Raw genomic sequence first — 127,808 nt, 5'->3', positions numbered from 1 at the left:
AATAAATAAACCTGGGGTTCAATCCCAGGTAGCCGGCTCAAGGTTGACTCAGCCTTCTATCCTTCCGAGGTTGGTAAAATGAGTACCCATCTCACGGGGGGGGGGGGGGGGCAATGTGTAGCCTGCATAATTAACTTGTAAACTGCCCAGAGAGTGCTTGAAGCGCTATGGGGCAGTATATAAGCAGTACACTTTGCTTTGCTAAGCCATATCTGTCTCTGCCCTTTGGACCAATATAGGCAATCACACATTCCAGGAACCTTCCCCCACCCAAAAAAAGGGCTGTGAGTGGAATCACTTTAAAAAGACATGAGACCCTGCCAGCTGAACAAAAAACCAATAAATGCCCATGGGCAAAGAGTGGGCTTACTAACAATTAGCTCTGCATTGCACAGTTGCTGAAAAATACATTGCTGAAAAATACATTGAATTTAACTATAACAACTCCGGCACAAAAGCATGGAGTAAATTGCAGTGTAGTTGCAACATATGAGAAGGGCAGGATCATAGATGCCCCTGTTGACTCCAACTCAGAGTCTCTTGCCCCATGCCCCACAATATCTCCCAAGGTGTCCTACCATTCTGAGCAGGGAAAAGGCAGCACCAAGACCCAACCATCTGGTGAGAATATGACCCAGACTGAGGCCTTCATAGCAGTATCCACTCTCAGGATTGGGAGATGACCCCCCCCCCAGGAGAAAGGAAGGAACTGGTCTCCCCCTGGTGAATGGCAGCTATAAAAGCTGCCTTGCCACCAGTAGAGGCAAAACCCAACTAGGAAAGAGGGTGGCTGTGAAACAGAAGAAATGAAGGAACAGCAACCAGAGGCACCTGGAGAATAAGTGAAGGACATGGTGGGACAACCTGAGGTAAAGGAGCCAGAGTCCATCTGGGAAGAAGAGAAAGATCATTGTAAAGGAGCTTGGAGGGACACCCAGGAGAAGTGATCAGAGACACTCTAGGCAGAACACTCCATAGAAGAGGAACCAGGTCCCTCAGGAGAGTGATGCTACATTTATAAACAGACAGACATCTGTCAGATCTACTTTGATTTGGATTCCTGTACTAAACATGAGATTGGACTTGATGGTTTTATAGGTCCCTTCCAACTCCATTATTCTATGATTCTGTGATAAGGGAAACCCCTGGAGTGGGGTTTGGTTTTACTCCAGGTTGTCAAGAGAGAAGGGGATAGGCATGCAAACTCCAAACTCTCTCCTCAGCCATCCTACTGGGGAGACAGAAAGAGAAGGACTGAAGTAAGATCTGGGAACCTTAAGCCGACCCAGAGCCAATGCTGGCGGAGGAAGCGTCAGCATTGGGAAGAGTAGTTGGGCAGTTGCCCAGGAAGCCATGGCAGCTGCAGTTCTCTGGAGAGAGGATCCCCACATACGTACCCTTATTGTGGGCATACCAGCCCTCACTCTTAGGAGCAACACAAGGGTGGAGGAGCCCTGACTCCAGATCCACAGGAACTGGACTCGTTATGAGACTAGGCTCACAGGCATACATAAACTTCTCCTGGTGAAGAGAACCAAGGTACAAGATACAAAGAACATAGACTGTGGGCTAAGGAATGTAGCTAGGACCAAAGACTCTGATAAAGTTATTTATTCCTTAGATTATTCCCCCATCAAAGTTACAAGAAATTCCATTGTTTGGTCATTCATGTTGTGGACCAAAGAATGGAAGAGGGATGCCCCACTGAACCAGACAGGGTTGTGGGGAGGGGGCTCACACAACCATAGTGGCACTTTAACAGGGGGTTTCCAAGTTCTAGTCATTGTTTTATTAATCTCAAATGGCAAGGGAAGTTTTCTTAGTTTTGTCTTTCAAAAAATATTTTCAATAAGTCATATCAAAATTGGTCATTGGAGGGCTCCAGAGAGTGTTTTCCTTGATCTTTTTGGCCAGCTGGCACTACAGTGCAACTGTAATGTGCCAGATTGCCTGTCTGATTGGAGCAACAATAATGACAACAGCAGCCTGGCTGCCCAGAAGTAATGGGAGCAAAATGAGTAACTTTTAAAAAATAAAATAACTTGTAAAAAAAGAAAGGACCTTTTAAAAAAATATCATTGTAAGGTTTGCCTGTAAGTACACCATATGCCGCACTGCACATTTTGTGTAGCAAACAAAAGCTGCTTAAGGCTCCTGTGGGCATCCGTGGGATGGGTGTTGCATATCTGATTGTGTAAACCTTCAAAATATTTCATAATGAAATCTGATTAGAGAGTCTATAAAAGGTGCTGGAGAGTTGTTCTCATCCTCCTGTACATATGTATGTGTTTAATTTATATCCCATCATTCTCCCAGTACTTGGACACAAGGTGGCTCACAACATGATTGAAATGCAAAGCTTATAGTCCAAGGCACTTATGGCAACAACAACAACAACAACAGCTCCTCCTTTGTCACACTCTGTCATCATGAATTCACTGTCAGTTCTGAAGCTGTGGGTGATGTCACATTCTGCACAGCTGAGACTGTGGGATAAACAAACATGCTATTTGGTGATTATCTGAGAATGGATTCAGCAATGGAAATATCTGAGTATTAGAAGAGCTTTATGTATTTGCAAAACATGCTCAGTCCCACTTGTTACCAAAGGTTGGCAACTTCGGATTGGAATGACTCTTGCCTATCGCTACTCTTCTCTTTGAACATAATCAGTTCGGGCTATGCAATTTGTTGAAATTTTCAAACTATGTTGTACTAAAACATAGGACATAATAAATCTTAGACCGTGATGGATTACTAATCTTTTAAAAAATGATCAAGTGCTGCAAAACCTTGCGGTGCCAGTTCTCAAAGCAGTTGTCTGATGGTCATTACACATTTCTTAGAGATGGGTTCATATTCACTGTTGAGGATAGTCTTCACACTCCATCTTCAGGTCAGCATGTTTACGAAGTGTCGGTGTTCTATAGTGATTGGGATTGCCAGCCTTTCCCCTTACTATTCTGATCGGCAGTCCTCATCATCACAGAACCATGTTGATAACAAGTGGGACTGAGCATGTTTTGCAAATACATAAAGCTCTTCTAATACTCAAATCTTAGTAGTCAGTAGTGTTCCCATTTATGCTGCTTGCGGTAATTCTGGATTATTTGTGTTTGTGCATACATATTCAATTGTGCTTCTTTCTTTTTTTTCTTTATGATTGTGTAGCATTTTTTTTCATGCTGTGAAAAACTGCCCTATCTTTATTTCTGCACATCTAGCTGTTGTGAAAGTTAGAACATTGTAGGACATGTAGAACATTGTAGATTAGGAGCAAAAAAAGGGGGGAAGTGCATGGATTTAAAATGAGGCATCATGATCACCTGTAAAAACAGTGCTTGGAAAAGGTCCTTGTTTTGACCTCAACTCCTAGTATCTCCCAGCCAGCACCACTATTGGCTATGAAACTTGCTGTCTCAAAAAAGGAACTTTGCCAAGCACTGCTAAAAGACAGAGTTTAGTCAGGACTGAATTAAAACAGTCATTTCTGACAGTTTGCTTCTTTTTTTCCTTCTCTGTGTCTCCTTTGAAAGAGTGTTGTGACCTTTTACAAAAGTTAATAGCACTTCATGCTGATCTTCAAGAAATATGCCATGTACCAGAACCACAGATAAGTCAGCTGATCATCACACACTTTTATGCTCTCATGTTAAATTCAGATGATCCAGAACATGGGTCTAAAAGTCACACATGAAACTACTTCATTTCTTCTTTTTGCTTTTTATTTTAATCCAAAAAGAGCTTGGAAATGGGTGTGTGAGTCAATGTGTAGAATTTCCAGTTATGAAACTATAAAAGAATTCTTGACGGCAAGTCAGGGCACCGAATGAAGAACAATGTAGATCCTTGAACATCCTCACACCAGCCAAGCTGTACTTCATGCTGAAGAAAACATCCACCAGGTAACACAGGTGATTTGGCTAAAATTGGCTACTGCTGGCAGTTAAACTAAATTTTAATCCCAGATGGAGGCTTCCCATACTACAGTATTATCTTGTTTCCCCATGTCAAATGGAAACTCTCAAAAGGCCACAAATGGGAGGGCAGGTGCTTGGGGGTCTTTTGTTTAAAAAGTAGGGTGATAAATAAAAACTGCTGCCTGAGCAAGGGTTTGAAACCATACCCTCCCCCCTCTCCACAAGTCTTTTGCTGACTGCATCTGTACCCATATCAAGAAACTACTCTGGCTCCAACAATGGCTGGGAAACTTTGGGAGTCCAATATATAATTTTTTGGAACTATTATTATATTTTATTATTATTTAAAATATTTTTGTCCCACCTTTCTCCATGAAGAGGACCCAATGTGGCTTACAACAGTGAAAGACAACATTTAAATGGTTGTTGTAGGTTTTTTGGGCTGTTTGGCCGTGTTCTGGAGATTTTTCTTTCTAACGTTTCACCATTCTCTGTGGGCGACAACTTCAGAGGACAGGAGTTAGAACTCTGTCTGTGTTCTGGTGCAGTGTGTGGGATAGTTGAGTATTTGTAGCTGTGGGATCAACTTTTTGAATGGACGTAGCTGGCACAGTAGGTTTAATTACGCAAATGCATTCCTGGCTACCGCTTGAGGCCTGGGCATCCAGGCTCACAGCAACCTGCAAGATCTTTGTGCAGAGCCTGAGGAAGTTGAATTATCATCAAAAGCAAGCTATTGTTTGCTTGATTGTTTTTTAAAGTGGTCTAAATAAAGGATCTGTCCTCTTATGCAACCTCTCAGTATAACGGATTCATACCAAATATTCTGAAGTAGCAGAAATACCTTTTGAGCCATTTCTCAAGTCATGCCCATTCTATGCTCATCCCTTTGATTTGCAGCAGTTATAAATATCACGATGCATTTGAAATTGCACACTGTTGTTTATCCATTTTCCTATTTACATTGCAAACTCTTCTGGTGAGAAATCCAAAGAATAAATATCATGATTCATTGTAATTTTTAGTAATCATTTTCTGCTATTGCTGGAAGAGATCTTTTTAATCTTCTGATTTCTTTTTCATCTGTCTCTAGAAAAAGAAAGTTGCTTTGCTGTTTCCCGCAAGATCACTAGGTGGCACATGGCTCTTTAAATAGTTTGCTTCAAAGTGAAATCTAAGAAGATCTGATGGATAGGCTCATCTGATCATTCAGTAAAAATGCTACTGGCAAAATATAGGTGATTCAGGAGCTAAAAGGCACATTTAAATATCTGTACTCTTTTTAAAAAAGAAAAATTAGGAAAATATCTGCATTATTTTACCCAATAATGTAATAACATTATGTACTTTTTAAAAAAAACTATAGGCATTTCTTGCAATCCTCTGTGTTTCCCTCTGTCCCCCAAATTATCTATATTTCTTTGTTTTGTTTAAATCTTTTTTTAAAATTTAAAGAGAGGAAGTTATATTTTTGTTCTCATTGTTTAGTCGTTAAGTCATGTCCGACTCTTCATAACCCCATGGACCAGAGCACGCCAGTCCCTCCTGTCTTCCACTCCCCCCCCCCAAGTTGGGTCAAATTCATGTTGGTAGTTTTGATGACACTGTCCAACCATTTTATCCTCTGACGTCCCCTTCTCCTCTTGCCTTCACACTTTCCTAAGGAATCTTAGGAAAGGTCTTTTCCAAGAAGTCTTCTCTTCTCATGAGATCGCCAAAGTATTGGAGCCTCAGCTTCAGGATCTGTCCTTCCAGTGAGCACACAGGGTTGATTTCCTTCAGAATTGGTTTGTTCTCCTTACAGTCCAGGGGACTCTCAAGAGTTTCCCTCAGCATCACAACTCAAAAGCATCAATTCTTTGTCATTTAACCTTCCTTATGGTCCAGCTCTCACTTCCTTAAATGACTACTGGAAAAGCCATAGCTTTGGCTATGCAGAACTTTGTCCGCAAGGTGATGTCTCTGCTTTTTAAGATGCTGTCGAGGTTTGTCATCGCTTTCTTCCCCAGAAGCAGGAGCTATTTAATTTCGTGGCTGCTGTCACCATCTGCAGTGATCATGGAGCCCAAGAAAGTAAACTCTATCACTGCCTCCATATCTTCCCCTATTTCCCAGGAGGTGATGGGACCAGTGGCCATGATCTTAGGTTTTTTGATGTTGAGCTTCAGACCATTTTTTCACTCTCCTCTTTCACCCTCATTACGAGGTTCCTTAATTCCTCCTCACTTTCTGTAATCAGAGTGGTATCATCTGCATATCTGAGGTTGTTGATGTTAGTTCGGGCAATTTTAATTTCGGCTTTGGATTCATGCAGTCCAACCTTTCGCATGATGTATTCCACATATAAGTTAAATAAGCTGTGGAATAATATACAGTCTTGTCATACTCCTTTCCCAATTTTGAACCAATCAGTTGTTCCAGTTCTAACTGTTGCTTCCTGTCCCACGTATAGATATCTCAGGATGCAGATAAGGTGGTCAGGCACTCCAATTTCTTTAAGGACTTGCCATAGTTCGTTGTGGTCCATGCAGTCAAAGGTTTTTGCATAGTCAATGAAGCAGAAGTAGATGTTTTTCTGGAACTCTCTGGCTTTCTCCATAATCCAGCGCATGTTAGCAATTTGGTCTTGAGTTCTTCTGCCCCTTTGAAATCCAGCTTGTACATCTGGGAGTTCTCAGTCCACATACTGCTGAGGCCGACCTTGTAGGATTTTGAGCATAACCTTGCTAGCGTGTGAAATGAGTTCAAATGTATGGTAGTTGGAGCATTCTTTGGCACTGCCCTTCTTTGGGACTGGGATGTAGACTGATATTTTCCAATCCTCTGGCCACTGCTGAGTTTTCCAAACTTGCTGGCATATTGAGTGTAGCACCTTAAAAGCATCATCTTTTAAGATTTTAAATAGTTCCACTGGAATGCCACCACCTCCACTGGCCTTGTTGTTAACCATGCTTTTAAAGGCCCACTTGACTTCACTCTCCAGGATGTCTGGCTCAAGGTCAGCAACCACACTATCTGGATTGTCAGAGACATCCAGATCTTTCTGGTAGAATTCCTCTGTGTATTCTTGCCACCTCTTCTTGATGTCTTCTGATTCTGTGTGGCCCCTACCATTTTTGTCCTGTATCATGTCCATCTTTTCACAAAATGTTCCTTCGATATCTACAATTTTCTTTCACAGATCTCTGGTTTTTCCCTTTCTATTATTTTCCTCTATTTCTTTGCACTGTTCATTTAAGAAGACCCTCTTGTTTTTCCTACCTATTCTTTGGAAGTCTGCATTCAATTTTCTGTAACTTTCCCTATCTCCCTTGCATTTTGTTTCCCTTCTCTTCTTTGCTATTTGTAAGGCCTAGTTGGACAACCACTTAGCTTTTTTGCATTTCCTTTTCTTTGGGACGGTTTTTATCGCTGCCTCCTGTACAATGTTACGAGCCTCCATCCCTAGTTCTTCAGGCACTCTGTCCACCAAATCGAGTGCCTTAAATCTGTGTATTCATAAGGGATTTGGTTTAGATTATATCTTACTAGCCCAGTGACGTTTCCTACTTTCTTCAGTTTAAGCTTGAGTTTTGCTATAAGAAGCTGATGATCAGAGCCACAATGAGCTCCAGGTCTTGTTTTTGCTGACTGTATAGAGCTTCTCCATCTTTGGCTGCAGAGAACATGATTCATCTGATTTCAGTATTGCCCATCTGGTGATGTCCATGTGTAGAGTTGTGTTGTGGGAAAAGAATGTTTGTGGTGACCCGCTTGTTCTCTTGATAGAACTCTATTAGCCTTTACCCTGCTTTGTTTGGAACTCCAAGGCCAAACTTACCTGTAGTTCCTTTTATCTCTTGACTCCCTACATTAGCATTCCAGTCCCCTGTAATGAGAACAACATCTTTCTTTGGTGTCAGTTCTAGAAGATGTTGTAAGTCTTCATAAAATTGGTCGATTTCAGTCTCCTCAGCATTGGTGGTTGGTGCATAAACTTGGATTATTGTGATGTTGAAAAGTCTGCCTTGGATTCATATTGAAATCATTCTATCATTTTTGAGATTGTATCCCAGTACAGCTTTCCCCACTTTTTTGTTGACTATGAGGGCTACTCCATTTCTTCTATTATTATTATTATTATTTATTTATTATTATTTATTTTATTTATATCCCGCCTATCTAGTCGATTAAGACCACTCTAGGCGGCTATGGGATTCTTGCCCACAATAGTAGATACGATAATTGTCTGAATTGAATCTGACAATTCCTGTTCAGTTTAGTTCACTGATGCCCAGGATGCCAATATTTATTCTTACCATCTCCTGTTTGACCACATCCAGCTTACCAAGGTTCATAGATCTTACATTCCAGGTTCCTATGCAGTATTTTTCTTTGCAGCATTAGACTTTCGTTTCACTTCCAGGCACGTCCACAGCTGAGCGTCCTTTCGGCTTTGGCCCAACCACTTCATTAGCTGTGGAGCTACTTGTATGTCCTCCACCCTTCCTCAGTAGCATGTTGGACGCCTTCCGACCTGAGGGGCTCATCTTCCAGTGTCATATCTTTTAGCCTTTTGTTTCTGTCCATGGAGTTTTCTTGGCAAAGATACTGGAGTGGCTTGCCAGTTCCTGATCCAGATGGATTGTGTTTAGTAGAACTCTCCATGATTACCTGTCCATCTTGGGTGTCCCTGTACGGCATAGCCCATAGCTTCTCTGAATTACTCAAGACCCTTCACCATGACAAGGCAGCAATCCATGAAGGGGAGTTATATTTTTAGGCCCCTGGAAATGGGATAGAAATGGCCCTGGCTTTCATTCATTGCGTTCATATCATGAAGTGTTATATGGTCTGGACCTTTTAAAATTCATCCCTTCCTCTTTTTGTCTTTAGCATAACTTTGAGAAAAACTGAATGATCTATTTCCATTTCCAGCTAACCATGATCTGTGATTTCACCCCGGCTGGGATAAACTGTGATTAGCTGTGGTTATCAACTGAGCTAATTTGGAAATCAGGTTGATTGGAATTTATACAGCCAAACAAATGGTTGAGCAGATAATTCCAATCTTCTGGATTATGCTGAAAGAGAATAGGCACATGAGCCATAAACTTGTTCACTAAGCATTGAATGAGGGTTATCATCCATTAATATTTCCACTGTTGAACTTTTCCTTGATAAAAGCTTGTTTTTCAGGATAAAAGCTTTCAGGTTATGCAAATATGTTCATCAAATGCATGTTACCTGATGAAGTCTCCTCTGTAACAGATTGACAAATCAAAGGCATCTTACTGTGTATCTCAGAGATGAAAAATAGGCAGACTTGCACATTGAAATGTACATACATTTGCTGCCATCAAATTATGTTACATAAATATTTTAGGATTTACATTTACCCGGCAATAGTAAATCAAACATATAATTGCAGGTGTAATGTAAAATCTCCTTTTAAAATCAAATCATAAGATGCAGGTCTGCAGTTCTTAATAATGCAAGCATTCAGCATTCTTATTAGTGGCAATGTTTATTAGACACAATTGCAAAAACAAATAATCAGCTGAAGTTTACCAATGTGTTGGTTTATTATATTTCCTCAGTATAGAGGCCCTCATAAACAACTCAGCCACACTACTCAGACTTTCCTGGTCTGGGTAAGCTTCAAGTGCAGCAATATGCTGATAGGTAGGGGAAACCTTCCTACCCATTACTCCCTCCCAGCACTCTGAGTCAGCCTGACTCCTCAGTGCTCCAGAGTTACCAAAATTCACAAGACTGCACTTGCACACCAACCCTGACAGGCAGGAATACCAAAACACACATAAAATGTAATGGGATCGAGTAGGGGCAGGAAGCATAGCTCTTCTTTAGTACAGTACCAACAAATCCTCTCCTTCCCAAATAACCAGATTGCTGTAAAATATTTATTATTTCATTGCAGAGATTGCAAAAAGTTAAAAAAAAAAATTAGTCACAACCTGTTGCAAAAAGTCAACTCCAAGAAGTTCAAAAGCAATCAAAAAATTTGTGAAGCAAATGCATATTCAAAAAGACTTAAGGCCAGAACAGTTCCCGCCAAAAAAACAAAGAAGGCTAACTGCCCTAAACTACTTACATTGGAATAGCATAGTTCAGAGCATACACAGAGTACACCTCACATAGGAAGACAGCAAGCAAGCACAGCATTCTCAGAAAATCTAGGCTAGACTAAGTAAATTTCTTATACACCCATCATCCACCTTTTTAGATCTTCAAGTGTATTCCATCATTCAGGTCCTAAGTCACCCCAAAACATCCAGAAGGGAGTAACTTTTTCTAAAGTAACTTCAGTACTTCCCTCCACCCTTTTTCTCAGCTAAAACCAGTTCTCACTAATTAGCTTGGTACCAAGAAAGACTGTTTTATGATCTTTGAAATTCCTTCTCATACTTTAATAAGGCATAGCTGGCAAAACCTTTCAATTAGCAGGCAATTCCTTCTTTTTTCTTTTTGGTCTATGCTTCCCCAGCACAAACCAATAGGCCCAAGTTTCAAAGGCAACTGAAAACATCATCCCCTCATTTTCCAGTTTCTTGACAGATCATGGTTTATGCAGTTAAGGACTACCATTAGACAGAATAAGCCAGTTACTTTAAATGGTAGATGCTCAGTGGTGGCCAAAAAAAAAAAGAAAAGAAAAGAAAAAAGAAAAAAAGAGTGGTGCGTTACATAGTCAGTCTATCCCATGGGCCCTTGATTAGCTTGCTGCTTCAGATCTGGTGGATGGCACTGCCCCCATTGCCAGTGTTGAAGAAAAATGAAATATCCAGTCAAGTTCATGGAATGGGAGAGCGCACCATTTATTCTTCATCATGCTGTCCTCTGAGGTTGCCGGCCACAGAGACTGGCGAAACATTAGGAATAACAACCTTTAGAACATGGCCAAAGAGCCCAAAAAACCCACAACAACCGTTATTCTTCATCACTTTGGATCACCAAATGACTTGGGCCAGCACTGATTGGGAATATCTGCATGGCTCTTTCTGCCCATGTGTTGATGAGCCAAGTAGCAGAGTTTCCTCAGAATGGAAATTACTCTATCCTTGCTGTCTTTTGCCACACCCAGGTTCAGAGTATGTTGGGCTGGAAGAAGTGCAATTTAACTGTGCTCCTAAATATGTCTCACAGAGGGTGAGACAGACAGACAGGCAGGCAGGCAGGCAGGCAGACGGATGGATGGAGGGAGGGAGGGACGGACGGACAGACAGACAGACAGACATGATTTAAGTAACAAACAAGTTCTGATGCACATTTTCTGGGTTTTAGCCTGCTGGTTCTTCACAGCTTGTGGGGGAGGGGGAATACATTTTCAGAACAGTTTTGCTATTGCAGCATCAGGCACCTGTCCAATATAGTCAGGACCATGCCTGCTACATTTTAATTAGATTTTTAAATGGATCAGTTACACTCCTGCTCTCCATTTCCCCACACTGACCCATATCTGTAACAAAACGGCTGCCTGGGTAGCACAGCTGCACCGTATCGGCTGCAACATGGAAGCAGGGAGGTTTTCGTCCCTGGGTACTAATACCAACATTTATTTCATTTCAGGATGGAGAGTTGCTCCTCTGTTCTTCCCATATATAGTAAAGTCAAGGAAGCTCAGGAGTGGGGGGACATTAATTACAATGACAGGTTTACAGAGTGAAAGCAGAAGGTGAGTCTTAGAGCAGTACAAGAAAAGAATAGAGGGAAATTATATTGCCCCTGGACTATAGTGAGCACTGGAAGGAGAGAGCGAGGCTGATGCTTGCAAGTTTTCCTCACACACAAGTCATCTCCATCCTTTCATTTCACCTTCTTACTTTAAAAATAATGGGAGGTGCAAGAAGACTCATGTACGGCATGGTACCCTTGATCACCATTTTTGTTAATTTAGGTGTTCAGGCTTTATATGCTAAGACTTATATCTAATATCGGGCAACAGAAGCTCACTAGCATGATGGAAGTCTCCTCCTGCATCAACCCTCCACACTGCTAGAAGACTGGAAGAGCTTCTTAGCCCTCTGGAGCTGTGTGTGGATGGTTGGGTGCATGAGATGCAAGGAGGATGCAGGGAGGATTCCTTCCTTCTACGTCTTCTGATATCACCAGTTCCATGAAGATCATTCTTGGCGACTGTTTTGTGTGAGGAAACACTGATGATTATAGCAAAATTGTTGTTAACTGGTGCTTGACCTCAGATTGGGTGGGCAGCGCTCCTACTTGAAGGCACAATGGCCTAGAACTACGCTTTGGCTGCCGAATAATATCGCTTAAATGAGCTGAATTGAAATAAAAATGTAATTCACATAATGGAAGTGCTATGAATAATGAAATGGAGAGCAGTGGGGAAATGATCTGAGACAGCAACGCTTTGTTCACCTCTGTTTTATTTATGTCAAGCTTTTATGCTGTTATTCTGCAGGCAGCAAGTAGGATGTCATCACTAAAGGACCACACAGAGAGAGCGTTTCCGCAGATTAGCCACAGGCATGAAAGAACTGGGAACTGAGCGATGGATTAAACCCTTTAGGCAGTTCATTTATACCCTGCTATCATTCTTAATGCTGCCTTGATACTTCACAAAGCGGTGTCTCTACCAAAAAGAAAAAGAAAAGCTGTTGCTTCGCATGGGGTGGAATTACATGTTGCCCCAGCAAAGATATTCCCCATGCTGCATTTCCCAACACCATATAATCTTAAGGCAGCATTCATAAGACAAAATTGACAAAGCAGTAGATGGACAGCTTAATTCTCTTCATGTTTACCAATGCTCCACTGCATTACTTGCTTGGCCTCCACCCCCCCCTTCCCTTCCCTTCCCTGGCCTGGAAGGGTCAATCGCAAGATAAAACAATGTTGGGGGGAGGATTGGCATATCTCTCTCTTTCTCAGTGGTTCAAGGGCTTGATATAAACAGTTGGGGATGAGGGGGAAACCGTGCTGCCACCAACATGCTCATGCTGACCAGCTCTGTTCTTTTTCACTCAACACCAAGGGAGCTGCGAGTATCTCTCAATGCTGCTCAATAACAGGCTGGATGAGAGTGAACAAGCAAAATATAAATCCTGACAAGACAAAGAGGAGTCTGGCCAATAAAATGGTAGGGCAAGGGACTAGGGTTCAGTCTATCCTGCATGGGGTTTGACAGGTCAGATTCATAGTCTGGCGGCAATCCTTGATTCTGTGCTGCCCCTGGATTCCTGAGTAGCTGGGGTGACAACGAGTGCCTTTATGCAAGTTTGCTTAGTGCACTCACTGCAGTGCTATCTGAATCAGCCTCACTTAGCTAGTCATTCCATATTTTTATTACATTGTGTTTTGACTACAGCAACACACTCTTTGCAAGGCCACCCTTGCTGATATCCTTTGACTTGTATTCCTGCACTGAGCGGTGGGTAGGACTTGATGGCCTTTCAGCGTCACGATTCTATGAGGTTCTAGAATTTTCATTCGGCTTAGTATTCAACAAGTAGTCTTCTTGCAAACTGGTGTGTGCTCTACGTGGGGCTACCTTTGAGATTGATGCAGAAGCTTCAAATGGTACAGAATGCAGCGGCCAGACTTCTTAGTGGGACAAGAAAATTCCAGCATATCTCTCCCATTCTGGCTGCTTCACATTGGCTGCCCATTCGTTTCAACAGTGACTTCAAAGTGTTAATGATGACATACAAAGCCCTAAACGGTTTAGGACCTTGATACCTGGCAGAACGCCTTCTCCCACCTAGATCTACTTGAGTATAGCCAGGAAAGATGGCTGAGGGGGCCTGACACCAAGAGAGTCCCGGAAAAAAAGAACAAGAAACCGGGCCTTCTCAGCATTGGCCCCTCAACGTTTGAACAGCTTGCCGCTAGAGATCTGCCTGGCTCCCTCGCTGGGTGTTTTCAAGAGCCAATTAAAAACTTGGCTCTTCAGGCAGGCCTTCCCTCCTGCCAATACGTGATTTCCACTTTTCTTGGATTTTTGTTATCTTCCCATCTTGATTATATTATTATTGTAGATCTTAATTGTTGTTTTTAAACCTGTTTTGTGCACAATATATTGTGAGCTGCCCTTAGACCTCTGTCTAGAAGGGCGGGATAAAAATCAAATCAAATCAAATCAAATCAAATCAAATCAAATCAAATCAAATCAAATCAAATCAAATAAATAAATAAATAAATAAATAAATAAATAAATAAATAAATAAATAAATAAATATTAAGATCACATGACCCCAATATGGAAAAACTTGTGCAGTTGCCAGTTGCTGACTGGGTTGAATTCAAAGTGCTGGTTTCAGCTTTTATTGCAGCCCTAATGTAATGACCTCAGCAGAGGAAAACTCCCAGTGAAGATGAACCCAAGAAACTTGACATTTGAGAGCCTGCGAGGGTGCAGGAGCTGACTGGCCCTGCAGATTCCAGATGCTCAGGGAACCAGGGGCCTGATCCTGTGGGTAATGGAAATTCAGTGGTGGAATATGAAGAGGAACCTGAGCAAAGAAGACTGAGGACAGGATCCCCACCTTGAAGCCACAAGGCAGAGTGATCAACTGCCAGAGGGGTATCCCATGAGTAGATAGTCTCATCATGAGTGGTACCTTCCTCCCAGGGAGATTCAGGTGCCAAACCTTCTGCCTGATTTCTTCCCCTAACTCCCTGAACACCGGGAGCTCGTGGGGTTCCAGCAGCACTGCTTTAAAACATTCTCCAGTTGGAACTGCAAGCAGTTGGAAGTAACATGTCTGTGAGTTTCCTGATTTGTTCTGTGGGTATGGATCTCTTGCGCTGAATTGCCTGGGCCCTGCTTGACCCTTTGGGCTGTTTTTTTGTTTTGTTTTTGTTTACAACTTCATATTGTCCTGCCCAGTTGACTGCCAGGGTGAGCTCTGCACTACCTGCTCTTCCTGCTTCACCTTCTCCGTGGTCTGGGACTTTACTGACTAGGAGCCACAATTTCCTCCTCTAGTGTTAAATAAGATAGTTAAATGGTTTGTGGCCAGGATATTCAGGGGCAAGTTTGTCAGGCGTTTGTGCGTCCATGGTTCTGAAGCAAAAGCCAGGGAGGAGCTATAGATTTTATATGTTTGTTTATCCCTTCAAGAAATAGCTAGCAAGCATAGAGGGGAAATTTCACACAAAGAAAACAGCTCCCTTTGCTCCAATGGCTTCACAACAGAAGGAAAACCCCAGCAAAATTCTTTCATAGAACTGTATACACTATCTAATCACTAGAAGTTAATAAGAGAGGTGAGAAGTCCAGGCCTGGTCCATGTCCTTTGTTCTGCTTTGCTGGCTATTTTTGATTATGTTAGGGTATAGGAATATGGCTGGAACAGTCTAGAACAGTGGCTCCAGTGGATTTGGGATGGCCGCTAGGAGAAATTGTTTTAATGTGTCAGAGACGTCTGATAGTGTAATCAATTGCATAGAAACATGGTAGACTCTCTTCTTCAGTGTGGGTTTTCAGGCTGAGGCAGGGGGACTATCTATTGAGGATGATGTCATTCTGTTTTGCCTGCTCTGAGGAGATGGCTGGCTTAGACAGTCTTCAACCTTGATTCTGTGAAGCAGAGAAATATACAGAATTCCTGGAGTGAGTTCTCAGATTGACAAGAATGTTTCATGCTTTAAATGAACAACACCGCAAAAGAACTAGAGCAAGGGGCTCTTGAATCTTCATCTCTTGCATCTCCTCCCTTTTTCTCCAAGGTGATCTCTATTTTTATACATTCAGCACAAACAGCAGCTATCACATTACAATACCTCATATTTTAGAAGAGGCTTGTCTGCCAAGGGCATTTGCTTTATATGACCAAAATGTCAATGGCTTGTAGCAATAAACATTTATTTATACAGCAGTCTCAGCAGGGAGTCCTCCTGTCTTACTGGCTCAGCTCTGAAAGGGAAAAGTCAGTGTAATCTTCCAAAAAGTTAGGCAAACTGAGGCCAAGATCTCTTCTCTAGTGGTACCTGTTGTGAGTGGATGCAATTTAAGGATGTTAAAGGGCATCTCCCTTTTCCTTAAGAGGGTTTTTAATGCAACAGTTATGTCAGGCCTTGGTCCAGCTGCCGTTTCTGTGATATGCAGCTGGCATTCCCAGATGTACTTGTGAAAGCAGTCATTAAGACCAACATTAAGCCTGGATGAACATGGTGCTAAGCATCTGGCTCTCCTGAAGGTCCCAAGGTTCCCGTGAAATCCCTTTCATTACTGGGATGTCATGTTGATTTCTGTATCTGTGCTCCTAAGAATTGTTGATTCAACCCACAGGGTTCTGTTGATCTGTTCGTTGCTTCAGAACTGTGCTCACAAGGGTCACAATGATGACTCAGCATGACAGAAGTCCAAATCACAGAAAGTTGCTTTTATATAAAGACAAAATTGGTGTTACATAGACATTTTTTCTTATCGTTAAGAGACTACTTTGGGTGTTTTGTGAAAGACATCTGGAAAAGAAGTGGGGGGGGGAATAGTCTTTGTGAGCTAGTCATATAACGATGAGTTATATGGGCGGGATGCAAAAATAGAGCTGTCTCCATCACAGCTGAAATATATATATATATATATTTTAGCTATGATTCCCCAAATCCCCTAGGTAGTGGCCAGGCAGGCTAGGCAGTTCTGGCAGCTGTAATCCAGAAAGGAACTTTTTCAACTGGTCCTCATCACACAGAAGATTGAAGTTCTCTCAAATGCCTACTTTTTAAAGGATAAGTGACTTTAAAAGAGCCCCCCCCCCTTTCTCAGAGCACAGGAGAAAGAGAGAGAACCTAATTTTATCAGTCTCTCTTCTTCCAGCCCACACTAGATAGCACATCATAGTTCTAAGGGAAATGACAAATGTTCCTTCTGCACATGAGAGATAAAATGCCTAGTTGCTTGTAAATGTTGTGGCTTGTGTATAAAATAACAGTTTCTGCACAAGGGCTGCCAAGGATGTGTTATCAGTGAATTTGTCAGAGACAAGCGTGCTGGCATCTAGGAAACCTGATTGAGCCGAACTTCCCAGATCCTTGTGCTCTGACATACATATACCCTTGTGCCTTTGACACATTATGTTTGCTTCAGGAAACACTGGTATGGTTGCCCCAAGACAAAGAAAATGCTAATGTTGATCTATGAAGCCCTAAAGGACCAGGATATCTAAGAGACCATTTCTCCCCATGTCAGATACCACAGGTTTTAAGAAGTTCAGGGGAGACTTTTCTCTCAGCTCAACTCACACAGGCATGCTTGGTGCACACGTGGAAGAGAGTTTTCTATTTAGTGCCTTTTAATAATAAGTTTGTTTTTAGTAGGACAATTTATGTAATTGCTTTAATACTTGTGTTTTTAAAATAATTTGGAAGATCCCTTTGGCCTCTCTACAGGGAGAAAGATGGGGGTAGATTTTAAATAAATAAATATATCAATAACTAAATGTTCTAAGAGCTGAACTGCTACGTTTGGCAAATGATCAGAAACATAGATTGATCTCCTCTTGCATTTTTAACAGTGGTTTGAATTGAAGAGTTTGATTTAATCAATGTATATTTAGTCTTTCCATTAGAAGACACCAAGGCAGATACTGGGGCACTATATAAGCTGAAATAACAAATAATAAATAAATAAACTAACAATACATTGCTAAAGCAATGTCGCAATTATGGTGTCAACGAAACAAGCAAGAGTCCAGACCTGCAGATAAAAATACAGGTAAAATTGCTTAGATTTTAAAATTCTTTCTGAAGCACAAGTCCAAATTGCTCCAGCTCTCACAAGTCATCAAAAGTAAAATGGCCAGCAACCAGAGGGAAGAGTGCCAGATCCTTTTCTTAGGTGCATTTGGAGAGAGGTCTCTTTTCCATGTCCCCCCTACCCACCACACCTCACACATGCAAGAAGACTTTCTCAACCACTCTTAAATTAAGGAAGGTTAACAATGGGACAAGATCATCCTTCCTGTATGTGAGGCACAGCCCATTTAGCAGTCTGCATGGCAGCAGGCAAAGCTCTTCATGAAGTTAAGAAAGTGAAATGGCAGCTGCAGGCAGAAGCTCAAAGGCTACCAATCTTCAGTGGATCTGAAAACAGAGGACTATGCGAGCCGTCATCATGCAGTTGCCATGTTGTCAGCCTTTCACAATGAGTACCTTGGCTTATAATTCCCAGCAGCCACAGCCAACATAGCCAATGCTCAGAATTATGGGAACTGAATTAAAAAATCTGCCACTAAAGGCTAAAGTGTGACTAGTAGTTGGAAACATTACTTTTTAGGTTTCTACTCCCCCCTGCCCTCAAATCTTAGAAATTATGTTGCCTGGGAGAACTCCAGCAGTGACCCATCAGAAAAATAACTTTTCCAGCCTCTGTGTGTGAATAAAAGGAAGCAACCTCATGCCAGTGGATTCATTGTTTATGGCTGTGCTCTGAGTGCAGCCATCTGACAAGATCCTGGTTGCTTAAGAGCGCCTACATGCGGCAGCTACTCGTGGGTAGGTGACCCTCTGTGAGGGCTGTGCTCAGTGTCCAGGCATTGGGAGGTAGGGTAGGAGGCAAGTGTGACATATAACTGACAGGTGAATAGGGCTGCAGCTTTTTCTCCTTCCCGTGCATTGAGCTGCCAGTGTTTGTATAACTCTTTCAAAAATCTGGTGCCATGTTAGGAGACAACGTGTGTGCTCAGTAGTTTATTTACAATAATTTCACATCCTGTCATGCTTTTATTTTTAATGTAGGCCTGTAACCTAGATGTCTCGTCTGTTTAAACATTGCTGACATAATTAAGGAAAGACCTCCAAGCTTGGGGTGGCCCACAAGATCAGTTAATTTTAAGACTCAGTGACCTTGGCAGCACAGCTATTAGGTAAACAAGGTTATTTCTGAGCTAATAAAATGTGTTAATTAAAGAGAACTTGAAATCCAGAGGCTATGTGAGTAAGCTATTCAGGTTCTCCCTTTCTCTGACCTTCAGAGTTTGAGCTTAGCCTTTTCCTATTATAACATTTTAACTGTGGCAGAGAGGAAAGAGGATGCTTTCCAGAGTAGGAAGGATGAAGTCATCAGTCAAAGCTCCAGCATAATTAGTGGAATCTTTTTTCTTTGTTAGAAGAACCCATTTTTCTAAAAAAAGGGGACATGAGAGTTTGTGGGTCCAGCCCTTCAGGGCATTGGGAGGTTGCCCATCCCACTGTATAGTGATGACAAGGCTTGTAAGTTTTCCTATCATTTGTGAGAGATTCACACAGAGGAAGTCAGAGAAACAGGGAAACATTCAAGCAGAAACTCAATATTTCTGTTTCTCCAACAAGGTTTTTTCTTTCAATTAATCTGTTTATTATGTGCTTCTTATCCACTACACAATACTGCTCACAGATATAGTTAAAATGATTTAAAACACTGAAAGGAGGCGAGTTTTCATCACAGAAAGAACTGGTCAGGTTTTAGGCAAGCTCCTGAAACTGACTGGCACCCCTCAGTTCTGGCTCTCCTAAATTAGGGAGGGGGGAAGGACAATCTGCCAGGAGAAGTGGCATCTGAAGCAGCAGAGATGACCAAAAGGAGGAATGGGATTGGGGAAGGCTAGTTCCCCCTCCAAAGTCAAGTCTGAGTGTATGGACCAAGGAGAAAGCCATTTTGGCAAAGAGCTGGGAACACCCCAAGCAGAGAGTGAGAGAGTGCAAAAGGGTGGTGAAAATATCTCAACCAGAGACTCTGAGTAAGTTAAAATATCAGTTCATGTAAGGAAAATTTCGATGGACTCAAATAACTACACAGAAAAGAGATCGCTATAAACATTCAGCAAACAGACTTTACCTTTTAAAACTCCTACTGTCCTAGTAGAAGCAACCCCCCCCCCCAATTAGCTTGGATTGGGAGAAAAAGAGAAGAGAAGAAAGAAAAGGAGAAGGGGGAGAAAATTACCTCATCATGAATGCAGAACAATGTAAGATAAAAGTCTCACTCCGTGATTCTCTGAAGCATTAATATCAAACCCTATCTACTTTCAAACACTGTAGACCATTTAAATTTCTATTGCTGTGACTTGCCAACTGTGGGAGCTTTCTACATGGAGGGAAGCTCCACCACCCCTCTTGGGTCAGATATGTCAATAAGACTGAGAAAGAAAAGTAAGCTACAGCAACATCTGCTGACAAAATACTTAAAGAGAACTCATTAAAGAAAAAGAAAACAGCTGCTGAGATGGCAACAAAAGGTAAAAAAGAGAGAACTAAAGGAGGCTCACTGACACAGAAACAGAACCTCAGTGGAATATAGGGGCAAGAGTCATTTAAGGACTGGCAACAGAGTAGAGTGGTGCCCCGCTTGACAATTACCCCTCTCCACGACGAATCCGCTTTATGATGAGGTTTTTGCTATCGCTATTGCGATCGCAAAACAATGTTTAAATGGGGAAAATTCGCTTTATGATGATCAATTCCCTGCTTTGGGAACCGATACTTCGCTAAATGATGATTTTAAAACAGCTGATTGGCAGCTCTCAAAATGGCCGCCCGCTGTGCAAAATGGCTCCCTGCTGTGTTTAGGACAGATTCCTTGCTTAACATTCACTGGAAAATGGCCGCCCTATCTTCGCTGCACAATGAGGTATTTCGCCCATTGGAACGCATTGAACCAGTTTTCAATGCATTTCAATGGGTTTTTTACTTTCGCTTGACAACGATTTTGTTTTACAGCGATTTTGCTGGAACGGATTGTCGTCATCAAGTGAGGCACCATTGTATTCAAGAGGTCTTATCAACAGGGCTACAGCAACTACAAGGAGGAATGGCTCAGCTATGTGTTCAAATGAAGGATTTAGGGATGCAAATTACTGATATTAAAAATCTAATTACAGAAAATGAAAAACAAATAGCCAGAATAGATGGGACATCGAAAAGAAAACAAGAAATACTGGAGACCCTGGATACAGGGATGGGAGAAGTGAAACAAGAAAGAAAGCAAGATTAAATTACTCTGCTAAATCTGCAAGTGGAAAGAGACAATGCCATGCTTAGATTCCAGAATCTACCAGAACATAATAGAGACCAAGCACAAGTGATTACTACCTATTTATCATTGCTCATGGAGATGCTATTCGCAGGCATTCAACAAAATATAGCCACAGCACAAAGAATTAATACAGAATACACCAAGAATAAAAAATCTCCCCAGAGAAATTCATGTTAAATTTATGAGAAAGATCTTTCGAGATAAAGTTCTAAGATATACACAAGGCAAGGAACTTAATAGAAAATATACAGAAATTATGATCTTGAAACATATTCCATGGCAAATAAGACAGAAAAGGAGACAATATGCAGAGCTGACATCCCTCCTGAGAACAAACTGGTTGGTGCCTGAAGGTGTCCTCTTTGAATTCGAGGAGCAGAATTATTATATTAATTCAAAAACAAAGGCAGACATTTTTTTAAAAAACAAGAGAAGTGGCTGGGCAGAAAAAAGGAGAGAAAAGCAGATGAGAAATGAGAAGAGGAGAAATCAAGTGGATCATCAATCTCTGAGGCAGAAAGAAGCTCGACTAGAGCAGAAGAGCAAGTGAGAAGTGATAAAGGAACGTGTACTATAGAAACAAGAGGATCCAGGAAGAGGAAAGAAAACCTGAACAATAAAAATAGTCTAAATGAATAAAATGGTTAAAGACTGTAAGATATAATGGATATAAAATGGTAGAAGAACATTAATGTTCAAAAATTAGTAACTGTGAAAGAAAATGCAGATGAGATGTTTTATAGATGATATATGATCTACTGATGGTACACAATGCCAGCAAAATTTAAGAATTTTAATTTAATTTAATTTAATTTCTCTCTTTCGAATATAATTGTAAACATATCTCACTCTCTGGAATTTTACCTTCTCCCTATCCACATCTACCTCCCAACTCTAGATTCCCTTCCCCAGAATCCTACCCACATTGAAAAGAATAAAAAAATAGAAATAAAAAATGATTTACTGAAACCATTACAGTCATTGTTATAATCAGGATTAGAGAAGGGCAAGAAATTAAAATTGAATTGCAAAATTCATCAAAACTCACAAATTAGTCAATTCATATTCATATGAATTGATAACCCCCCAATGAATATGAATCAATAGTTTTTATCGATATTTGATTCATCAATTCGTTGGCCTATAAAACAGCCACCCAGGCACCTAGAGATATTAAACTGAGGCTTCCTTTGATCCTCTTCTATAATCCCACCCTTTTTTGGTGAAGACTGGGTTTCAGATGTCTGACAAATAAGACACGCGCACACCAGGTAAAATTTTCCCGGCACCTAGAGACAACAAAATCTCAGAGAAGCTTCTCCTGACCCTCCTCTACAATCCCTCCATGTTTGGTGAAGACTGGGTTTCCCCAAGCCAGCTGCTAATGGACACTTTCCAGGGGAGAGCCACTTCGTGGCTATATAATGTGGATGTCTGAAACCCAATCTTCACCAAACTTGCTGGGTTTGTAGAGGAGAGCCAGAAGAAACTTCAGTGTGATTTTTGTGTCTCTAGATGCCTGGGGAAAACCTTTGTGGCGGTCTCTATGTGGGTGTATAACTCAGACACCCAACAGCCAAACTTCACTAAGTTTACAGGGCTTCTAGAGGAGAGCCAGAGAAAATGTCTCTGCACTTTTGGTGTTTCTAGGTGCCTGGGAGATGTTTTATAGGGTTTTAGAGTGAAAAATGAATTAACAAATCAATTCATTGATATGTCAGAAAAAACCATAAATTTGTTATTTGTGATTTGTTGACTTTGACAAATCACAAATCAAAATGAATCACCATTTTTCTGATTCATGTCCATCTCTAACCAGAATAGTCTAAAAGTTTAGTCTGAAGATATGTGCCTTCTTCACAGCTTTCCTAATGCTGGGAAACTAAATGTAGCTTTGAAGAAAGTGGAGTCCAAAGCCCTCTTCTATGCTACTGTGAATGAGACTTCACAGGTGTCTAAATTCTTGTCTGCCCAAAGACAGTAGCATCAGAACATGTTCATAATGGGACAGGTGACGGCTTACATAGCCAGACCCCAAATCATTTAGAGAAACGTGAGCTCCGTGGAGCGTGAGTACACAGGCAAGCTGAATTGGAGCAATGTTGCATTGCTTCAGCCTGATCTGCAGCCTATTTTATGCTTCTTATCAGTTTAGGTAATTATACAGAGACAGGGACGTGGTGGCTCTGCGGGCTAAACCGCAGAAGCCTGTGCTGCAGTGTCAGAAGACCAGCAGTCGCAAGATCGAATCCACGTGACGGAGTGAGTGCCTATCGCTTGTCCCAGCTCCCACCAACCTAGCGGTTCGAAAGCATGCAAATGCAAGTAGATCAATAGGGACCACCTCGGTGGGAAGGTAACAGCATTCCGTGTCTAAGTCGCACTGGCCATGTGACCACGGAAGATTGTCTTCAGACAAAACGCTGGCTCTGTGGCTTGGAAACAGGGATGAGCACCGCCCCTAGAGTCGAACAGGACTGGACAAAAATTGTCAAGGTGAACCTTTACCTTTACCTTTACAGAGACCATGGATTGTTTCAGTGCCAGTGTCCACACTGGTCCCTCAATCTCAGGTGGTTTGATCCATGCCACAGCTCCCCTTCCTTTGATCCGGCCATCTGCCAATTCCTGGCTTTCCTTTTATGGTTCACTGTAAAGCCTTTGCACTATTTAAAGTGTAGCATGGCACCAGGAGCAGTTTTCCAAGGTTCTCCATAATGAGCCAACATACACACATACCACAGAAACACAGCAGTCTGCTGCAGTTCATCAGAGTTGTTTCTATTTCATATCAATTTCTATTTTTGTCTCTGTGTGTGCAGAGGTGACTTAGTGCTGAACTAATATATCAATGCAGTGATAAGGTGAATTAGTGCTAACCCAATAGTAATTTTTTAAAAATAGAAATACTGTGAGATGTTTATTTATTTAAATTTTTTAAAGGGAGAAAGATTGTGGGTTGGTTGTTCCCGTTAGCCAAAACATCACACACAGCTTTGTATGTCACCAGAATACCACCTACAATCACATTATTTTCTAGAATAAAACAAGTGATCACACAGAGAAAGTACTGTACTGTCCAAATTGCTCCAGCTTGAAAAAAAAAGTAGAAGCCCTCTGTGGCGGGTGAGGATAAATGCCACTTTGGAAGCAGAAGGGGTTGGACTGATTCACACTGGCATTTGTGTCATGTCATATTTTGTTTTTGTTTTTTAATTGAATGCTTCTGTTTTACTACCGCAGAAAATCCCATCCTGTTTCCCCATGTAGTTGCACTCTTTGTCCCAGGTGATGAATAGTATAAGTTTGTAGCCATGCCCTGTGAAAGGAACTCTCAGGGTTTTGCAGTATCACTAGTTTATTTTTGTTTGAACCCCAAAGAGAACAGATTCAAGTAGGCCACATCCCAAGACATGACAATTTACAAATGTTACTTCAAGTCCTAATACTAACACACTTTTCATATATCACACTTCCATTGAAGGAGCCAGCAGGTGCCCACTTATTGTTTCATGTCATAAAGGCCAGTAGTTGACACCAGTTATTGACTTCATTTACCCAAGGTAACATTAATAGCTTATTCCAAAGGACTCTAAAATGTTATTAATGTTGTTAGAGCATATGTATCTCTCTGTGTAACCATTAAGGAAACAAGCTATATAAGAGCCATGGGAAACAGTCCTGCTAAAAGTGCACCATCACACTGATAATGTTTTTTAAACGCCTTGTGGCCAGTTAAGCCTTTTATGGTTAGCTTGATGGCTCTCATTTCCTTCTCATGATGACAGTAAAAGCAAAGATCAACCTCAGAAATCTTGGAGCATAAGCTAGCTAAAATGAAGCATGCCTTTAAGTTTTGTTGACTTGAGTTGGAAAGAGCTAAGCAATGTGCTTCTCCCTCCATTGAAACTGGCAGCATTTAAATACGCTTGCTTTGGGGGTGGGTTGTGTCCTTGGTTTACTTCGTGTAATATTTCTGTGATTGCTGCTTTCAGGAACAGTGTGAAGTCATCGCTCTTCAAATTGGTATTTTAAACTCTGTGATATTTACTGAGTGTTGTGCTGATTTTAATGGGTTGATTGTTCCAATATTTTAATAGTCTTATTGCTCTGCCTCTTTCTTGTTTGTTGGTAATGTGTTATGTATCTGTAAGTTGTCTTAAATGCTGTTCCTTAGTGCGCAAATGACACAGAAATGTAATTCACGTACATACAGTCTCCCCTCCAATCCTCTTACCTATACTAATTCTCAGTCTTGTTCCCATATTTTCATCTGATGATTATGTGCTACTTTTATTGCAAAGCATAGAACTCTAATGCTACACTAAAGGGAAATATAGTTAGAGCCGATGTGGAGATCATAGAGCTTTAAAGCTAAGTGCAATGCTGACTTATCTAATTTCTACCTTCTTGTCACACTGCAGGATAGTTCTCATCCCCACCCCAGCCAAGCCCAGCAAGGTTAGAATGGGCTGTTAACAGCCAGCTGACAGTCTGGTCTTATTAGAATCCATTTGTTTCTAATGAAAACAACATTGTCAGCTGAATGCAAGCCATCTCTTCCAAGAAATATATCACATTTAATAGCAGATATCTGGAAGAAGGCTGAAATATAAATAATCACCTTCTTTTCTAAACTGAACTGGAGCATTGAATTGCAATGAAATCAAATGCATGCTTTTCCAGTATAAGACATACAGAGTTCAGTGGAGTTTCCAGATAAGTCTGTAGGAAAGTATAATTTGGTTAGTCTGTTTTCTTAATATTGTGATCCAGACTGAGCCACCACCAAGGGAATGATTTGGCAGTATTCTGATGGCTGCTTAGAAGTATAATATCACTATGATTGCTCAGTAGCTTAGGTATCTGGCTGCAGAGCCAGAGTGTGAGAATTCAATTCCTCACTGTGTCTCCTTGACTCAATGATCCATAGGGTCCCTTCTCACTCTGCAGTTCTAAAATGATGATGATGAAGATCATTTGTATCCCAGGTATTCAGGGCCCTCAGAACATCAGTTCTGCAGAATTCTAACAAAATGACGACCAACACAGAAGTATTAAGGAGAAGGAATAAAGACAATTGAAAAAAACCCACATAGAATGCAGAAGGTATGGCTACCTTTGTCACATAATGGGAAACAAAAGTATGAATTGTTGCAGTTGATCATTCAAGGTGAAAAAATACTGAGAAAATAAGGCTAGGAAGGAGAACTTACTAGTGAGAACTCTCAAAGACTGGTTAGAGGCAACACAACATTGTTGCTTACAGCTGCTGCAGCTAAAGTCCAAACAGCCATGATGAGTTCTAACCTCCAGTGCGAGAGGAACAGGAAGAATATGGCTGCATTTGTACAGTCAAAACAAAACAAAACAAAACAAAACAAAAAAACCCTCCAGCGGTGTGAGCAACACCTATGCCAAATGCGTCCAGAGCAGGCAGCAGACGTAGGGAATGTTTAGCCTCAAGCTGCTTCTGTGGTTATCTCCAGTGATCAGTAATAAGTTCTGTTGAAAGGAAGCGAGAGCCACTTTGTAGTTTGGGAAGCTGTTGCAAGAGGCTAGAGGATGGAACAAGGCTGAGGGACACAAAGTCAAGGCCCTTGGTCAGAGATGGTGCGTGTGCCACAGCTGGTACACAGAGCCCTCTCTGTGGGCACACGAGCCATAAATCGCCATAGAGAAATACCCGTCCTCCGATCCTGGATTTTGGCACTCTCGTCTGCTGGTGCAGTGGTCCAGCAGAGGAGTGCAATGGCAACCCTTACTGGTCTAATCCAATTGGAGGACCAGTAGGTATTTCTTTGTTAATACCGCCCATAGGAAAAAAACAACAACAAGAATTTAACCCTTGCAGTGCAGGAGCAGTTGTTTTTTCTAAGCTAAAACCTCAGCATTTGGGTTTTAATTGCAGTATTGGCACTATGAAATAAATAAGTTGATTTTGTGTTGCAGTTTGGGCACTTGGGCTCAAAAAAGGTTCACCATCACTGCCCTAGGAATATGCGTTCAGTGTTCTCTTATTTAGATTGGCAGGGGGTATACACATAATAGATCTGGAAATTATGTGGCCTTTCTTTCCCAAAAATGTAACAGAGCTGCATCTGCACAGAATTGATTAGACAAACCAGCCTGTACTTGTTATTTTTGTCCTAATTTGGCATTGTCTCTTCTGTTGCTGCCACTATTGAATTTTCCTTACACTGATCCAGCACTGGGGACCACCCTTTAACTCCATATGGGACATGTCTGGCATCTGCAAGGAAGCGATTGCCAACTGGAATATGCTTTCGGCAGCAACAGCTGGAACGATGCCTCTCTCTTTGGCTGCCTTCCGCTACACTCCTTTCCTTTCCTTCTTCAGTGTTGGATACTGTGGTGCCTCGGATTCTGCTTATGGGTTAATCCACACCATGACACAGCCAAGACATTCCGGTTGCCTGCCTTCATAAGAGCTAACAATTATTTTTTGAGCCTCTAAGATTTTGCTCTTAGGCAGGAGATCAGATGCCCTCTTACATAAAACAATGAACATTTTAACATAATGACTTGCATTGGCAACAGACCAGACACTGCACTGTTAAAAGCCTTCGCTATATTGCATCCCCTTATTTTGTCTTTAATGCAGGAGAATTTAGCTTAAATTAACAAATATAGTTATGAGAATAATTAGCATTTAAGATGGCCAGGAATGGAAGCATGACTCTCTGTTCTTTTCTCTCTCTCTCTCTCTACCCTTGCAAGGACTGAGCTTAATATATTTGCTAGGAAACACATTTGTTAGTAAATGACCAGTCTGTTCAACCTTTGCTACCTTTTTTTACAAGACTCTGCTAGTATCTACCAATCACTTTACAAGACTATACACTGGCTGAGTTTTGAGAGAACAACCGATAAACAGTTCTATACCTTTCTCAAAATTGATTTCATTTTAAAAAAAATTTATCTTAAAAAATTCCCAAAACAAATACAAGAAAACAAAATACTTACTAATACAATCTAAAACAGTGGTTCTTAACCTTTTTGAAAGAAACGCCCCCTTGAGCCATTGAAGTTATCATCCCCCCCCTCCCTCCGGTGATATCTTTTTATTTATTTATTTATTTATTTATTTATTTATTTATTTATTTATTTATTTATTTATTTATTTATGAAATGAAATGAAATGAAATGAAATGAAATGAAAATGAAAATGAAATGCCCCCAAAAAAGTAACATTTAATGATTTAGTTGCAAGTGAATTTTAAGACGCAAAAAGAAATATAAAAAGGGCATAAAAACAAATGCAGGAACTAAAAATTTCAAGACAAAAAGTCTGAAACTAAATTAAAATAGGAGAAAAATATATATTCATGCACACTGTAAAAAGGCTGCAGCCATCTTCACAGGTTTGGCTTGCTCCAGCGCCCCCCTACCGTCCCCCTTCTGCTCCAGCGCCCCCACGCCGCCCCTTTTCGTTCTACCGCCCCCATGAAAAATGAAATCGCCCCCTGGGGGGCATTATCGCCCACGTTAAGAACCACTGATCTAAAACACAGTGCACCCCCATACCTGCGGGACCCTTTGGAGCAATACTTTTATTACAAACCTCCTTTCCAAAATTGTATTGATTGTTGCTTAGAGGCTTTCCTCTTTCCTTTCAGTAATACAAATTCAATAAATCTACACCAAATAGCATAAAAATATTTAAACTTATTTCCGCTCTTTTCATCTTAAGTTCAGTAGTCAATTTATCATTTAACACAATGTCCCATACTTCATTATACCAATCTTCTAATTTAGTATCATTTTTATCTTTCCAGAATCTAACTATTAATATTCTAGCACTTGTCATAAAATTAGAAATCAATTCCTTTGAGCAATAATCAAGTTCTATTTTATCAAAAATTTACAGCAAAGCAATTTTAGAATTAAGTTTGATATTGTAGCGTTCAGCTCTGCTCTCACCTGTCCGTCACAGCTGAGCAGTGGAAAAGGAGCCAATGAGTGAACGGAAGGTGGTGCTAAAGGGGGAGGGGCTTGTATATAAAGGGGGGTGTATGGAGAGAGAGAGAGAGAATGGGAGTCTGTGAGAGAGTGAGCCAGAAAGTCAGTGAGAGTAGGGTTCTGTGTGTCAGTGAGTTCAGTGAGTGAGAGAGATTGATTAGCAACTTGTGATTTACCTATTACATATTACTGATCAAATAAACAAGTTTAAGTTTCAAAATAACACACGTCTCAGTGAATAGTTGGTATTGAAACCGCAATACCTGGTGGCAGCAACTTGGGAAGAAGAGTGAGCACCTCCTGGAGGCCTGAGATAATAGAGGCTTCAGTGCGCTCACTACAGATATCTTTCCCAAATATATCACATATTTCCTTAAAATTAATTTCTAAAATTTCTGAATCAATTTACACTCCCACCACATATGATAATATGTGCCACTTTCTTCGTCACATTTCCAACATGCCTTAGAGTAGTCTAAATTTATTATGTTCAATTTCACCGGAGTCATGTACCAACTTAAACTAATTTTCTTTTTTTTCTTTTATTCTTACTAACATTAATCTTAAAACTCTCATCTAAATTTTTGTCCAATCCTCTGTTTTAATTTCTGCCTTTAAATCATGTTCCCAAATTGATTTCAAACTTCTATTTAATTTTCTTCTTGTTCCAAAATTAGGTTATAAATTCTACTTACTACTCCCTCCCTCAAAGCATCTTTCTGCATGTCTTCATGTGATGATAGAAATTGTTCATACTTAGTACATTCTCTATATTTGCCATTAATCTTCAACCATACATTTGTCCAACTATCTAACTGGATATAATTATACCATTTCTGGGCACTTACATCTCAGAGGACCTCTCATGGACTATAAATGCCAACATGCTAATAAAGAAGGCACAGAAGAGGCTGTATTTCCTGAGAATGCTCGGGAAGTTAAATTTATCACAGCATTTGCTTCTGTCCTACTACCGTAGCACCATTGAGAGTGTCCTAACTTATGGCATTCTGGCATGGTTTGGGAGTAGCTCTGTAGCGGACAAAAAAGCTCTACAGAGAACCATTAAAATTGCCCAGAATATCATCGGGCTCCAGCTACCAACCCTGGATGACATCTTCACATCCCACTGTCTGAGGAAGTCACACAGCATCCTGAGAGACTCTTCCCATCCTGCTTATAACTTTTTTGAACTGTTACCGTCTGGCAGAAGATATAGAACAATTAAGACTCGGACCACACGTTTTCTAAATAGTTTTTATCCTAGAGCTATAATTGCAATTAATAATGAGCTTAAAGACCACCAGTAGTGAATAATTAGTTGGACTGTGTTACTTGGACTGAGGTGTAGATGTTTGTATTTTTAGTGGGGGATTTCTAGTGGGTGGGGAGTGTTTGGGGAATGTTATGTGTGTGCATGTGTCTGGTCTCTGGGTGTCTGTGAATTTCGTTGTATGATATACTGTGTATATACTTACAATGACAATAAATTATATTATTATTATTATTATTATTATTATTATTATTATTATTATTATGATAGTTTATTAGTTTGAAGTTTAACTATAATCTGATCATTCGATCTCATTTTAGTCATCCAATCCTTCAATCTGGCAACGTTTTTATCCTTAAACAAATCATCTAAACCCTTCCAGTTTGCTGGGAAATTTTCTATTTCAGTCACTAATTTCAGTGGTGAAGTAAAGGGACATAACTTCTTTTTATATTTGTTCCAGACATTTAACATGTTTCTTTAAAAAGGGTTGTTCACCTGATTTATTGTATTTCTTTTTACTACATTAAACAAGTATTTTTCAATATTCCTATTTATTTCTGAGGATTCCGTATCCCACCAAATTAACTTTCCTTTGTTATATATAATACCTCCAATAAATCTTAGTTGATTCTCCATACAGTATAATAATTTTTTATATTAGGAATACCTAAACCTCCATTTATTTGAGCTTTATACCAATATCTTTTATTTATTCTTGATTTTTTAAACTTGATTTTAAATCCATTAATTAATCCCTGCCAATACTTAAAATCTTCTTCTTCCAATTGTATTGGGAGCATCCTGAATAAAAAAGTAATTTTGGTAATATTTTCATTTTGATCATTGCGATTCTCCCAAACCACGATAGTTTCAATTTAGAATACTCCTGCAATTTATCTTTAATATTACTTTTTAATTTGTTAAAATTTTGATTCTTTAATTTTTTGAGTCACTTTAACTATATTTATACCTAAATATTTAATTACACATTTTAAAACCATATTTATTTACAAATGTTTCTTGTTCATATTTATCATAATTAGACATAATTATTTATGTTTTTGCCAGTTAATACTTAATCCTGTTATTTCCCCAAATTTTTCTAAATGATTTTTTTAATTTTATCCATACTTTCCAATGGGTTTTAATAGTTAATAATGAATAATCAGCAAATAAATTAATCTTACTTGTATCATTTTTACCTAATCCTTTAATTAATTGATAATTTCTTATTGCCAACAGTTCTATAATTGTACAAAACAGTATTGGTGAAAGTGGACAGCCTTGTCTTGTACTTCAGCCTAGAAAAATCTGCTCTGTTAGACCATCATTAACTATTATTTCTGAAGTATTATCTGAATATAATAGATCTACAACCCCAATAAATCTTCTATCAAATCCCCAACACTTTATAAACAGCTTTATTGTTGGTCATTCCACACAATCAAAGGCCTTAAATATCTCTAGTGATGAAGCAGTTGCTTTTGTTTTTTCCTTTTCTACCTCATGTATAATGTTCAAAACTCACCTAGTTAAATTATCCATTTGTCTTCCCTTTATAAAGCCACATTGATCCTCTTTAATATAATTTGCTATAAATCTATTTAATCTATTTGCTAATATAGCAGTAAAAATCTTAGCATCTTGATTTATTAGAGATATATAACATCCTGGATCTATTAGATTCTTGTTGGGTTTTGGAATAAGAATCGTTAATGAGTGTTTCCAAGAAGGTGGCATTGCCTCTCCTTCCAATATTTTATTATAAAACATTTCAGCTTAGATATCAAAATGAAACTAAGATCTTTATAATATTCTGGATGCAATCCATCAGGGCCTGGTGTTTTACCATTTCTCAGTTTATTAGTGACTTCAGCAATTTCTTCTTCTCTAATCTCTTTTAATATTCTTTTATCACATTCCAATAATTTAGTTTTTAAATTCTCATTTATATAATTTTATATATCCTCTTTCAATACATTGTTTCCTTTATATAATTTCTGATAAAATTCTTGAAAAACCTTCAATTTATTTCATTATATTACACCTCTTGTCTGTTCTATCTTTAATTACCCCAATTGTGTTTTTTAATCTTCTATTTTTGCACATTCTAGCTAATGATTTTGAGTTTTTATTGCTAAATTTAAAAAATCCTCTTTATATACACCAAAACCCTCTGAACTTTCTCTATCTTCTAGTTCCTTTCTCTTTGCCTGAATTTCTGCCAATATCTTTCTATCTCTTTCTAAGAAAGCTTGCTTTCCAAATTTCTCAATTCTTCTTCCAGTTTTTTCACGTTTATCTCCTTATTTTTTTTTCCTTTTTTCCAGTTTACAGGATTCCCTTATTGTTATTCCTCTTGAAATGACTTTCATCATGTCCCACAACAGGCCTAATTTCGTACCTCCTACTTCATTTATTGTCCATAATTCTACCCATTCTTTCTTTATCTTTTCTATTACCTCTGGGTACTGGAAAATGTTAATATCCATTGTCCATATTTTAGAGTCTTTATAATTTTTTTTAATCTCGATCTCCATTGACATCAAAACATGATATGTTATTTTTATAGAATTAATCTCAGTATTAACTATTTTAGGAATGAAATATTGAGATGTTAAAATGAAATCTATTCTGGAGTAACTATTATATACTGCTGAAAAATAAGTATATCTTCTTTCATCACCTTTCATTACAAAATTGATTTCAGGGTGATTTAAATAATCATATACTGTAGATCACTAATAAGCAGATATCTAAAGTGACAGAGCAAACAGCAGTCAGTCTGGTGCCTAAAAGCTAACAATGTTGGTCCCAGGTGACCATCTCTGGACAGGACATTCCATCACTGGGATTCCACAACCAGAAAGGTTTTCTCTTCCAGATAAATAATAGGCCAACCGTGGCTTTGAGATATTTTCTCTGTTTTTGTTTCCCATCTGTTCATCTCTCAGCTTCGTAAGTTGCTTTCTACCATCTCTCCTTGAGAGGAGAGGTGGAAGGATTTTTCCCAAAGTATGAGAACTGTGAACACATCCAAGCACCCCTTGGGCAACATCAGCTCCTTGTCAACTGATCTCAGCTGATCCATCCACTCGAGAAGCACCACCAAGCCTGCAACTGCACGGCCCAAGACTGCAGGGTTTGCTCCACTTCTGAAATGGGTGAATTTGAAGTATTTTTTTTTTTGCTGACCACACGATGCAAAGGTTGATTCAAATCAGTCCAGCCCTTTTTGCACCCAAAGTTTTTCATTCTCTGCCACAGGGGGGCTTCTACTTTTTCAAGCCAGAATGATTCAAACAAGCTTTTCCCCCTATGGTTAGTTGTGATACATTCTTATAAATGTGGGGGGCATGACTGTAGGTGGTGTTTCAGTTATGTAGCAGTTGGGGTGCTCAGGAGTGGGGGAACATGCCGTCACATTCTTTCTTCTCCTCTGATCATCCTCTGATTTTCTTTTTAAAAAATCTTACATATATGAGATTAGTGCTAGATCATCCTATCATGTTACTGCTGGGCCATCATCATTATTATTTCCCATATTTACAGCCCCCGTCAGGTCAGCAGAGATGCGACCAGAGGGAGGGAGGAAAGAAGGGGGTCTATAGGCTGGAATGTGAACCATATCACATCCAGTATGAAGAATGACTTTCCAAACCACTCACAGACCTGTGAGAGCACTGACTGCTATTTGAAACATTAAAAAGACTGTGAATCAAATTGGAATAGTTATACCTGGAATTGCTTCTGACATGAATGGCAAAGGTGAGCAGCCCTGAGGTGGAGAAATTGTGTTACTGTGGGTACTCAGTGGCCTGTGAATTTAAATTCAAACCATACCAGAATACGTAAAAAGCATATTCAAACTATGGTTTTCTGGTTTCAGCTCCAAAGAACCATGATTTCTATGTCGGTTTAAGCAAACTAAGATTTGTGTTATACAGTATCTGAATTCTGTCTTAGTGAGCAAGCCCTTATTTCAAATGTCTAAAAATATGTGAAAACAACTGTAGATCCTATACTGAGTGCCCTCGTCAAGTTCCCAGGCAAAAGAAAAGTATGGCTATTCTGTTCATTATGTTATGCATTAAGAATAATGCTTTATTTCAAAATCACTAAATCTGCTATGAATTAAAAAAGTATTGCAGAAATCTTGCCGTGACCATAAACGCTCAGTGCTACATAATTGGAAACATGTGGCAATAGCCTCTCTTGGTGAGATGACAAGAACATTGCGCTTTGGGGATTTGCCATACTCACACATCTAAACAATGACTGAAGGCATTTGGGGATGGGGAGGGAAAGCGAAAAGGTTGCCAAATAGGTAAAGCGAGGGGAATAACTGGATGGTCATTGGCGTGAAACAGCAAGTTATTCTTAGGGACTATCATCCATCCTCTTCAGGAATGAACAGTTGCATCAGCAGGAGAGATTGGGTAGCCCCATTGTTGATGGGGGGGGCAGGGAAATCTCAGAAGGGCACCTATTGGGCAGCAGCAATAGAGGAAGGCTTGTCATCATGTGCTTCTTCTCACACTGGTTTCAGGACTGGTCATGTAACTGGTTACACAATGGGACATTTGTTGGGACAGAAGGACACTTACTCTGCTCCACGTTGAAGCCTCCAGTACTAATGGGTAAGGTGGCAAAATGGTTTTTGGTTAATTGCATGTCATCACGTCAGTTCTAATTTATGGAAACCCTTTCCAGGGTTTTCTAGGTAAAGCATACTCAGAAGTAGTTTGGCATTCCCTTCTATTGGGTGTGTGTGCGTGCGTGAGTGCGTGCTCTGGAACAGTGCAGCTTGCCCAAGGCCACACAGGCTGGCTGTACTCACAAAAGGCACTGTGGTGGATTGAACTCCCAGCCTCTGGCTCTGCAGCCAGATATCTGAACTGCTATGCTGGGTTAATGTCTGAATTGCTATAATACTGCAATCTAAAGGGCCAGGAATTTTTCCTTTGGTTCAAGGGGGCCAGCAAGGAAAGGGCTTCACAAGACAACTGAAAACAAAACAAAACAAAACAAAAAAGGCAATGCAGGCCTGTTTTTGGCAGAAACAGTTCCTGAGCCACAGAGAAGACCTAGCCAATCACTCACACATCAGATATTGCAAGGATTGAAAAGAAACCCATGAAAGGATGAGGCTCTTTAGTTGTGTTGTTAGTTAATTTTTCTGGTGCAGATTAAGTTTGAGCAGAAAGGTGTGACCCGAGTTTCAGCTGCTGTTCTTCCACTCTTAAGTCAGCTCCTGCATTTGCTGGAGGAAAACACAGAGACTGAAGGTTGTTGTGGATTTTTCGGGCTCTTTGGCCGTGTTCCGAATTCTTTCTTAACGTTTTGCCAGTCTCTGTGGCCGGCATCTTCAGAGGACTGGAGTAGGAACTCTGTGCTCTGGTGCAGTTTGTTTGGGAGTTGAGTATTGAACTCCCAAACTCAACTCCCAGACCAACTGCACCAGAGTTCTGACTCCTGTCCTCTGAAGATGCCGGCCACAGAGACTGGCAAAACATCAGGAAGAACAACCTTCAGAACACGGCCAAAGAGCCCGAAAAACCCACAACATCCATTAGATCCTGGCCGTGAAAGCCTTCGCGAATACAGAGATCGAACTCTGACACAGGGAGTGTAGGACCTTTCTGAGGAATGAACATGGTAAACAACAACAGACAGGAAGACTGTTCTGGTATCCTCTCCCCAACCAACCACTTCTCGGCTCTCGCCTGCCTGTTTATCTTTAAAACCAATCAATCCACCCACCATTTTTGTCATTCAATTAGGTCCTGGTGTACCATATTTCTACAAAGCCTGAGGCTTCTTTTGAAAAAGGTTGATTCAGTGCCTTCAGAAGACCCCTCCTACTGTATTGGTTTGATGATCTATTCATCTTGCCCCTGCAGTTTCAGAAAAACCAAATGCACGTGCTCCCTGGCATGTGCATTTGTTGCTTCATTCACTGCTAAGCCACTAGAATGGAGAAGCTTTTAAGACTAATGCACAGCAGTGCATCCTATAAATAGAGTCTTATATAATAAGGAAGCTTGCTAATGTAACGAGTTCCAATCAATAACACCAGTTTAGCTCAGAATGCATTCATTACATCTGTCAGAGAAGGACTGTTTATATTGAAAGCTGTATTTTAGATAGGATTCAACAGAAATCTGTAGGACTTAATTTTGGAATAAATGTGGTATAAGGCTACTAATCTCATTCATTTTACTGTGAGTGTGACTGCTCATGGGCAGCTAGAAAGACCCCAGCAGCAGCTGCTAATCACTGTTGACAATACGGAACTACACAGGACCAAACTTACCCGAACATGGGGTGGAGGTGGGGAATGGAATGAGATAGCAGCCGTATGTCCTTGCTATTCAGTTGACTCTGTTTCCTGAATCAGTCAAAGGCAGCTTCCTATCTTCCTACATTCGTAATAACAGCACCTCTACAGCTTTTAGGATATCTGAGGGGTGAGGGAGGGTTCCAGAGGTTCTTGAACAGCAATTATTATGATTCCTCCTTAGTAGTTGCAGTGTCTGGGGCTGATGGGAACTGTAGTCCCACACCATTTGGAGGACCACAAGCTGCCCTCTCCAGATTAACTTGAACATGAAGGACATAATCCCGTTTTATTTTCTTCAGTTTTGGTCATCCAGTGAGGTGCTATGTTGCTTGGGCCAGGTTTTCTCCTCTCCCCATTGTGATTTCACATTGCTATCCTTTAGATTGTTTTGACTCTACTTTTGCTCTATTTTTGACTGCGACATGGACCCCCGGGATGTTCTCTCCATCTCTCTTTCTCACCCCTCAATTCTGCTGAAACCCAAAGATTAGAACCAGGATATCCTCCCACTTCTTGGACCAATCAGCTGTGTCTTCCCTGCTTGTCCTCCTCCTCATTCCTCCACCATTAATCACAGGGAGAAGGAAGGGAATTTCAGTTTGTTAGGGTCTTTGTGTGGAATCAAATTGCAACATGCTTGCATACTCAAAATAATGAATAACTGGTGTCATCTGCTTGTTGGAAGAATGTGGAGCTGAGCAAAAGCTGAACCTAAAGGGCTTGGAATGGAGATGGTAATTAGAGTAAGAGTAGCACACTCAGGGCAGTCAAACTTAATTCTGCAGGATCTTCATGGCAGGATCAGCAGCTACAAAGAGCATACCTAACATGATTAAAGAAGGCTGCAGTGAGTCAGAGAGTAAGATGACTGCATGGTAATTGCTTAACAGCATCTCATATATTCAGGTTTTTTTAAAAAAAAATTTATCAGTTCTCTGCAGTGGTTGGAAAATGATTTCCTTTTTACTACACCTCCCAGGATACAGTGACCATGCTGCCCAAGAGATTTTTAGAGTTTCAGAAAAAGAAACCAACAAGCCAACAAACCAACACACCACCCACTTCCAAGCTCTGGTGGTCTGTCCTGATATGTAATTGTCTGGTAAGCTTTTGTGGCCATAGGGAACATCAGTTCAAAAACAATGCAAACTACGGCTTGTTCAGATGGGCATTTGTCCCACTGTTTGGTGCACTGCAGGCTGGACTGGTTCACTCTCGTTTCTGGCAACCACATGACATAATCACTAGAGTGGACCAATTCTCCCCCCAAACACCCCAGCCTAAACCATGTGAGCCCCTGTCAGGGGCTTCTTCTGTTTTTGGTGCGGGTTGGTGCTCTCTAGTTTAGCCCATCACCAGTGTATGTGATCACTGGGAACAGACTAAAATTGAGCCTTGCAGCTTTCAAAGCTGCCCAGGCTCCTTCTGGTGTCTATTTCTGTATCATGAAGCGGCTTAATAAGCCAGCCACTTCAGGATATTGAAAAATTGAACACTTCCCCTGCTCCTCTGCAGCAGGGCGAGGAAGTGAAATTTTTTTTTTTTACTCTGTTAGACCATTGCTGTTGCACTTAATCACACAGATTAATTTTTAAAAATTACCTTTGAAGTGCCGAGTTTACCTTTGGAGTACTGACTGCAGGCAGTTTCTAGATCAGTCGTACACAGAAAGAGAAGTGTTTTTTTTTTAATGTAATCTAAGTGATTCAGTGAATAAGGGATGGTCTAATAACGGCAAAAATAATAATTTCATTTATGATTGAGTGGTTTAGTAAGTCTCAAGCAATGCAATGTATCTTCTCAGTGCCTTCCTCTGACAGCTGTTGGAGCTGTAAACCCTTTCCCCACTTTATGCATCACTTTGCTTGGCACATACACATGTGCATGCACACACAGATACAAAGCTGCACATAGTGTTCATGAGGGGGCAGAATCCCCTTGACTTTTTTTCTCCTGAGCTTTGTTTCCTCTTCCTCTCTTTCCTGCTTTTCCTCCCTCTCATTTTCCTCTCCCTTCTTCCTTTGCAGAGAAAGCCAGACAGGGAGCCTCTTTGCTCGCTGGCTCCCTCTCACCACCTTCTTTCGGGCTTCTTTGTGGAGGAGGAGGTTCTTTGCAGCATTGTAAACCCACCCCATCTCATAGGTTTATTTTTCCTTTCTTTGGCTTTTTTTTTTGTTAAATGCCTTCCTCTTTTCCCCCTTTTCAGTTGACAGTGTTCGACTGAAAGGGGAAGCATTCAGGACACCTGACAACAGAAGGCGCTAGAAGGTTGCTTGAGATCTATATGGCATTTGAACATGAGGATCACACCAAATAGCATATCACTCCTCTATTGACTACAGGAGACCCTTTTTAGACTGAACTAACCTGCACCAGTATAGTCACGCCATAATATTTTTTGCTATAAAATGGCCCCTAAAAGCACCTAGAGACACCAAAATCTCAGAGAAGCTTCTCCTGATTCTTCAATACAGTCACTCCATGTTTGGTGAAGATTGGGTTTTCCCAAGCCAGCTGCCAAAGGGCACTTTCCTGTCGGGACCCACTTTGTGGGTGTATAACTTGGATTTCTGGAATCCACTCTTCACCAAACTTGCATGGCTTGTAGAAGAGAGTCAGGGGAAGCTTCTCTGTGAATTTGGTGTCTCTAGGGGCTTAAGAGGATTTTATAGAAGTTTAAAGTAAAAAAAAACAAATTGACAAATCAATGCATTGAGTTTGAATGGGTTTTTTTCGGTTTGCGATGATCAGTTCCCTGCTTCGGGAACCGATTCTTCACATTACGATGATCAAAAACAGCTGATTGTCGGGTTTCAAAATGGCCGCCGGGTGGACAAAATGGCTCCCCGCTGTGTTTAGGAAGGCTTTTTCACAAGACAGGGAGCAGAAAATGGCTGCCCCTATGGAGGATCTTTGCTGGACGGTGTTATTCAGCCCATTGGAATGCATTGAATGGGTTTTCAACGTATTTCAATAGCATTTTTTATTTCGCTTGACGAGGATATCGCTTAACATCGATTTTGCTGGAACGGATTATCCTCGTCAAGTGAGGCACCACTGTAATATGATACTATAGCCTATTGCTTCCTCTTCTTAGGGTAATTTGATCAATCTGTGTAGTCAATAATATGACACATCCTCCCTCATTTTCCACTGAGCTCTGAAATTAGCTTGGGAAAAGAAATCAATATATGCAGGCAACACAGCCATTTTTATCTCTTGTTTCCTATGACTTCCCTTCTGATACTTGGACTAAACTGGTGCATTGATGGTCATTTAAATCTCCTTCTCTCTGGGGGCTGAGTATCCAAGATACTAAAACTCTATTACGCCTCAAAATGAACCAAATGACTCAGCTTTCGTTTAGCTGACTAAAATGGGAAGTGATGGAAGAAAGTATAATAAAAGAGATCCATGGGCAAGCGTTCATGGCAGAGAGCAACACCCTGGATTACTTCACTCTATTTTGCTCATATATCATATAACACTGATGCATTGTCTCTGGCATTACATCAATTGGCTCCTCCTGGGAAAATGTGATTATCTCTCCTTTCTAAACAGGATGGGCTATACCAAAGAACTAATCTGCATGCAAAAATATTTCTTTCCCCCAGAAAGAAAATACTATTTGGCTTTCCAGATTACCAATATAAAACTGAATAATCAGCAATGTCCTTTTAATACGCTTGCTTGCAGATCATGCCACCTTTGCAACAGCCTTTTTCCCTACACAAGGCCTCTCACCCTCTGACCCTTGAAAGAGATGGCAGCCTTTCCATAATCCTATACAGTGTGAAAAACATGTGACATGACCAATGGCCCTTAAAGAATTTAAAGTAGCCTTTAATGGCAGATACAAATTGCTCTGAGTCTATAGACCTCCCACATTCACCTGTAGACAACTATTATTGTTGTCCTCTTATTTGTAAAAATACATTCCTTTAGTTTTATGATGGTTGAGGAATACACTGGCCAACAAGCAACACACGGTATGTGTTGAACATCACAGATGGTTAATATGGAATGGATGGATGAATATTATTACAGATTAATAATGTGGGTGTATCACAGAATCCTACTTTGCTGTCTTGTTGGGTTGTGGAGGTGACTCTGAGCAACCCCCCCCCCCCCCGTATGTCCTTGTGAACAAAGCATGTGTACGTACATGTAGAATATGGGGGGCTCTAAACATGGCAAAATGTTTCCTATGCCTGCTAGGGGGCACAATGAAATTTTTGTGCATCTTTAAATCATTTCCTTTAAAATGGAGAGAATAAAGAAGTGCTTGGGAAGTCAGGGGTATGTGGGAGTGCAAAAAAAAAAAAAAAAAGGCCCTATGGAAGGTGGCATGCTACTGGCAGGCTGCATGTTGCCTATCCCTTGACTAGAGTTTGCTAACATTCAAACGGTGGTTCATGCAGCAAACTATAGCAGCCTTACAGGATCTCTACTGCTATTCAGAAGAACCAGATGAGTGACTGCATCTGTCTGTATAAGATGTGTGTATGTGTGAGCATGTTGAAGAGCTAGGCGTCTGCTTACAGCACACTCTGCATGGATAGTTTTCCTTCAGACTGTTGTCCTGTCCTTCAGGCAGTCCATATCTTGGATGCATTTCAAGTCACTCTTCCAAAACACAAGTATGCTAGAATGTTTCAGTGAAACAGATGGAAAAATATAACTTTGGAAAGAAAAATGTTTTTCTTGCCACACCTTTTTTTTTTTTTTTGAAGAATGAAAGAAAGAATAAGAAAGCAACACATTCTTAAATGTCTTTTCTGGTATTTTCCACACACTCTCGACAATATAATTTTACTATGGAAAATGAGTTACTTCTCATTTAGGAATTTATTTTTCTTTGTCTTGTGCTATTTGAGTACCATTGGCAAAAAAAAAGTTGTTGCAATTCTGGGATTGTCTCAAAGGCAGGAAATTTTAAATACATTTTGCAAACCAATAATGAAAGAAGCAATAGTTCTCCATGACGGAATAGAAAACATAAGATTGCTCTTTTCTAGTCCTACTGGATACTACTAAGATCAGAAAATAGACTTTTTTCTGAGAAATTCAGAGGGAATAATACATATCAGGACTCAATGCGGTTTGCTCAGACCAAACTATCCAGGGACATACATACACAGTTATAACTGTGTTGAAATGGTATGATTCAGTGAGCTGGGGCAGACAAAGCCAGGAATTTGAATCCTCACAATGCCTCCAAGGAGAAGGACCATCTAAAATCACCCAGGCCATGTGTGGCAGATGGGATTACACGCTCCACCATCTATGTGGTCATGAGCAAGCTGCACAGCCCCAGATACCACAAAAAGAAGAGAGAAGTAAGTCACTTCAGAATACTTCCTACCTTGAAAACCACAGAACACCACACATAGAAAACACCAACTTAAATTGGAATTGACTTGTTGGCACATAAGAGTTATTTTAAGCATTGAGTTGGCATCCATATTTGTTGAGATACCACACTGAATACTGTAGATGATATAACCCTTCTCCTTTCTCCAGAAAAAAAAAGCATGCCCTCCTCCCACTCTCTAAGGCAGCCAGGAGATTTTAGAAGCTGTCCTCTGAAAAATCAGAGCTACTCTGCTTCTATGACTATGGGTACAAACATGGCTCGCAATTCCACCAGTGCTGCCAAGTGCCTTGTTTATATATTTGATTTAAAAAGACAGTTCTAGACACTTAAAATATATCAATGGAAGGTGGAAGAGAGAAGTTGGTTCAAACAGACACATGATTCCAAAAATGGGCAAAGCTCCGTTTTCACTTTGATGAATGTGCAAACCACAATCTTCATTCGTTTTTAATAAGGCAGCAAGTAGTCCAATTGTTTTGGCATTGTAAAAAAAAAAATTTTTTTATGAGAAAGGACTGTGTAAAGATGAGCCAGCTAGGGCAATAAGCAATCTATAAGTGAAGCAAAAGAGTAGGAAGAAGAGGCCTTCTTACCATATTTAAATTGCATTTTAATTCTCTGAAACTGGACCCTTATACATCTAAAATGGGACTATCTGTGCACTAGAGAGATCTTCAAACTCAAGGAACCACAGATTTAGGGGGTGGGGCACATGCGAAAACACAACCTCTCAAACCAGTCCAGTGAGGACTGAACATACTCAATAGCTATCGAATACTGACAGACAGTTAAGGATCAGAAAAGAAAATTGAAGAAAAGGGATAAAATATCAAAACAGGGTTAGTCAGTGAGCTAAGAAAAAATGATACTCTTGAGGAATAATCAGAACCTCACTTGGGCTGCAACTATTGTTTCATTCTCCAAAAGGATGAGGGTGTGTGTGACTGTGTTTTGTCCTTCAAAAGGATGGGGGGGGGGCATGACAAGGTTTTGTTTCGGATTGCTTTGGTGCTGGTGTCCATACTAGCCTCTCAATTGGATGAGGTTTGATCAGCTCCACAGCCCCCAGCCCCTCTTCCTTTGATTCTACTCTCTACTGATCCCTTGGCTTTCCATTTATGGTTATTGTAAAGGCAGTGGACTATTTACAAAGTGTTGCATGACACTAGGGAAAAGAGGCCAGTTTCCATTATTCTCCATAATGTACAAACACATACACAGAAACTGTGAAAACCTAGTTATTTGTTGTAGTTCATTGGAATAGTTTCTATTTCATATTGATTCCCCCCCCCCTTTTTTTTTGGTCCATACAGAGGTGACCTCATGCTAAACTAATATATCAATGCAGTGATAAGGTGATCTAGTGCTAAACTCAATAGTTTAACTCAATAGTTTTCAAATATATAATATTTATTTCAAAATTCATCTTTTGAGGCAGCTCAGAAAAAATGTATAATTTTTTTTTAAAAAATCATTTACTGTAGTATACATGTAAATTTATTCTCTAGCTTATGTTAGAATGGGGTAATACAACCAAGATTTCCCCAAGAGTATTATAATCATCTTACAAAACAGAACAAGCAGAAAGCTAAATTCTTTCTCTCTCTTTCTCCTTTTTCATTGATTAAACAAAGAGACATATGAGAGAATGTATTTTCTGAAATGCCTGTAAATGTGCTACCTGACTGAAGTAGACCAGGAAGTAAGTGGAAGAGACCAGGTTGATGTAAAAGCATGGCCTCGCTGCTCAATCGCAGCCTGTAATTGCTGCCCCATCCTCCTCTTATGCAATTCTATGAGTGATGAAAAATCATAAAGAGGAATGCTTTTTGGGGTGTGTGGGGTGTGTGACACTTAACAAGGCAGGATCTGTATTTCATTCAAACTGCTGGGAAAGGGAAGAAACCAAACTACTACACACGTAGCTTACTAAGAGCCAACAACACAGAGACAGATGATGGCAAGCACATGCTTCTCATGCCATCAGTCTAGGATTTCTGGCACCACGGCAATCCTATCTGGGTGGAATATTTATGTACTATATGTCAGCCTTGTGCCAGAATGAAAGCAAACCTCATAACCGAGAGTCACTGGTGTCACTCACGGGAGCCGAATGGACACTGCGGCCTTGGCCAGCTGAAAGGCAGGTTAAGAGAAAACAGATTTACGACTGAGCTTTGTACTCCAGGTGTACAGTTTATTCTTCTGCTTCTACTCAAAAACACAAATTAATATCGGCTTGCCAGGCTTGAGCCCCTGAATATGGACAACTGTAACAGGGGGGAAAAAGCATTAATTCAATAAATGCAGTTTATGCCAGGCCCCGACACGGGGCCTATCCAAACACCAATTGTGTATGTGGCCCACTGCTTAGGAAAATTTGTGTTTGTTTTGGACTGCAGCTCCCAGAATCCCACAAGCTAATGTCACTACACAGGTAATGTTTCCAAACTCTGAAATAACAGCAGCTGAGGAGAATGAGGAAAAATGCTTAAAGGTGGAATGAATCATGGTAAGAACTTTGAGGTTGTCACCAAAATGGCACCCACCTGTCAAGTTACCCTCCCCTTCAGGTCATGTGGCTCATCTTTTTTCATAACTGGCCAGTGTACTTCCCCACCCCTTTTCCACATTATTGACTACAACTAGCAGGGCAGATTTATCAGGGCAGGGAGCAAGCTGTATTAGAAGTCCAGTGTGTCTTGCAACATTGAATTAGGTCATAAGATGTACAGACAGCAGCTTCATTCTTTTCCACTGGACAGCACAGATGGCAATAAATCTACTGGAGTCCTGTTTCTGGGCTGTCTTATAATGAATGACACACATACGCATTTTAAAGGAGCTGATCATTTTTAGGAATGTCTATGCACGGTGAAAAAGGCTAATGTGGTTATAAATAGTAGATATTTAATTCAAGGGAAAATATGCCCAGTTCATTTGGACCTAGAATTGTAAAGTTTAGAGGTGTGAAGAAGAAAAGGGGAACATCAAGCATGAAGAAGGGATCAAATCTATTGAGGTTCCAGCACACTTTGTGCATTTTCGCTGCTTTTCGCTGCTATTGTAGTTACCAAAAAATGCAGACATTAGTTTTTGCATATCAAACACTAGACATGCAAAACCTGTAAAAGATATACAAAATATAATTATTGCCAAAGCTATATAATTTCAAACCTTCAAAATAAAACACAAATGCTTTTGTGTTTCTGCATGGATATAGGCATATAATTCCTAGTGCCAACACTAGTACCAAGTTTCTCTCTTCTAAAATGCAGACTTTTATACTTTCTATTCCAACACATGCACCTACAAACACATGAACATGCATGAAGCATTTCTTCCTGCTGTTTGCGGGAATAGTCAGAATATACATGATTTCACATTAATTAAATTCAAAAGAAACATCAACTGATTGGGGAAATGATTATGTCATTCAAAGGAAAAACTGCTATGAGCTATAAAATTATACACATATAAAAATATACACATTGTGATGGGGAGAAAGACATCCTTATCTAGCTAATAAAAACACTGAAGACTGGAACAATGATCTGAGAGGATATTACTGTCAACCAACATACAATTGCATAGAACTGGTTGTGTTCAGAAATGTGAAAAAGAGAATCCACATGAGGTATGAAGGTTTCACAACACCACTGAATCTCTTCCTGAAATCTCTTGCCACCAGTTCAAGAGAGTTCATTCAAAGTTGTCCTTCGTACAGCAGGGGGTGCTGAAGGTGACCGGGAGGCCCATCTGGAAGGTAAGCGTCTATTTGCTGGTCGAGCTGGCCGAGAGAAGCCTTTTCCATTTGACTGTTTAGCTGGTACAGATACCTACAATACAAATCAGGCTTCTTGACTGAAGAACTCAGCACAAAAACTCCCCTGGAAAAAAGTACTCATGGCATTTCAAGAGAATGGCATCATGTATCCTGGTCTGCCTCCAAACAGGTGGCCATGGGTTATTAAACACCCCCCCCCAATGTTATTTACTATTTACATAGCAATGTAAAGATGTAATGAGAAAAATATCACTCTTCTGTGTGCTAAAGAAATGTGTGGCATGTAAATAAAACACAAAATGCCTGAGAGGCTTTATTTAGAGTTTAAAATGGTCTCAAAGCAGCCAAAGCAGGATGGAACTAATATTTATTCAACTGGCCGCAGAGTAAACTGTTTGCTTGATGGATCTGTTAAACCACTGGTTCTTAACCTTTGTTACTCAGATGTTTTTGAACTGCAACTCCCAGAAACCCCAGCCAGCACAGTTGGTGGTGAAGACTTCTGGGAGTTGCAGTCCAAAACTCCTGAGTAACCCAAGGTTAAGAACCAGTGTGATAACTAACCTGTTAGCAAGAGCTTTCCTGCCCCCAAAGGTAAAGAAACATTTTGCAAGTTGCAAAGAGCCACAATTCTGCTCATGGCCTGAATTCAGGTAGGTGGCTCAAGACCGACTCAGCTATCCATTATTCCAGGTCAGTAATTTGAGTACCCAGCTTGCTAGGGTGTGTGTACAATGTGTGGCCTGCATTATTAAATTGTAAACCACCCAGAGAGTGCTTTAAACAGTACACAAGCAACACACTTTGCTTTTGCTAGAGAACTGAGCGAGAAACACTCCAAGCAGCCACATCATTGCCCAACCAGTTTAAATGTTTAAATGAGGATGGACTCAAGCAAGCTATATAATTAGGCACAGAGTTACAGGTGGCAGAAACTCTAATGAAAAAAAGTTATGTTTTAAGACTACAGTTCCTGTAATCCACCTCTGGGAGCTGTAGTAAAAAAATGTTAACTTCTCCATGTTTTTAGCGCTACATCGCCCTCAAATTAACCTATTTCAATGTGATCAGTTTAGACAACACTTATTGAACATCTGGAATTAATCAGACTTTAAGTTTGTTTACAGAAAATCTTAATATTGCTTTTCTGTGCTTATACACCACTCAGGGCAGCTAGCAACTGATAAACTAATGATAAAATATAAAATGTGTGTCAGTTCTTAAGTTTAAATCCAACTGTTCAACCAAACTAGAGTGGAACCATGGAATAAATGGAATAAATTATTTACAAGTGTTGACCGACAAACTCTGCAACAATTCAGTGGATCTACAGTGGTGCCTTGCTTAACGAGTGCACCGTATAACAACGAATTCGCACAGTGATCCGGTTTTTTTGATCGCTAATGCGAAGGCATACCGACAGTTCCAATGGGCAAAACTCGCATTGCGATGTCGGGAAATCAGCTGTTTGGCGGTTCCAAAATGGCCACCGGACAACCCAAAATGGCCACACGCAGCATTTTCGCGCCCTGCCCTCGCTTACCGAGGGCGCGAAAATGGCTGCCGCTATGGGGAAACATCGCAGAACGGTGAGTTTTGTGCCCATTTGGAACACATTAAACAAAGTTTAATGCGTTCCAGTGGGTTTCCCCATTCCGTATATCGATGTTTCCCCATAGCGAAGGTTAATCCTGAATGGATTAACCTTGCTATGCGGGGCACCACTGTACTGAAATGAGGAATAACAATCAAATGTAAACGTTCCCAAGGATTGCACTCCTAATAATGCCATGGGAAGTGTCACAGAATTTTGATGCCTCATAGCCACTCGGTTTTGCTGCGACCCTTCCTTTAACTTACAAAAGTGGCTGCTGGTGAGAAAGACTCATGGAAACCACTGCTGTAGGACTGCTGGCTTCAGCAACAGGGTCCTGCAATAATCATGTCTAGGAATCCTTTCTTAATCATGCTTTTATCATCATAGAAGTTTCCAGGAGTCAAATTCAGTAATATATCCCTTCTTAATCTTAACAAAGTACAGACACATAGCCAAAACAAGCCTTCTGGGGCCCAAAACAGATCAATTTCTGATTAGTTTAGCCTCTGGAGAGGTTGGATCCAATCCGAAATGCATTTGGAATTGAATGACGAGAAATCCAACACATAGACCTTCTCAAATACTAGAATGCATTTCTTCAGGATATGCACTCCTTCTTCTTGTTTTTCTCCCAGCAGAGGTGGGGAGAGTCACTGTGGCTATATTGGCTGAAAGCTGGATGTTCCCTATACCAGCCCCTTGCTTTGGAGATATTTGACAAAAGCTATGTCTACACAGTGGGAGAATCTCTGCATAAGTGGAGTCCCTAATTGTGTAGCTGGAGTATTCTTGTTGTTGTTCCTTTCCTATTAATTACTGGACATCACCATAGCTATTCAGATGCAGCAGCTCTAAATACAGTGGTGCCTCGCTTAACGACGATAATCCGTTCCAGGAAAATCACTGTTAAGTGAAAACATAATAAAGAGAAATTTAAAAACCCATTGAAACGCATTAAATACCGTTCAATGCGTTCCAGTGGGCTAAAAACTCACTGCCCAGCGAAGATCCTCCATATGGTGGCCATTTTCGGTGCCTGTATAGCGAGGAATCTGTCCCTAAGCACAGCGGGGAGCCATTTTAAGCACCCAGTGGCCATTTTGAAAACCCGACGATCAACTGTTTTTGATCATCGTAAAGCGAAAATTGATTCCCGAAGCAGGGAACCGATCATCGCTAAGCGAAATTCCCCCATTTAGACCATCATTTTGCAATCACAATTGTGCTTGCAAAAACATTGTTGTAAAGCGGATTCGTCGTAATGCGGGGTAATAGTTAAGCGGGGCACAACTGTAACAATGTTGTAAACATACTGAGGAATGCCTGAATAAGACTGCCTGAGTATAACTTATTAGTGCAACCAGGGCTAAATGTTACCTTCTAAACAGGAATGCTATTCCTCTTGCCTTTTCTCAGGCTGAAGGAAAAGAAAAATATAATAATGGTCTCTTTGTTTCCCCTGAGCAGAAGCATTCTGGGGAAATGAGCATGGTCCTTTTCTGAACAGCCACCAACTTCTAGGTTCAAATGCTTAAAAAAATGGCAGGGAGCAGCTGGTCAGGTAGGAAAGCATGTGACAGGAGATTACACCCAGTCTATTCCCTCCTCTATTGCCAGGCCCATAATGTGCCACTGCCTCAGATACGGTCATTTGGTTTGATTGCATTTTAGGTCCCCATATGGAGGCTCCCCAACTGTGTCATTGGAATACTTGAAGACCAGTGACTGTATTTGCTGCCTCAACCATATTAGAAAAAAGTGAGATGGAAATGTAATCAATGACAATAAGTGGATCAACTTCTTGTTAAATTTATACATACCTCTGGAAGTTTCTGCTTCTCTTTACCACATCTGGCATAAAGTCCAATGTGTCTGACCAAATTCTTTTGCTGCTCTGGCTTTCCTTGGTCCGTCTGGTGCAGTTCAAAACCGTGTTCCAGGTTTTCACAGTCACCATCAGCAAACTCACATCTGGATTGCACCCATTGCTCCTGCTGGAACTTTGAGTTCCACAAAGAGGCTGATCGCTCATAGTTCTTCAGGAGTTTTTCAACCACACCATAATTCGACCTTGAGTCAGCTGATCGTGGGCGACCAGACAAATTACTTGGCCTCCAGTGATGCTCATGGAGCATATGACGGTAGCCACTTAGAAGTCCATTTAGTTGCTTTGGCTGTTCTGGGCCTTTGACATTTTTGCCAGGTTTGCCAGATTTTTCTTCACTTCTTAGGGATAGCCTGGAATTCGGAACGCATGCTGACTCGTCACTTTGTCCTCTGCTGGTCATACTGTCCTGTAGTATGCAATGAGATTTAGGCTCTGCAGATGGTATGGGCTGCACTTGGTTCTGCTGCCGACATTTTGGGGCTTTATCTGTTTGGAACACAGTTCTGTTGAACTCATCAATTTTTGCTTCTAAGGTTTCATTTCGTTGAGTCTTCCCAGTTCCGTATCCAGAGTCACCCAGTGTGTCACACACAGGACCATAAAAGTCACAGTTTTGTAATTTGGGATGATGTTTTTGAGGTATCATATTTCCATCAGAGCAGCTCTTCTGGACAGAATGTGGTGAAGAACCATTCTTAAGACAATTCTCAACCTTGTTTACATCACAAGTCCATGTGTTGTTACAAAATCCTGCTAGAGGCTTGCCTTCAAGGGACAGACCCCTTTCTTCTGTGGGCACAGTGGTTGGTGTGGCAGGCCTGTTGGCAAGGCCAACAGACACTGGAACATCACATTGCTTTGCAAAAGACAAATGAATAAATGTATTTCCATCCCAACACTCTGGAGCCATAGAACTGCTTTTCGGCCCTGTATCTTTAGCAAACACTTCAGAAACATGTGCCAGGGAGCTGGTCAAATGCCGAGAAGTGCTTCGTGGGGGAACAGGAGGGGCTTCTCTTGCTTGCCAGGGCAAAAGGCCTGCTTTCTCAACCCCAACAAGAGCATTAAATGGCATCTCCTTCAAATCCCTACTGGCACCCATCAAATTCTTCCTGTTATTGTGTTGCTCTGTTTCAGATCCAATTGAAGCTAGCTGTGGGTCATTGTTCTGCAGACAGTTCACCTCTCGCATGGTAATCAATGCATTTTCAGTTTCCAAAGATTCACCCGATTGCTTCTTTCTGAATACACGGAAAAACATTTGCAGAGCTAAGATTTTTTTTCTAACATTTTCTACTCTAGCACTTTGCAACACTGGAGAACTTTGAGGCCTACTATTTTTGAAATTTTAGTTCTGTTTTATTTACTGATCAGAGCAGACTCACACTTTTATAAATCCCCATGATTTCCTGGTGTATCATTATTCAAGTCAGCAACCCACCTAGAATCTACTCTTTTGGGCCTGCCTTGTAAACATTGGATCAGCAGAATGAAACAAAGCTATTATGAGTTCAAGCCTCTCACCACCCTATTTTGGACAGTATAAACCAGAACCTGGGACATTCCAGATATACTCGACTGCAACACTCATCATCTCTAACCATTGTCCCCAGAAGCCCATCATCCCTGGAAGATGCCAGATAGGGGAAGGCTGGTTTTACAGGATCTATACTAGGGTTTCACGAACATCCCTCAAGAACAATAGCTAGCCCAGACAATGTTTTATTTATGTTTCTTACAAAACATGTTGTGGAGAGCAAGGAATTATCATCAAGATGGTTGCAAAGTTTGGTGGACTACTGTATTCTACACCAGTGTTTTTTCCATCTAAGGAAAGTGGATCGCTTTAGGTTCTACTGGAAGCAACAGAACCTCAGCTAATGGCTGTAAAGGGCATTTAAGCATGACCAGCTTTCCCTGGACTGCTGCCAAAGAGAAAAAGGAAGGGAGGGGGACCGTACTGTCTTTCCCCTTTGGCTGCATAGGCAGCTGGAGCTGACACTGCCCATGAAGTATGTAATGCTTTTTACAACATTTTAAAAGCCGCCAGAGAAAGAACTTTTAAGAGTGGATCGCTTGAAAATATTACAATTAAGGCACAATTTCATTTCTGCTTCTGAGATGAAAGAATTCTCAGCTGTTTTAAATAAATTGAGGGTTTAACCAGAGCCTGAGCTGATGTTTATATCATAACCAAAGCTAATATGTGTCATGGGCAAATTTAGTACAGATGCAATTATTTGCACTCACTTGCATTGTATACTGTGAGCCTAGACCCTGTGATGACATTAGGATTACAAAATACCGGTTCAGGCCCCCAAATAACAATGTGATAGGAGCAGTTCCCCCTTTTCATACAAGAGGCTTCATTTATTTGTTTGTCTGTCTGTCTTCTGTATAGATAATGCAATAAAGGGACTCAAGGCGGCTTGAGGTTTGTCACACCAACCATTTTCATGTCCTCAGAATGCCTTTAGACATGGCTTGGGCACCTCCACTTTCCTCTTAGCCTTACCAAGAAGATGTTGCAGTGCCGGCATCCTTACATTTCTGCAGAAGTGGTGACCAGAGGTATGGACAACCACTGTTTAAAAAGTATTTCAGGAAGATCAAAAACAGATGACCCTTTTTGTTTCCTTTCTATCACTTGGTGGTGGAAGCGGCAGACAAGCAGGGCAAGAGGAAGACAACTCCTGGACAGCCAGGAGGAGGGTGGTGGTGGTGAGAGTGGGGAAGAAAGATTTGGGGGGGGGGGGAACATCCATATGGTGCAGTGAGGGAAGCAGAGAGCACCTTGACCCTTAACTGGCAGTGCCAGTGTATGTAAACCCTAGTTATTAAAACTGTGCTGTTTGTGACTTTCTATTCTATTTTATTTTAGTAAAGGGGAGAATGGAAAATCTCCTGACCACTGGATTTTCATCAAATTGGAAATGGATTTATAGAAACATGAACACTAAGTAATTAAGGAATTAACACTTCATGACTATACTAATGTTGAGCCTTTTTCCAGATTCCCTTCAACTTTTCTTAGTTACTTTTTATTTTAATTTTATTTTTTTAGGATTCTTTGTTCTGCATGAATCTATGAAATAAAATCTTACCGTCTGTGATCAGATTTCTTGCGAATTTCTTCTTGGTAGGAGCACAAGTCTTCACTCACTTTGGCAAGTTCTTTAAGAGCCTTTAGAAAAGCAAAATTCAGCACTTTAGTGTGGTTTCATTCCTACCACATTTCTAGAAGAGCACTGGGCACTTCTCTAAAGACAATATCTACATTCTGTATCAAAGGAAGTTGAAGAAAAGACACTACATGGAAATATCTCAGATACAGATCTGGTACAACTGTAAGAGATGATATCTCTTATTTAAATAATATTTGAAATTTATAAACTGTGTCTTTACTGTTGGACTTAAGGACACTAGGAAAAAAGTCAAGATATATATTACTGATATAAATGACTGAATGATTCATAAAGTAAGCTTGCACTCACCCCATGGTGGTTATCATACCCACAAGCCAGCTGCATGAAAGCAGGTGCCCACATTCCGTCCTCGCCTTCTTTCTGATAGACCCCCTCCTCTGACTGTTCTCACCCTACCATTTATTATTATTATTATTATTATTATTATTATTATTATTATTATTATTATTATTATTATTATTATTATTATTATTATTATTATTATTATTATTATTATTATTATTATTATTATTATTATTATTTCTCCCAACAAGAGACCCAAAATGGCTCATTCATCTTGTTAAGAAAAAAACCCATAGATCTGGTTTTCCAGTACAAGGTGACTGAGACAAACCAGGGTCAATGAAAATGCAGATCCTCTTGCTAACCTTAGGCTGTAATTACAAGGTGCCATGTAATGGCAAATGACGATGAATGTCATGCTGGGGACAACGTGCCACTTAATTTTTCAGCCCTTAGAATCTAGAGGGATATCTTCATTTCAAGGGACAGGCTCATGTCTACTTATATATATATATGTACTAAGCAAGTTTTCACACATCAGGTTATGCTGACCTGATCCTATTACTTCCCAACTGACTCCGACAGCCTCTGGTCCACTAAATCCACAAAGACTGTATCTATTCGGCAGAAACTAGTAAAAATTTATTGAAGCCTAGGTTACTTTTGTCTTCAGTGAAACATCTGTTACAATGGTTACTCACAATATTGAGATCCTGGGTATAATTCTTGGTTGGTTTTGAGTTTGGGCAGTCTTTGGATTCCTTGTAATTCTCAAAGGCAGAATAATCTTTTATGAAAGCATGATTTTTCCTCTTGTTTCTGATCTCCTTGCTTTCCTTTTCTGCCTTGGGGAGCAAATCCTCTTTGTCCAGTGAACAAGAGTTCAGTCCTCGTCTGTCACCCCATTCTGAACTGGGGGAGTGAGATTGCTGTGGTGCTTTAAGATGTGGAGCCTTATTCTCAAAGGCATTCATGTTACTCTCACGTCTTAATTTTACTTCCTGGTAAAGCTAGAAAAGAAACAAAAGGCCTACTATTAAATGGCAGTGGTCTTAACAAGCCCAATGAACAGAAGATGTATTTATTTTCACTCTGAACTTGTGTCACCAGACTCCCAAATCTGGAGCCATTGGTGGGCTGCAAAACATAAAGTTTATTTTTAGAAAGAGCAGTTATACTGATGGGTACAGCATAATTTCTCCTTTCACAGGATACAAAGGAAGTAAAGCAATTGTGGCTGAGCTATGAACATAAAAGCCTACAAATGGGACAGGAGCACTAACACATGAAGCTGGTGATGTGAACTGGGTGATGGGGGCAGAAATTGGGTTATTTCCTCTCTTGTCTATCTAGATGTATATTGAAATTGCTTTATTCCTTCTTGGAAGTTTTTTCCCACTTTGTCTTGCTCCTCCATTTATGTTTATCTGAATCATAGCTATGGACTTGCCTCCTCCATGGAACCAGGCAATACTTTGAGCTGTGACTTACTCAAGAGTGGGTCTACGTTCTTTGAGAGTTGTTTACTCTACCAGTTCTCTGCATTGGAAGTGACCAAATGCTCCAAGCAAGTGTGTTGCAGAAAGGTGATGAAATGATCCACTTTGAGCAGAAGCAAGACCCAAACAGTTAATCACACAGAAACACAATGGGCAACTTCCTCTGTGCTGGATGCTGTGTGTTTATTGGGAGAACTCTTATCTAACTAAGGTTTCTTCCTGCAACCCAGCTGTCCATGTACTCGTTTGGGAATGTGGACATACAGCACCAGAACTTGGCATACCACATACTTTACAATGCATCCAAATATTATACCCTTTACTGAGGGTGTGCTACACCAACTTCAGGTGCCACTGACACCTGAATAGGTAGGCAATGGATTATGCTGCAAAATTTCTCCAGAGTTCCACTGTCTGGAAGAACTGTTTCATATCTACATAGTCTTGTGGCACCTTAAAGACCGCTTTATTTGACAGATGCTTCTGCAGACAGCTACCCAATGCATTAAGATGCCTGCATTTAATTAGGTGGAAGTGTAGTTGAACCTGAAAACACCCTGAGTCAACTTAATTCTCCCTATTTCCTCCCACTGGAACAGCTGAGTTCAGTGGACACTCTGTAGGGATGTGGAGAGATATGAATTAGGAGCATGTATGGATACTTCTGCACACTGAACTAAGAGAGTTTGAAAGGTGACAAAGAGGGAGAAAAGAGACTCTGACCCTGTCATATGCAACTGCATATGTAACAGAGTGGGCTCCATATGATATGATAGTGCAGTTGCAATTCAGGAAATGCTGGCACACCCATGGATAAGCAAAATACACAAAGGAAAGAGAGAGAGAGAGACAACAGCCTCACCACCTCCACCAGGACCACAGCAAAGAGAAGGGTGATTTCTTTAAATCCTGCAGTTTGAAAGTATTAAATGGCACAGAAACAGCAATGTACATCCCAGAGAAGCGCATCACCACCGAACAGATGGTTCCATGCCAACCTCTAGGATGGATGTACAATGCAGATACAAAATAGCCCCCAGGATGCAGTGTTTTTGTTATGACAAGATACACTTCTGCATACACAGCTTTAGTATAACTGTATGAAGAACAACAAGAACTAAATTCGTCTGGAAATAAGTGGTGGCTAGGAATGGACAGAGGAGTTCTGAGGAGTATAAATACAATTTGCATTTAGGCTTGGGTATGTTGTTTATTGTAATCTCTTTTAATGGCATCAATAAATATAGCAAGCCTGAAACAGAATGTGTCCTGTCTTTATGCCACTTGTTTTAGCTGCTTGACACTCCTTAACATGCTCATAAACAAGATTCTTCAATAGTTATTCTCAGAAGCAATGACCAGAAAGACACATCTCCCCTACACACTTTGTTAAAAAAAAAGCATGTGTTGTTATTCTTAAGAGACTTAACATGTCTATCTGCTTAGGGCACCTGTTTGTTTTTAAAGGTTTTACCTGAAGCATGCTATAGATTTAGCGACGAGCCGTTAGCAGTTGCTTGGTGACATTGACAAGAGCATCACAGTTTCACAGTGAAGTCCCAAGATTTCATGTTTTCCTATCAATTTTATATAACAGAATTGCCTTAAGTATACTTCCTGGCCATGCTTGAACATTGCCCATGACATTAAAACATCAGAGTTGTGAAGATGGAGTGCAGGGTGAGGCAGAAGAGAATGAAGGTCTCCTGAAAATATATCACACTGTAGGGATGATTGTTTGTCAGATATGCTGAGGACAGGACTCAATGGGTGTGCACAGAAAGAGAGACCAGAGGGCATCTTCACACACTGGATTGTAAGAACAACTTTAAAATGAAGCAAGCAGCTTCACATGGCTGCAGAAGATATTCTCTCAAATAACAGAGTTAAAACATGGACAAGGATCTGTCACAAATGTGCTAACTAGAGCAGGAGACAAGCCTAAGAGTAGTTTACATGCATTCTCCCATTTATACAGAAGGCCCTATGTTCAATAAGCCCTGACATGTTTGGTGAAATGATAGCAGACAGCAGAACCAGCCTGAGCATGTAAAAATCAACACCACTGGCTAGATGGTGGCAAACCCACTCAATAAAAAGCAATATTCCTTTAGAGCAGAGTTGGGTCATCATGGGTGACCCCATCCAACAGCATGACTCTGTGAAAGCTTCTTTGAAGCTTTTGGCTTTGCTCAAGTCTTGACCACAATATTAGCTTTAGGTTACCACTGACAATCAAAACAATGCAAAGTACCTCTTCTATTTTCTTCTGCATGACCTTCCATTGACATTCCCACTCCTTCCTTTCATTGTCAAAACGCTCCAGAAGTTCCATTTTTTCTTGATTCCAATTCCTCTCAGTTGTGGTCTCCAATTGTGTCTGTAAGTCCATAGTTGCAGTCTCTAGGTTCCTTTTCTCTCTTTTTATTCTTTCTTGGAATGTGGGAGTTATTAAATCAAGAGAAACTTTAGCGGTCTTGGGCTCCAGCTTTAAGGTTGGAGGGAAAAAAAACAGAACAGGCAGATTGATTATCAATAGATATAATTTACACTAAAGACTGGTTGCACAATATATTCTTACACAGTTTTTTTTAAAAAAGTCCAATACAAGACATCTTGGTAAAATGGAAATGAAAGAAATTTAAAATGTATGCAAAGAGAGACTTCTATACCTACTGCTGTTCCATCACATGTATTTATTTATTGTACTTCTGGACTATCCAACGACTAGTGCTCCATGCAGCAATTCACATTTTAAAAATAAACATTTGCTGCAGTGGCATCATGTGCTCACAGAATTTACTGTTTAATACATACAGTACTTTGGGGAATAAATGGAAATAAAATATGAAAAATGCTGATAAACTATATTCTTGGTCATTTTACAAGGTTTTGGGGAAATGTTCTGAATGCATAATCTATGCACCACAGGCATTGTTGGCACATGATTTGCACAGCTGCATTAATGAAGAAGTGCAGAATACTGGTGAGTAATTCATCAACAGGAGCAAAAACATTTCTTGCAGAAAAGTTGAAGTGTAGTAAAGGAATGATGGCACAGAAAGATATGAGATATAATGATAGTGGCTAATCTAATCGCTACGATTAAGACATTGTTCAATAAGCAAACTATGATAAAATTTTATAAATGTATTTTATTGGAATAGAAATAATCCTCACAAAAATACAGGCATACTGATTGGTGCTGTATAAATATGTCCTTAGTACTTAAGAACTCAAGCATATATATTCCGTCTGCTTTTGTAATGTTGATATTGAAGGTATTCATTCTTTTACTTTGAATATATATATATAATTTGCTATATTAAAAATATACCAAAGAAAACTGTTAAGAAGGTCATCAGTGAACTATTCTCCCCTGACTTTATCAAACAGCATATATATTAAGAAGGAACAATGCATACAGATAAGTAGGTAGCAAAAAGGCAGATGAGAAGTACGTGTCCAAACTTAAACTCTCTTCGGGCTCACGGTGCCCAATGTTGCCAAGTAACGGAAGGGTGCTGCAGATTGCTGAGCCACTTCTGTCCTTCCCAAAGTGTCTGGCAGTGGAAACGAAAGCTTTGACAACCTCGCAAGACCTAAGACACTGCCTCACGTCCTGCTTTCTCACACTTTGTTGGCAAGACAGCCCTGGAGAATCTAAAGATAGCAAGTTCGCGAAGGAGGATGATTTTACACTGATGCAATCATTCTCTCCATTCTCTTCCAAACAAACATATATAGATACTACAGGAAAAAACTACAGCAATGGTAGGCTGATTTCAATTTTGCAGTCTTCTAAAAAACATGACTCTCCATAGTTTACCCACCTGTATGTATTACCTGTATGAAACAGAAGTGGAAAATCGGGTGTGCCTAATGTATTTAAGTTAGTAACAACCGTATATAATACTAAAAAGTTCAATGAATACAATGCCATAAAACATAAGCAACATCACACTACATTTGATGCAGCAAGGTACTGTACAACAATCCATTTTAAACCCACCCACCCCACACACTTGGAAGCCATTCACTCAGGGAAAGCTTGCCTGAAGAGAAAGTTCTTCGCCTGCTTGCAGAAAGACAGTAAAGATGGGGCCAGTGTAGCCTCCTGTGGGAGGGATCCAAATAAGATCTCCCAAAAGGCACTGAGTGCAACTGGAAGCTGAACAGTGGGCAATTGTAATTTCGCTTTCTAAATGAGGGAAGGAAACTTTGTGGGACTGATGTTCTGGGACTGCAACTCCCTCTGTGTCTCACCATTAGTTTTCCCCACCCCCAGTTTCAATTCAGGACCACATGTTTAGGGTTGGAGCATGGAAGAAAGCGACAAGAGTGCATTTCTCTCTTTTTAGAGACTAAACAATATTCTACTCTGCTGTTGTGCCATCCCAAAATTCACATGATACTACACTTCCTGATGATTCACCAAGTGCCTGCTCATGCAACTTGGCATGGGCCATAAATATGGAGGAGAGGAATGAGGGTCACAGCCACTGGCCCTGCCTAGCCCTTATATATTCCACAGACATTGCGAGCAGATGTTATTAATGCACTGTTACAAATATAGGCATGACCAAAGTCTGTTCAAAAAACAGGGCTGGGCAACTTGTGACACTCCAGATGTTGTCTGCAACTCCCAATATCCCCCACTTACTTACATACATACATACATACATACATACATACATACATACATACATACATACATACATACATACATACATACATACATACATACATACATACATACATACATACATACATGTATGCATGCATGCATGCATGCATGCATGCATGCATGCATGCATGCATTTATTTATTTTAACTTATATGCCACCCACACTACCTGACGGTCTCTGGGCAGCTTACAGCATTTAAAATACAAAAAATAAAAAATAAAAGGGCAAAACACACACACACACACACACACACACACACACACACACACACACACACACACACACACACACACACACACACACACACACACACACACACACACACACACACACACACACACACACACACACACACACACACACCCTATTTCCCCTAAAATAAGACTTAACCTGAAAATAAGGCCTAGTATGATTTTCCAGGATGCTCGTAATATAAGACCTACCCCCCAAATAAGCTCCAGCTAAGTGAAACCCCACCCTGCACCATTGTGCAGCAACCAGAATAAGATAACATCACTGTATTTGAATAAGCATAGATTGTTGTTCATGAAAAAAAAAATCCCCTGAAAATAAGCGTTTTTCGGAACAAAAATGAATATAAGAACCTGTCTTATTTTGGGGAAAACAGGGTACATACATACGTACGTACATACATAGAATTTATATCCCACTTCCATTAGTGTCACAGCACTACTATGGGTAGGTTACAACTCATAAAATGGGGGTGGGGAGGAGATAAAAATAGAGATATTAAAACCAATAGCAAGAATCCTAAAAAAAACCAACAACCCCAAATGGCACCAACTAATCCAGAGCTGATGGATGAAAAGAGGGGAGGGAAGAAGAGGAGGGGAAAGAAACGGGAGGGGGGGAAGTGGTCAGCTGCCTCTCTGAAAAGCAGTATCTTTAACTGCTTCCTAAAAGTCCACAGGGAGGGGGCTAGGCAGAGCTCCCCTGGAAGCTGGTTCCATCAAGTTGGAGGAACTGCAAAGAAGGCCCTACCTCTTGTAGACGATTTATAGACCTCCCTCAGCGTGGCCATCCTTGGGAGCATCGACCAGTATGACCTTGTAGGTCGGGCAGATGACATTAAGGAGAGGCGCTCCGACAAGTAACTATGGAGGGCTTTGTATGTGAGTCTCGAAACCTTGAACCTGATCTGGGATGCCACGGACAACCAGTGGAGGTGAGCCAGAACTGGAGTGATGTGGTCAAATTTACTTGCACTAATCACCAGTCTAGCTGCCACGTTCTGGAACTGCTGAAGCCTCTGGATCAGGTTCAGGCTGGTTGAAGGCTGATCTGGCTGGGACTCCCAAGAAAGAGCTAGGTCTAGAAGAACACACTTGGTCCCTAAACTGGAAGGGAATACCATCCAACCTAGGGACCAACCCCCCCATACCTATCAGAGCCCCACCACCATCACCGGAAGCAGAAACTCTGTTTTGTACAGATTCAATTTGAGCTTATTAGTCCTGGCCCATTCCAATACTGCAACCAGGCAATGCTCCAGTACCCATTAGCTGTGTTTGATGGGTACTGAAGCCCAACAAACATCTGGAGGATGACAAGTTGCCCACCATACTTTATTGAATGCATATTGGCTGAGAGTGGGAGTGATCCCAACCTACCCCCTATTCACTGTTCATGCCATATTGTGACAGGAGGATAGAATCAATCACTTCCAGCAGCTATGGACAATCCTTGAGCTCATATGACTAAATCTCTGGCACATACACATATAGCCTTCTTTCTGAAACACATCAGCCTGGTCTTCTCAACGGTAGACTATGTTTCCCTAAAGAACAGTATTGTCCCTGTTATAGTGGGTAAATCAGGGAAAGAAAACTTAATTCTGCCTCCCCGCCCTCCATCTTCAAGAGTCTGAGAATACCCAAGAACTTTTAATGTAGCCTTAGAAAATGAGTTAAACTAGATGATGTTAAGGGTTTCCTTCTCCATTTACGGTGGTATTGAATGACAACAGAAACTAAGTGAGACCTGTCATTGAAAGTTGAACTGACAGTTCACAATATCTAGTTGTTGCATAGACTTACATGTTCTGGGCAGTTTACAAAATAATTATGAAAACAGTCGCCCCCAGCAACAGACCTTGGAAGGATGGAAGGATGAATCCACCTTGAGCTGGCTACCTGAACCAGATGAGACTGAACTCAGGTCATGAGCAGAGGCTTGAGTGGCATACTGCAGTTTAATCACTGTGCCACAGGGCTCACTACTTTAGAGTTTATTTTCAGTGTTATCAATCATTGTTAAGAAGTCTGGAATTCTCTCTCCTGTTTGCGAGTGCGGTGGGGAATATGAGATCTAGGTTTTTAAAATATAAAAACACTAAATAAATGAGGTTCCTTGGTGCCGTCATTCTTTCTTAAAACTCCATAGATGCCTTTGAATGGGTTACCTGACCAATGCAGTGTTTTGCTTCCTCTCTCTCCAGATTTCAACCAGATCCGACACTGGACTCTGAAGCTTCAAAGGGCTTGTTCTTTCCCCCTCCCTCAGCTTCGATTCAAACTAACTTTGGATCTAGCAAATTTCTCTCAGTTTATACCTGTCTGAAAAAATTCAAGATAATTTGATTGCAAATCAGGTTCATGGCAAATAACTGAGCTGCTGAAAGACAACATGGGATTTCTGCAGAAAAGGAGGCCATGTGGCCCGATTGTTTAAGCAAAGGCCTTGGCTTTCAGGCAGTAGCGAGCAACTGGCCAATGAAACTTCCATCACTTCCAGGGCCAAAGTTCTCCATCTGTGCCAAGACTGAAGTGACTATTGCTTTAAGAATTACCAAAAAAAAAAAAAAAAAAAAAAAAAAAAAAAAAAAACACGATCCATCTCCCCAAAACTCTTCTCCTTACTAAAAGTTTCCACTTTCTGTGCCATTTTCAAAGACGCATGCACAGCCATGTCAATACTTTTTAAATATTTACTATAATGTGCAATCCTTATGTTTGCTTTTACGTTTTAAAAACAGTATGGCATTTTATAGAGAGTGTATTGTTTATTTTTGATCAGGTTTATTAAAACAGACTTCTTAGGAAGTAAACAAAGCATTCCTCTCTTAATTTACATGACCTGAACAGTATAAAGATCTGTCACTTTGCAGATCCCAATGTAAAAAGATAAAGAATGATTTTAAAAACCTGTTAAAATCAATCATTCAATCAGAAACACAAAATACCTTTATATTACAGCACAATCGTGGAAATAATACACTGGACCGTAATGTATATTCTCTCTTGTGCAGCTTTGTTTGTTTGTTTAATGAAAACACTGAGCATTTCTTAAATTAATACATGGGAACAGTCTGCTTCCACCACACTACACTTCTGAAACCACACTGAAGTTAATCCAAGTGCAATCAGGTTTCAGAAGGGCAGAGCCAGAGTCATTACGTTATACATAATTTAGAGTGAGATGGCTGGAAGAGAGCAGAGGAATGCATTACTCAAGCTAATGCTCTGTGATGGGTTTCTTCTGATTCAAACCTCCTCACAGATTGGCACACATATTAAACTGGGTCTTATGCAGAGCCCCATTGTGGCCAGGTAGTTAGAGAACAAGCTTGGTCCCAGAAAATGTGGATCCAAGACCCTCTTCAACCCTGGATCACTTTGAAGTGAGTTTATAAACCTCAGCTTCTCTCCTGTAAAATGGGATGACAGTGATCATATCTACAGGGTTGTTGTGTCAAAAGGAATCACAATCAAGAATGTAAAGTACTAGGCAAATTATTCAATTACGAAGCACTAGCAGGCTTTAGCAAAGTATTTCATACCCACAAATACTCGTTAGGCGATAAATTGTACAACTCAGTTAAACACACCCAGATGACCCAACCAAGCAGCATTCTGTCTGTATGTTTCCCTAACATTAACACTAGTTTTATTTGCTCCCACTACTGCTTATGGTCTTGCCACATGTTAATAATTCCGTCCGTGAATGCTACAGCTCAGGTTTGATATTTACACATGGGGAACTAGGTCACTGTTTAATTTTGCTCAAGCTGGCATTATAGTGGATAAATTCCTTAAAGGACTTCAGCTCATCTCCTTATCTCTGTTTTTTGAATGAGCCTTTATTTACTCAGAAACTAGAGCTACATTTCCATCTCTTGTGAACACATATGGAAGTGAGGGGTGGGTGGGGGGAAATTTAACGATCACACAAGTTGTGGCATTTGGGTGATCATAAAGTTATTCCTGCATGTAGAAGAAACCTTTTTATTTTCCCAGAAAATAACAATCACCTATAGTGAAACATGGAGCTAAGTGTTCTGCAGGTGAAGTTACTGAAACATTCCCACTCTGAAACCTTCTGTAGTACCCTAAAACTGGCCCTGAGGAGTCCTTGGAATTCTGCTTGGGGCCCATGGGAGAAAGTGGCTGGAAAGGAAGGAATCATCCCATCCGCTCAATTCTGCTGACATCCATTGTGCTGGTAGACAGCCTGCATTGGACATTGCCCATGCTTTTCTCCTTGCCCTGAGAAACAGCACGGCATCTGCCCTTCGGCTGTATCGACATTTTTCCACATGTCCTAGGCAAGGTCAGAAGCTCAATACAGCATTTAAACTTTATTTTGGTAATCAATGTCACATGCCATCAGCTGCACTTTCCTCTCCCTTCCTTATTGAAGCAAACAAGCTTTCCTTTATTTAAAAAGAAAAAAGAGAGGTTGCATGCTATTAGCTCTCTTTACCACAGAAATACACCTACATAAGTCCAAATAGTTTGAAATAACTAGCCTTCTGGGGTATGGAAATCTGACACTAAAAATAACAGGGAGTGACATCAGCCCAAGAGGTGTTATGTTTTCACATAGAAAGGAACAAAACTGGATGTCCAGAGGCAGCACTCAAGACCAGCAATAACTTTTGTCTGATTTACAAACAACTCAGTCTGTGCTAAGCTTTGAGTCTACGTTGCAAAAACGGCCACATTCTGTAGCAGAAACAAGCATCTAAATTGGTATGCATGCACATCCAAGACACTCTGATGCTGAGAAATTTTTTTAAAAAAAACAACTGCATAAAAAACAGGCTGCAAACTCTCAGATATTGCTTACAAGAAGCTCACTCTGCTTTTCCTTAGATAATCCGTTTTGAAAACAATTACTGACCTACATTCAAATCAGGGGTAGACACTCGGCAGATGTCTAAACAGTCCTTGGGACACATCCCATTCTGCACACGCACTCTCGTTTGCCATAAGCAAGTGAAAATCAGCGATGAAGTTTAAAATGAAAACTAAAGCATAAACCTACCTTCGTAGTGGAAGAAACCTTTCACCATGCTGTCAGTATGAATGAAAAAAAAAGTCAGTGAAAACAGGGAGAGTGGGAAAAGGGCTTCCAGGTCTGAAAATCCCAATGCTTTAAATAAAGGAAAGCCGTCTGCTTCTCAATGACAGCAGCTCCCAGAGCCCTTTATCAGATCAACTTTGCAGCTTTTGCAAACTGAAAAACAGTTCCGTTTAGCATCATCCCCAGCAGCTGGTTTCCATGTGACGTCAGGATGGTTTTGAAAGTCTCTTCCAATCCCCTGCCCTGTAACTTTATATCTTCTTATATTATATGTAAACAACTTCATGTCCAGGACATTTTTAGTTTTTATCGTGAAGACCTGTTTTGAACTGCTAACGCAGCCTGTGCAAATATTAGGGCTACAACAATAGCCGGGTTTAGATTTCTTTCATAAAAGATCACTGCCTCTTCAGCCCCACCCGGAGCACATATGTGGAATCTTCATAAGTACAGTGAAAGCTGCAGCCACCCTCCACCCAATTCACAACTGATTTCCTTCTTTCAAAACATTAACAGCCAGTCAGAAGGAGAACAAACAAACAAACAACACTTTTCAAACGAGGCTTCTTTCTCAGGCTTCTTTCTCCAAAGAACAGCGGTTGGCAAATGCCAGACTCCCATCTGGCAGAAAGGCGAACTTTAAATGAGACTCAACCCCCAACAATCCTTATTAATGTCCCTGCATAATGAAGTCTATGTGTGGCTGCCTTTGAAGACGATTCAACAGCTGCAGCTGGAGGGGAATGCAGTGACCCCACCTCATGATGGGAGGGTGGGGGTGGGGGTCACTTGGCAAACACAAAGAAGAATATTCCAAATTTCTACCGGTTGTCCGTTGCCAGCTGTATCAGCATGATTTCAGGCACTGGTTTACATTTGTAAGACACATAATAACTGCTTGAACTCTGTGCTCATTGGATCTTTCATAGATGTTGTTTTTGAAATTTACTTTGACTGCACAAAGTAAACGTTGACACGAAACACAAAGAGACCAGTGCTGCACATGTAACCAGACAGCTAGGATCTGCACCAACCCCCTCCTAGGCCCACACATGACCAGGATGAATTTCTGCAAGGCGAGGAACTCAAGATAATCTTAGAATTGCAAAGCTGGAAGGAACCCTAGGGATCATCAAGTCCAGTCCCTGTCAAGGAGGCACAGTGGGAATTAAAAATCCCAACCTTTGGCCCTTCAGCCAGAGTCCTAAACTAATGAACTATCCAGCAGTTCATTTTTTGTTATTCTGAATGGCACAAAGATCCTCCAGAACTAAAAGAAATAAAATACTAATTTAAAAAAAAACCAACCTCAATTCTGCTATGGCTCTGCTCTATAGGATGCTCTTTCTTGTACTGGCAAAAAGAAAGCAACCCCACATTAGTCTGCAGAGCAGATTCCTAGGCTTTTAATTCAGTTGGTGGATTTTAAACTAGGACTCAAGCCTAAAGCTGGACCTCTGGCTTAGACGGCAGGGTTTCAGCCTTCAGGCCACCACTATGTTCACAAGCAAAGGGAGAGAAGTGAAAGAAGACTCATTGGATCTACACAAGCCAATGCAGGCGATGAAATCTGTCTGGGCTTTCAGGCTACTTGCCTTGGATAGGCTTTTTAAAAAATTATTATTTAAAGAAAACTTTCTTTTTCTCTGGCTGCTGCTTCTTGTTTTCCAATTCAGCCCGCTGCATCTTGTCTCACTGTGCCTCAACTAGCTCCATGCCTTCATCTTGGACCTGTCTGTTGTTTTATTTACATCTTCACATTCTATCTGTTGTCTGAGTGACTAGGATAGACTTTTCTGGGCTGGGATGATTGTCTATCTATCCAGCACTAACCAATTATTCCTTCCAGCTTTTGAAATTCAAAAAGAGCCCTTCCTCTCTGCTGAGTGTTCTTTTGCTCTTTTTCATTGGTTGGTGGCTGCTGTTTATTTACCACTGATCTGTTCAGTTGGTTGCTAAGTATGTGTGTAGCAAAGAAAGTGGCATACACAAATCTGTAATTTTGAGCCATTGTAAGTAAATATATATATTTTTAATTCTTTCTCCTACAAATGGCTCAGAGTGAGTTACTAAGACCCTAAGTGCCAGTTCATTGGAAAGGGGTGGACTCTGGGGGACATGTAGCTATTCTGCTCTGTGGATCTCTGTACTTCTACTGTGTAGCAAAAGGGAATTTAAGCAGAAATTCAAAACTCTGCAACAATGTTAACCTGAACAGTATGCCTGTTCATTTGGCTCTGACTGAAGTATGAAGCTGGAATGTGTACCCTGGCTATATTCATTCTTCTTTGTGGCACATGCTATGTTGTCCATGCAAGATCTAAGACCACAGATGGAGAGCTGGGGATGTTTGCTAAACAGTTGTTTTGCCGAGCCCTTTCCCTGCCTTGCTAGCAGAAGTTCATAGTAGAGCACATTGCTCAGCCACATTGCTCATGTTCACTGGAAGTCAGACAACATATCCTGGAAGGTTGATAAGCAAGCAGTTTACACCCTCTGCTGATGAACTTCTTGGGCTAGGCTGTTTCTATCCCAGCTAACAAATATGGTCCCCCTAGGACATACACAAATTGAAAGTATTTAGGTTAGAAGGTAATGAATAGCATATTAGCAAAGGGACAAAACTGCATCTTTATAACCACTTGGTATGTTTATTTGGAGACAAAGAAAGACACACAACACTCATTCAAAGGAAAAGGAAAGAGGCTGAGGCACTGATGGTTGATGCAAGGAAAGTACCTCCTCTGGAGATGCCTCCCTATGGGATCAGGTTCTCCTCCATGCATGAACCACATACTACTACGGGTGGATAGGGTTTACAGATCAGCAATAGCCAAGAACCTGAGATTTCAGGGCCCAAATCTGAGGCCTATGGCCATGCCCTTCTGATTCGCAGGGCCAGACCCTCCAGCAAGAAGTACAAAATGCTATGTATATATGACAGACAGATAATGTGGAGATACAATTAAGAATTTAAGGGCCAATGAAGTATCGCTATCCAAGCTGTGCCTTCCAGAGTCTATTGGGAGAGATTTCTGGGCAGAAGGTTAAAGCACAAAGTTGGAAAGATGCATTACTAAAAGGAAAAGCAACACAATTTTCTAAAGGAAAGGCAGAAAATTTATATCTAATAGTAGGATTGTGGATAGTCTACACTGTCTGCTCCCAGACCATTGCAAAACAAAGCTTTTTTGGTTTGTGACATGCACACCGTTTCTTTTCCCATATAACATTTTTAAAAATCTGCACAGTCATTAGCACTAGAGAGTTCTGCCCAGAATATGATGACATAAAATTAGACATTCTGTGTAATCAGTTGTGTGCTGTATTGTGTATATTCTTATATAAAGTTAGCATATACAGTACAACTTTAATAGCACTTATACAACCATTATGATTTTCAAATAAAATCCAGCCAGAATATCCAGTAAAAATGCTCCAGACAGCTGGAGACAAGCACATCTATCTGCCAACTTCTTTCTGAAATGCTTTTGTCAGCTTAGGGAACAGAGAGGTACTATCAGGAAGTCTGAAAGTCTGAGAATCCTATGACTCATTTGCATAGGACACTAACATCCTAAGGTATGCTAGGAATGAGCATTAATTATTAGAAAAGGATATACTCTCCTGGTGCATTTTGATGGCAGACAATGGCAGGTTTGAATATTCCAAAATGCAAACCAGAGAAAGAGGTACCTGTTTCCCCTTTGAAATGTTCCTGCAATTTGGCATGGGCATCCATTGTTTATTGTGCACTCTGTTGGAAATCCATGGCTGTCGCTTTCACTTATGCTTATTTTCAGCACTCAGGCAACACCGTATGAGAGTAAACATTTTGTATTTGCAAATGGAATCTGGTTTTGCCTTTTGTTTTTCCTTGTCATCACAGCAGCTCTAAATTAATCCGGTCTATTCCAAGCCAAGCAAAAGAAGTGGAGTGTGATGTTCTTTAAGGTTCAGCACAAGTTGTAAACAACTCCTGAAGGTCATCTACAGTTCATCTGCCTTTCTTCTTCCCTAACACATTTAGACACTGTTTCTAGCAAATTTTCTGTTTTTCAGTGGCTAAAGATATTTTTGGTTTGAAGCACCACCTGCTTTGCTCCACTCCAGTTCCAAAGAACTGGCGACACATGTCACCAGATCCTCCTCTTATTATATCTGTAGTCAAGGAGCTTCTGGGCACACACATCTTCAGAGGGAAGAAATATCCCTGACTTTGAAAGAGTAACTTCAAGTTGCCATTTCATTTATTTGTAGTAGTATCATACAAAAGGGACGTGGTGGCGCTGCGGGCTAAACTGCTGAAGCTTGTGCTGCAGGGTCAGAAGACCGGCAGTTGTAAGATCGAATCCACACGACGGAGTGAGCGCCTGTCGCTTGTCCCAGCTCCCGCCAACCTAGTGGTTCGAAAGCATGCAAATGCAAGTAGATAAATAGGGACCACCTCGGTGGGAAGGTAACAGCGTTCCGTGTCTAAGTCGCACTGGCCATGTGACCACGGAAGATTGTCTTTGGACAAAACGCTGGCTCTATGGCTTAGAAACGGGGATGAGCACCGCCCCCTAGAGTCTGGACAAAAATTGTCAAGGGGAACCTTTACCTTTACCATAGTAATGTGAGTCACAGACCATTTCAGTGGTATGTTTATCTTTACCCTGCTCAGCTATGTCATGTTGGGAACTGAGAAGCATCTTAAAGATACAAAAGAAGTCGGGAATAAAGGAGAGCGAGCTAGCAGCTGTCATTGCTGCTGGTTGTGAATGATGAGAATATGTAGGCCAACACATCTGGAGAGTGTCAGTTTGGCTAAGGCTACCTCAAAGGAACTCTAAATTGCAAGTGTGCTTGAACATATAAAACGTCCTGGGTCTATGTTTTTTTTTAATCCACAAAAGATTTCCATCACCTGCTGTGTTGTGTGTGGTGTGTCTATGCCCTTCAAGTCTGGTTTCTTATTAGGGCCTGGAATTCTTAAGAGGCTCAAAAAGTAGGCTCTGTACTTTGCCCTCAACCTGCTTAGTTTTCTTTCAATGGACCAAAGGGAAAGATTGTCTCCAAGATGTTGTACAGTAGTCAGCTATTGAAAACAGGAACACTAGTTTGTGCTCCCATTGGTCATCATTAGTCATTACCCTCATAGTGGGTGAATTCTGGAAGTTGTAGTCTAAACAGTAATATTCCCAAGCTCAGGTCAATTCATCAAACTACACAATGACTGCTTTATGCATTCCATAGTGCTACTCTCCTCTTCTACCATCCCCATGCCTCTGTTAAAAGAGGGGATGAAAAGTAGCCAACAGCAGTCAACAGTAAATGAATTAATCTTACTCCTGCCCCAGATGCAGAAGAGTATACTTCTTCTCATCATTGATTAAGGGCCTGCTTAAAGCTACAGTCAAATCAGTGCTGTGAGACACATGTTTAACTGCTTTAGTGGTTGGCTATTAGCAAACCTGTTCATCAACCATGCAGTCATTACAAGCAAAAAGCCCTTGAACACAATCTCAAAGTATCTTGGACTAAATCACTAACTAACAGCAGTTATAAACATCTAAGTAATACAGTATAAGCTAGTTCTGATTCACTGCTGAGCTGGAAGAATTATTTAGGTGTTCAGCAACTGTGATACACATGCCTGTAAAACTTCTGTAACATCTCAGTTTTGTCCTCATACCTTTCTTCAACATATGTAAAATTGAAATAAGAAAAAATAAAGAGGAGTAGGACAGGCTGATGTGGAGGCAGTGCTCTTGAAGCAATGGACTGTGTGTAGATACTGTCAGGAAGGAGGGAGAGTTTAATCCCCTTTATCCAAAGATCCCATCTGTTGTAAAAATTACAAACCCCAGGTCCCCCTCCACTTTCTGTGTGTTTAAGCACATATGTCAATTGGGAGATGGGGGGAACTACCTACTTCCTATGTAAGTTGGTTCTTAGCTGCAAAGATAGAATTACAAAAGGCGACTTAGAACTTTGATCTGGGCTCTGCCAAAAGCAAAATTGATGTAAGTCCAGGCCTAGGTTGGCTTTATATAAAGTGCAGTACAACTGCATTGATTATTACCCTAAAACCACCCATGAAGGTCTGCACTGCAATGAAAGTTGCCATGCAGTCCTACACTGTTGTAAAATTTGAGCAGTTACAATAAAGCCTGATGTTTCATGGGTGCATGTGAATCCACCCTTCTGTATTAAATGACATCTTTACTAAGCAAGGGAGAGGAGAACCACCTAGAATTACCATTCTGTTGAAAGCGCAGTTGTGTCATTGACTTTTTAAAATGTTATGGGTTTCAGTCAGTGACTCTGAAAGCTGATTCCCCCCCACACACTTCAAGGGAAAGATGCAAGATACAACAAAAAAGGGAGGGGGGAAAAAGTCAGTTTGGTGTTCAAACACATTTTGGCTAGACTGGATTTCTTAAAAAAAAAACTGTTATATTGCCAACCCCTAAAAATCCAGGCTGTTTAGAGACACTGCCAAACAAACTTCCTGACTGAAAAAGGGGGCAGGGAGGGAGGAAGCAAGAGCCAGGGGAAGATTAAGGCCCTTGTTATCCAGCAATCTTCCTGATGCCAAGATGACTGTTCACATCCTAAGGGAAGACAGAAACTTGGTCTGCTCCATAGCCAAACATGGTGAGTGGCTTCAGACAGATTATCATTTGCCAGCAGACAGTGGTATAGCAGGGCCTTGCGGCAGGTCACACAAGGGGAAAAGAAGCTGAACCGAATGAAGTGCCCACACACTCTCTTTTGGCATGACTTTATTCATGGCTTCCTACAATATGGGTCCACTAAAATGGAGTTTCAACTGTTTTTAATTAATTAATGGATTATTAATTTTAATTGCTGCTTAATTACTTTTTAATCTGTAATTTATTATGCTTTTAGTATTACCTGTTTTAACATTGTGAGCTGCCTTGGGTCCCCTCACTGGGAGCAAGGTGGCCTACAAATGATACTAACTAACTAACTAACTAACTAACTAACTAACTAACTAACTAACTAACTAACTAACTAACTAACTAACTAACTAACTAACTAACTAACTAACTAACTAACTAACTGTCACATACAGCACTGATGGTAATTGTCTGTCATGGGTTTGGAGGGAAAGTTCCATCCTATGGGGAGTGGAAGGCGGGACATCAGGGGGGAGGAGCTGTACTGTATATATATTTGGAGCTTGTGTGGAGAGTTAGGAGTTGGAGTCTGTGTGTCAGACTGGGTACAACTGTTTGTCAGTTAGTACATACCTGATAGGTTCAGGTTTCTATTTAGGTAGCCAGAACTGATAGGTTCAGGGTCTGTGCGTTACCTTAAAGGGTTCAGGGGGAACCAATCTGTTATATGTGTATGTTTGGGGCTATGCCACGTTACATTATCCTATTTACCTGATTCTTTTATTTACCCTGTTTGTTATTTCAATAAACCCTGTTCTTTTATTTAGTAAAATCCATTCCTGGTCTGTGTGACTCCTTACAGGGAATGGTTGGTGGCAGCATAACTACATGGTGGCATACTCCAGTAGGTCTGGGGTTGTCACATTGATTGGTGTCCAGCGTGTGGGATACGACTAGTCCAGTTGTCCAGTGGTCCAGCAAAGCCTTGGCAAGTGTGCCCAGAGCAAGGGGGGTCTAGTCAGGGAAGATCTGAGGGCACGTAGGTAATCTTCTAGGCTTACCTCACGGGGAGGTAGGCTAGTGGAAGAACGTGCAAACTCAGATTGGGGGGGGACTAGATTAGGGAGCTCTGAGGCAACCCGTTTTGGCGGGAAAGGGCTGAGGCAAAGCTGCGTGAAGCAACAGTGATCTAGCCTGTCTGCTGAGAGGCCTAGCAGAGGGGGTGGATTCTGCCTGGCAACAGTTGCAAGCTGGTGCTGAAGGAACAGCAGCAGTCTATAGAAGGCTGTTTCTGAGGCAAAAAGGAAAAAAGTCGTCGTTTTATTCTGAGGCGTGACTTTTGAAGGCAGCCTATTCTGGGGGGATTATGCCCTTGACTCGAAGCCAAATGGCAGAAATGGGGGAAGTGAGAGAACCACAGGGAGACCAAGGTTCTGAGGAGGAATTTGGCTCAGTGCAGGATGAGAGCACGGGAGAACTGACCTCAGAACTCAGAAAAATGCTCCTAGCCCAATAGCATGAACTGAGGGTGAGGGAAATGGAGGAAAGATTAGAGAGAGAAAGAATGGCGTTTGAAATGGAAAAGGAAGAGAAACAGGAAAGGGAAAGGGAGAAACAAAGACAATTTGAGTTAGAAAAAATGGCGTTTGAGCTGAAGAAGCTGGAGATGATGAGTGGAAATAGGAATAACAATAATAATGAGGGGAACCCAGGGAATGGGGAAGGCAGCCTGTCTAAAACTGACCTGAAGAAATTCCCTGTGTACCACAAGGGAGATTGCCCTGAGGTGTTCTTTTCCCTCGTGGAAAGAGCGTTTGTGGACTTCTCAGTAAGGGAAACTGAGAAGATGACCATTATGCGATCTTTAATCAGTGGCAGCCTGGCAGAAGTCTATGCAGAGATGCCAGTGGAACTGCTGAAGGACTTCGCTGAGTTTAAAAAACTGGTGTTTGCCCGGCATAGGATAAATGCTGAACAGCTGAGGCAAAGATTCAGGTCACTCACAAAAAAACCAGAGCAGACTTTTACCCAAGTGGGGGCCCAACTGGTGAGGTTGCTAGAGAAATGGCTGTCTCAGGAGGGGACAGAGACCTTCCAGCAGCTCAAAGACCTGATAGCGCTGGAACAATTTTATTCAGTCCTGCATGGGGAACTAAAGTTCCATGTGAGGGAGAGGAAACCTAAATCGGTGACAGAAGCGGCAGAGATCGCAGATTTTATTTCCCAAATAAGGAAGCCCTTAGGTGCTGAGGGGAAAACTGTGGGTAAGCCCAAAGAAACCTACAGCAGGTACTCTCAGGGACCAGGGAAAAACCAGCAAGGGGGAGGGGCCCATGTTGAAGGGAAGCCCTCAGACATGAAACCACCAAGACCTCAGATTTTGGAGGGAAAACCAAAACCAGATGAGAAAGACTCCAAGTACAGCAGAAAATGTTATTTCTGTCAAGGAAAGGGCCATCTAATCTCAGAGTGTGAGAAATTAAAGCAGCTAAAGGGAAATTTACCTCATGATTTGAGTGGAACCAAGCCAAAAGCTGTGTTCTGTGTCCAGACAGAGCAAAGCTCCTTGCCACTGAGGGAGCCTGTTGCCATGGCTACTCAATCTGGACCAGTTACATCTGCTGATCAGGCTGGGGAAAATGGTCCTCTTGTGGAGGTCAAGCGCTGCTTACTAGTGAGGACAGATTCGCAATTGTTTGAGACCGCAGGGGTGGACGTAGGAATACTTGACCATCAGTATAGGGGGCTAAGGGATACTTGTTCCCAGGTGACCCTGTGCCATCCAGATATTATTCCTAGGGAGTATATAATCCCAAATGAGAGCCTGAAGGTGGCAGGGATTGAGGGGCAGGTGATCTCACTGCCAGTAGCTGAGGTACCTGTGAGCTTTCAAGGCTGGAGGGGAGTTTGGCGGCTAGCGATTTCATCGACTCTGCCAGCAGCCGTGCTCGTGGGAAATGACCTGGCTGAACATGTGAAACGGGTGCTAGTGATTACACGCTCACAAGCTACCACGGGGACAGTTCAGGGGGGTACTGAAGAGCCCGAGGTTGAAGCAGATGAGGGTAGTCCCGAAGCCGTGGCAGAAACCTTAGCCACGGACAGCAAATTTGGCCAAGAGCAAAAGGCAGACGCCACTCTCCGAAAGTGTTTTGAAAAAGTGACAGACACCCAGTTAACACCTGAAACCCCAGCGAGATTTCATGAGAAAAAGGGAATTTTATATAGAGAGACCCTGATGGATATCTCAAAAGGGGGAGATGGGATCAGAAGTCAGCTAGTTGTACCTGAAAAGTATCGCCCCATGATCTTACAAAGGGGGCACTCTGACATGTTTGCTGCGCACTTAGGGGTGAACAAAACACAGCAGAGAATCACATAAAATTTTTACTGGCCTGAAATAGGGAAGCAGATCAAGGAGTTCTGTAAACAATGTGATGTGTGTCAGAGGCAGGGGAATAACCGTGACAGGACCAAAGCGAAGTTGTGCCCTTTGCCTGTGATTGACACCCCGTTCAAATGTATAGGAGTGGATATTGTGGGACCTTTGCCCAAGGCCACAAAGAGGGGGAACCGGTTCATTCTCACCATTGTGGACCATGCCACGAGGTACCCCGAAGCCATACCCTTGACTAATATCGAAACTAACACAGTGGCAGATGCCTTGGTGGGGTATATGTCCAGGATGGGATTTGCCTCAGAAATAATCACAGATTTGGGCGCATCGTTTACATCGAAGCTCATGAAACGGTTATGGCAAATCTGTGGAATTAAACACAAGGAAACCACTGCCTATCACCCCGAAAGTAATGGGTTAACGGAGAAGTTCAATGGGACTCTGATGCGCATGATTAGGGCTTACTTGGCAGAGAATCCAAACAATTGGGACCAGAAGCTGCAATCCCTTTTGTTTGCTTATCGATCAGTGCCCCAAGCCAGTACCGGGTTCAGTCCGTTTGAACTTTTGTTTGGGAGAAAAGTAAAAGGTCCACTTGATTTAATCAAACAAAATTGGGAGCAGATCACCCAGGATGACCCACAAGATGTTGTGACGTACATAGACACTTTAATGAATGACCTGAAGAGAAACCTAGAGCTAGCAGCAGAAAACCTGCAAGCTCAGAAGGTCAGACAGAAAACCTGGTATGACCAGAAAGCCAGGGAGAGGCACTTTAACCCAGGGGAGGAAGTGCTTTGGCTTAGGCCCTGCAAAGAGAACAAACTGCAGCTCAAATGGGCAGGACCATACAGGGTCATTTCCAAGATGTCAGATTTGAACTACCTCATAGAACAGGAGGAACACCAAGCACGGAGGGTGGTACATGTGAATGCCCTGAAACCCTACTACAGAGGGGTGTTACATACAGCACTGATGTTACCTGTCTGTCATGGGTTTGGAGGGAAAGTTCCATCCTATGGGGAGTGGAAGGCGGGACATCAGGAGGAGGGGCTGTACTGTATATATATGAGATGCTGAGAGACACTGAGAGAGACTCTGGGTGAAGAAGCAGCAGCTGGGAAGAAGAAGCTGTTGTGGGAGTCTGTTTGTCAGACAGGGTACTACTGTGTGTCAGAGTACCAACCTGATAGGTTCAGGTGTCTGTTGGTTAGCCAGAACTGATAGGTTCAGGGTCTGTGCTTCAAGTTAAGGGTTCTGTGTGAACCAAACTGTATGCTTGTATGAGTGAGGATAAGCCACGTTACTTTATCCTATTCACCTGATTGTTTATTTTTCCCTGTGTGTATTTAAAATAAACCTTATTCTTTTTATTGTTTAAAAATCCATCCCTGGTCTGTGTGACTTCTTACAGGGAATGGTTGGTGGCAGCTTAGTGTAACTGTGTGACATATCCCAGTAGGTCTGGGTTTGTCACATTGATTGGTGTCCAGCGTGTGGGATACGACTGGTCCAGTTGTCCAGCGGTCCAGCAAAGCCTTGGCAAGTGTGCCCAGAGCAAGGGGGGTCTAGTCAGGGACAGTCTGAGGCGCGTAGGTAATCTTCTAGGTGTACCTCACGGGGAGGTGCGCTAGTAGAAGAACGTGCCAACTGGGGAGACTTAGATTAAGGTGCTCTGAGGCAGCCTAGTTTTGGCGGGAAAAAGCTGAGGCAAAACTGCGTAGTAACAGTGAGCTAGCTTGCCAGCTGAGAGGCCCAGCAGAGGGGGGTAGGCTCTGACTCGATACTGTTGCAAGTTAGTGCTGAAGAACAGCAGCAATCTCTAGGGAGAGCTGGTTCTGAGGCAAGAAGGAAAAAAGTGGTCATTTTATTTTGAGGCTTGACTTTTTAAAGCAGCCTGTTCTGAGGGGGGGGTTATGCCCTTGACTCGAAGCCAAGTAACAGAAATGAGTGAAGTGAAAGACCCCCAGATTGACCAAGGTTCTGAGGATGAATTTGGCTCAGTGCAAGGTGACAGCACAGGAGAGCAGGACCCAGAACTCAGAAAAATACTCCTAGCCCAACAGCATGAACTGAGGGTGAGGGAAATGGAGGAAAGATTAGAGAGAGAGAGAATGGAAAAGGAAGAAAGATTAGAGAGACAGAGAATTGAATTGGAATTGCAGAGAGAGAAAATGGCGTTTGAATTAAAAAAATTGGAACTGATGAATCAGAATAATAATAACAATAGGGATTCTGAGGGAGGCCAATTGTCTAAGGCTGACCTGAAGAAATTCCCTGTGTACCACAAGGGAGATTGTCCTGAGGTGTTCTTTTCCCTAGTGGAAAGAGCGTTTGTGGACTTCTCAGTGAGGGAAACTGAGAAGATGACCATCATGCGGTCTTTAATCAGTGGTAGCCTGGCTGAGGTTTATGCCGAGATGCCTGAGGAACTGATGAAAGATTTTGCAGAGTTTAAAAAACTGGTGTTTGCCAGACATGGGATAAATGCGGAGCAGCTGAGACAAAGATTCAGGTCCCTAACCAAGAAACCAGAACAGACTTTTACCCAAGTGGGGGCCCAATTGGTGAGGCTGCTTGAGAAATGGCTATCTCAGGAGGGGACAGAGACCTATGAGCAGCTTAAAGACTTGATAGCACTGGAACAGTTCTATTCAGTCCTGCATGGGGAATTGAAATTCCAGGTGAGGGAAAGGAAACCGAAATCTGTGGCAGAAGCCGCAGAGATCGCAGATTTTATTTCCCAAATAAGAAAGCCCTTGGGTGAGGGGAAATCTGTAGGTAAACCCAAAGAAACCTACAGCAAGTACTCTCAGGGACCAGGGAAAAGCCAGCAAGGGGGAGGGGCCCATGGTGAAGGGAAGCCCTCAGACATGAAACTAAGACCTCAGATTTTGGAGGGAAAACCAAAACGAGATGAGAGAGAATCAAAATACACCAGAAAATGTTATTTCTGTCAGGGAAAGGGCCATCTAATCTCAGAGTGTGAGAAATTAAAGCAGCTAAAAGGAATGGTGCCTCAGAATTCTAGTGGAACCAAGCCAAAAGCTGTGTTCTGTGTCCAGAAAGAGCAAGGCTCAGTGTCACTGAGGGAGCCTGTTGCCATGGCTACTCAGTCTGGAACAGCTACCTCTGCTGATCAGGCTGAGGAAAATGGTCCTCTTATAGAGGTAAAGCGCTGCTTGCTGGTGAAAACAGATTCTCAGTTGTTTGAGACAGCAGGGGTTGACGTAGGAATACTTGACCGTCAGTATAGGGGGCTGCGGGACACTTGTTCCCAGGTAACCCTGTGCCATCCAGATATTATTCCTAGGGAGTTTATAATCCCAAATGAGAGCATAAAGGTGGCAGGGATTGAGGGGCAGGTAATCTCTCTGCCAGTAGCAGAGGTACCTGTCAACTTTCAAGGCTGGAGGGGAGCTTGGCGGCTAGCGATTTCATCGACTCTGCCAGCAGCCGTGCTCGTGGGAAATGACCTGGCTGAACATGTGAAACGGGTGCTAGTGATTACACGCTCACAAGCCACCACAGGGACAGTTCAGGGGGGTAATGATGAGCCAGAGACGGAGGCAGAGGGGAGTTCAGAAGCTGTGGTGGAAACCTTAACCACAGACAGCAGATTTGGACAGGAGCAAAAGGCAGACGCCACTCTCCAAAAGTGTTTTGAACAGGTGACTGACGCCCAGCTAACACCTGAAACCCCAGTGAGATTTCTGGAGAAAAAGGGGATTTTATATAGAGAAACCCTGAGGAATATCTCAAAAGGGGGAGATGGGATCAGAAGTCAGCTGGTGGTACCTGAAAAGTATCGCCCCATGATCTTACAAAGGGGGCACTCTGACATGTTTGCTGCGCACTTAGGAGTGAACAAAACACAGCAGAGAATCACACAGAATTTCTACTGGCCTGACATAGGGAAGCAGATCAGGGAGTTCTGTAAACAATGTGATGTGTGTCAAAGGCAGGGGAATAACCGCGACAGGACCAAAGCAAAGTTGTGCCCTTTGCCTGTGATTGACACTCCGTTCAAATGCATAGGGGTGGATATTGTGGGACCTTTGCCCAAGGCCACAAAGAGGGGGAACAGGTTCATTCTAACAATTGTGGACCATGCCACAAGGTATCCTGAAGCCATACCCTTGACTAACATCGAAACTAACACAGTGGCCGATGCTTTGGTGGGGTATATGTCCAGGATGGGATTTGCCTCAGAGATAATCACAGATTTGGGAGCATCGTTCACATCAAAGCTCATGAAACGGTTATGGCAAATCTGTGGAATTAAACACAAGGAAACCACTGCCTATCATCCTGAAAGTAATGGGTTAACTGAGAAGTTCAATGGGACTCTAATGCGCATGATTAGGGCTTACTTGGCAGAGAATCCAAACAATTGGGACCAGAAGCTGCAATCCCTTTTGTTTGCTTATCGATCAGTGCCACAAGCCAGCACCGGGTTTAGTCCATTTGAACTTTTATTTGGGAGAAGGGTGAAAGGGCCCCTTGATTTGATCAAACAAAATTGGGAGCAGATCACCCAGGATGACCCACAAGACGTTGTGACTTACATAGACACCTTGATGAATGACCTAAGGAGAAATCTAGAGCTGGCAGCAGAAAACCTGCAAGCTCAGAAGGTCAGACAGAAAACATGGTATGACCACAAAGCTAGAGAGAGGCACTTTGACCCAGGGGAGGAAGTGCTTTGGCTTAGGCCCTGCAGAGAGAATAAACTGCAGCTCAAATGGGCAGGACCATATAGGGTCATTTCCAAGATGTCAGACCTGAACTACCTAATAGAGCAGGAGGAGAACCAAGCAAGGAGGGTGGTTCATGTGAATGCCCTAAAACCCTACTACAGAGGGGAACAGAGGGTTTTATTCGCGATAAAAGCAGCTGAGAGCGAGGAAGCTGAGTTACCCTTCTGGGAGGGTAGAGGGGAAGTAAAATACAACCCAGAGGAGGTAAAGATCAGTCCTGCACTCACCCAAGACCAGCAGCAAGAACTAAAAATGCTGCTTAGTAAATATCAGCAGGTGTTTTCCAACAAGCCGGGGATAGTGAAGGGAGTGATGCATCGGATCCACACAGGGGATGCACCCCCGCAGGCAGTATCCCCATACCGAGTAACGGGACCCTATAGGGACAAGGTGCGGAAGGAGCTGGACGAAATGCTGAGGGAGAACATAATCGTCCCCTCTTCTAGTCCTTGGTCCTCTCCGATAGTCCTTGTGGACAAGCCTGATGGGAGCATTAGGTTTTGTGTCGATTACAGGAAATTAAACCGTGTAACCACTCCTGATGCCTACCCAATGCCCAGGCTAGACAACCTGATTGAAACCATAGGGGGTTGTCGGTTCATCTCATCATTGGACCTGGTAAAGGGATATTGGCAATTAAGAATTGATCCCAGGGATCAAGAAAAGACTGCCTTTTGCAGCCCTTTTGGTCTCTATGAGTTTCGAGTCCTGAGCTTTGGTCTCAGAAATGCACCAGCCACATTCCAAAGGCTGATGGACCAGACCTTGGCAGGGCTCAGTGACTTTACAGTGGCCTACATTGACGACATAGGGATCTTCAGTAATACCTGGGAAGATCACCTGATACACCTGGAGTTAGTGCTGCAGAGGTTAAGTGCAGCAGGGCTAACAGTAAAGGCCAGCAAGTGTCAGCTGGGTAGCCCAGAAATAAAATACTTGGGTCACATGGTAGGGGGAGGAGTGATAAAACCCCTGGAGGCCAAAATAGAAGCTGTTCGTGATTGGCCTAGACCCAACACCAAGAAAAAGGTCAAATCATTTCTTGGGTTGGTGGGCTACTACAGAAAGTTCATCCCGAGGTTTAGCGAGATTGCGGCTCCGCTGACCGATCTGACGAGGAAGACGGCTGATGACCGCATCCCGTGGACCAGCGACTGTGAGGCGGCGTTCCAGAGGTTGAAGGAGGCGTTAATCAACTATCCTGTCCTGCGTGCTCCAGACTTCGACCGGGAGTTCACCATCTACACCGATGCGTCTAACAGCGGCGTAGGAGCAGTTCTGTGCCAGGAGGATGAGAATGGTGACCAGCATCCAGTGTCCTACCTGAGTAGGAAACTTCAAAAAGGTGAGAGACATTTGGCAACCGTGGAGAAGGAGTGTTTGGCCATAGTCTACGCGATCCAGAAGGCCAAGCCTTACATCTGGGGAAGACATTTTATTCTGTGTACTGACCATTCACCATTGCAATGGTTAAAGACAATGAAAACCCACAATAGCAAACTTATGAGGTGGGCTTTAAACCTACAGGACTATGACTTTGAAGTGAAGGTGGTCAGAGGGTCAGTGAACTGTGTTGCTGACGCCTTATCAAGAAGACCTGAAGATTGAAGACGGCGAAAGAAACATGGACTATGTGTATATAATGATGACAAAAAGTAAAATGTACCTGGTTTTGAATTGGTTTGTATGAATAAAGGTAAATTGATGTAATGTATATGGTAAATGTTTAAATGCTTAATTGCTATGGTTAACTTAGAATGTAAGTATGAGTAAGTGTAATATGGTATGTATAACTGTTGTTGTGTGTTTTATCAAGGTTGTTTTTTGGTGAAAAGCACGTTAGCTTTCCCCCTACAAAACAACTTATAAAGAGGGGAGGTGTTACATACAGCACTGATGTTACCTGTCTGTCATGGGTTTGGAGGGAAAGTTCCATCCTATGGGGAGTGGAAGGCGGGACATCAGGAGGAGGGGCTGTACTGTATATATATGAGATGCTGAGAGACACTGAGAGAGACTCTGGGTGAAGAAGCAGCAGCTGGGAAGAAGAAGCTGTTGTGGGAGTCTGTTTGTCAGACAGGGTACTACTGTGTGTCAGAGTACCAACCTGATAGGTTCAGGTGTCTGTTGGTTAGCCAGAACTGATAGGTTCAGGGTCTGTGCTTCAAGTTAAGGGTTCTGTGTGAACCAAACTGTATGCTTGTATGAGTGAGGATAAGCCACGTTACTTTATCCTATTCACCTGATTGTTTATTTTTCCCTGTGTGTATTTAAAATAAACCTTATTCTTTTTATTGTTTAAAAATCCATCCCTGGTCTGTGTGACTTCTTACAGGGAATGGTTGGTGGCAGCTTAGTGTAACTGTGTGACATATCCCAGTAGGTCTGGGTTTGTCACAAGGGGAACAGAGGGTTTTATTTGCGATAAAAGCAGCTGAGAGTGAGGAAGCTGAATTACCCTTCTGGGAGGGTAGAGGGGAAGTGAAATACAACCCAGATGAGGTGAAGATCAGTCCTGCACTCACCCAAGACCAGCAGCAAGAACTAAAAGTGCTGCTCACGAAATATCATAAGGTTTTTTCAAATAAGCCGGGGATAGTGAAGGGAGTGATCAAACCCCTAGAGGCCAAGATAGAAGCCGTTCGTGATTGGCCCAGACCCAACACCAAGAAAAAAGTCAAATCATTTCTTGGGTTGGTGGGCTACTACAGAAAGTTCATCCCGAGGTTTAGCGAGATGGCGACTCCGCTGACCGATCTGACGCGGAAGAAGACTGATGACCGCATCCCGTGGACCAGCGACTGTGAGGAGGCGTTCCAGAGGTTGAAGGAGGCGCTCGTCCATTATCCAGTGCTGCGTGCTCCCGACTTCGACCGGGAGTTCATCATCTACACCGATGCGTCTAACAGCGGGGTAGGAGCAGTTCTTTGCCAGGAGGATGAAAATGGTGACCAGCATCCAGTGTCCTACCTGAGTAGGAAACTCCAGAAAGGTGAGAGACATTTGGCAACCGTGGAAAAGGAGTGCCTGGCCATAGTATACGCGATTCAGAAGGCCAAACCTTACATCTGGGGAAGACATTTTGTTCTGTGCACTGACCACTCACCACTGCAGTGGTTAAAGACAATGAAAACCCATAAGAGTAAACTTATGAGGTGGGCTTTAAACCTGCAAGATTTTGACTTCGAAGTGAAGGTGGTCAGAGGGTCAATGAACTGTGTCGCTGACGCCTTGTCAAGAAGACCCGACGAGTGAAGACGGCGAAGAAACCATGGACTATGTATATTTTGGTGACCAAAAGTTAAATGTACCTGTTTATTGAACAGGCTTGGTTTGTATTAATAAAGGTAACTTAATGTATTGTAAATATTAATGTTTAAAGTAAGTATGGGATTGTGTTATAATGTATAACTGTTTTGTGTTTTGATCCTGGTTGTTTTTTTGGAGAAAAGCACTTTAGCTTTTCCCCTGCAAAACAACTTATAAAGAGGGGAGGTGTCACATACAGCACTGATGGTACCTGTCTGTCATGGGTTTGGAGGGAAAGTTCCATCCTATGGGGAGTGGAAGGCGGGACATCAGGGGGGAGGAGCTGTACTGTATATATATTTGGAGCTTGTGTGGAGAGTTAGGAGTTGGAGTCTGTGTGTCAGACTGGGTACAACTGTTTGTCAGTTAGTACATACCTGATAGGTTCAGGTTTCTATTTAGGTAGCCAGAACTGATAGGTTCAGGGTCTGTGCGTTACCTTAAAGGGTTCAGGGGGAACCAATCTGTTATATGTGTATGTTTGGGGCTATGCCACGTTACATTATCCTATTTACCTGATTCTTTTATTTACCCTGTTTGTTATTTCAATAAACCCTGTTCTTTTATTTAGTAAAATCCATTCCTGGTCTGTGTGACTCCTTACAGGGAATGGTTGGTGGCAGCATAACTACATGGTGGCATACTCCAGTAGGTCTGGGGTTGTCACACTAACTAACTAACTAACTAAATTAATAAGGGCTTAGCAATTCCCAGCACTGCATTCTGTTTAAGACAAAGACTGACAAACCTAATGCAGAATTCCTTTGAAATTCACCACACATTTCAAATAATAATCTTTTTTAGCTAATGGCAGTGAACCTATGATGAACAGCATTACTTTTTAGGTGTAACAAATAACACCTAAGATACTTATCTGCAGGGCTGTGCAAATCTGTGGTTCTGAATGACAGTTCTCAGCAGCCAGGCTGCTTGGGAAAGCCTAGGCACTGTGGTCCTAAACCACAAATCTGCACTGCTCCATGGAGGTGTAATGAATTGTTAGGTGTAAAAAAACCTAGGTGTAACAAAACTAGTTCACAGAGCTGCACAGGCGCAACAAAACTAGGTGAAATAAACTATGATGGTGATGGTGGTTATGATGATTTGCTGTCAAGCCAATTCTGTGTTATGGCAATCCTTTCCAGTGTTTTCTGGATATAGAGTACTCGGATGTTGTTTACCATTCCCTTTTTCTGGGGGTGATTTGAGAATATGCAGCTTGCCCTTCTCCCTGGAAGGGCAAGCTGCATATTCAGTTAGGTATCCAGTGCCAGATAACCAACTCACTGAGCTATTAAGTCAGCTCCATTAAAGACCCAGTTGCTTTCAAACATTACTTTCTAATAACATTGTAAGGCATTTTACACACTTCCTGACAAGAATTTTGCAGGTTTTATGCCATTTTCTTATCACTCCTAAGTGACACTATGCTTTGGTTTTATCTTTTTTATTTTTATCAATATTTCTAAGGTGCACTATCTCAGTTGAGCGCCAAGGGGCACCAGAGAGTATTTCCTTATATTTTCCTGGCTTGCAAGGACTGACAAGACAATGCACTAAGGCGATGCAAAACAGTGCATAACAAGCAATTAGAACAAAGGCAGTGATTATGGCAGCTTCTCTGCTGAGAAAGAATCAATATACAGTAACTTGGGCATGTATATGTATATCTGCATTTATTGACAGAGATGCATACACATTTGCACAACACAAACTCCAACTGGCCTTTATTAACCCATGACTACAATATAAATATTCTACACAAATACAATACTGTACTTTTGTGTCTTTGTGTGTGTGTGTTAAAGACAAAGAAAAGCACTTAGCACACATACCTATTTTGGGGACAGGGTAGTTGGGAGGAAGGAATTAATATAAAAAATAATAAAGATTTTCAGACACTTACCTCAATTTTTTGATGAGCAGCTCTCTGAATCAAGTGTCAATATTTTTGCTTCTTTTGTCATCTGTATTTTGGCATGTAGCTGATTTTTCTTCTCTAGTCTTCAGTGTTTTTACAGCAGTTGTTAAACTACAGAAACTATAGTTCTTGAAGTTCTTATCTTGGGGGGGGGATGGACAAAATAAAAGAAACTGAAAACAATGCTACAATGAATGGTAACAAATGATGAAAAAGTTCTAGAGCACAAAGAACAATGTGAAAAGGAAGACAAGTTTAAATATTGTTGTGTAAGAAAGGGAGGAAAATAATACAAGGATGAGAATAAGTAAAATGATAGGCTGGAACATCTGGGAAAGTAAATATAAAGACAAGATAAAGCCTTGTTAATGGAACATCAAACTTATCTTTTCAAGAGGAAAAACAGACATATTGAGGCCTTGTCTTCAAAAGCATGCTATACTGGGTCTAACTGAGTTTTTTGCACAGGGGTTGCAGAATTTTTGCACAGTTGTTGGACTCACTTCACCGATACTCACTTTAGCCAACAGTAAAGGATGATGGGATGTGTAGAACAATTACACCTGAAGGACTGTATACGTGCCCCTCATCCCTGCTTTAGTGGACCAGAATCTCCACAGAAATAATGTCATTCCTTCCCCTGTCTAACAAAACCTCACAGATAGATATTTACAGGTGCACTTTGATGGAAGTTAGACTTACCTAGACTGGAACTTTTTGGCAGGAAAATGTTTTCGGACTGTTGGGATGGGTATGTGTCTGCAATCTGGCACTGAGCATGTGATGCAACAGGTCACCTTAGATATATGCATGCATATGTCTGTATTTCCATCTTTGACTGTATCTCCTTCCCCCTCCCTCTTTTCCCCCCTTTATTTTCTTGCTTTTTCGGAAACACTCCCCCACCCCCCAACAGCCTCCAATTTCTTTTGGATTATTTTTACTGCTGCCTGGCCTGCCTGGACCAGCATGAATTCTGGGGATTATTTGTTGCATCTACCTTCCCAATTTTGGGGGTTTTTGATTTTGGTTTTTTTGGCCCTTTACTTTCTTATATCATGTTTGCTACTGCTCATGCTTAGGCCTCCTGCTGATGCCTGCTGGACTCAAAGAAGAGACGACATCAAGCTGAAGGGAACAGAAATCTTTTCATATTCTAGTAGTTTTTGGGTTGGGGTAGTTTTAATTGTATTTTTGCCCCTACTTACTGCTTTCCTTGTTTTTTTGGAAGGAAACTATGTGTTTCCTTTAGTTTGCTATAGATATTTCTCTGCCTGCAAACATTTCTTGATTAATGTATAGTTGAAGGCTTTCAGGGCTGGGATCCGATGGTTGTTGTAGGTTTTTTGGGCTGCTTAGCCATGTTCTGCAGGTTTTTCTTCCTAATGTTTCACCAGTTTCTGTGGCCAGCATCTTCAGAGGACAGAACTCTGCCTGTCTTCAGAACACAGAGTTCTAACTCCTATCCTCTGAAGATGTGAAGATGCTGGCCATGGAGACTAGTGAAACGTTAGGAAGAGAAACCTCCATAACATGGCCAAACAGCCCACAACAATTTCTTGATTACTCCTTTGTTCTTTGGTTGACTTTATACTGGAAGGCTTTCTGAGCCTCAATCTCACAAGCACTTTTTTTTAGCAAGGGCCATATTTTGCATGAAACAAAAGCTGAAGAAGAAGCAGTAATGGTTATGCCCACCGATTCACAACTCAAGGCAATACACCTTTGAATTATATCTTTGAATACACCTTAGAATTATTGCACCACTTACCAATTACTTGTTCTTATTCAACTGATGCAATTGCTTTATCTCCCAATTCTTAATTACTCAGTTAAAAAAAAACAAAAAACTAAATAGTGTTTTGCTACTATAGCTGCAGTTTTTAAGGCCTCAGGCAAGATACCTTCTCTGCTCCCTTTCATTGTAGGACTCTGTCCTTCTTGCTGCCAGGTACTGATGTTATGCTTTCTCACAAGCTTACTGCCTACGTTGATTGCTGACAAGACAAGGAGATGACAAGGAAAGGTCAGCATACCCCTTTTCTTGCTACTGTCATTGGTTCCATCTGTGCCAGAGGAAGAAATGCAGGAGCACAGGTGAAATTGGTCGAATTGCCCAATTTGCTACCATGCCAGATTTAAAGTTTCTATACTGGGTTATGAAGCCCTGTAGAGGTTGGAATCAGGGTCCTAGAGGAACTGTTTATTCCAAGAGAGACCTATCCAAACACTGCAGTCATCTTCAGAGATTCTCCTGGTTGTACCACACCTTCAAGAGGTTCGCCTGGCAACAGCTCCAAAGAACTGCATTTTAATAACAATGCTGTGTTCCTGAACAGCTTTCAGAGGTAAAGGATACAACACATAGGCCCTAGCAGCTGCCCAACCATGCTAACATCTGGTGTCAGCCCAGGGCAGCTATCTGACTCCCAAATCAGGACAACATTGCAAACCACAGTGTTGGAAACTGAAGTGCAAACATGAAGCCTCTTAAGAAAATGGGAATCAGATAGCCGCACTGCATCTTGGGCTGAAATGTTTTACTTAAATAGCTATCCCCATAAAAATCTACCTGACTCACTGACAAAGGTTCATCTGTGCTTCCATCATCTGCAGACTTTGGAACTTCCAGTCTGTCAATAAAGGCTTGGAGCTCTTTCCTAAATGCCTTCATCTGGGCATTTATCCGATAAAGAAGTTCATGCTCTCGTATCCTACTGCCATCATCTTCATCTTCCATAATTCCAAACAAGTCTCCATTGGCCACAAAAATTCTCGCCTCTGCTATGATGGTGCTCGTGTCTGAAATCAGGCGGTCTATTGTCTTGCTCAGGCGTTCTGCTTCACATCGGATATCCTTCATTTGCTGCCGGTCTGTGAAGCTTTTCTGCCACCCTGCCTGCGTTGGGTAGAAGGACCTGGTAGGCGTCAAACAGCGGATGTTGCGGACCTCCTCTGAGTCACTTTCCCCACCAATGGGCCCTTCTCTTTTGCGGTGTGGGGGCCGAGAATCTTCATCACTTTCTTTCTTTCCTGCATCACTTTCTGCATCACTATCCCTGGGACTGCCTCGGATTCCGAGATGAGACGCCAGATCATAGCGCTGCATGTTGGACATGAGGATCCTGTTTTCATACTGCAGTTGCATGACTTTGCCACTGAGCTCATTGATCTGCATGCGAGCAGCTTTGAGTTCTTCTTGCAATGCTTCCATCTTGACACTGTCGTGATGCCTTGAAGTGTCATGAGCTGTAGCTGTCTTATATTTATATTTGTTCAGTTCTGTTGTGATGCGCTTGTTTTGTTCCTCAGCATCCGCCAAGTTTCTCCTCAACAGTTCTGTTTCATCTTCAACCAGCTGCAGGTGCTGTCGTAATTCTGACAGAGACTCATTCTGCTCTCCCAGGAGGGGATTAGCTGTCCCTGAGAATTCATCTCCTCTTAGGTCATCAAGCTCTGCCTTCAGCCCTCTGTTTTCAACTTCCAGCTCTACAATTTTCCTGCCTAGAATATTGGCTTCTTCTTCTACTAACCTCAGACGAAGCTTGAGTTCTGCTTCTCTTGTGGTAGGTGGACCTCCAGCTTCCCCTTTTGGCAAAGGGCTGTCCAGATCACCATAAAATGATCTATACTTCTGCAGCTCATGTTCAAATCTGTCCTTTTCCTTGTCTGTTTTGGCCAACTTTTTCCTCATCAAGGCAGACTCTTCTTTAGCAAACTGCAACTGGCATTTCAAATCTTCACTGTCCTCCTTAGAAAAGGAAAGAATGACAGCTTTTTAAGATATCAGTAAGAATACCTGACAGTTCAAAAAAAGCAAGCAAGCAAGCACTAAAACACCGAACTGTAGAATACTGGCCTCAATACACTCCACTAAATTCAGTGGAATGTATTCTACAGAATCCATTTACTAAACACCGTATATATATATATTTGGTGTTCAGTGTATGGTATATGACATCTCTGCAGCACTACAAAAGCAGAATCTACAGAAAGTTCTGGTGGAAAACATATTTAGAATATTATTGTGTATCCTGAATCATAATGGCTCAAGTCAATTTACAAGCATTTTCTGAAAAGCAAATGGACATAATCTGGAACTCTGCTTTTCAGCAAGAGCCATTTCACAAGTTACAGAAACACAAAACCAGATTTGTCATAGGCACTCATGGGATGCTAAACAGTGGTCCTCCAGAACAGACATACTGAAGTTAGCTGCTGTGACACAGTGGCTGAAACCATTTGTGTAATTATGCAGGTGTAAATTTGACATCATCAGTCTGTGATGTCAGACTTTACTTTTATTGAAGCTACCTATCTTCCCTTAGGTTCCAAGTCTTGTAGATATCCCTTTTGACTTGGGAAAGTGTTTGGGAGTTTTGGGGTGGTTAATGGAAGCTTTTAATATCCAAAACTTGCTGCCAGATTGGCTTCAGTGGTCTGGCAGCAATTTTTTGCTGTTAAAGGCTCTCCCACAACTCCGTGGCTGACAAAGGCTTTTCCAGATCAAAAGAGATTCAGGGAATCTCATAGCATGGTGGGAGGCAGAACAGAAAGCTTCACATTAAATTAAATATTAATGGTGACATTGGCCTGCAATAGTCTAATTCAATTTAATTGATAGATAGGAAACATTTAATTTAACCATTAAATTAAATTAAAGGGTAATGTCATGGGCACATGACATCATCACCATTTATGCCCATGTATTCATGCCAACAGGATTTCAGCCATTATGTTGAAAATGTATGAATCAAACCTAGCCCTATTCAGGTTTTTGGTTATCAGATAAGCATCCCTTTAGAGCAACAAGAACTGTGGTGAAGACAGCAGAGCTAATGTGTTTATGTTCATCCTCTCATTTGTTATTCAGATGCCTGAAAAAAAAAGCTGCTGAATTTGGCTATTAGAAATGCCTGAGATTCTGACCAAGAGATTCTAACTGTTGGCATTGTCAAGAGAGAAAAAGTGTTGCCACTGGGCTGCACAGCAGATGGTTGGGAGTCTAATTCTCTCAGTGCCTCCTTGGAGAAGATGTAGTCTGCATAGCCCTGGGCAAACTACACAGTTCCCCAGCATCACCAGAAGATGCTGGTAAACCCCTTCTAAGTACCTTATATCTGGATGACTCTGGAAAGGGTGTTCACAAGTTGGAATTAACTTGATGACATGTAATTATTATTACTGATCACGTGACATATTTTCAAAATAATATCATAACGGAACACTGTTCCGTAGCACAACCTTTAAATCTTGAGAGTACAGATGCCAAGAATCCTTCTGTAATTAAACACCAATATGCAAATAGATGGCTAGGGAGGGTAAAATTAACATAGGTTTTATTAACTCAGAACATTGTTATATTCATTGTGTATGTGCTTTCTGTGCCATCAAGTCGGAACCAACTTATCGTGACCCTAATAGGACTTTCAAGGTAAGTGAGATATTGAAAGCCTGGATTGACAAGTTCCACTCCCCCAGTGAGTTTCCATGACTGAATGGGGATTTGAACTCTGTTCTCCAGAGTCCTAGACCATCACTTTATCCACTACACCACATTGGGAATCCATCATATTCATTACAGCATCTTTAAACATTTGAGACATGTAGTAAATGAGTTTGGGGGGGAACAAAAACAAAGCCATGGCTTTTCCACTGTTGACTGAGAAACAGTTTGTACTTAGGAACTTATGAATCAACTGCCAGACAGTTTACTGCAGAGGTAAAGAAAACACCGTCCTCCAGAAATTCCTGGACTACAGCTCCCATCATCCCTCATCATGGGCTAGGCTAACTTGAGTTGATGGACGTTGCATTCCAAAACTGGGATGGGATTGGGAGGCCACGTTTTATGGTGGTCCCGCTCCTACCTGGCTGATCGGGTCCAGAAGGTGGTGCTGGGGGACAGTAGCTCTGATCCATGGCGGTTGTGTCATGGGGTTCCTCAGGGCTCTATACTATCCCCCATGCTATTCAATATCTACATGAAACCACTGGGGGAAGAGGTTTGGGCTGAGGAGTCAGCAATATGCTGATGAAACGGAGCTCTACCTCTCATTCTCTACTAATCCAAGTGTGGCAGTCACCGTTCTGAACTCATGCCTGGACTCGATAATGGACTGGATGAGGGTTAATAAACTAAGGCTCAATCGAGACAAGTTGGAGGTTCTGCTGGTAGGTGCTCTGCCAGATAGGTTAAAGGGCCATTTTCCTGCCCTAGATGTGGTTGCAGTCCCCCTAAAGAACAGGGTCTGCAGTCTGTGGGTGCTCCTTGACCCAGGTCTGACCTTGGAAGCCCCTGTGGACTTGGTGTCCAGGGGTGACTTCTTACAGCTGCAGAGAATATGTCACCTTTGACCTTACCTGGATGAGCGGAGCCTGGCAACAGACACACATGCATTGGTAACAACCAGACTGGACCATTGCAATGCGCTATATGTGGGGCAGACTTTGAAAACAGTCCATTGACTACAACTGGCACAGAACCAGGCTGCACGGCTGATAAGTGGTGCTACCGTGTGGATTCATATCACACCGGTTCTGAAAAATGTACACTGGCTGCCAGTTGCTGCTCCGGCCCAATTCAAAGTGGTTACTCTGACATATAAACCAGGTCCTAAGCCTAAACAGCTTAGGACCTGGTTGCCTAAAGAACCACCTTCTTCCATACAAGCCTGCCCGTCCTCTAAGATCAGGCCATGAGGCCCTTCTGAAGGTGCCATCCTTGAAAGAGGTGAGGGGGATGGCATGTCGAAATAGGGTCTTCTCGGCTGTTGCCCCCCCAACTTTGGAACATCTTCCCTATAGAGATCTGCCTGGCTCTGACACTTTTGGCTTTTCGGTGCCAGGCAAATACTTTTCTGCTTAGCCAGCATTTTAATTAAATAGTATACTTTAGCTGGCTGTATGATCAGGAGGATTTATTAATGATAAATTAACTGTTTTAATATTGAGTATTATTTATAACGTTATTGGGCATTATTTATAACACTGCTGTACGCCGCTGAGAGACCATTGATAATGGTGTGGCTAAAAATCTTGTAAATAAATAAATAAATAAATAAATAAATAAATAAATATCTCAAGGACTGCAAATGGCCAAACCCTAGTTTACCAAATTGTGCCACAGGATGGACAGAAGCATTTGAGCTCACTTCAGTGGGTGTCTGCTGTGACTTTTTTTCAGATTTCTGCAAGTCTTTGCTTCCCCTTCTTTTCATAGATTGCTGTAAAAGAAATACATAATAAATATTTTATTAATGGATGTGCAAAGCAAACCCTTCATCATCATCATCATCAACAACAACAACAACAACAACAACAACAAAACCAAAGGATGCATTTGAAAAGTGGCTTTTCTCCCAGAAAACAACTGTTTTTAATCAAACTTCAGAAATTTGTATGTAAATTTTCAATTTGTAAAGGGGCCAAAATGTATTTAGCAGCAAATATTGTTCATTTGGCTTAGTACCTTAAGTGCTACCAAAAAGTATTTTAGTTTTTGAAAGATTGGTGTTTATGAGTCATTCTTAGGCACTGCATTGTGGAAGCTCCAATGGGAAAGAAACTGATTAGCTTAAACTACTATACTGTAAAGTTCCCACCCCACATTTTTCCCATCATGGGAATCCTCATTTTCTGGTTTTGATGCACATATACAGTGTTGATGCATTGCCCTTTAAAAGGTTTTAGAGATACATACACTGGCTCCTTTTCTGGCCACAACAATGTCAGAGGTGATTCTAGCATCAGCAACATTTGTGCAGCCATCACCTCAGTAAAAATGCAAATACATAAAATCTCTTAAACTAACATTGACCTTAAAGATTACAATACAGATCCTGCAACCAGCCATATTCTAAGCTACATATCAATTTAGAGGTCAAGACCACCACTAAGAATTATGTTTTAAAATGAACTGGAATTTTTAGATGAAGTGGCAAACTGTTGTGTACGTTCAGTTCCAGGTAGCAATTATTGCTGTCGTATTTTGAATTATGAAGACTGACAACACCTTCTAGAAATAACACCGAAAGAAAGATGTTCTTCTCATTATAGGGGATTGGAATGCAAATGTAGGGAGTTAAGAGATAAAAGGAACAACAGGTAAGTTTGGCCTTGGAGTTCAAAATGAAGCAGGGCAAAGGCTAATAGAGTTTTGTCAAGAGAACAAGCTGGTCATCACAAACACTCTTTTCTAACAACACAAGAGGCGACTCTACACATGGACATCACCAGATGGGCAATACTGAAATCAGATGGATTATATTCTCTGCAGCCAAAGATGGAGAAGCTCTATACAGTCAGCAAAAACAAGACCTAGAACTGACTGCGGCTCTGATCATCAGCTTCTCATAGCAAAATTCAAGCTTAAACTGAAGAGAATAGGAAAAACCACTGGGCTAGTCAGGTATAATCTAAACCACATCTCTTATGAATACACAGTGGAAGTGACGAACAGATTGAAGGCACTCGATTTGGTGGACAGAGTGCCTGAAGAACTTTGGATAGAGGCTCGTAACATTGTACAGGAAGCAACAACAAAAACAATCCCAAAGAAAAGGAAATGCAAGAAAGCAAAGTGGCAGTCCAATGAGGCCTTACAAATAGCAGAGAAGAGAAGGGACATAAAATGCAAGGGAGATAGGGAGAGGTACAGAATATTGAATGCGGGCTTCCAAAGAATAGCAAGGAGAGACAAGAGGGCCTTCTTAAATGAACAATGCAAAGAAATAGAGGAAAATAATAGAAAAGGAAAAACCAGAGATCTACTCAGGAAAATTGGAGCTATTAAAGGAACATTTTGTGCAAAGAAGGACATGATAAAGGACAAAAAATGGGAGGGACCTAACAGAAGCAGAAGTCATCAAGAAGAGGCAGCAAGAATACACCGAGGAATTCTACCAGAAAGATCTGGCTATACCGGACAACCCAGACAATGTAGTTGCTGACCTTGAGCCAGACATCCTGGAGAGTGAAGTCAAGTGGGGCTTAGAAAGCATGGCTAACAACAAGGCCAGTGGAGGTGATAGCATTCCAGTCAAACTATTTAAAATCTTACAAAGATGATGCTGTTAAGGTGCTACACTCAATATGCTAGCAAGTTTGAGAAACACAGCAGTGGCCAGATTGGAAAAGATCAGTCTACATCCCAATCCGAAAGAAGGGCAGTGCCAAAGAATGCTCCAACTACCGTACAATTGCACTCATTTCACCCGCTAGCAAGGTTATGCTCAAAATCCTCCAAGGTAGGCTTCAGCAGTACGTGGACTGAGAACTCCCAGAAGTACAAGCTGGATTTCGAAGGGGCAGAGGCACTCGAGACCAAATTGCTAGCATGTGCTGGATTATGGAGAAAGCCAGAGAGTTCCAGAAAAACATCTACTTTTGCTTCATTGTTCACTGACTATGCAAAAACTCTTGACTGTGTGGACCACAGCAAACTATGGCAAGTTCTTAAAGAAATGGGAGTGCCTGACCATCCTATCTACCTCCTGAGATACCTATATGTGGGACAGGAAACCACAGTTAAAACTGGATATGGACCAAATGATTGGTTCAAAATTGGGAAAGGAGTATGACAAGGCTGTATATTGTCTCCCCCCTATTTAACTTATATCATGCAATTTATTATTATTATTATTATTATTATTATTATTATTATTATTATTATTATTATTATTATTATTATTATTATTATTATTATTACTACTACTACTACTACTACTACTACTACTACTACTACTACTACTACTACTATCCCGCCTATCTGGTTGGGTCAGGACCACTCTAGAGGGCAAACAATCATAAAAATGATACAATAAAAATACATACAATTTAAATGGTAAAAGCCTTAGACAAGGTAAAAGAAACAATAAAAAAGAAAGAAAAAGGCTGTCAGGAATTCTCTGATGGGAAGGCCTGCCGAATGGATGTCTTTAATTGATTCTTAAAGATACCCAGCAAGGGAGCCCCGCGAATCTCAGGAGGCAGATTGTTCCAGAGGCGAACAAAAGGCTGGACTGGAGGAATCCCAAGTCAGAATTAAGATTGCTGGAAGAAATATCAACAAATTCTAATAGATAATCAATTTGTGTTGCAATAGATGTCCGGCGTGCCTAGATTTACAGTGTAGGAGTCATATGTTCTCTGGAAAGACTGCACTTTTTTCCAGTGATGTTTCAACTTTCATAAACTTAACATGAAACACATGATATAAATATCATTCAGCTCCCAGCCACTGGTGCCATGTGAGATATACACATGTAGCTGCCCATGTAAGGTGTGTGTATGTTTGGCCTGGATAAGGTGAAGATCCAGAGAGAGAGTTAGGAGACAAAGATAGAGACCAACAGAACCAGAGGAACTATGGGGCTTTCTATTTCTGGCTATAAGCCCTCATTGTGAGAAATTCAAGTATTGAACTGAACATTTTGAGCTATGCTTTCAGTAAATTGATAAAAAAACATCTGCTACTAACTGAGGGAGTAGAGCAAAGGGGATTAAGAAGACCCTGGTACGAAGATCCTCCTGAGCAAGCAGATTCCACACCTGTCCACTAAGTGATGGAAGACACATTAAGTATTCCATACGTCACAATAAATGATGACCATATATCAAGGGGGAAACAAAGAAACCTCTAATGCACATGCCCAGCTAGCAATCTGCCTAAAAAGAATATAAAAAGAGAGGTCTGGGCAACCATAATTTGTCTGCTGAGACCAAAAGGCTTTTGGAACTAACTACTTTCTTTGGAACTTGGACAATGCAAATAAAGAATTCTTCTCCCTTTGGTGAGTATGTATGTGGTGTGAATGTGCTGAATGCATGAAACCCCTTTATTTAGAATTGTAATAAATTCATTTTGCATTTATTTATGTGTCTTGTGAGGTCCTTTGCTGTTTAATATTGTTCTTCTTGGGATACAAAAGATCTAGTGGTCACCCTTTTGTGACACACAAATGATATAATCCAAAATCTTGTTGGGATTTTACACATGAACCAGGAGAATCACATACATTGGTGTAGCAAACTGACAAGGTACTGTATTCATGCCAGTCACACACCCAGTGATACTCCTAACTGAGTGCCTGGCATGCACACAACAGAAATCTCCCTTCTAGTCATGATTCCTCATGCACACACATAAAATCCCAAGACGATTTTGGCCAATGAGCAGTAAGAAAACTGACCCTCCCAGTGCACCTGCTAGGCTGTGAACTTAAAACTAGTGCTCAACCTACAAAAAGAGAATATGAAAAGAAGACAGACTTGGGCTAGCCCACAGCTGAACTGTAGAAAACTGTCAGTTTCCTAAGCAGGTATGTAGGCATAGGAAACAAGCCTTGAGATTATATCTAAACAAGCCTTGAGATTTTATCTAAGATGACAGTGACCTCTTATGCGTGTTCATATTTTGTGGAACGGCCTGGGTGGATGTAGGCACTGTTGCAGCAGAAACAAAGAAGTCTTTTATGGTGCAATTTTTCTTTGGCATAAGCTTTCACAGATTTCTCCTTTTATCATGCATCTAACAAAGTAGACTGAAGTCCATGAAAGCCCATGCTAAATAAAACTGATTAAAGAGCCACAAATTCTTCAGTTATTAATTTGAAGCTACTTTGCAAGCCTGTTCACATTAACCTGGTTGGCTGTTATCTCAAAACAGGGGGAAGGGAGAAGGGGGACATGTACAACAGCATGACTCTGACTTGCAGCTAGAAGGCAGGGAAGAGAGCTACTATTTTTTTTTCATTCACCAGTGCTAGGATACCATTTCCTGTCTACATGTATGAATTGCAGCAGGTGATCAGATCTACTTGTTATTTTAAAGAACACTCCCAAATAATAAGACTTGCTCATTAAGAACAAATTTAAATAACTGTGTGCTGTCAAGTCAGTTCTGAATGATGGCAACCCTTTCCATGGTTTTTTAGGTAGAGAATACACAGAAGCGGTTTACTATTCCCTTATTCAGGAACTATCCTGGTACTTTGTAGCTTGCCCAATTTCTCACCTAGTCTTGGACTATTCCATCTCTTCAAGTTAAGGGCTTTCCTTGACTTACAATGTAAGATCTTTTAAATGGTGTTACTATAGAATAAGCCTGGAATCTCACAGTTAACTATATCTCTGTTCAGGCATTACTAAAATGGGATGAATTAATGCAACAAACAAGGGGTATATTCTAGCCAGGGGGAGTTGAGGCAACATCAACCTGCAACCCCCGTTTCCATGCTGATTTGTGTTTTTAATGTGGTATTGCCTGAATAGGACTTCAATATTAAGCACAAATGTAATGGTGATGCAGCAAGGAAGTATGTAATATATTTTCCTCTAAAATGTTTACAGTTCCTAAAATGTGTATTCTCTCTTACAACAATTGAATAATTTGATCCATTTTAGAATCCTCAGAGCTTAGTCCATAATTATGGGGCTTTTTGGCATCTTCTACCATTAATCATAGTACACACTTACCTCTTTCACCTTCTCAAGTTCATTCTGAACGGCTTGCTTAGCTATCTCTACTTCTATTAGCTGCTGCCTTAACTTGTCATTTTCTTCTTCTGTAGTAGTGCGTTTTTCTTCCACATTTTCCAACTCATTGTGAAGTCTCACCGAAACATCCTTTGCAACCTAAGGGAACAGCATTTGTAACTAGAAAATGGTATTTGAAACCAGAAAAAAAATCTTTGTTATGGGAGAGCTAGTTGTGATTCGGTAACTTTAGGAACCTGTTTTTAAAAAACAAAAATATGGTTGGTATTGGAATTCTAAACATAGATGGGCACCCTTGCTACCTATGTCATGAATGTAATTCCACTGGAAGTTGAACAAATCATTCTCCCCAGTGATTTTAAAAGAATGAGAGCATAACCGGGCCTTAGTTCATATATTCCATAATGCTGCTGAGGACTTCCAGGCACTATACATTTTAGAATTAGGATCACTGAAGTATTATATGACTGAAAAAGAATTTATATATGACACTCCTCGTTAAAGGCCAATTTTATGGCTGGACACAAATACACTAAAATGTGAATTTCAACTTGCATGTCTTACATTTACTTTTGATGGTTGTTGCTTTTTTAGCAAGACAATCTCTGTGGCTAGTATCTTCTTTAAATTGCCAGGTGTGCAATGGAAATTGCAGAAGTGGCCACAGGGAAGCTGCCCGTCATGTGTCTGGTCACATACTCAGGCCACAAGACAGGCATGTGAGAGCAACTTTACCAAACAACCCTGACTACTTCTGCAATGTTTGTCCCATGCACAGTAATCCCAGCAGGATGCTGGATGTTATTATTGGCCTTGCCACTTGAATTTGCTCATCTATCAAGGAACAATTTAACATCCTGCAATGAGGCCACCACCACTGAGAATTCACTAGTGGTCTAAGCTCCTTGAAGGGACTATCACCCTGGCACACCTCCCCAACCCTCCTTCCCTTACCTGGAAAGCACACACACATATGTAAAAAGCTGGTAGTCAGAAAGAATTTATTGCCACCACCCATTCATATTTCCTCACAATGTTGCTGGGCCTCCACCTGAGTGACACAATAGAATGGAAATCCCCGGGGGACCCAGAGGCCTTATAAGGAAACCAACATGACAGGTGTGTCAGCAACAGTACTTCCCATCTACCAGCATTTGGCCCATGCTTGCCTCACAGTAAGGAGAGCAGATCCATTTCTGTAGCCTGAGAAGCAACTGATGCAAACAAAGCGATGTTAAAGGCTATTTCATTGCCTCTGTCTAGAGAAGGGAGGCAAAATAGGGCAAAGAAAAGGTGACCTGGCAGGAAGGCAAGGAGAACAAAGCTCTCACTGTCTAGAAACATTGACCTCTGGCACTGCAGTTGCCAGAGATGGGGCTTTTCTCCCCCCCACACACACACCCCACTCCAATGACAGGACTTGGAAGCTTTTGGGGGGGGAGCTTAACTACTAGAATCCCAATGTCGTGGCATTAATGGTTGGGGGTTTCGACACCCACTAGTAATTTTTCAAAGGTGGGGAAGAGGCTTCTTAACCATTATCTCTTTTATTTTCTAAGGCTTGCTAAGTATGTTCTCTCGCCTTGCAAACTTGGCACTAGCCGAAAATATTTTAGCAGATTAATAATTAAACATTATCAGATTTTAACTTGGTGAGGGCAGATTTTCACTGGAAGATTGGATAAGGGCACAAAAACATTAGCATCAAAAAATCTCAGTAACTGTTAACCATATGCAAGTAGATGTGATGTAAGAACTGTCAGAAGTCCAAAGAGTTGCCTCATAGTTGTAAACCTGAAAATATATACATAATTATTTTTCATGTATAAACGCCGGACACAGGATTTAATTGTCTGATCTAGGAGCACCTCACCCTTTTTTTTTTCTCTCCTCAGACCACAAGTTTCCGAAACATGTGCTATTATGTTTATAGCCTTGTAGTCACATTTTCTGAGAATTATGCCTCATGTTTAATAATGTTTACTCCAAGGTAAGTGTGCATAGGATTCTTGGTTTAATGTATATTGCCTAGTTAGACAAGATAAAGAGATTCTCAGAATGCAACCTGAAAGCCCATTATTATCCACAAAACAGCAGTCATGAGTGAATCACTTGCTCTTACAGGAAATGCTATTATCTATGAGGTACTGATAATCAGAATAAAGAACATTTAACCACATGACAGCATTGCTGTAACTTCTCTAATAACACACAGATGGAGACAAATGTATGAATCAGACGCAAAAGCCACTATCCTGCTCAGTTCACTGTGTCAATTATGTGAGTAGTTTACTGCATTTTGGGGTGGCTGTCACATGCCCACTTGTGTGACTGGTCAAACAACCTGTTGCAACCAGTGTATGATTGACTACAAAATACACACCCTGGAAAACAGAGGAATCCAGTTGCCTGACTGTTGTTCCTTGCAAAATCAAACCAAAACAAGATGCTAGCTGAAGCATCTATGCTGATTCCCAAGGATGTCCATGGGAATTTGCAATGGTGAGGGGCAAGGCAACCTAGTGGTTTACAAGTGTAACTCTCTCACACACAGTGTACATTTCCACAACCTACCAGTGCATTTTTCTTGCACGTGTGCATATGTGTCTTGAGCCTTAGCATCATATTCAGTCACATTTAAAAACCTGCAGACATGTGGGAACTTGAAACTGCTTGTTCAGCAACTAGAAAGTGCTGACTCAAGTGTGAGTAAGCTTTGATCCTCTGGATGTTTGGGACTACCATTCACATGTTTTCTTACCATTGCCCATGTTGTCTGATGCTTCTGAGAGTTGAAGTCCAAAATATCTGGAGGATCAAAATTCCCCACACTGGGCAAAATACTTGCATGAGTGTTTTCTGAAAGAAGAGTGTTGAGACTTCAGCTACCTTGGTTTCCAAAATTATAGGGCAGTCCACTCCTCAAGGAACCTCTGCCTTCTATTGCAAGAATAGAGTATACACTAGTTTCACAGCTTAACAGTTCTCCCGCCACCAGTCTCCCATCTCTTTGCCAGCGTAGCCCAGTGGTACCTTCAGGTCCTGCTCCAAGCTACGCAGAAGTTCTCCATCAATCTCTCCAGTCTCTGCATAGCGGAGCCTCTTTCGCTCTGCTTTTCGAAGACGATACTGAAGGATTCTGCAGTTTTTGTTGGCTCTCTCCAACTCATGGCGCATTTCCTGTAGCTGGCAGGCGTCCTCTTCAAAGAAGCTGTCCCTCATCTCATCCATCTCAGTTCTCAGCTCATCTATCTCATTCTGGCATCCATTCAAAAGGAAAGGCAGAAATGCATCATATAATGTGAATTCAAAGAGATAAAGGAAAGGGAGGCACATAGTTTTAAAAACCAAATATACCAATGATCTCCTTACACGACTAACCTCCCACTGAATACCTCTTACATACTGACGAAGTTAGTAACAGCTGTATACATGAACATGTAGGCAGCAGACAGAAGTACGTAGGTGATGTTACTTCTTCTGCTACTTACAACTAACATGGGGACATCATGTAGGATCAGAGTATTCTTTCTTCATTGACTGAAATCAAGTTGCAACTGGAGTAGGCCCATTGAATCAATTGAACTTATGGATGAGTTAACTCACTAAATCCTGACTGATTCAGCTCTAGTTGCCGTTTACTACTGGATTTCAGCCCATCATCACAGAGTTACAGTCAATTGAACAATGGTATGAAGCTCTTGCATATTTTACTAGTAATTACAGGCCAAATACTGTTGGACAGATTCTGCCTGCACAATGGGAGTGATCTCATCATCAGTAAAGATTGCCACTAATTATGGTATCATTCCTGTTGTGCATGGTAACAGGATTTTGGCCATAAAATGTAGCTCTACTTTTAAAGAAACCTCGAATAAAAGAGAAACAAATTGTGGAGGGAAAAATATATGTAAATGACACAAATTTTAGAGAAAAAGCATTACTATGTGCAAATCTCTTTTTATATTAGCTATTAAAAAAAGAAGAAGATGGCAGACAATAAGAAAGCAACCCTTCATGCATTAAGTGATGCCAGGGGCATTAGGTAATGCCAGGGGCATTAAAGGGGAACAAGTTGTTGTCATTTCACATGTCAGCCACCTAACTCCTGTAGTGTCTGGGGAAAACACACAAACATATGTAGTATGTAAGAAGCATGGCTGCGACAGGAATAACTGGCTGAGACAGGTCTGTGTACATGCTATGTCTTAGCCAGTTATCCTTCAGAAGCACCGTTCATGGAAAATCATGTCTCTAACAGTCAGAAATTATATGCTCTGACAGTTTTTCTGGAGTGCCCAGTTTATCATATGCATTGTGATGTCATGGATAACATTTGACAGGAGCAAAATTGGGGGGGGGGGGAGAACATCAGCTTCCCCTTTAAGAAAAAAAGGTGGAAAGGAGGAGAAACACATACATGGCCTTGAGCTCTGACAAATATGTAAAGCAATACTTAGGCTAAAACTATATGGCTGTCAATTCATGTTTTGATACTTCCTTAAAGCTGGAAGATAGCAAAATGGGCATTTTGATCACTTTGTCTTATTTATTTTCATTTATTTATTTATTTTATTTATATCCCGCCTATCTGGTCTTCTATTAATGGGCTTCACCAAGTGAATCTCTTCCCCTTCCCTTCCTTCTGCTCACCTTGAGGGCCTCATTCTCTTCCCACAGTTTGTCCACCTCCTCCTGAAGCTGCTGCTGCTGTTGAGGGGTCAGGTTCAAGGAGCCTTCAGGGACCCCACTGTGTCCACTGGCCTCTTCGGTCCCAGCCAGCGCAACTGGTGATGGAGTCGAGGACGAAGAGGAGGCAGGCTGGGACTGCTCAGCCACTGAGGCAGCGCCGCCATTGCCATTACCCTGGTTGTTGCCTTTGCTTTGCATCTGGGCTGCTGCCAAGCCCTTCCGGAGATGGAACTGGATGAGCTCACTTTGCAGGCATCCTTCTTTCCAGTAGCCACCACCACTACCCACTGCCAGGGCCCGGCCTTTTCCTGTCCCACCAGAAGGCAGAGAACCTGCTTCTCCTCCGTCCTTTGGCTGAGGCCTACCCGCTTTGCCTCGGCTCCAGCTCTTGGGTGGTGGCTGAGGAAGGCCACTGCTCCCCACTCTTTCCACCTCCCCTCCACCAGTCACGCTTGAAAGCTGCTGCTGCTGCTGCTGCTCTCCAGCTCTGGACGTCGCTGGAAGCTCGTGGTTTTTGGGAGCCGTCTCTCGCTTGTCCGCAGCAGGCCCCGAGCTGGCTTTCGGGCCCCCTCCTGCCGGGACCAGGGGCGAGGCCGGATGCGCTTCAGCACCATCTCCGGCCTGGACAGCTCCCAACGGCAGCGCGCTCCTTCCCGGCGCCGACTGCGGAGACGCTTTGTCTCCTCCCCCTCCGCTGCCGCCGCCGCCGCCTCCTCCTCCTCCTTTCGCCCGGCCGCTTTTCTGCCCGGGCAGCGGCGGCGGCTGAGCTCGGGCGCCGCTCGTTTTGGACGAGGCAGCCGCCGCGGAGCGGGACGCGTTAGAAGCCGGGGAGAGCTGGCGGGCGGGCGAGTCCTTGGGTCTCCCGGGCGAGGACGCGCGTTGCTGCTGCTGCTGCTGCTTGTTTCGGCTGCTGCTCCCCTCCGGAAGCAGCCGGGAAGCGGCCGTAGGAACCGCACCAGCCCCTCCGCTAGGCGTCTGGCTCATGGCCGAGGTGGGCTCCGAGGTGTCGCGGAAAGGTCCGATCCCGGCAGGGTCATCGCCTTTGCCCGGCTACGGGGTGCTGGTGCTGAAGAGAGAGAAAGCGAAGGGGGGGGGTGGAGGTTAAATCAGAACCCTTGGCGGCGGGCCGCCAGAGAGAGAGAGCGCGCGGCGCGCTCGATCGCCGCCAGAAGAGAACAATGTGCCCAGTTGCAAGACAAGGGGGGGGGGTGGGAGTTGGAACAGCCGCGCCACGAGGTTTGCCGAAAGTCAGACACGGAAACTCCTAGCATGAGCATCCCCGGCAGCCCGGGGGGCGGGCGGGAGGGAAAGAGGGGTTAGTTGGGAAAGGCTGCAGGGCAAGCGGGGCGGGGAGCCTCGTCAAAGATGGTGGGGGAAAAAAAATTCACCCAGTTCCCGCGCCCGCCCCTCCCCCCAACAAAGGCAGAAGCAAATCGCTTTGCCTAGGCTAGTTAATCCCTTCGGCCCATCCCAGATCCAGGCCTAAACCGATCTGCAGGTCCTACAGAATGTCCAAGGTAGGGCTCTGGATTGTCAGGGTTTTTTGTTTCTGATTACCTGTCGAGAAAAGCTTGACTGCCCCTCCAACCCGGAACAACCGAACAAAAGAGTTAGCTATCCTCTAGAACTCTTTAATTTCTCCATACATATTTTTGTTCCATCCTTTGCGCTATGCATGCTCACTAACAAAGTACAAGCTATTTATATTATTTAAGGTGCTGCGAGGGTGGGATGGGGAAAAGATACTCACAGATCAAAATTAAATAATAAGGGGGAGGGGAAATGTGTGGTTTCACACTTCCTCAAGGTGAGCCCAGAATTGCTTCCTAATCCCTACCACATTTTATTACACAGCTTAGTCCAGAAAAGCATATGTTCACACTTTATTAACTGCATTTTATAAAATATCCTGTATATATGGACACACACAGCTGATCTACAAGTGAAAAAATTCTAATTGACAAGGTCAGTTCTTAGATTCTAGAAGCAAATAACATGCTATACCTAGAATATATTAGACTACGACAACATTAGCTTTGTTCCAATGCACAATGCCCAGAGAACAAGGGAGTACAGCCCTTGTCTCATAAAAAAATGGTTTAGATGAAGTACTGTACTTTGAAAAGTAAACAGTAAAACACAATGCAGTGCAGGGAACTGCAATGTACATTAATCATTGCATCAATGTATTAGTCTTTGCATTGGGAGTGGAGTGTCAAATGAGAGAAGATATTGCATTCTATAACCACCTTTACTAGCAAAATTGTCACAGTGGATAAGAAGAAAAGCTCTGTTTGCTACATATTTCTTCATAAGGAACCACTATAAATCCAATAATTCCTAAAGAAGTCTCTTTGGGATTGCAACCTAAATTACTAATCATTTATTTATCAGTATTATTACATACATACATACATACATACATACATACATACATACATACATACATACATACATACATACATACATTACACACTTTGTTGCTCACAAATCATCTTTTACAAAGATCTAATCTAGATATGAACTGTAAACGTCTGTAGAAAGACATTTCAACACAGCCCCAAACTCCTCCATTAAGTTAAGAGTTCAGACTTTAATGTATTGGTTTACATCCAACTCTCGGTCATTAGCAAATATTTCGCAGGCTTTAAAGCTTACACACCAAAAGAGATCGCGGAGCTTCCCGCTACCGGCTTCTCCTCCTGAGGTTGCTCTGCGGCTGAGCGCGCCGTCACCTTTCATCCAGGAGGAGCTGCCAAGGACGTCCCTCCGAGTCTCGCCGGCGCTCCCCCCCTCCGAATCGAAACTCTCCGAAAACCAAAGGTTCCCCCGCACCCCGACGCTGCTCGCCTCTTTTACTCTCCTCGGCCCTCCTATAACCGCAGATTTCCCTCGCAAGCCGGGGATCCGGGGAGGAGAAGGGGGCGGGGAAGCGGGCAGAGAGGAACAAAAGGCAGCCCCCCCTCACTTTTCCAGAGAGAGAGAGAGAGAGAGAGAGAGAGAGAGAGAGAGAGAGAGAGAGAGAACGGGAGTTGGCGTGTGAGGCAGCCGGCAGGCCCACGACAGCTCGGCGGAGTTTCTCCTGCCTTCCACTTTCTGAGGGGTGCTGGTTACCGCCGGCTGGGTTGAGAGACTGGGCGCGCCCTCGGCCTTCCTCGGACCTCCCCGGGCACAGCGGGAAAGGAGCGCCCTTTCCCCCCCCTCCCCCGGCTCCAGAACGTGACCCCCCTCCCTCCCTCCCTGAGGCAAGCAGGGCGCCGCCGACCCGGCCATCTCGCGCCCGCGCGGACTTACCGCTCCCTTGCTTTCTTAAGGGCTGGCCCGCGAAAGGGACCCGCGCGCGCGCCCGCCCGCCTGGCCGGCCCGGAGGCGCGAGGAGGTGCCAAGCGGTGCCGGAGAGCTGCCTCTCTCTCACTCTCTTCTCTCTCTCTCTCTCTCTCTCTCTCTCTCTCTCTCTCTCTCTCTCTCTCTCAGCGAAGAACGAAGCGCTGTTCCTAAGCTGACCTCACTGGGCCCCGGGAGGGGGCGGTGGAGTGGGGGAGAGCGGGGGGGGGGGAGAAGGGAGCAGCAGGAGAGGAGGGTGGCAGGAGAAAGAGAGAGAGAGAGAGTCAAAGGCAAGCGCCACGCCCAGGCAGGCCTCGGGGCTCCGTGGCGAGTTTTGTCAGCCGCACCAAGGCAAATGGGATCACGCCGTTCTCCTGGCAGGATGGGTGCCAAAGGGCCGGGCAGGTTTCCCTTGGAAATCCAGCCCGGCGACCAGAATCGATTCTGATCAAATATTTAGTCTCCCCCAAGGATGTGCGGGGAGCTGTCGGAGGCAGGAGGAGCGGCACCCGCCCCACGGAAGGTGGCTGCCTTTGTTCTTGGACTTTAGGTCCTGTCGTCGCTCTCCAGGCCGCAAGGAAGCCGGGGCGAGGGAGCGGGATCCGAAACAAAGACTCCCCCACGTTGCTTGGCTGCCAGTACGTAGTTGGCTTGGTTTCCTCATCCTTTCGCTCATTTTGTGCGGAACAAGAAGCCCCTGACTGGCTCTGGCACTCTGTTGCCCGATGTCATTTTGATTGAAGGATGACGGTCAACATATATGTGACTTTGGATCTCCTTATGTACCCATATCAGCAAATTATTCTAAGTGCTTATGTATTCACATCATCCAATTCTTTCTTAAGACTATTAAAGCCTTTAAAATGTGTACTCTGCACATGGTGTTTTGTGAAATCTTAATCTCCTAAAGAGTAGATTTTATTCCTTAGCTTTGCCCACACAAATCCTGTCTTTTTCTCATACATAACCACAGTGTGCCTAGAGCTCATCCAGATGACACATTTGTTCACTTTTATGTATTCAGTTGTGCGCTGAAAGTTTTCTGTATTTTTCCTGCTGTTCGAGGGCTGCAAGGCTTAAATCAGCAGCAACAAGTGACAAGGAGCAACAAAACCCCTGGCAAACTAGGTTTTTAAAAGCCAGCTCTTCTAGGTGTTTTTGTTTGTTTCAATTTACAAGGAGGGCACAGTTCTGGTGGCAGGAATTGCTCAAGCTGGAAGTTTCCAGCTTATTGCTTATGTACTAAACAGAAAATCCAGCATCAAAAATATTTCTTAAAGGGTTTCCTCAATGCTTTTTAAATAGTTGCTTTGAAAGAGCTGATTTCTGATTAGCAGGGTTATCTCTGCTACACTGGTTTCAGATCTGAAGCCTTCACTGTTTGTGCCAAACTACTAAAAAAAGGGGAAGAAACATCACAGAAGATGATTTCAAAAGTTTTCCCAAAGTTTCTGAAATATTTTCAAAATGATTTTTTAAAATATGCTGAAACAGGCATCTCCAAACTATGGCCAGTGGGCCACATCTGGCCCACTTTGCCTTTTTATCTGGCCTGGTGTGCGTGCGTGCAGGAGTGTGGGTGGGAGGGAGGGTCCTCAAAACCTTCCTTTGGTCCTCGAAAATATGGAACGCATGTGGCCCTCATGCTGAAAATTTTGGAGACCCCTGTCTTAAAGGAAAGAAGAATTGGGGTTATAAGAGTGAGCAGAAACCTCAGGAAAATCTGCATGTTTTCACCACTAAGCAACACTGAATGGCACAAAATGAAGAGGAGCAAATGGTCTATCTGGAGGAATTCTCAGTTAAGCATCTAGTAACTTAACTAAGCACTACATTGCAATGGTTTCCTTCTTAATCAACAGAATCAGTTCCAAAGAGATAGCATTTTGGTGAATGTGTCTCACTGGCTTCAGTTGTGCTATGGAAGCCTCACAGAACTGTTTTGTCTGCATTGTCAATTGACGCCCATACAAAGCAGCCAGATTTGGAGTGTCGTGTCTTCAGTATGCTGATGACACTCAGCTCTGTTTCTCTGTTCCATTTGGTTCATAAGTAGCACTACAAGTTCTGGATTAGAGCCTGAATGCAGTGGTGAGCTGGCTGGGAGCCCATAGACTGAAACAAAATCCTGGCAAGATGGAAAGCCTAGAGGTAATTGGTTCCCATGTCCAAAATTGGGTGGATTGACTCTTCTGGGTGGAGGTGATTGGTGACAGGGATGTGTCTGTAGTCCTGTCATTGTCATTGGGGTCCAAAGGGACTGCAGTGGCAAGTGTCTTTTACTTTCAACAACTCTTTCTGGACAAGGATAGCCGAGTCTCTGCAACCCAGGCATTGATAATCTCCTGTCTTGGTCAGTATAATGGGAACTCTATAAAGGTACCCAAATCTTTTAAAAGATAGATTTTTGTACTACAGACACGCGTCTGGGGTATATCTGTAATAAGTATGGTTTATGCAGGCTTTAAGGCTACCATTATGCTTGATCCTGATCCCAGTGGCATGACCAGTGGCAGTGATTTTTGGGGGGCATTAAATCCTTCCCCTCTCCATCCCAAGGCTTTCAAAGGTTTCCCCAGGTACAAAGCCTTGGAGCTGAATTGGTAAATGGATAGGAAGCTTTAAAATAAACATTAACATCCACACCTAATGACATCAATAGCTGCTTCTCAAACTGGGAGGAAGTAACCAATGGGGTACCACAAGGTTCAGTCCCAGTGCTCTTTAACATTTTTATTAATGACTTGGATGAGGGGATTCAAGGAATACTTACCAAATTTGCAGATGACACAAAATTGGCTGGAATACTTAATACTTTGGAACACAGAAACAAAATTTGAGAACATATTGATAGGCTTCGGCACTGGACTGAAGACAGTAATGGAACTTAACAGAAAGAAATGCAAAGTTCTACACCGGGGCAGCGGGGGTGGGGGACCCAAATGCACATTTACAAGATGGGGGATACTTGGCTCAGTAACACTACGAGTAAGAAGGATCTTGGAATTGTTGTAGATCACAAGCTTACCTAGAAGGGATTGCCACTGAACATACTGGGATGTGCTTCTGGGTAGACATTTAACAACAAGGTGCTGTGATGTGTTGGTCCTATGCATTTTTTGTCAGTCTGGTTGAACAGAGTTGAAATTACTTCTGAGAAAACATGGATAAGATTAGAAAATACAGAAATTATTTGCAATAACAGTTTAAGGTATGTAAATTCAAGACATAAACCAGATTGCCAATTGCTCAACAAAGCTCTTACTTCATGTCACTTAAACCTAGTGTTCAGGAGCCTCATGGCCCTGTGGTTAAACTTCTGTACTTCATCCAAAACTGTGCTCACGACCTGGGGTTCATTCCCAGGTAGCCGGCTCAAGGTTGACTCAGCCTTTTATCCTTCTGAGGTCGGTAAAATGAGTACCTAGCTTGCTTGGGGGGGGGCAATGTGTAGCCTGCATAATTTACTTGTAAACTGCCCAGAGAGTGCTCTAAGTGCTATGGGGTGGTATTGTATATAAGCAGTACACTTTGCTTTTTTTTTTTTTTTTTGCTTTTTTTGTGAGTAGAAATGTAGTCCTGCAACATGCATTTCTCCTTTTGTTTTCTGCCACTTACTCCAAAAAAATTCAAAAGATTTTTCCACAACTCTTTGGAACAGATATCTGAGGGCTGGGGAGGGGAGGGGAGGCATAAAAGATTTTTTTTTTCTCTGTTGAAGGAGGATGGCCCATTTATCAGCCAATCTGAACTGGATTCATAACAAATGATGGTTCCTTTAAAAAATAATCTGTGAAGATTCTGAGTCATTCAGGTGAAGTTATCCGGAAGTTGGCTCATGGCAACTGGACTTATTTCTTATCAGGTTGAAACGTTTCACTACTCATCCAAGTAGCTTCTTCAGTCTGAGGAGAGTTGGTAGGAGACCCCTGATATATCCTCCCCATTGGTTTCCATTTCCCCTGGTCTGAATAGGCTCCTTAGATGGACAAAGGATGGGGGTGAGTGAAAATTCCACTTCTGCAGTCTTTCTCCACCCATTGTCATAGGTCATTAACAGTTTGTTAACAATGATCTTTCTGGTGTATGTATTCCTAATCTTTCTGGGGACAGATGAAAGGGCAGCAACATCTGGAGGACCACATGTTCCATGTCTTGGCTGAGAACTACTTTTACAGCATGATCTGCTGTTCATATAAAGTCAAACTTTATTTTGACAGCATAATACTAACTTGTATTAAGAAAAGGGCAGATTCAGAGTTCACATCAGAGACCTATACCAAGTTCCATCCATTCCAGCAGAGACCCCACTTGAAAAGTGACTGCGTAACAAATGTAACAAACTGCTGGACAAGATACTGATTCATCTGTATAGAGAAGGATGTGGCATGCTTCCTTCCAAACTGCTTTGCTTTGCAGATGTGTGACACATTACTGAAAATCCTTGTACAATTTTTGTTTCGTGAAAATCTAACCACTCAGACTACAGTATATCTTAGTTTGTCTTCACAAACAGCATTTGAGAAAGAGAAAGTGTTCTCCCTTGTTTGCAAGGGGTTAACCCAGAGCAAATTGGGGTGAGGAGGCTCCCCTCCTACCTGTTTGGTCCATAGGCCACATGTGGTACAAACAATTTTAATCTGGCACAGATTATCCAATAGGTTGATACAGAGAAGAGCATCAGTTTCATTCCCATGGTGTCCACTGTTTAAACACAGCAGCAATACTGGATTGTTTCTGAGAGATAATTAGTTTTTTATATAAGCCTCGGTAATGAAGTTGACAAAGACTTCTTCCCCCTCCAGCAGCGAGGTGGGAAGAGCACAACACAGAACTAAGAGACACAATAAATCAACCATATACATTTTTAATATCCTAAAATCTAATATATGGAGAGGACAAGATATTATTATTGGGGAATACAGAGCCAAGGAAAACTATTAACAGCTAGACTGAGTGGATGATCTTGTTCAAGGTGAATCAATGGCTGGTATGATGACTTTGCAAAACTTAGAAGGAGAGAGCAAATGGCTGAGTGCAGCTAAAAATAGGGCTGGCTGGAAGTTGAGTGCTAAGCATTATGGGGCCTGTAAGCTCAGTAACAAATAGCCCAGGAACTGGCCTGCACTTGAAACCACTCTGTTTCATGGTAAACAGAGAAACTGACTTGGTTTATGTGTGCAATAGTGGTCTATGTGTGCTGAAGGAAAGGACACATTGATGTTTTTACAGATTGCTAGCATATGGATGATGGTTAGTTGGATCCTTCTTCTCCTTTAATAGCTATGTGGGTGTACTGGTTTCAGCACATTATTTTCCCCAATTCCACAGTCTATGGACAGACAATGGAAAAAGAGAGTGAATTGTATATCATTCCAAGACGATACTTCTGATGAAACTATATAACTATTGGTGGATCATTGGAATCTTCCTTTATGCAGCATATTGCGTAGCTATAGTTTTGATACCAGTTTCTATACATCACTGAGAGAGTAGAATGCATTCTCTCCTAGCAGAAGGTCAAAATGTTTGGGGCTAACATGTTCTTATAAAAGTGCTACTAATGCTAATGGTTGTTCGACTTCATCCCAATTTTACTATGGGTGCATTTATGTACACAGTTATACACACTCAATATTTGTGTATGCAGAACTGTCTGTATGTTCTAGATCAAGCCTGTGTTTTGGTAGTGAGGGACAGCTCATCCTGGCCCACAAAGCAGAAGGGCTAATGCTATCACAATGCAGCAGCAACTGTTTGTGGCACAACTGTTAATGCCACTGCCAGAACAAATTTTGCTGTCTTCACTTAGTACTGCTTTATCACATAGGCTTATGTTCGGTGGACTCACTTCCCTCTATTACCATCTCCACATAAGAATTGGAGGCTGTTCATGACTTTGTTTACCTTGGCTCAATGATCTCAGACACTCTCCCTAGATGTTGAGCTGAATGGGAGCAGTCTCCCTTCCTCACTTTAGCTCTCCCCCCGCCCCGCCATGCAATCCACATATCTGCTGCAGAAGATCCTCCAGAGCTGGTTTTTAGGCAGTGAACAAAGGGCTGCAGTGGGAAAAAGAGGTGACAGAAGGGGACAGGATCCGCATAAACTTGGGTGTGTCTAACTATATTTTTGTGCTTATTTTTAAGTTGCCTCAGGAATCTTTTTGTACTGTAATTGAGTTGTGAGCCCATTGCAGTTGTGGTGGTGATGGTGACACTGCTGACAACAGTGACATTTCAAGGAAATACCTATGAATATCCTATAAAGATCCTTGGAAGTGACCTGATATTCCAGGAGCTAAATCTAGCCAACATTTGTGTGTTCTACATCAGTAGTTCTTAACCTTTTTGAAAGAAACACCCCCTTGAGCCATTGAGGAAGTTGTCATCGCCCCCCTCCCCATGACGGCTGCGCTGTGGCAGCACCACATCCGCTGCCAGCACCAGCTGCTCTGGATCTGGTGGCACAGGGAGGGGGTGATGATAACTTCCTTAATGGCGGCGGCGGGGTGGCGGCTCCATCACCCCCTATTGCCCCCTTCTGTTCCTTCGCTCCCGTGTCACCCGTTTTTGTTCCATTGCCCCCCTGAAAAACGAAATTGCCCATGTTAAGATAGACTGCTCTACATACAGTGGTGTCTCACTTAACGACAATAATCTGTTTCAGGAAAATCACAGTTAAGCGAAAACATCGTAACGTGAAAATAAAAAGCCCATTGAAACACATTGAAAACCTTTCAATGAGTTCCAATGGGCTTAAAACTCACCGTCCAGCACAGATCCTCCATACGGCGGCCATTTTCACTGCCTGTATAGCGAGGAATCCGTCCCTAAACACAGTGGTGAGCCATTTTATTTACCTGACGACCATTTTGAAACCACAGATCAGCTGTTGAAAAATCATCGTTTTGCGAAGAATCGGTTCCCAAAGCTGGGAACCGATCATCACAAAGCGAAATTCCCCCATTCAGACCATCATTTTGCGATCGCAAAAATATTGTCGTAAAGCAGATTCATCGTAATGCGGGGCAATCATAAAGCGAGGCACCACTGTAATAGGAATTACAACAACAAACAGCAGCAGCAGCAAATATGATATGTACAAAATCAATTTCAGATTTTCAGATCATTTCAGTTCATTGTTTTAATTCTGCCACATAAGCTTTAAATTATTGGGTTTTTTTCCTTTAATGGGACCATATTACAAATCTAAAACCTAAATTATCAAAAATATTGATCTTTAATATTGTGTATGGAATAGTTTTAAGATGGGGGAAAATTTCAAATGTTTTACAAATCATGGTTCTGCAAATGTGTATTTTGTTCTTATTTGTTTAATGTATTCTTTGTTATTATGGACTCCATGATTGTTTGGTCTGGTGTTAAGGAGACATATCAAAGAATAGGATGGTTTAAAGCTGTTTCTGTAACCACTACAATATGTTGCAATTATATTAAACATTTGGCTGAATCAGAAATAACGTGTACAAAGGAAATACTAATTGGATGATAAATGATTAATTCAGAGTGTGTTTTACAAAGCCTCTGTAACAAAATGCGCAGCTGATTTTGGTTCATGTGCTGTCTTTGCCTTTGGGAGACTGTTGCGACTATTGGTAATCTTTTAGACCAACGCTATCTGAAGGGTTGAATAAACTGAACTGTAATGGCTTGGTCATGCTTGCTATATTTCTCATACACATATATACACAAACATATATGCATCCACAAACTCACACACAATAGTTCTGGGCTGACTGGGAAGCAGTTTTTTGTATGAATGAATCTGGAGTCCTTGTTTCCATGGCTACTCAAGTAATATGTTGTTTCATCAATGTAGCCCAATGGCTGGCTTTGGGCTTTTGTTTTATATACTGTCTTCCAGAGAAGGAAGATGGATTGGGAAAGATGGAGTTTGTTTGATTTCTTGACGTAGAATGAACTCACATTGTTATAACTGGAATTTCTGAGTGGTGTTAATTTATTTTTTAAATAAAAAAATAAGACAAATGGATATACACACTAGAAGATTATTTATTTCAGATCGGAAATAAGTATTCTCTGCCCTTTTCAAAAATGTTTATATGTTCATTTAATTTGATACTACAGATGGGGATGAAGACAAAAATGGATCGGCTTTTTCTGCGAATAAATATTCATCCCTTCATATTCGTGGGTTCCAGAGACCCCCACAAATTTGAAGGAAAGAAATATTTACCCATTTTTATTCATCCTTCACATTACAAAAAAACAACACAAAACCCAAACACCATTCTGCCTTCCTGCCACCGATCAGCTGTTTTTTTAACAGGAAGGGAGTGTTGGTGGGGGTGGGGTGGAGTGGGGGTGGGGAAAGGGAGGGGGTGGGGGTTGGCTGTCAGGTTGGGTGGCTGTGGGGGAAGGTGGCTGCCTATCTGCTGCCGACCAGCTGATAAGCAGCGGGTAGGCAGAATGGTGGTTTTTTTGGGGGGGGGGGTTGTAATAGGAAGGGGGCAGTGTGTGTGTGTTTTTAAATCCCCCCCCCCACAAATTGACAAATAACTTCATTATTCATCACTTCATGGGGGCCACTTGGTGAGTTGTAAACTTTTGACGACTCACGAAGCGAGACGACTCACCAAAAGGGTGATTTGCCCCCATCTCTGTTTGATACTGTGCTTTATGTTTATGCATCGAAGATATCTTGCAATACTCTGATTATTATACTTGGCTGACTTTATGTCTTTATTAACTCTAACTGCTATCTTCAAAAATTCTCTGTACTGTGTGCATGTGTCAGGGGAGAGGATTCACTGTGTGTGTGTGTGTGTGTGTGTGTGTGTGTGTGTGTGTGTGTGTGTGTGTGTGTGTGTGTGTGTGTGTGTGTGTGTGTGTGTGTGTGTGTGTGTGTGTGTGTGTGTGTGTGTATACACACCGGGTCCTTACCCTGAACAATTGCAGGAAAACTGAATTTCAAAAGTTAGTGTTAGGACTAGGCATGATACCAGGAGAAAGGCTGCATCTCCTGAAATTCTCTCTTTGACCCAATGATTAACATTTCAGGGGTTTTGTCTCTTGGTTACAATTACATCATCCTACTCAGTAGGACACAGAGAGCAGGCAAATGGAATGAGATCAAGAGGCAGTGCATAAGTCCATCATGGGAAATCCATGGCAACAGGAAGGCAGTGTACAAAGAAAGATTGGATAATCAGAGTCTAATTAATGGGGAAGAAACTGCATTTAAACAAAGAGGGGGGAAGCAAGAATAAAAACAAGTAGCAAAGAAATTCAGCCTATAAGGAGAAAGATACTATTTGCATATGCATATATTCTGTGTCAGTTTAAAATACAGTCTAACATTTAAACTGCAATAATTTCTCTTGGATTGCTTTAGAAACTGGAAAACATTTGGCTCCTCTTCAAGAAAAGGCTCCTGTTTTAAAACCAGAGATAAGTATATAGAAACCATTGTACTAGTTGGCTGTTCAGAGTACCCTCCATTGTCCAAAAAGAAGAAGAAGAAAAACTGCATGAGATAGTTGTTTTATTCTTACTGATTGAAAAAAGCCTGGGTAGTTTTGGTGGGAAATCAGTTCTGTAGCACCATCCTGTGGCAAGAGGTGGGAAATAACAAGTATGATAAGCACTTTTCCTGAAAGCAAGAGAGGGTGATACCTTTTATTGGACTACTAAAAAATTGAAGAGCAAGATTTGGTGGATGAAATCCACTTCCTCAGCCTAAGCACATCTCTTTCAAATTTAAGGCCTCCTAACAAGGTGGAGAGGTGTGGTATAACGATTTTTAACAGCAGTTTTAAAAAAAAAATCAACAGCACCATAAGTTTCTTTTCCAAAACAGGCACAAATATTAATATGACTAATGTATGTATTTATAATGTCTTAAATGTTTACTCCAGCTTTCCACTAAAAGTAGTGCTAGGGATGACTAACCAATGGAATGGAGAATCAAAATATGCAGCAAGGAGTCTGAATCATTTTGGGGACAATGGACAAATCAATAGATGGGTCCAGATGGGTCCCCTCATCTTCTTTTGTGTATGACAGACATGCAACTGCTATTTCCTGCTTTTCCCTTCTCCTTCACTGTCTAGGCTCTCTTCTGTTTTCTTGCTTTTTCATGTTTGCTTAGACAAACAGACCTATAGAGATGTAAGCCAGATGCCCATTTGGACCATCCCCCTGGACCAGATTGTCAATTTTCGTTTGAAAGCCAAAGAAAAAAAGAAAAGGAAGGAAGGAAGGAAGGAAGGAAGGAAGGAAGGAAGGAAGGAAGGAAGGAAGGAAGGAAGGAAGGAAGGAAGGAAGGAAGGAAGGAAAGTTTCTAGCCCTTATGGAACTGGAAAAAGAAGGGGAAATATTCTGTTACTATTTTGTCTAGTTCTCTAAGAACAAAAAATTTCTGGATGCAAGGACTTGTATTTATATTAAGGAAAGTGTAGGCAAATTATTGGAGGGTATATTTAAGGTGTGGTGTAGAGTGATGGACTAAGAGTTAGGAGGCCTGGATTCAAATCCTCACTCATCCATGAAAGCTCACAGGGGATGTGAAACTGATAAAACCAGTCCTTAAATATTTCACTTACATTGAGAGCTCTGTTAGGGTTTCTGTAAGTTTGTTCTGACTTGATGGCATATAACAACACTATTTAAGGGGGAGCATTTAAATGACACTGATTTTGAAATATATGCATTTGTTACATTTTAAAAAATTAAAATTTTCATGGTTACTCTGTTACAGCAAAAACAGCAAATTATCTTGTGGCACCTTAAAGTCTGGCAAATTTTATTTCCTTTAAAATTTTCTGGACTAAAGCCCATTTCCATAAGATATATGAAGCATTGCCTCATTTATTATATATATGTTTGGTTGTAGCCTGTGGCGTGACAGGATATGGAAAAACAAGAAAAACATGCATTAATCAAGATCGTAAATACAGAAATTAAGACACAGTAGCCCAGACAAATTAGCGCCTAGGAGATGATTAACACATTGTAATGAAAGGTGGTTAGGATATTAAATTGGGGTTAATTTTATTTTAATCATCTTCATTTAGCAGAAGGTATTATTTCATTTGTTTTTATTATTGTGCTTTGCTAGTTGTTGATTATTAATATGTTTAACTGTTAATCTTGTTATATGATATTCTGTCTATTTGTACACTGCCCATTGAGTGTCTCTGCACTCTGGAGTGGAATAAACAAACAAACAAACAAAAAGGAGAGACCTGACCCACTATTTCTCTCATTTTGTGGGCTAAGCAACACACTATGTTATTAATGTTTCTTGTTACTTGTTTTCCCTAAAAAAAGAGAGGGCAAAGTGCTCCAGGTGTGGATAGGGGTGCATGCTAGTCCCCCACTCCCAAATCTCCTCCCCATGATCTATAAACACTATTTTGGCAGGAAGCAGTATCCTTATATGCATTCTGTAGGAAATTGGCTCCAGTCCCAATCAGGTTATGTGTTTGGGGCTTGTAGGAACGGTTGTTCTTCAGAATAATTAATTGACTTTTTATGCATACTGTGCGAAACATAGGAATAAAGTGATTAGGGATGGGACTTTCAGGTTAACATTAATGAGAAAACCACAAAAGAGGCTCTTATTTTTCTTTCTCTGATTTCTGAAAGAAAGACTCTTAAACATGAATGCTTCATTTTAGCAAAAAGAGGGACACAAACATTTCATGTTCCTTCCAGCTTCCTTCCTTTGTTTTCCCTTTCCATTATTTCTTGTCTGTAAAACCCCCCAGGAAATGTTTAATCAAATGGTGTCACAAGGGCTGCTATCAGTAGCCCAGTTGGGGGTGGGGGGGTGGGAAGGGATTGAATGTTTTTCCTTTATTTTCTTACTGGTTATTTCTTGGTTTTGAGAAGTTTTGAGAAGTCAGGACTGTGTTGCTGTTTTTTTAATGTTGTCATTTATTTTCTTCATGTGGGGAAGCGTATTTTCCCTGTTCCTTTATTTTTTTAAATGCTTATTTAGTTATTTTATTGTGTGTTTATTCTGCTAAAGTTTATCTTTTGGGAGGGGTTGATGATTTTTCTTTCTCATATACAGTATAGTTGCCTGCTTTTGGAGTAGGTCGATTCTCTGTTGCCTTGTCTTCGCTCTTTTGGAGAAGCTTTTAAGGGTCCCCGGAATGACAAAGCATGAATGGTTAACCCAAAAGAAAAGAATGTGGAAAGGATGAAAAAATGTGGAAACAAAAGGGCACCCCTACCAAAAGAAACTGAAATGAAAGAAATACAAAGATTTTCTCCCTGCATATTCTTAATGAATATCTACCATGAGTATAGGGATGCTAATGAAATGTGACATGCTGGATGGCAGTTTGGGGGGGGGGAGTGGCTTCTCTGTGCTCTAGACCTGATTATTGAACCTCATCCACAGTGGTAGTTAGTTGGAGTCATACATGCTGGTTTTTCCTCCATGTGCATGTCCAACTGCTACTAGAAGTCAGATATTCACCAACAAGGCCCTTGCAGAAATGACACGTTTCAAATTAAGGAATTCTCAGTATAAGAATTTGTTCTAAATATGATAACTGAATGAAGTTCACTGTCCTTCCACACTACACCCCACACTTGGTAATTCCAGGGGCTCCTTATGTCTTCATCCTATGTCTTGGATGAAGGTTGGACAGTGTCTGTTTGGTGCTGCCACTGTTGAAGAACTGAAAGTCAGAAATCCTTGCTGATCTATTAGAAATCATCCAGATATCTAGCATTAAAATCTACGGCTAATGGCTACCTGTCCTGTCATATGGCACCATGTATGTGGGCTCCAACTGCTTGCATAAGTGGTTTCTTTAAAACAGTGTACTGCCCAGAGTGGTGCTGAAAGAAGAACATGATAGCTGCTCCAAAAAAAAATTTCCACTATCCAGATGCCATGTTGATCAAAGAAGTCACTGAGACCTTTAATGATCTCTTATGACATACCATTCATGAAAGAACACATCTCATAAACCTTTCCACTTAGTAGACCTGAAGTCAAGCATTTAATTACAGGGTAAGAACACATTCTCTCTCCAGCCATGCAACTCCTACAGAGCTTCATTCCTGAGCCACCCAATTTTCAAATGAAGCCCATATTTATATTGATTCATTAATTTGACCTTAAGAGTGCTACCAATCAATCTCTATTAAAGAATTATCCTCCCTCCTCCTTCATGGCTTTTTCTGGAAAGAAAAGAAGATGAAAGAAAAAATTGAAAAATTGGAGAGGGTTACAAATGGAAGATGACATTGGGTAAGCCAGTCATGAAATTCTGCAAATGAGGCAGCACAATTGCACAATAAAAGCCACATCTGGAATGACTTGAACTCTCACGAGGTTTCTGCAAGGTGATTTATTTGCCCTGTTGATTTTGCAAATTAGATTTCCAAGATAACACAGAAATATAAGTCCCATATGATGGTGTTTGTAGCCTTGCCGGTGTGGGGAACATCATGCAGAAGTGGGTGTAAGCAACTGGATTTATATGAGATGTATGTATCTTATTCCAGCTGGTCTTTGCCCATTATAAGGAGTTTTTAACACCCTGTGACATCCTAAAACAGGAGCGCCAACATGGACTACATTTTCTGTCTTGCTTTCTGCCTGCTAACATCATCTACTCTCAGTCTGTTCCAGACTAGGAGCAGGCAAGCTCAAGAACCTGAAGGCTTCCACGATGCTTTCCCTCCACTATGGGAATCTACACCTCAAACCTTAGAAGATTACCTGAGAAAAGGCAACACCACTGTCATCAATCCCTGGAACTCCAGGGAGAGACTGGGATTGTATAATATATTGCTGAACTTCTCAGCTAAATATTTTGCTGGACTTGGACCTAATAACGGTGGGAACATCCTTTGGGGATTGCCCTTGCAGCATGGCTGGCAATACAGAACAGGTACAACCAATTTCCTTGTAGTCTAACTTCTAAGCATACGATCAGTTTATCTTAATTATTCTGAACACTTCAAGAGATGGTCCCGAATTATAAGACGATGACATTGTTTTTTTCTTTTCTCTTTTTCTTTTGAATAGACAATAGCTTTAACACAATCACACATCCTCCCTGTTGTTCCTATTAAAAATGGAATAATCAAAAGTCAGCCTAAGGAATTTCTCTCCCTCATTCTCCCTCTCTCTCACAAGGAAAGGTATTGATTTTTCAAATGATTAAGGGACATAATTCAGCAGCTGTTTTCCTGTCTGGCAGGTTAGATTAACTAGTTTCAGTGTATGAGAATTTTTCAGCTGTTAGTGAGATACACATTTCAGCCTAGACTGGGGAAATATTCAATTGGCTGATAAAAGATTACATTGGTGGCACATGTGAGAGTCTCCTGATGTGTGTGTCTGAATGCAGAGCAGTTGCTGCAGGGAGGAATGTGGGGAAAGTACTTCATTTTTTCTTCTTCTCCAGTCTATTTTCCAGGCAAATGCATACCCAGCATTGTCTTTGCACCCATGACTCTTTCATGACATAAAAATTCACATTTCAAAATTATGCTATTGTTGTATATGCTCTGGAATAACACCCACTAAGGGCCAAAGAAGGTGGGTTTTTTGTGGTGTGTGTGTATTTATCAGTGTCTCTATAGCTTTATTTTTTTAAAAGTAACCATGATCAGGTCATATGAAGAAACAAATTCTGAGTGGAGTAATATCTTTATTTTGTTACTAAAAAGTTACGAATAATGTAAGTGTGCTAATTCTCCAGAACTCTTATCAAGCCAAAATGGCATAAAGTTTGGGCATCGGGTAAAGAATCCAAAAATCAGGCCAGGTAAGATTATGCCCATGGGTCTTAAAAGCAGTTTGACAGCAAAGTGGAATTTTGCAGAATCCTCATGGAACATAGGCATCAAACATCAATATACATATTTCCTCTCACTGGCTTGGATTCCTTTCAAGATATTTTCTTTACTGCCTGACAGCCTGGGGAACAATAAATGGGAGGATTTGTATTTTCTTGCTTCTGAATCTGGTTTTGATTATGTTTTTACCTAACATTGTTCATGTAATGTTATTAATCTTCTGTAATGTTTGAATAATTTGCTGTTTTTAGTTTTTATTACTGAGTTTTTAATTATGTAAGCCACCTTGGGTCCTTTTTTAGGAGAAAGGTGAGTTCAAAATATTTAAAGAAAGAAATAGCCCCAAAATCAGGCCAGATTGGATGGTGCCAGTGGCTTTGAAAAGCCAAGTGCCAGCAGGGTGGAATTTTGCAGAATTTCCATGAGATAAAAAGTTAGGAAGAAGAACCTCCAGAACACGGCCAAACAGTCCAAAAACAAACAAACAAACAAACAAACAAACAAAAACCCCACAACAACCATCTGTGTCATCTGTTTTGGCAATGCATAAGTGGCAATTCTAACTAACCAACTAGTACTTTCCAGGCAGATCAATCTTTTTCTAGATTGTGGTAAGGTGTCCTTATCTGAGTAAGCAATGCTTGTTCAATAAAGTCAAATGTGTTGCTGAAGGTTAACATTTTCAATGATGATTCTCTCTGGGGTTTACTCTTTCTTTTTTTTCTTTTCTTTTTTTGTATTTCTGTATTTCTGTTATGTCTTCTTTCTTTTTGGTACACTTAGGTAATTCTGTGGAGTTCTCTAGAATTGCTACATGCCTTCCTGCTTGAGTGGATTGACTTGTTCAAGTCCCTTTTGTCAATTGTAAAGCAAAACTGGTCCCATACCCTGAAGAATTGCAAGAAAACTGAATTTCAAAAGTTAGTGTTAGGACTAGGCATGCTCTTGGAAGAAAGGCTTCATCTTCTGAAATTTTCTTTGACACAATGATTAACAGTTCAGGATTCCTGTCTCTTGTTTGCAATTATATCATCCTACTCAGTAGGACACAGAGTGCAGGCAAATGGAATGAGGTCAGGAGGCAGTGCACAAGTCCATCATGGGAAATCCATGGCAACAGGAAGGCAGTGTACAAAGAAATATCAAATAATTAGAGTCTAATTAATTGGGAAGAAACTGCATTGAAACAAAGAAGGGGGAAGTAAGCAAAGAAATGCAAGCTTTAAGGAGAACAGGCAGTATTTGCATATGTATATATTTTGTGTCAGTTTAAAATACAATCTAACATTTAAACTGCAATAATTTTCCCTTGAATTGCTTTTACTACAGTAACATCATGTTTATTTTATATATATTTATCCATCTGACTCGTATGCCGCCTGCACTCTGCAAGAGTCTTTGGGCAGCTTCCAACATCAATTAAAACAAATCATTTAAAATAAACACACTAAAAACCAATACAGTTAAAACAAAAACAAAAACCATCTACAAAAATAATCTAGATCCATAAATATCAACTAAAACTGAAACTGAAATTGAAACCTTCAATTAAAAACTTCAAGTAAAAAACTTCAGGAACAGGAAGGTTTTAACCTGGTGCTGAAATGTCAATAACTTTGGCACCAGTTGGATGTCATTTGGGGGGCATTCCAAAGACCAGGGGCAGCTGCCGAAAAGGCCCTCCGCCTACAGGTCATCCCTCTCACCTCACTGAGGGACAGCTCTTTCAGGAGGGCCCTCTGGCTAGATCTCAGTTGCCAGGTAGATTTGTATGGAAGGAGGCGGTCCTTCAGGTATCCAGGGCCCAAGACATTTAGGGATTTATATGTTAGAACAACCACTTTGGATTGGGCCCAGGCAACAACTGGTAGCCAGTGTAACCTGAATCGGCTGAATATGGTCTCTTGCGGTTCCTCCACTTACCAGTCATGCAATTCGGCTTCAATTCTGAAGCAGCTGTAGTCACCAGATTGTCTTCAAAGGCAGCCCCACGTAAAGCACATTGCAGTAATCTAAACGGGTTGTTACCAGTGCATGTATGAGTGTTATGAGGCTCCGTTTGTCCAGATAGGGCGGCACCTGGAATAGTTTCCGCAGTTGCAGGAAGGCACCCCTGGCTACCGAGGGCCACCGAGTCTACCTGGGCCTACCCACTCCCTCTCTCAAGGAGGCGTTGATGGCTTCCTGGACCCATGTATGAATTCCCCTGGCAGATTTCCGAATTAGCCAAGATGGGCAAGGGTCAAGCGGAGTGGTGGTAAGTGGATCCAAGCACCCTGTCTACATCATCGGGTCTCAATAATTGAAATACATCCATTAAAATTTGATCTAAGCCGGGCACACTGGACACACCCTCTGATTCTGCATCAGTGGTGGAGTCCAGTTCACTGCGAATCTAAGCGATTTCCCCTCAAAATGTAACGCAAATTCCTCACAGCAAGCAGCCAAGTGGTCCTGTGTCCCCACCGACTCTCCTGGCCAGAGGAGATCACAGACCACCTGAAACACCTCTGCTGGACAACATTCTGAGGAAGCAATGCGGGTAGCAAAATATTGTCATTTCGCCAGCTGTATTGCCATAGTATAGGACCAATAATGGGCTCTAAACCATTTTGGTCAGATTCACAGCGTGATTTCCTCCACCTGTGCTCTAGTCATCTCCCTACTCACTTCATCACCCGCAGCTCAGATGTATACCAAGGAGCTGTCTGGGCTCTGGGGGCGGGGAGAGGGTGTTAAGGCGCTATCGTGTCAACTGCCCAGGTCATCTCTCTATTCCACAAGGTGCCCTGAACGTTGACAGGAGTGCTGACCATATCAGATGGATATTCCCCCAGAACATTCAGGAAAACTTCCGGGTTCATTAGTATCCGAGGGCCGATCATCTTAATAGATCCCCCACTTTCGCAGAGGAAAAAGGATGCCAATAGTCTAAACTTGACCAGAAAGCGGTCTGACCATGACAATGGGGTCACTACCAACCCCTCCACATCCAGACCACCATCTTCCAATCCCATTGAGAAGATCAGGTCCAAACTACGGCCCTTTTCGTGTGTCAGGCCTACAGCAAATTAAGACAGCCCCATGGTTGTCGTGGTGGCCATGAAGTCCTGAGCCACTCCTGACAAGGCAGCCTCAGCATGGATGTTGAGGTCCCCCAGTACCAACAGCCTGGGAGTCCTCAACACCAGATCTGAGACAACCTCTGTTAGCTCAGGCAGGAAGACTGTTGGTACGCAGCAGGATGGTCAGTACACCAGCAGAATCGCAAATCTGTCTTGTAAGTCCAGCACACAATACAAGCCCTCAAGGCTCCTCTCAAGGGGACAGAAAGCCTAGTCAAAGAGATGGAACTCCTATAGACTATCGCAACTCCTCCTACCCGACCCTCTGAGTGAACATGGTGCTGGACCAAGTACCCAGGTAGACACATCTGGGAGAGGGGGATGCCACCCTCCTCTCCCACCCAGGTCTTGGTGATGCATGTCAGGTCAGCCCTCCCATCCAAGATTGTATCATGGATGAGGGTGGTCTTATTTTGTACTGACCTGGCATTCATAAACAGCACCATGAGGCTTGAGGGCATAGTGATATGGTCATCTGGTACCCCTTTGGGTAGCAGATTCTTGTGGCACATTTAAGATAACAAGTTTATCCTCTCTTATAAGCTTTTGGTACGTGTCACCCACCTCTTCAGTTGCCATTTATACTAATGCAAAATAGATGACAGTCCAGAAATGCTTATGCCAAATAAACAGGTTACTCCTTAAGAGGTTTTAAAAAAAAAAACACCTTTATTTATTTTGCTGCAACAGAATAATACATCTGTTCCCTACTGTGCCTCCTTGACAAGGGCTGGACAGAATATCTCGATCATGTTGTGATTCAGACTGAGCTTGTCCTATTTGGGCAGAAGCCTGGTATGGAAGATATTTGTTCTTTTTCTCGTTGTTCAGGCTGTTGCTGCTGAAATTTTTCCATGAGTAAGACTTATTTATGAGATCTTAAAAGAAAATATTTTTCTGTTCATGAAAGAGCCAGTACATTTCTCTGGGCCTTGTGTAGCACAATCTTTCTCTACCTAGTGCTCTTCACATCCATTGGACTACAAGTCTTATTATTCCCAGCCAGTGCTGAAAGTCTGCCAAACAGTCCTCCCTCTGGTTGTAACAGTGCAGATGACTCTCACTTGGATGGTGGTGGTGGTGGTTCTTCTTCTTCCTTCCTCTTCCTCTTCCTCTTCCTCTTATTATTATTATTATTATTATTATTATTATTATTATTATTATTATTATTATTATTATTATTATTATTATTATTATTATTATTATTATTATTATTATTAAATACCATACTCTGCTGATTTGTCACTTTTGATTGTTCAGGGCCAGAATTCTACTGGTTAATTACAGTGGTATAACATATTAGACATATTACCCAGAATCCTATTGGTGGTTGCACAAGATTTGCATAATTTGCTGTGGTTCGCTGCAGCTGAAGCCCTAGGGTGGCTCTTGGTTTCACAACTGGATGCATGACCAGGTGCATGGGAAGGATGTCTCCTGGCACCTTGTCAATTGGTAGCTATTAGCTATGATAAGTGACACAATCCTTACATGAGCACTGGTAAGAATCTGGTCATCACAAAAAGACAAGATTTCTTGAAAAATACAATCATGTTAGGAAAAAGTGAAGGAGGAGATTATTAATTTCTTATTTATTTAAAATATTTTTACCATCCTTATCTCCTTAAAAGGACCCAAGGCAGAAAAGGTAGCATGAGATGGATTGACTACATACGGGAAACCATGACCCTCAGTCTGTGAGTTCTGAGCATGGCTGTTTACGATTAGACTTTCGAGGAGGCATTCATTCTGAATATTGCCATAAATCAGATTTAACTTCATGGTACATAAGTCCAAAAAGGTAACATTGTCAAGTGCTCATTAAGATATAAATGAAAATGCTGGGGAACTCTTTGGACAAAGACATTAAATTTGCAGCTTGTCAAGCTCTAAAGGAAAATTGGTATAAGATGTTCTTCTGGTGGTATACTGCCCCAAATAATATTGAAAAGATGGTTAAAAAATTACAGAGGGGCTTGCTGGACATGTAAAATAACAGACAACACCTTCTACCATATGGGATGGATCTGTATAAAGTCGAAGATATACTGGATAATATTCGTCGTTGTTTAGTCGTTTAGTCGTGTCCGACGATGATAATATTACACGTGGAAATTTTTAAAGTCTTTAAAATTGAATTCTCCGTGGATCCAGAGACTATGTTGTTGGGAATCTTACCAGATAATGTAGAGAGAAGCTCACAAGATCTACTTAGATATATGTTGATGGCAGCTAGAATAACGTCTGCAATGAAATGGAAGACAGAAGAGTGTCTAATGATAGAGAGTTGGAAAGAAAAATTAGCTGAGTGTGCAATAATGGCAAAGTTTACAAACTGAGTAAATAAAAGACCAAAGAATATCAGCAAAAATGGCAAGCATATTACCTATACCTTGAAAATAATTAAGATGTCCAATACAACATAATATATAAATTCAAAATCTAAATCTATAAGTTGAAAATAGTTGGGGTAAATACCTAGTATTTAATCTTTTTTTTCCTTGCTGTTGTTGATCTATTCCATTTTGTTTTTGTTTTAATATCCTTCCTTACTACTAGACAGAAATGAAGAGTCTTGTTTGTGCTAAATGTAATTTAAATCCAAGATATGTAATCCTTTGTAATTTTTAAAATTATATTTATAGATAATGCCATAACTAATATAAGTATAGTAAGCATATTAGGCTGATATTATATTCTGTGTTTTTAAGTTGAATAATTGAAGCAATATAGGCTGCAATAATATAGCTAAGTTGAAAACAAAAATGGGGGAAAGCATTGTCAACATCATAATTACAATACTGCACAGTTTTATCTTACTTTTTGTTTCTGTGTTTTTGCTTGCAATTGTTATATGCAATTATATGACATCCAAAAAATGTTTAACGTATCAACATTTCCAAAACCCATTTTCCTTTCTGTATTCCCTAGCCTTTTTGAGAAAATTAAAAAACAAAACAAAAGAAAAACGGTGAGGGAGATATAAATCAAATTGTAGGGCGGCATACAGAAGAAAAAAGGTTTGGAGACTTTGGGTCATCCAGTCAAATCTGAGGAAACTTTTCACTTATATTTCATCTACTGGTGAGCAAGTCAAAGCAGCCTTTGCGTGGCTATCATTCACTGGAAGTGAGAACCAGAGACGTTTTGCTTCTTCTTAGAGGAAAGGCTTGTGTTTTAAAACCAGGAATAGGTAGACAGAAAACCATTGCACAGTCAGCACCAATCAGGGTATTCCCCATTGTCCAGAGAAAAAAAAAGGAAAGAAAAACTGTATATGACAGTTGCTTTATTGTTTCTGGTTGAAAAAAGCTTGTTTGGTGAGATATCAGTTCTGTAGCACCATCACATGGCAAAAGGTGGAAAATAACAAGTATGATAAGTACTTTTGATGGGCAAATTTAGGGCTTCTTAACAAGGAGTGGTATAATAATTTTTCGCAGCAGTTAAAAAAATCAACAGCTTCATATATTTCTTTTCTAAAATTGGCACAAATATTAATATAATTAATTTATGAATTTATAATGTATAATAGGTTTGCCCCACCTTTCCACAAAAAAACAGTGCTAGGGATGACTAATCATTGGAACACAGAATTGACACATGCAGCAGGGAGTCTGAATCATCCAGGGTAGCCATTTTCAATCTTCTTTTTGGCTGTGGCCATAAGCACAATTTTTTTTATAAACCTCTTCATGGATTGCTGCCTTGTCATGGCGAAGGGGCTTGAGTAACTCAGGGAAGCTATGGGCTATGCCGTGCAGGGACACCCAAGACGGACAGGTCATAGTGGAGAGTTCTGACTAAACACAATCCACCTGGAGCAGCAAATGGCAAGCCACTCCAGTATCTTTGCCAAGAATATCCAATGAAGAGAAACAAAATGCTAAAAGATATGACGCTGGAAGATGGGACGCTCAGGTCAGGAGGTGTCCAACATGTTACTGAGGAAGAAAGGAGGACAAGTACAAGTAGCTCCAGAGCTAATGAAGTGGTTGGGCCAAAGCTGAAAGGATGCTCAGCTGTGGATGTGCTTGGAAGTGAAAGGAAAGTCCGATGCTGCAAAGAAAAATACTGCATAGGAACCTGGAACATAAGATCTATGAACCTTGGTAAACTGGATGTGGTGAAACAGGAGATGGCAAGAATAAACATTGACATCCTGGGAGTCAGTGAACTAAAATGGACAGGAATGGGCGAATTCAATTCAGACGATTATCATATCTACTATTGTGGGCAAGAAGCCCATAGAAGGAATGAAATAGCCCTCATTGTCAACAAAAGAGTGGGAAAAGCTGTAATGGGATATAATCTCAAAAATGATAGAATGATTTCAATACGAATCCAAGGCAGACTTTTCAACATCACAATAATACAGGTTTATGCACCAACCACCAATGCTGAGGAGACTGAAATTGACCAATTTTATGAAGACTTACAACACCTTCTAGAACTGACACGAAAGAAAGATGTTCTTCTCATTCTAGGGGACTGGAATGCTAAAGTAGGGAGCTAAGAGATAAAAGATAGGGAGAGGTACAGAATATTGAATGCAGGCTTCCAAAGAAGAGCAAGGAGAGACAAGAGGGCCTTCTTAAATGAATAATGCAAAGAAATAGAGGAAAATAATAGAAAAGGAAAAACTAGAGTTCCGTTCAGGAAAATTGGAGCTATTAAATGAACCTTTTGTGCAAAGATGGACATAATAAAGGACAAAAATGGGAGGGACCTAACAGAAGCAGAAGACATCAAGAAGAGGTGGCAAGAATACACAGAGGAATTATACCAGAAAGATTTGGATATCCCGGACAACTCAGATAGTGTTGTTGCTGACCTTGAGCCAGATATCCTGGAGAATGAAGTCAAGTGGACCTTACAAAGCTTGGCTAACAACAAGGCCAGTGGAGGTGATGGCATTCCAGTTGAACTATTTAAAATCTTAAAAGATGATGCTGTTAAGGTGCCACACTCAATATGCCACTAAGTTTGGAAAACTCAACAGTGGCCAGAAGACTGGAAAAGATCAGTCTACATCCCAATCCCAAAGAAGGGCAGTGCCAAAGAATGCTCCAACTACCGTACAATTGCACTCATTTCACAAACTAGCAAGGTTATGCTCAAAATCCTACAAGGTAGGCTTCAGTGGTATGTGGACCAAGAACTCCCAGAAGTCCAAAATGGATTTCGA

General features: G+C 41.6%; 2 protein-coding genes across 8 annotated transcripts in view; one reads left to right on the top strand and one right to left on the bottom strand.

Annotated features, from left to right (window-relative positions):
- Window positions 1-56,557: 56,557 nt before the first annotated feature.
- MTCL3 (MTCL family member 3) lies at window positions 56,558-104,786 on the bottom strand. Of its 7 annotated transcripts, none has more exons than XM_078383376.1 (9): window positions 104,018-104,231; window positions 101,317-102,421; window positions 99,697-99,921; window positions 96,643-96,801; window positions 91,320-91,391; window positions 86,738-87,916; window positions 84,151-84,494; window positions 64,111-68,549; window positions 56,558-56,624 (listed from the first exon to the last, which is right to left on the bottom strand). In XM_078383376.1, the coding sequence occupies exons 2-7, from the start codon at window positions 102,337-102,339 to the stop codon at window positions 84,384-84,386; spliced, it is 2,769 nt and encodes a 922-aa protein (XP_078239502.1). In that variant the 5' UTR covers window positions 102,340-102,421; window positions 104,018-104,231; the 3' UTR covers window positions 56,558-56,624; window positions 64,111-68,549; window positions 84,151-84,383. The 7 variants fall into 7 exon arrangements, with proteins under 7 accessions (XP_078239502.1, XP_078239505.1, XP_072853054.2 ...); XM_078383379.1 differs by having other exon boundaries at window positions 84,151-84,307; XM_072996953.2 differs by lacking the exons at window positions 64,111-68,549; window positions 104,018-104,231 and adding an exon at window positions 104,650-104,786.
- A 19,129-nt stretch (window positions 104,787-123,915) lies between these two features.
- C1H6orf58 (chromosome 1 C6orf58 homolog) overlaps window positions 123,916-127,808 on the top strand; it is a 15,601-nt gene continuing 11,708 nt past the window's right edge. Inside the window, exon 1 of the mRNA XM_073000115.2 lies at window positions 123,916-127,808. This exon is cut by the window's right edge and continues 3,964 nt beyond it. The gene's annotated coding sequence lies outside the window, so the exon portion shown is untranslated.

Source organism: Pogona vitticeps, chromosome 1 (assembly GCF_051106095.1).
Source record: "Pogona vitticeps strain Pit_001003342236 chromosome 1, PviZW2.1, whole genome shotgun sequence".
In the NCBI taxonomy this organism is placed as follows: domain Eukaryota; kingdom Metazoa; phylum Chordata; class Lepidosauria; order Squamata; family Agamidae; genus Pogona; species Pogona vitticeps.
The sequence above is the reverse complement of the archived record's forward strand: the minus strand, read 5'-3'. Positions and strand labels throughout refer to the sequence as shown.

Bases quoted from the DNA above. Each gene is read 5' to 3' on its own strand.
- MTCL3 (XM_072996953.2), bottom strand. From the start codon at position 102,339: ATGAGCCAGACGCCTAGCGGAGGGGCTGGTGCGGTTCCTACGGCCGCT. The intron at 99,922-101,316 runs GTGAGCAGAAGG...AATGGATGCCAG, and splicing joins AAGAGAATGAGGCCCTCAAG to AATGAGATAGATGAGCTGAG. The intron at 96,802-99,696 runs GTACCACTGGGC...CTGTTCCCTTAG, and splicing joins GCTTGGAGCAGGACCTGAAG to GTTGCAAAGGATGTTTCGGT.